This window comes from Lagopus leucura, unplaced genomic scaffold (genome assembly GCF_019238085.1).
Source record: "Lagopus leucura isolate 7727_CA_CO unplaced genomic scaffold, USGS_WTPT01 Super-Scaffold_810, whole genome shotgun sequence".
In the NCBI taxonomy this organism is placed as follows: Eukaryota; Metazoa; Chordata; class Aves; order Galliformes; family Phasianidae; genus Lagopus; species Lagopus leucura.
Window position 1 is genome coordinate 1850253 of NW_024962261.1, and position 135700 is coordinate 1985952.

Here is a 135700-nt window from a genome sequence, read left to right on the forward strand (position 1 = left end):
AAGGAAAGGAAAGGAAAGGAAAGGAAAGGAAAGGAAAGGAAAGGAAAGGAAAGGAAAGGAAAGGAAAGGAAAGGAAAGGAAAGGAAAGGAAAGGAAAGGAAAGGAAAGGAAAGGAAAGGAAAGGAAAGGAAAGGAAAGGAAAGGAAAGGAAAGGAAAGGAAAGGAAAGGAAAGGAAAGGAAAGGAAAGGAAAGAGGTCAGCTTGACAAAAATGCTTAAGCACATGTTAATATTAAAAAACAAATTCTTACCTGGAGAGTAACATTTGCATCCTATAATAAGAATATCTTAATGCAAGATCAATACAAATACAAAGAAACAAATAATGCAACATTATGAGGTTGGTTTTGTCTCATATGGCAGGTTTTGGTAAGACATGCACTATTTTTGTATTTGATTGAGAACTGAATGTATTTTAAGAAATTATGTTTTAATTGCATAATATATATCTGTACAGTAAAACTGAGCTCTGTGACAGAAGTCTTAAGACTTATTCTGGTAGTTATTCAGAACTGTAATCCTCACCTACGGTGTGGAGTACTGGCACTGTTGACAGCTATTTCAGATAACCAAAACAAATCATAGCATAGAAGGAACCTCAGGTGGTCTCTAGTATTTCCTCCTGCCCTAAGCAGGATGACTTGTGAGATCACACCATGTTGCTAAGGGCTTTTCTCACTTGGTTCTGGAAAACCTCCAAGGCTGGAAACCAGAAAATCACTTCAGACAATCTTGACCATCCTCATGAAGAAGACTTCTTTCCTGGAATGTAGCCAGAACATCTCTTGTCTAAACCTCTGCCCACCGTATTTTTAAAATCTCAGTGTCCGCATGTCTACTTGATGAGAAGCTTTGTTCCTAAAATGCTTCTCCAAGTACCATTCAAAAAGTTTGTGGTGTTGGTTGTAGATGATAGTCACAGAAGACATACCTGGTACCTAAGTACTCAGCAAATAAATCAAACAAAGAGCACAGTCTGACTAGGAAGGAGGCATTCCCTTCTAGTACCAAACTTTCCTTACCTATTAGCCAGCAGGTCAGGGCTAGAGTAAAGCACAGGTAGGACAAAAAAGCTCCCTTTGTGAAGGGAATACTTATTCTAACACGTGTTTCACTGAATAAAATCTGAGTCAGATCATTCCAGGATATTTCTTTTAAAAGCTGTAGGAAAAGACTATGTCTAAAATGAATGGTAAGGTTTGAGCACCTGTAGCCATCTGCTTTAGATACTATGAAACAATCTTAAAAAGGCTACATGCAAAGAGTAGAGCACAGAGGGGTGTATGCTTACAAGATGGATGTATGTTTCAGAGGTAAGACCAGGTGCCAGTGCAGTCATGAAGGTTATGTTAAGCACTGCACTGTAAACACATGCCCTGGAATGAATTATCGAGCTTCTTGGTCATGCTAATGTTTTTACTTATGAGTTCTTACCTGTAAAGGTATGGTCTCATAATTACTGTAATTACAAGGCTTATGAATTTCATCACTCAAATCAACTCGCTCCCCGAAGACATACTCAAAATTGCTATCTGTCTGATTCTCACACTCTAAAAAAGGTAATTTTGGAGTAATGTTTCCACACTGAAAAAACAGCCCAAAGTCAGAGCAAAGAAATACGCAGCTATGTAATGCAGCTGCTCATATACTCATTGCTTTCCTTTCAGTCCTTCTGTCACATCTTTCTGATCATCCTCAGTCAACATATTGAACACTTTTACCTTGGCCAATTCGTGTGCAACTTTCTTCACCACAGCCCATATATTTGTTGTGCAATTAGGTTTTGATGATGAGGGCAGTTAATGTAGATTGCATGCATTACATAGTGAAAACTACTGTGTTGTTTTTGTTAGCTGCTCTTTGTTAATATCAGAGAATAGATGGTGTCGAAGAAACATTTTTCTGTAATACCACCTCTGACATTTCTAACAACATCAACTACTCCAATGAAAGCTGCATGTAGGGCTGCACTGGCAAGTACCATTTAGTTTTCAGGCTTTTGAATATTTCTTATTTTTCTTTAAAATTAGGGTCCAACTCTAGTTAAGCATCACGTACAGCTAAGTAGATCCCCTGGCTATCATGACAGAATTTATTTCAAATGCAGAAGAAATCTATCCTAAAGGGAATAGCTGTATGCTTGATTTTTAAAGTTCAGAATTGCCTTATGGCTAAAAATATGTATGTGTGAAATCTGAAATTTGTGGAGATGGTGGCTGCATAGCCCCAAAATACATAAAAGAAAAACAGGAGGGAAAGAAAATTAGAAGGAGAAGGAATTAGAAGGAGAATGATACATTTAGAAATGTATCATTTTTTCACAGCCCCAAAGAATTATAAAAATGATTGTCTTTTGAAAGAATATTGAGTAGGCTTGCTGTCTGAATTCAATTATTAAATATATCTTAATTTTGTTTTAAGGGCCTAATTACTGCCTCATTGAAACCAATGCAGAGGGGCATCCAGTGAAGAGATAATATACTATAAATAGAAATCCCAACTGGAGGGTTGCTACTGGAGCGTTCATGTTACTGTATAATCCAAACAAGCTGATAAATTAAAGAAAGTTCAATAAATGAAATGTAGGGTAATATAACTTCCACTCTGTTAGTGTTATATCTCATTTATGTCTGACTTTACATCATTTGTAGTACAGTTGTAGTTAAATCTGATTTGTGGCAACTGGAGCTTTATGAATGTCATCCCTTTAGCCTTTTCTGGGTTGAATTGTAGATAGTCCATTTCATGAAGTACTAAATATTCTGTGAAAAAGACCATTAGTTACAGAAGTAACACTGGTAACACTGGTTTCTTAGAAGCAGCAAGGGGACTCGATGGCAGCACAGGTTACTTCAGACCTTTGATCCCTTGTAAACAGAAATATGGCATTGATTAATTTCTTACTGTATAATTCTTTGGAAGTCTTGCAATTATAATAAACTCATACTGTTTCCATTAGACCATTATCTGATAATATAGCCAATAGTAAAACAACAGGGACCTGAATCTAAACTTACCTCGTTAATACTGTATTTACTGGGACTGTGAGTCTATATATATAGGGTTGGCCATTTTGAATGCTATTTTACATCTTTCTCCTTCCTATCATGTTGTATCTTAAATCTTTCTTAGGTAGCAATACAAACAAACAAAAAATTACAAAGGAAATGAACATTGCTTGCTAGGAAAATCCTCTCTAAGCTCAATTAAGTGTTCTGCTTTTTTACTTATCTGATATCAAGCCTCAAAATCTTTCAGTTCCAGTGGTTTGATTATTACATCATCCTGTCTTCAATTCATTTTTACTCTAAACAATAATGTACATTTTCATAATAATTATACTTTGATTTTCTATACACTAATGTTTTCACTTGAGTATCTGAAGGGGCCTTAAGTAGTGTTGAGTTAATCTTCAAAACACCTATTACATTATCATTCTCATCCTGCAGATAGATGAAAATAACAGCAAGAAACAAGTAACCTGCCAAAGGTAATTGAAAGAGTTAGTGGCATAGATGAAAGCAGATGTGATCTGAAAACAGATGACCCCACCCTCATCATTAGCCCCCAGTAATCCTGTAGTTGATAAAACAGAACACAGCAGCTGTTTCTAAACTGCTGGATACCTATGAAAAGCTGTCATCTCCCAGGGTGCTAACCACCGCTTTTAGCTGCTTCTGTGTCTAAACACTTTTCCTAAAAAAGGGAATGTTCAGTAGACAGACAACATTTATAAGTGCTGTTGAAAACATAAAGTGTTTTTATGTCACGAAATGCATTCATCAATAAAGCAACATTCTTCAACTGTGAGCAGGTATGAAGAAAGGAACAGTTACAAAGTGTTGGAAATAAAGGGGATTAAGCAGAAAGTGACCTGGATTTGAACACGATTCTAGACAGCAGACAAAAGAAACCGGGCTGGGAAAACGCAGCACTCCAATTTACTGGTGTTGGGTGGGTCTCTTTTAAATTTGTGCTTGGGGGTACATTCCAGGATTGTTACATATGAAATCACTACTTCTCTGGCCTCTACATTACAGATCACATGCAATATATATACACTGTACATTAGGGATTCAAAATGTAAATTTACACCTTATTTTATTATTTATTATTTATTTCATGAAAATAGTGAAATTCTTGAATTTCACTGTTTTAATTAAAAATCTTAGGAAAAGAAATCTCTCTCTTAAACATGATTTCATTTAAGTCATATCTAGTTCAATCAATTATCTGTGGACAAATACGAGCCAGATGTTGCTAATTTTGGTGTAGAGCTATATGCAAACTGAAGCTATATTTTAGCTCACATATAAGCTAGAAAACCCTAAGAACACGAGTCAGCTCTGAACAGATCCAGCCCTGGAGCCTTGGCATTGTTCTCCAGCTATGAGGAGCACTGGTTTGCAGCTGATTTTGTGGTTCTGCATGAACTTATCTGGCCAATGCTGGAATGGATCTAATAAATCTGTCTGAAAAGAACCCAGTTTCTGCACTTGGCTGTCTTTGTACTGTGCTCCTTAGGGCTCTAGGACTCACTAGCTCTGCAATACATCCTTAACCCACAGCATTTTGGAGCACCATGTAAAGGTACCTGAACTACTTCCACAGAAGCAATTTCGCCTCCAGTTCTGGGCCTGTGCCGACTACTCTGTGACTCAGTTATTTCCAAGAAGGGTCACTTTGATGCTGTCAGCTGTGCGCCACAGTACCCATATTATACTAGGTTTTCATTAGCCAGGTGTTGCAGCCCCACAATTACTCCAGGTAATGGGGAATAATTGTCAGACTAAATTAATTCTGACATACCTTCATCGACTTCAGCAGGCTCACAGCAGAGGAGAATTTGGCCCATGGATTTCATTGTTATGTTAAAAAGCTGTCAGTGCCATGTACAGATGAGGGGAGCTGACACTGATGAGTTGGTGAAGCTAAAGTGTGCTATTTCAGTGTTATTAAATAAATCATTCCTATTTCAGTGACAGTCTGCTCTTCATCCTCTTGTCTTCCTGACTTTCTTTGACTCTTACTGTATTATTTACCTTGTGTAAATGCTGCATATGACTCCTAAGTATGATGACTGAAACTCAGGACTGGAAGTAGTTTGGTTAACCTTTACACCTTACGGCAGGATATTCCAGCAAAGCTATAACTGTGTTATAGGTAAATATAACTTCAGTGAAAGAAGCAGAGTTACATCCTCTTATGCTAGAGTGGATTTGGTCAATTGGGTCAATGCATTTCAGAATCACAGACAAAAAGGAAGAAATTACCAGGTATACAGTGGAGTAGAAAAGGGTACTGAGACCAAGATAGCTTATTATGAAATACTATTGGCAGTATTTCATGGGATTAGATCCCTACAGCTCCACTTCTTTTGCACTTATTTTTTCGGTAGCAGTCAGCAGCAGTTTTGTGACCATGACCGGGAAAGTATTCCAGAATTGTTCAAATTATCATATTAGTTGATCTACTCAATGATGTAATGTTTTATAAGTTGAACTCTATCTTAATAAACGTACAATTTTTCTGGAAAAAAAAAAAAAAAGAAAAGCACGCTGGATTCAATAGTATCTCAGTAATCTAGCAGTGATTTGAATTACGAAGATCTGGTAAATTTCTGGAGTACAATTCAGATGACTGAAAAAGGCTTTTAACTATGTCCAAAAAAGGGTAAAAGAAGCATCACTGTCATATATTAGATAATGTGAGTTAAGAGAGTTTTTTGAAATCTAGTATAGAGATTTTCACACAGCCCAACATGCCCACTTTAAAGACAAAGAAGGAGACTGCAGGAGATTGAAAGTTACTTATGATCTCCTATCTCTACATGTATTAACCCCTAGATATCTCTGGGAGAAATTAAACTCATGGGCGCAGGTCAGTACCTAGCATATTTTTTTAATACAGGAATATTACATACATTGGCAGTACGGAGAATCTTTCAGAAGTATTGACTATGCCCTCTGTGTTTATCATCTAGATCTTTATGCTCTCCATTGACATTTATCTTGATCTTTATCTGCAAGCAAATAGCACCCTGTGTCATTCCTCTCATTTTTTAGCCCATCATTTTCCTTGTAAACTGCTTTGTTGGGCAGCAGATGACTTCCAGAAACTCAGCTTTCTTAATACACTCATGGTTAAGGATTCCTGCATCCTTTCCAAGTGTATGCTTGTTTAACCATTTTCCTGCTCAGGATCTTTGGGTTAGAGGTGGTCTTTAAAGGCTACTTTGAGAACAGACTGGGGACAACCCTAACTAACCACCCTTAACCATGTACAAATTGCTAGCTGAGGTATTCCAGCTCATATTCTGTTTAGTTCAACCTTGTCTAAACCAAGATTGGCTTACTTAGGACTTAAATAAAGCACTCTGAAGTGCCAAAAACAATCTGAAAAGGCAGAAGAACAGAAAAAGAGAGTGCTCAGTATTCATTCCTTGCTGCTTTGACATTGTTGTTGATTAATCCATCCTTGACAGTTCAGTGTCAGTTGAACAATCAATTATTCACTGTTCAATCTATCATTTTATCAGTATAGGTTCTGATTTTTCCCGTCCTGGCAGGTGATACTTAGCTGTTTTTGTTTTTTTTCCAGGCAACCAGAATTTTGTCAGTTCAAACTGATGAAGTAATAAACTCTGCAGATGACTGACTTCTCCAACATGCTAAATTTTCCATTTATTGATGTGTTGTTCTCCCACTGAGCTTTTAAAAATCTCATTTGCATTTCCTGATGAGAACACCATCACTGATTGAAATGACCTTTTTTTTCTTGCTTTCAATACGTTTTCATTTTTGGAAATAAGTCCAGAAAATAGGCAGGACTGGTGACAATATAAGAGAAACAATCATATTCTCAAGTTATAACATATGCTGTAATTATATAAGAAATGTAATTTTAGAGAGGGCTATAACATTCATATCATATGGAGGCCATTTCCTTGGTAGAATTATTGTAAGTAGGACAAAGAGATATACTAAAAATGTTAGAGGCCATATGTTGGTGAAGACAACCAAGTATGGGAGCTTTTCTCCAGTATTTTACAACAAATCAGATAACACTTTTTCTTGCTTTTCTGTGTCAGGCACTTCCAGATAAGAATGCTTAGCTATACCATTCAGAAGGCTAACCAAGTGAACAGCACAGCTGTTTAGAAAACAGCAACAGATGACGTGTCTGAGAATCAATACTGAGTGAACAATACAGGTGGATTCGGCAGCTATGAAAGAGGATTGGAGTTGAAATTAAAAACATTAGAGGCATCTTAGCTGGTCAGCCCACGGGCCTAAGTGCCTGACTGGTCTGTCTGACATCGCAACAGGAGAGGCCATTTCAGGAGAACAGTGACACTAACTACTTCGGCTCATTCCTCAGCATCCACAGTGATGGCATTAGGGATACTAAAGAACAATACAGTGTTAAAAAGCCTTAACTACAGAGAGGAGAGATCTGAAAGAGAATGGTGGAGTTGTGCATACCCACAGCAGGTCTCAGTGAGTGCTAGATCTACAGTTGTTTATGCAAGGGTAGCTCCAGTTCCTCACCGTACATCTGCTGTATGGCAATTTGAACTTGCATGAAACAGGCTTTCAGCATTGGCACGAGAAGAGGACATATGCTGGACCTTTTTCTTGAAACTCTATGAAAGAAAATCATGAAATACAGGCAAGGGACACTCCAGACGGCAAATCAGTTATCACTAAATCTGGTTTCAGATTCACTCATCCTTTCTCTGTTGGACAGAAACTTCAAGATCCCTGTTTTAGATCACTTTGTGTCTGCACCCATTTTGCTTACTTTTGAAAAAGTGGCTTTCAACTCTTCTTAATGTAATCACCACGATACACACATGCACTTGCGAAAAATTTAATAGTATTTTTTCCAAGTAAATCTATTTTTCTTGCAAAAATATCTCCAATCTACTTACTATTCATAAACATGCACTGGTTTTAACTTTCTGAAGGCACAAATCAGTCTAGTTTAGTTTTCTCTTGGTACCCATGCAGTTAGAAAAGGATTTCATGTACTTTAACAAAGACATTAGTTTTATTACTAATTACTATTATTTTAGTTTTTATTACTAAAATAATGGAAATAATACTTCCATGAGTAGTAATATACTGGGGAGAACTTAATTTTGTCTGTGAGATTAAGCATTAGGCTTCATTACTTTGGTGCCAGGTATATTTGATATATATGAAATATTTTCCACACTGTTGTTAAAAACATTGTCCTTATCATCCATCAGGCCTCTGTTGAGTACAATGCATCAATCTTGACATGCATTATTCTCTGAGGACAAACTGGGGGCACCTGTAGCCCCTTAGTAACTCCAGAACTAGTCAGCTATGAAAGCATTATTCTCTGACAGCCACTTATTTCCCACTTTGAGAGCATAGTGTGAAAAATGAGGTTTTGCAAAGCAAAAAACCCAAACAAACAAACCAAGAAACAATCTGATTCTTTGAAAGGCACATCTGATGATCCTTATAAATCCTCAAATCAAAACCATAGGTATGCTGAATCTCATGTGCATATGATGCTGTGACATGAGTAACATCCACGAAGTCACACCAACATGCACTAACTATGCACGTGTACTTGAATTCAGACTTTTCAAGATGCATTTTCTCCCATCATGCTATTGACTTTGTGGTAAAAGTGCAGATGAGGTTCTAGAATAGGAAACAGGCTTGATACAGATTGGAAAACTGCTGTGAAGGGATTATTTCATTCAGAGTAAATGAGAACAGCTGCCTGGAATGAGGAAAGGTGGCTTCATGCCTCTTCTGTTTTCTTTCACTTAGCTGTGCTGCCAGTGCAGGTAAGGCTAATACCCTGATTCATTGTGTAATTTGTGTCACAGGCACTACTTGGAGTACGTTCTTGTTGGTACACCTACAGGATTTGTTATGAATGCAGCACAAAAGAATTACTGATACAAACCTCCCTGGATAAGGGTGCCAGAAATTTACAGCCAGGAATTTGCCATGACAGACGAGATGATCAGATGGTGTCCCTCCTAGTAAGATGGTTCTTTATCAGCAGCATATTACTGAGACAGGTCAGAAAGAGGTGCTTAAAAATATATAAAAACTCATTCTTAATTCATGAGGAAATTCTCTCATATTTCAATTTCATTCAGCTGCCTTAAATAACAGAGTTCTTAACTTTTGCAATAAACCTCCTTGTTAAGCTCAGAGTCTTCTTGTTAAGCTTAGAATCTTTTCTCTATATGAGGTAGATGATAATTGCTCTGCTCTTGCCTGTCATTTTCTATCCAGAAAGCTTCCCTCTTGACCTTTGTACCTATTATCTGAAGAAAATATTCTCAAAACATAGCTTTGCAAGTTACCTTATATAATTTTGGTTCACAATAGGAGTTGAGAATAAAATGCTCATTCCATAACACCAATATCTGTCAGTTTTGACTCACTTCAGCGTTCATTATGAGCTGGACCTCCAGAGCTATACCAAACCAACTAGGTTTCTGGAATAATTTATTCTGGAGCTTTACACTAGGTTTTATTTGACCTACACGTACAGAATGAATTTTAGCTCTGATCTATGTAGCACACTGAACAAAAATATTTCAGATATTGTACTCTGAAATGATTTCTGATTTGCTGGTTTCAGCAAACGTGACAGTGGTAGCATAGCTTGCTGGCTTAATGACACATGAGAGACAGATGGTAACATGTTAATTTTTTGAATATATAAATATATATTTGCTATAGATTCTAACAGTATTTTTTTACTGCATATTCATATAATCCTCACTATAATGACCTCTACTCCACTGTCTACAGATATTTTAATGTTGTTTTGACCACGAATATGTAAGTTTATTTAAAATTCTGCCTTTCTGTATCAATTAGTTCTCCTCAATATTTTCAAAGTCCCACTGCCTAGCAGCGTCGCTTTTTGAGGCCTTCATTTACTGTTATGTTCCATATTAATGACACAATAATTTCATATGCAGCCTGTCTCAAATTGGTCTAATAGGAAAAACAAACAAAAAAAAGAAGGCAACATAACTAACAGTAACAAAAAAGTGAAGACAAAACACATCAGGAAAAAATCTGAATCCTGAAAGATTAAACTCTAACATTAAAAGAAATAGATAAAAGTAGAGCAATTGTTAAAACCTGAAGAATAGAAGAATTGCTGCATTGTACAAGGACTTTCTTTAGTGCTGGTTCATAGCTGCAGGAGTAGAAGAAAAATATCCATGAAAAATGTATGCTGTTTGTACACCTCTCCGTCTGTTTCCTTTTGAACTTTCTCTCTGAACAATTGCAGTACCAAGAAGGCAAGTAAACTGAAGGCAGACTTCAGTTTACAAAACTTAGCTCCACTCTCCAAAACAATGAGTTCACCTTCACCAAGTTAATTCCTCTTTTTCTACCAACAAAAGGAAAATAACACCACTCTTTTACTTTATAAGAATACTGCAGTTACTATTGAAAAGAAAGGTCTGCATCTCCATTAGCAATTTTGAAAGAGTACCTCTTCAACTAACAATCTCTATCAGGGGAATTTCATCTATGAAGTCTCCTAAACAAACAAAGCAGAAAAATGCAGAAGAACATATTTTTAATTCTTCTTATGTATTATTTGTGCAGAATCTCTATTAGGTCAATTAATCTAGTAGACAATTAAGAGATTTAAATTAAGTGATCAGACATGCTTGATGTTTGCTAGTACCAGTTTCAACTGGAACAAAGTTCCACATTTCACTTTTGCAGACGTTGCCTGTATATGCAATCCTTCTTAATTGCAAATGAGGTACATTTGCTCCTGCAACCATACCAGTAGAGCAAATGAAGACAGGATGTGTTATGATACAAATGACATTTTGCTTCTGAACATGCTGTCAAATAGCCTCATGAGATTTTCAAAACCATTTTGCTTTGGCTAATCCATCCTTTCTTATTTGGCTTAGCTAACAATATTCCTTTGTAGCACCACTGCAACCCAGGTACATTGCTCACCGCTGGAAATCAAGAGTAATCAAAAACCAAAGTGGAAGAAATAGCATTAGAATTACTGTGAATTGCTCAAGATCTGACTCAAACTAAAAAGGATTTACAAAATTGAAAGTAAATCATGTTAATTCTATCAGTTCTAGAGATGCAATGCTGCCTCTGTTCTTTGAAGAGCATTACGAGCAGAGTGTTGCCTGAGTTTCCTGACTGATCAGTGAGTTCTGAATAAAGTTGTCTTCCCTGGAACCAAAGAAAAGAAAGAAGAGATGAAAAGGACCTTTCAGAGATCACTCTGTTCACCTTCTAGGTGATGAAAGATTATTCTCCATGACCTTCATTCAGCTTAGTTCTAAAATCCCAACCAACAAAATTGTTTGGATTACTGTATTTTGCTCTCAAAAATTATCAGTGTTTGATGATTTTGTAAATATATATATTTGTGTATTTAGAGTAAAAAATCACCTGATGACCTGTACCTCTCTTTATCAATATCTAAGTAGTGACACAAGGAACAATACATTAACGCTTTTGTATGGCAGAGATGAGGTAGCAAAATGGGGAATTTAATTCACAATACAAGCAGGAGAAGGAAAGGAAGGGACAGAAAACTTCATGTTCAGGCTGAGAGAACTGGGTTTGTTCAGCCCAAAGAGAAGTACCAGGGGAAAGCTGGTAGTGGCAGTGATTAAAGGGAGTTGATAAACAGGAGGGAAATCAATTTTTTACATAGGTAGGCAGTGATAGGACATAGGAGAAAGGTTCTAAACTAAAAGAGGGGAGATTTAGATTTGATGTCTGGGGAAAATTTTCACTGAGAGAGTGGTGAGGCATTGGCACAGGCTGCCAGTGAGGCTGTGGGTGCCCCATCCCTGGAGGTATTCCAGGTCACTTTGAATGGCGCCCTGAGCACCCAATCTGGTGGTTTTGGAGTGTAGGGTGTTGAACTGCATAATCTTTGAGGCCCCTTCCAACCCAATCCATTCTATGACTCTACAGTTATATTTGGGGCCTGCTGACAAGTAGTTTTAGAACTATGACAAATCCTTTGATAGAAAGGCACTCGCTACCATTCTCTGAAATTGCCTGGCTGGTCCTTGGCACTCTGAGAATATACTGTGAGTCTGATCTACTTTGAAGAAGGACAAAAAGACAAATGGACATTGGAAAATGAAATTACTAGCCTTAAATTTACCTATACCATAATCAGGATTAGAATCCACTCCCTGCAGTGTCCTGTGTACTTTGAGATAATATCCTATTTCACTAATACTGCTATTAATAGTGTGCAGATGGTAACAGTTTTTTGAACTTAAGTGTTTTAAATTTTTAACTTCTCTAACCTTATGAGTTAGTTATGATTGTCATGAGGAAGTTGACAAGCATTGAAAGTGGACATTCAGGCCCACTGTTTGTGCTTCCTTTTAACAATATATAATTAATTAACACTGTGTATGTTCAATTTAAGGCCTATAGATAAAAGAGTCTGATTGAGATACTTGAACTTAAGCATGGCTAAAGCCTATAGCCTTCAGAAATGATGACTACTGAGTGAGTATCTAATTACTGGCTGTCCTTGATCTTTGAAGGGTCTGTATTTGAAAATTAGTTTACAGAATTTTAGTTTAAGTGAATGGATCCAAATATATAGAAACTGCAGCTTAGTTTTATGGAATCTGCCAGCCATGGCAGATCCTCTGCTAAATTCAATGTAAAATCTGAGGTTCCAGAAGCCACTTTTTAAATGCACAATGTCTTAAACCTATGATTCTTGCCTGAGAAAATGCAAAGAGACAGTAACAAAGCTAAAATTAGAAATCAGGAGCTGTAGCTTCCAAGGCAATGCATATTACGTGACATTTTTTCAATAACACAGGCATTTTCTTTTAGCAAAAATGGCATACAGAATATATTCCACAATACAAAATCTCTCTTCAGAAATCAAGGCTGGGTGACAATGTGGTGTTTGTGTACCAAATTTCCAAACACCAACATTTAAAGGAAACAGTCAATAACAACATAAATAATTAATTCATATAATGATTAAGTAATGACTATAACATCACATCTTGTAGTTTTAATGGCATCACCCATGCCATACAACTGCTTTCTAAATTAATATATGCAGTCAAAATAATAATCTGTGGAGGTACGGTAACCTGTTCAAAGCAACTGTACAATATGCACAATTATTCTCCAGAATAATTTAGTGAAACAAATCTTTTCTTCTATGTACCTAATGTTGAAAATTATGGATTTACATGGAACGTTACATTTTTCAGGAAGAGCTGTGAAAATTATATTTAAACATGAATCATGGTGTATATTTGAAGAACTAGGCTGCTAACAGCCAAAAACTAGAAAACTGAATTTTTAAGAAAAAAGAAAAATGGTTTACCTCAGAATATTCCAGCAAAAAGCTTTGGCCCTTCCTTGTGAAATTTCCATACCCTGTGGATTACAGGCAAATTAGGAACTGTGCAGATGAAAAATGTCACCTTACAGTCAGCCATAGCACGGCATCCTATGGATATGGAACTCTGTACTGAATAGCATGGACTTCAAACATGATGGCTCAGTTTGCTTACTCCTACAGCAGTCACAGAACTCGTTAAAACAGTAGTTTACAGATACGCTGGCAAAGTCAACATCATGTTCTACTTAAGTGTATCAAAATATTGTGAATTCTGTAATTGGTATTGTTTGGGTAGTCTAGTCACACTGGATAAGACCTTACTTCCAAAAAATGTTTGGTCTAATAGACTCATGAGCTTAAAAATAATCCTTGTAGCATTTATCTAGCAAGATAGATACATATTTAGCACATTACATGCACGCTATCTGTCTAGCAAATGCTAGACAAATGCTAGTTGCTTTGTGCACCTAGCAAATACTCATAACCAAAAGCAATTTAAGAGCTACAGATTTCTGTATCGTGAGGGTGCTTAAACACTGGCACAAGGTTCCTAAAAGGCGCTGTCAGTGTTTAAGAGGCATTGGGATAATCCCCTCAGCAACATGCTTTAGCTTTCTTTTAGCTCTCATGTGGCCAGGCAGTTGAACTTGATGGTCACTGTAGGTCACTTCCAACTGTTCTGTTCCACTCCAGAAAGCTATACAATCATTTTGCATGACTTTTCTCTTAAACGTCGCTTATAAGATGATGCTCAGGTGACCTGGCTACTTTAATTTCACGTTCCTCTCCTACTTTTTTTACTAGATGAAAGTCATAACATATTGTTATATATTTATATTGCAGAGACAGAACCCAAGTCTTGAAAATTAATTAGAAACATTCAAATAAAACTGGCATTGTTGAGCTTCTGGCTGAAGCTCAGACTGAACTATATTTATCTAGTTCCAACAACTCCTCTTGTTTGGGCAGTGGGAGGAGCGGGCAGAGAGAGAAGAGCTGGAGGAAGGGAAAGCCTTCCAGGGACTTGCAACGTATTTGTGGAGAAGAGGAGGCTTTGGTAAGACCTGAGAGTGGTGCTTCAGTATTTTAAGGGGGGTTTGGAAGAAAGAAGGAGATGGAGTCTTTAGCAAGGTCTATGGTGACAGGACAAAGGGAAATAGTTTCAAACTAAAAGAGGGGAAATTTAGATGGGATATAAGAAAGAAGTTTTTACAGTAAGGGTGGAGAAGCACTGGCACATGTTGCCCAGTGACGTTGGTGGGTGCTCCATCTCTGGAGATACGCAGGGTCAGGCTGAACAGGAATCTGAACACCTGGTCAAGCTATAAGTGCCCCTGAGTCTTATATAGACTCAAATGATTCTATGATCCTACTGTACTTAAGTCTGTGATGCATACACAGATGCCACTTACATCACCCAAACAACAAACACCAAAGTGTGAAGGGCTGGAGGATGACATGGGCACAATGCTTCATCTCTGTCTCCTGCCAACTATGGCAATCGGGGCCTGAGGAGGGGAAGCTTCCTCCCTATAGCCAGCGTCTGAAGCACGGAAGATGGACTCAGGTTTCAGCCCTGCTTCTCAGAAAAAAAACGAAATCACAGAATAGCTTGGGTTGGGAGGGAGCTTAAAGCCCACCAGCTCCAAGCAGGGATGGGGCACCACAGCTCTGCCAGCAGCTGTGCCACGGCCTCACCGCCCTTTGAGCCAAGCATTTCCACCTAACATCTAACCGAAATTTCCCCTTTTACTTTAAAGCTGTTACTCCTTACACAACATCAAGGGGTACTGCGTTACAAATTTAATCCGCCGAGAAACACCACAACCCCCGCTGAGAACCGCCACCACCGCACTCCCTAAACACAACAGTCTCTTCCCACCGCGCATGCGCGTCGGCCGCCCTCCCTCCCCCAGCCGCCGCGCTTCCCTGGGGCGGAGCGGTGTCTGCCGCCACGAGTGCGCATGAGCAGCGCGCCGAAGCGGGCGGGGGTTGCGGTGAAGCGCGGCGCGACGCGTGCGGGCGGGGTCTCCTCTCAGCCCGCGCCAGCTCCCGCCCTGGGGCCGTCCGGCATTCCGCCGCCATCGGTCTGCTGCTCGTCCCCGAGGGGAGGCGGCCCGTTCCGAGCCTGCCTTCGCTGCGCAGGCCTCCCGTCCGTTTTGTTAGCCTCTGTGGGGCCGCGGGGTGGCTGCTGCCCGCCCGTTCGCTAAAACGCAGCGCCCTGCTTATTGCCTGTGCTGGGGCGGGCGGGCAGTGCCTCATCCGGATTGGGAAATTTGGGAACCGCGGGCACGTTGGTGGAGCCCGTTTCCAAATTTCCCGTTCTTCGCATCCAGGTAACTTGTGCTGCTTGGGGGCTTGGGCGGCCTGCCACAGGAAATCAGGCAGTTTCAAGTGTCAGATGTTGTTCCCCAGGCGGGCAGGGTGGTGGTGTGGCTGCCACCGCAACCTGCAACGCGGCAAGCGCGGCGCGAGGCGCCTGCACTTCCAACGTGCGTGGAGGTGTTCCTGTCCTGCGTGTACATCTTCTCAGCTACCTGGTGCCCGCAGCTGGATTGCAGAGGGTGTGCGTGGTTCGTCCGTTCTGGCAGCAGAAAGAGACTCTGGCAGGCTTGTTAGAGTGCCCCTGTTCCCTGTGAGAGCCAGGGGTAAGGATGTGAATGCAGAGAATGTGCCCGTCTCACACTGCAGCATCCTGAAGCCATGCCTGGGCTGTCAAGTTTGTGGTGATCCAGCTGGGCTGTGCGGAGCAGCCACCACACAGGTTAACCTTCTGCCATTTGGCTCCCTGTGGACAAGGTGCTAGGCCTGGTGAAATAAGCCCACGAGTGAGTTCAGGCTTGTGGACACACGCTGGTCTGTAATGCTGAGGAGGCATCTGCCCTTACCGCATCTCTCTACTCCTGGTTTCCCCGGTACGAGGAAGGCCGTACTGCCCTGATTTGAGCAGAAGGTTGCCAAGATGGCTAAGGGTGTGGTGTCAGACATGGGAGGGGTGGGACTCTTCAGCACGGAGAGGATCTTACCGGTGTGTGTATGTAAATACCAGATAGGAAGATATAAATAAGTTGGAGCCAGCGTATTCCTGGTACTGATCAGTGAAAGGCAGGAAAAAAACATGCTGATACATATATACATTTCTTGTTATTTAACCATTAAAAAAAAAAAAAAAGTCACTTCTGTAGTAATTGAATAGTGGAACAGAGGTTGTGACATCTTCCTTGGAGACAGGCGTAACCCATCTGGAGATGATCCTGGGCAACCTTCTGTAGCTGATACAGCTTTGGGCATAAGATTTGGACTGGACAATCCCCAGAGATGCCTTCTGACCTCATCCATTTTGTGATTCTCTAAAATGTTGCACTTGGAATAATTCTTTGTCTAATAGAAACAAAGAATTCTCCACTGCTTTGTTCTTTTGCTATTCAGCTGCTATAAATCAGTACGTGTTATTTTTAGTGTTTGTCTGTCAGTACTAACATTTAGTTTGCTCTGCAGATGTCCTGTAGCATGGCTGCTGAAGAGGTCTTTTTTTTGGAAGAAGAAAGATTCAAGCAGTACTGTGAAGAATTTGTTAAACATTCACAGCAAATAGGGGATGGCTGGGAGTGGAAAACTACCAAGGTAAAAATAATCCAAGTGATCATTTTTAGATAGCTTGTTGGCCTCTCTTAGTAGTTTGCAAACGCTAGGAGCTATAAGATCCTTCAGGATTGTTTATATTGTGTGAAATAAATGACATTTCTTCACAGCTTGTCTGTGAGCAAGAGAGCACAGAAGTAGTTCATCTAAGCATTTAGGCAAAGACATATATTGAATACAATTAATGATCTAGAAACAACTGCTGGGCCTTACATAGCAAAGACACAGAAAAATGTCAGTGATGTCTGTTTTGATACCTTTTAAGGCATTTTCCTATCTTTACTTTCAGATTCCCAAGGATGGGGAAACAATTGTGAGGCTAGCTAATGTCTGGCTATGCTTGAAATTTGAAGAAAATATTACTTTTAAACTACTACCTAGTTCAGGCTTTCAGCCACATGAACTTATTCCTTGTCTATGAAGCTGAGAGCTTCTCTTTAATCAGAATTCTTCCTGTTCGGGTACTTATGGATTCAGATCAATTCATCCCTTAATCTTGTCTGGGCTAAATAAAATAAGTTGACCCCTTTGGCTGTTTGGCATTTTTTCCGGTATTCCTGTGGAACCTCAAGCCCTTTCCAGTATAGCAGCATCCTTTCTTCTTCATCCATGGTCAGAACTAGAGGATGGATGTTGCATCACTGTGAAGTTCAAACCTTCCTAGGTGACTTTAGCCCTTCAAACTAAAATGGCACGTAGGATTTTCCCTGTTCAGCTAATTATCCATAAATCTATGCAGATTTTGTGCCTTAGGATCTAATCCTTCAACTTGCTGTCTTTGTTCTAGATGTGTGACTGTATTTTATATTTAAAAACAATTAATTATTTGCATACAGCATCTAAAATAATCTATTACTGGTCAGTATGCGGTCAGTCCTCATTATTTTTTGCTTCCCTGTTATCTTCAAGCTTCATAAAAAATAATTACATATTGTTTCTAGGTCATTAATCAAAATTCTAAATAGCACGGGGCTAAGACTGATCCCACAGGACCCCATTAGAATCTTCTTTTATCATGATTTCCCATTTTTTTAAGTTGTGTTTGTGATGATTGGTTTTTTTCATCCTTCAGTGTCTGTCAGATTAGTTTGGGATTATATTATTTCTTTCAATTTCTGCTTTTGAAATCAGTGGTTTACATAGGGAAATATGGCATATACTTTACTTTGACTATTTTTCTCAAACAAAGGAAATAAAAAAGGAAATAGTTTCCTGTATTTATTGAATTCCATTTGAAGTCTTTGCTTGGGTTAGTCACAAGGTAACAAGTGTATAGCTATGCATGTTGTCTGGTATATACTTTTAGGGATACCTGGCTGCATTCTGGCCTTCTCCCAAGCTCTCTGGAACTTTCGCAGCGTTTAAAGATATGAAGAACGTCGGCAGTTCTTGTGTGCTGGTTAGAAAATTCCGAGTCATTCATGCTAATGTCTCGTCTAACTGCTGCTTGCGGCCCGTGGCTGCATCAGTTGTATTTGATGCCTGATAACAATAGAAATGTTTTGAACGCATGATTTTTATGCTTTGAGTGCTTCTAATATTTTCCATCTAGTATTAGATTCATACTGCATTAAGGTTTCTCTTTCACTTACTTTTTTTTTCTTTTGCTTGTTGGACAGCGTAGATTTTCTTGCATTCTCTTGCTGTTCTGACCAATTTTCAGTAGTGGAAGGTTTGAGATGCTTGTTGTTATCTCTGTATTTCTTCTCTTTGCTGTGCAGAATTTCTTTTTTTTTTTTTTTTTTTTTTGTGTGTGTGTGTGTGTGTGTGTGTGTGTGTGTGGACTGGTGGTCTTTTGCCTTAATGTCTAGTTTTCCATTCTTTCAGTAATTCTGGGGAGAGAAATTTTGCTTGAACTGTTTTGAAATGCAGAAAGTACAAGAACACATGTGGTATAATTTCTATTTAAATTATTGTATTCAAGTGGAAGGGTTACCATTTGTAATCCTTTCATCGTGGATTGAACAATTTTGATTCTTGGCCTTAAATGCATTCACTTAAAGAAGTTTTTAAAACAGTGCAAATATTAGGCAAGTTTTACAATGCACCCTTTCTTGTAGGTAGCCATTTGAAACTTCAAATTTCAGTCGAAGGCTGTATTTATGAGGGATTTATTCAACAAAGAAAGATGCCATGAGCCTCTATTGGGAATTCAATACGCAGGTCAATCTTTGAACTTTTGTGAAATATGAATCTTTGCTGGAAATAGCAAAATGAGGGATTTGTGTTCTCATGTATATAAAAAAAAAAGTGTTTTTTTTTTTTAATCGGCCAAGTTAATGCTTTATGGTTTCAGAACATAGCAAAAAGCTTGCTGTTGAGATGCTCCATGTATACTATATAATCTCTGAGGGAAGCTTTTCATTAAAAAGATTTCTCATTGCCTTTTTGCCTTTTTTTAACAGTGTTTGTGATACAGAAAGTTTGAAGCATGCAGTTTTGTCAAAGTAATGTGCTCAGACCCCATTCCTCATTCCATACTTGCATGAATAGACCCGCTGATGGCAATAAGACCACACAGACTTGTAGTACTGTGCTCTTAGTCTCCTGTGTTTTTGATAGAGATTAAGCTTAGATGATGAAATACTCATTGTTTTTGACAGGCTGACTCCTGTGGCATGAGCTCACGTGACCCCAGCAGAAGCTGTATTTACAGCAGAAAGTGGAATGTTCTGAACTATGTTGTTTTTATAATCCTTTTTTTTCTTTCTTTCAAAAGAAAGCTATAAAAAAATAGGAAGCTAAGAGCACCTCAGTTGTAGGACCTGATGGAGTTAAAATGTGGATAGAAACAGCAGTTGTTACCAGAGATGGATAATTAGGACTTGTCTGTGACAGCTGTCCCATCATTTCATTTCTGTTTTAAGTTTATTTCATATCAGTTAGGTTAATCTGGGTAACCATATCAAAGTCTGTATCAGTTCATGTTTGTTTATGATGCTTACAAGACAGCTGTAGTAGAAAGTACTCCTTTTCCCACATTCATAAGGATCCTTGCTGCAGTATTGGTTTATTTGCAGGGGCAGAAGTCTATCTGCAGGGTGCAGCAGGAAGGATGCTCCTCTTTCCAGCCACCACTTCACTGACTTCTGATGTACAGCTGTCAAGCACAGAGGTTTCTAGTTCCATGTTTCCTGCCATCTGTAGACATTTTTTATGGCATTCAAATACCATGGATCGCAAAGGCTGTATAGCTTTGGCTCCTTCTTTCCCCTCACTGGAAAAACTGGTTCAAAGAGATTAAAGTTGTATCCAGATCTTCTCTGGCAAAGATCATTGTGCCGTGGGGCATTCCGCCTCTGTGGGTGGTGATAGTACTTTCTTTGCTGCTCTTAGGGCAATAAATACTAATGTAGGCAGCTTTGTTCTTACTGACACTCGCACAAAAATCCACAAGGAGAGACTTGAGAAAGTGCTGAGAATGAATGGAGTGGTTTTTATGTCATCAGGAGGTGCTTCAGTTTTTCCATCTCTGTTGTCCTCCATATGCTTTGTTCTTCCAAGCTTAGGAGGTAATTGGTTGTACAACCAGAACATCCAGCAAAGTTTGGCAGATTTGTCCTGTTGATGAAGTGAGATAATTGCTCATAGCATTTGTGCTTAAAAATTCACAGGCAAAAATATGTGTAAAGGCATTAGTATTTTATTCAAGGTGTGAAACTTAAGAACAAAGTATGCATATAGATATAATGTGTTGGAGGTGTATATATTATATATTATGTATAAATATATGTATATATTTCTGTATATATTCTATATATATTCTCTCAGTGTCACTGGGAGGAGAGAACTGATTTATCAGAATAAAATGTACATTGATTTAAAGGTCAAAATACATGAAACAAACTGTGTCAGAAATAATAGATTAACTAGAGAGTCCTATTATGGTTAAATTTGCAGCCTTGTCGAGCAATCTAATGCTACATTAATGAATTCGATAGAGAGACTGCTTTGAATAGAATTCTTTTTCATCAGATGTTGCACATGTGCTTTCTGTATTTGTCTAAAATAAAATGTAATGAAACAGCTAATAAAACCTCAATTTATTTGTTTCCTTTGAAAAATACGTTCTTAACGTGCAACTACTGTTCTTGGTGTTACATACGCTCTTTCTTTCTCTCAGAGGGTATGTTTGTGATCAGTTTTTTTTTTCTATTCTTTGAATTGAAAAAATAGTTTTTATATATGTGTGCAGATAGTTAATAAAGAGGGAAGGCTGTTAGAGTTTCTTCTGCAACTCTGAAATGGCAGAAGGGCCTTCTACAACAGTGGGCCATGTGGTCTGGGAAGCAGAATGATAAAAAAGGAACTGGGAGAAAGTAAAGCATTGCTGTTTTCTCTCACATTTGACCCTCAGAAGTGATCAAGAGAAGGCAACAAGTTGTGACTCTACACATGCAAATTCTTAAGGTTGTTAGGTTGTTTTGTTTTGTTTTTTTACTTTATGAAAGTTGGAATGTAAACAGATCTAAAATAAAACAAACTATGAAGAGTTTGGAAGTTTGTACTGTTATGAATGCACTGCAAGTTTTTATTGGCTATTTGTCTCTTCAAAACCTTAGCGCTCGGTCTTCTGATTCTTTAGCAGTCATCGTGGACGAAGTTTTATTTTCACATTTAGGGTCTTTGATTTCTTTTAGCACTGAGAACAGATTAAACTGCCAGTGAGAAGATTCTGAGAAGCAGCACAATCATTGGTTTCTGAAAAAAAAAAACCAAACCCAAAAAAAAACCCAAAAACAAACAAACAACAAAAAAAAGGCAAAACTCTTGGAGCTTCTGCTTATTTATTGTGCTTTATTATCTGTAAAAGTGATAGCACTTAGCATTTTGGTTACAGATTTTTTTTGTGTTCTGAATGCAGGACTTTGGTGATGGTTATCTCAGTAAAACACATTTCCAGGTGCCAAATAAAAGCATCTCACCAGATCTCAAGAAGAAAAACGATAACATTGAACAAATGCTGCTTACACATGTTGAAGTAAGTACCGATTTTAAACTTCTGTGTTTATAAAAGAAAACATGATTTTAAAAAAGAACGTAGCATTAAGTCCTTCCAGATCTTCAGTTGTCGAAGGCTTTTAGTTGTTTTTCGTGCAGTGCTTCTTGTTAATTTGTGTTGTTAATGTGGAGGTGAAATCTGGGAGAAAATGGAAAAGCTCCAGCATCATCTATCTATGTATTTTTGTGATGGAAGGGTAATGTTTTTTTGCACATTGATTTGCACTAACATTAAAAACCTTAAGGTTTTTTTTTTAACTGAACACTCAATTGAAGTATATTTTTCTTTGAAGATTTTTCTTTAAAGAAATAAGTATTGTGTAGAAATTTTATGCTCACTATATGTTTATTTTCTGCTGTTACTTGTTACTAATTCTTAAAAATATTGAGCAATTTTTTTTAAACTAATGATGAGAAAGAAAATAGATTATGTATTCTTGAAGGGAAATAAACTTCTTTCTTCTAGAAAATGAATTCTGCTCATTAAACAGAGAGCGAATTGTTTTAAATAATTATTTGATTGTTTGACATTGGACTTACAGATTATTCACTAATCAAGATATAAACAGTGGAAACTCACTTGTTTTGTTGTTAGCATACACAAGAAAAGAAATTTTGAATTATAATTGACTGAAAATAATGGATTTCTTGTGCTACAAGCTGTTGAATAGATTGACATAGTGTATTTTCCAGTTACCTTTTCCTGTAGCAATTCCTTTTCTTTTTCACCAGCACAACTTTTTTTTTTTTTTTTTTTTTTTACTTTTTTCCCCACAGCAATGGTGGTTGAGGGTCTGAAATAAATATTCTTTTGCCCTGATTTTTGAAGGAAATGCCACTTAAGCAATCATACCATCTGTTGGGTAGTTGTTTCTTGTGATTTTTTGAGTTCACTTGTGGATTTCAACTGTATTTTAAAGAAGGGTAGATCTTTCAAAGAGTTTGTTTTTTTAAGAAATTTGAAAGCTGATGTCTGGCCAGGTGAAAGATGACTTTTGCTGTCAGGTAGAGCTCTGATCCTTGTGCTCTGTTTGGCTAGTCATGCATGTACCAAGATAAAGGAGCACCCTGGTCTGTCAGAGTACCTTGAAGAGCAGGACTCATTCGCTTGTGTTCTACTGTTGATAACTCTTTGGATGTGCTGAAAAAGGTTGGAAAGCTTTACAACCCCATTGCAGGTACACCAGATTTGATACCAACTGGAATTATCATCATCTTTAGAGTCATTGCCTTATCTTTGTTAAATAGGTATAAATCGATGGGCAGATTGAGATATGTCATCTCAAGTGCAGCTGAAGCATTTCAAGATTTTCCTTGAAATGTTAGTGTTTCTTAAAATGAAGCCAAATATCAGTGCTTCAGAGGTTGTTATTTAACTGTCTTTATAACAGTGTTTATATACTTTAGGCCTGGCTTGTAAGAAGAGATTAGTTGTTTATATTCAGAATTACTCTTTATTATTGTGGCTGTTTTAACAATGAATCAAGTTTTCTTTAGACTATATGGTAAAATGATGTGTTTTAAAGCTGTTTAGGCGTCCCTCTGGAATAGGCTCTCCAACCCACGGCTACCAGGCTGCCTGCAGCCCAGCCTGTCGGTCACTGTGGCTGCCCCTGCTCCATGCTGTAAGGCAGCAGCTCTTCCCCTCGGGCTGGTCCCAACACAACCATTGCTCACAAAAGCCAAACAGCAGTGCACTATTATTGCTGCATCGACTGACTGCAGGGCACAGGGGGGGCAGTGCTGACTCAAGCGATGGCACATAACTGCCTGCATGCTGATACATTGGCTAAATGTAGGGCTCTGAACAGCAAAGAATATGCGGCCATGCTTTCTGTTGTGATGAAGGGATTAGAAAATGGGTTTCAAGTGGCTGTAAAGATCATCAATTTATGTTTGTGACACCATTTTCAGTTGATATAAGTACATGACCTGCAAATATTCAAATGGAATATGTAGAGTTGCAATCAGATATTTAACTTAAAAGTCTGACCCTGTCTCTTTACCAGACTTTTATTAGCCCTCTCTTACCAGAGAGAGAGATCCTTCACAGTCACATCTTATTCATGTCGCTACTTTGGCAGTATACATGTGTGAAAAATTGTCAAGGTTGACGTACAAGAACAGTAAAATGTCATCAAAAACCTGATGAACACCTTGAGACCTCACTAAGAATTTCAACCGCTGCCATCAAACCAAGGTGATGCATTTGTTTCACAAAAACAAGGTCAATAACTGACCAGTCTTTGTTCCTTTTTTTTAAACATGTTTTAAGAAAAATACTAACAATTAAATTTTGTTTACTTACACGTTAATGATACTGTGTATTTTATAGGGGCTGAAAGTAGTGCCTCCTGTTTTAGGATGTTGGCCTATGACATTGGAGGTGGATATTGGTGGTATGGCAGTAGAGGTTGAACCTTCCCAATGATACTCTGTTACATTTTGATGCAGTGTGACAACAAATGGCAGCAGAGGGGCAGTCTGACAGAATGGTATCTGACATGGAAGTATATGTGATACAAAGATGTGTTGTTAAATTCCTCCATGGGGAAAAAAAATGGCAATGCTTGGTATTCATTGATGCTTGCTTGAATGTTTATGGAGACTAAACAGTGAATGTAAGCGCAGTGAGGTGGTGTTTTTCTGCAGTGGTGACTGTAACAGTGGGCCACCTAAGCTGGTGCAGATTGTTATGAGCACAGCGTGGAGAGTCTTGTTTGTTGCTGGTGAAAATTCATAGCTAATGGCAGTGACTATGATCGAAAGATATTATTTTAGTAGCTGAGAATTTACTCTATGAAATAGTGCTATTGTGCTCTTTGTATGGTTTATTGTTTCCATGCAATTAAGTAGGAGGCATTACTTCTGGAGTAGCTTATGTATATGCTGCCCTAGACAATTCATCTTTACTAAATGTGGCTCAGGCAAGTGAAAAAGTTGAAGTGGATCCAGAGGAGGGCCACGAAGATGATCAGAAGGCTGGGCCACCTCCCCTATGAAGACAGGCTGAGAGAAGGCTCCGAGGAGACCTTATAGCAAGGGGCCTACAGAAAAGCTGGAGAGGGACCTTTTATCTAGGCAGGTAGTGACAGGGTATGGGGCTGTGGTTTTAAATGGGAAGAGGATAGATTAGACTGGATATTAGGAAGAAATTCTTTATTGTGAGGCTGGTGAGACACTGGAACAGGTTAGGTTGTTGCCTGGTGAGGTTATGGATTCCCCCTCCCTGGAAGCATTCAAGGCCATGCTGCATGGGGCTGTGAGCAGCCTGGTCCAGAAGGAGGTGTCCCTGCCTATAGCAGGGGAGTTGGAACAACATGATCTTCAAGGTCCCTTTCAACCCAAACCATTCTATGATTCTGTCAAACTGGCGCATATATGAAGAACATGCTTTCCCACGAATGTAGACTCTGCAAGTCTTTCCTGATATCCAACCTAAACATCCCCTGGCACGACTTAAGGTCATTTCTCCCTTGTCACCAGTGAGAAGAGACCAGCCCCGCTCTTGCTGTAAGCACCTTTCAGATATTAGAAAAGAGCAATTAAGTCTCCCCCTCTCCTCCTCTTCCCCAGACTAAACAGCCCCAGTTCCTTCAGTTGCTCCTCATAGGGCATATTTTCCAAGCCCTTCACCAGCCTTGTTGCCCTTCTTTGGACCTGCTCCAGCACCTCAGTGTCCTTTCTGTACTGAGGTGCCCAAAACTGAACACATACTCAAGGTGAGGCCTCACCAATGCTGAATACAGGGGCAGGATTACTTCCCTACTTGTGCTCACCACACTGTTCCTGATACAAACCAGGATGCCACTGGCCTTCTTGGCCACCTGGGCACACTGCTGGCTCATATTCAGCTGGCTGTCCATCAGTCCACCAAGGTTCCTTTCCTTTCCATCAGGCAGCTTTCCAGCCACTCCTCCTCAAGCCTGTAGGGCTGCCTGACCAAAATGCAGGACCTGACACTTGACCCTACTGAAACTCATACAGTTAACCTTTGGCCCGTCAATCCAGTCCATCCAGGTCCCTCTGCATTGCCTTTCTTCCCTCAGACAGATCAGCACTCCCTCCCAACTTGGTTTCATCTGCAGACTTACTGAGGGTGAACTCAGTCCCCTTATCAAGACAGTTTATAATGATGTTAAATAGAAGTGACCCCAGTGCCAAGCCCTGGGGGGCACCACTTGTGACTGGCGACCAACTGGATTTAACAGCACTGATCACAACTCTTTGGGCCTGGCCATCCAGCCAGTGTCTCACCCAGTGGAGTGTATGCCCATCAAACTGTGGGCAGCCAGCTTCTCCACGAGAATGTTGTGGGGGACAGTGTCAAAGGCTTTACTGAAGTCCAGGTAGACCATATCAACAGCCGTACCTTCAATCACTAAGTCTTGTCATAGAATGGGGTGAAGAGTAATTCAGTGGGTATAACCTATTATAGCAAAGAATTTTGATGTGTTGAAACTGCAGAGAAACAAAGTTGTTCCTGTTTTATTTGTTTTTAAATCTGTCGAGAAACAGTAAAATAGAATGATAGAGTGCAAAAAATGTATAGAACAAAGCAACCTTATTAAAATAGGAAATCAGTTATCAGATAACAGATTATCAAAAATGTGTCAATCTCATAGGATCCCCAGGGAAACAGATCACGTTATTAGAGAAAGCTATTTCCACTTATGGTTATGGACAATTGGCTTTTCAAACTTCCCATCTTATTCTTTGCCATCTAAATATTTGGGGTCTTCTAGAAAGGGAGTAAGGAGTTAATACGTATTCTAATCTTTTCTTCACAGCTGTCTGTATTACCTGGTGTGCTTGGTTCCACTTAACATAACTTGTGTTTTGATAGAGATTGAAAAGCATCTGAAAACCAAGAAAAATAAGTCTTGGCTTTTTTTCTTTTTCTGTTTTTCTGTATCTGCAATATAGAGCTTGTAACTTGAATCTCTGTTTCAGCCTGAGGCAGTGAAAAGTGATTATTGTCTATAAATCAAACTGTTTTGAGAGAGGATGCGCCTATTTTTCTTCATTGATGTTCAGGGAAGCTAGATGGTTAACTCCAATGTGTTAATCTGCATTTCGTAGCATGTATCTTGTACAATGAAGCCTGGATGTGCACTCATTACAGGCCGTAGCCATTTTTGCTATTCACTTCACTGAGGCTGAGATTTTGCTTTGACAGTAAAGCTTATACAAATTTCAGAACAGAATATAGCAGGAGCTGAGGAGAGGTTTGGGGACCTTTGTGCTGAACTGCAGCAATGTGGCATTGTTATCTAATAGAAAGCAGGTTTTCCATTTTCTTAAACTTGAAGGTTCTATCATGCACATAATACTTAATTGATGATAACTTCAACTCACCAGCAAGCCTGTGGAGTTCAAACTGTCTCCTAGCACATGTCAGTGAGTCTTTGGCATCTGCAGGACTCAGACATGTTCTTGCTAATTCCTTAGCTGTCCTAGGCAATAGAGGAGTTAGCTCATGAACTCATATGAGGACTGCATATGATGTTAGCTGCCCTGCTTTTAATTAGGTGCATTGTAAGAGTCACAAGTTGCGTTCTGTTCATTATATTTAAATGATATTTAGCATAAGCTTAGTTTAAGATAAATGGAAGAATTTATGTCTGCGTAGATGCACTGACATTTTAAAGGCAGGTTGTTTGCAGACAGGTAAGTTCAAATGCTATACTTAGAGCAATTTCAGAAAGTTTCTGTGTGCTTGTTGGTAACTGAGTTGTCCAGCTATTTAGCTAACCAAGTGCCTGAGTGCCATGTTTCATGCAGACGCCATCTCTTTCCATTTGCTGCCTTACTATACAAGTGTTTCCATGAAAAACTATGCTCTGACTTCTGTGGATTTAGTTTAATCAGAATGTTTAATAAGAAAAAGGACTTTAGTTCCTTTTCTTGAAGAATTACATCCTACACAGTGTCGGCATCTGGTGGCATACTTATTTAGATTGGTAAACAGGAACTACTAATGACATTGTGACTAAACATGTACAGATTTTTGACCAACCTGTGAAGGATGGTCACAACTAACTACTGGGATGGGATTCTGTCCCTGGGATATGAGCTGAAGAGATCATAAATCTGGGCTGAAAATTATGTGAAATATGAAACATGGAAGCAGTACAAACACATCATGCCATCTGAAAGTTGCAAGGTGCAATTTTGATCTGGTTTGGTTTTTATTCTGTTTTTGTTCTCTCCTCACTTTCTGACAGGTAAGGGTCGTCTATGCTTTTCTGTAGACAGCATAAATCTTGTGTAATCACTGTACTGTATCGGGCTAATTCAACAACAGTATTCAGTTTATGTTCTGTCTTGATCCAGATCAATGTCCAAATTTGCCCTGCCAGGAGTTCTGTCAGGATCTGTATCAATGAACATGGAATCATGTAATCTTTTGTATAATTTAATTTAAATAGAGAAATGTACGTTTTAAATATTTCTATGTTGACAGTCTAATAGTGACCAAGTTTATAGCTGAGATTCATGTAACTTGTGCATCTCAAGCTCTTCACTGAGATGAGGTGCAATGATAACCAGCTGTGCAGGAAAAGAAATAATTTTGATGAACTTAACCTGGGCTTGATTTTTGAGAGATACTGTGACATTGGTATCTTGACTGAGGCTGTACCTTCTGTTTTGAATTTGGACTCTTACCCTTTTTTTTTTTTTTTTTTTTTTTTTTTTCCTTTCTTTTCCCCTCAGTAGGTTGAAACTAGTTAAAAGCTGTGGAGTTGTATGTCACTTATGTTATTATGAGCCTGGGTAAGTCTGAATTTCACTGAAACATTGGCTATGACTGTGGGTGTTGGTATTTACCATCAACTTCATCCAGCTCCAGCTTTTGTTAAGCCATACATAGACACCTCTCAAGCAAGGACAGAACAATTACTACCATATATTATTACATGAATTGTTGACAATGTGAACAGTCCGGTACAAAAACTCAGAATCAGGATAGTCCACATGCCTCAAAGAGCTTATATTCTGAAAGAGTGAAATAGGAAAATCTGGATTCACTTTATGCATTCTTTTTGTTTATTATTCAAATAGCTCAAGGGAAGCAATAACTTGGAGTCATAATTCTCTGTGTGTGGTTTGTCTGTTCTTCTGGGTATTGCAGAAATAGTGAGTCAGCCTGGAACTGTTTCTGAAGTTACAGCCATTGCTACTTTATGTAGGAGTAGGCAGGTTGGGAATGTTGAAGGTCTCTTAATACCTGATGTTGCCTTTGGAAAATGAGAACTGAGCTTCACAAACATGTTGATTAAGTTATATATTTATTTTTACATCAACTTTACCTTTGCTGGCAGATGTTCAATAGTGTAAGTGAAGATTTGCCTGATAGAGGATGTGGTAATGAGTCTGACATCTTTCTTGTACTTCGTGATTGTGTGTGATTTGCTGTTCAGCTGTGGTGTTCAGTTTATTACAACTAGAAAATTATAAGTCTTAGCAATTATTAATCATTTTTTTTCTCCAAACATATCCAGTATTTTTAGAATTAAGAACAACTCCTTTTGTGTGCAAAAGTAAATAAGATGAACTCAGTGTAAACATTGGCATAACCACAGTATTTGTTGGATGGTTAAAAAATGTAAAGTGAAAACCCAGGAAAAGTACTTAAGGAGAAAAATGTAAATACATTTAATGAAATCCAGCACTCACTGAAGAAAATAATGTCTGTAGCAGAGGAAGAAAATCAAGTATTATATACTCACATAAAATATCAGTTTATAATGAATGACCACAGCTTAAGAACAGTGCAGCTGCCTCAGAAAAAGGTGAGTTTACCGATAGTCTTTTCCACAATTTCCCTCTTGCTCTGGGGAGGGAGCAAATCATGGTGTTTATACTCAACCCAAAGTATGTTTTTTTGAAAACCTAATGGAAGAAGGTTTGATAACCTTGGTAGGAAGGAAAAATTTTAGTTTTGGTTCAACCCAGGCTTACTCAGACTGCTTTCAGTATGCAGGGTTCTTATTTATATTCCATTAGGTCTCTATGGAACCAGCTCTTCCTTTGGTGTTGTTGCCCAGAGTGCTGGTAGGCAGCCTTAATTTTTCCACAGTACATGACTGTGACCCGTAATTTTGTATTAGCTAGTCCAGTGATTGGTTCAGTCACCCAAATTCCCTTAATGCTTCATTGTCTAGCATGTGTACAACAAACCTTCAAAAATGCTAGGTCATAAACAGAAAACCCAAACTGTTGATGGAAACCTACTAATAAATAAATAAATACAGAAACCATTTATTTTACGTAGATCTATAGTGAACTGCAAAATGCAGCAGAGATCCTTATGATTGTGTTTAACAATATATTAATCTGAAAATTGAATTGTTTTTTATTAAACCAGAAGAAAAAAAGTGGGGTGTGGATTTTATTAACTGTGTTTTAGATGAAAAAGCTTGGCAAAAGAATGACAATGTTTAGAAATATCAAGTCTGGAAGAAACTTCAATATCAAGATTACTCCCCTTCCTTGAACTGGAGAAACCTCAATAAAGAAGGAAGGCTGTGGTGACAGAAGTCATTTGCCCCAAGACGTATCCTGCCTGAGGATTCCCTTATTGGTGGGATGTCTCAGTCTTCATGGAAATCATCTATGTTCTTCTTTTACTGAGTTCTAGTGGTGTGGGAATTTTTCTCTCCCCTCAGCCCCCATACCTTTGCAGATCACTTTCAGCATGTCACTTTGATATTCAGGTAGATCTTTTTAAGAGTAATTAGTCTTAGTTTTCAAGAGCGTTGATGTCATGCTGTTGACTTGGCTATCATTGTGCATGATGAGACAGTAATTTTTATCTTAAATGTTCTTTGATTGCAGTTCTGGTTTACCCGATAGAATATGCACAAGTTTGTGCAAACCTTAAAAGTGATACAAATACAAACTAATTATGAAGCTTTTGGGAGAGCTGAAGAAGCACATTGTGTGACCTCCAACAGTAATTTCTTTTTCGTTTAGAGGCTAAAGTGGTTTCAACATTTTATGTACTATCTTAGTGTTTGGAGTTGACAATATTAGCAAATAAATTTTGGACCAAACACTGAAAAAAAATCTCTAATTCAGCTTTGGTAAGTGAATGTGACAGCTTTCTTAGAGTTACAGTAGTTGAAGACATGCTATAATCCCTGCAGAATCTCTTGCTTTTGCAGTAAGTAAATGAAGCATGCATTGAGACTAGTTACTGATTATGATTTTCCCAGAGCCTAGACTTTGGCAGTCTAGTAATGCATCTGATGACATTTTTTATAAGCTCCTTCGTTGGGCGCAGTGATAGTGTGTGATAGGTATTAAAAAGAAGTATTGTCATTTTGCTGACTTCGGTGCATTGCTTGATGACTTCTAAAAAGTGGTTCTGAGAAGTTTATGTGGTTGATTTTTTTCAAATCTAGAAAAGAAAGCTCTAGACCAAGGTCATTAAACTTAAGAAATGCAGCTTTGGCTCAGTAGGAGAACTTCCATTGATAACACTTCTGTGGCATTCGTTTTCTGAATGTTTCTATTCTTTGGGATGATAGAAATGGAAATATTGGAGGAATTGTATCATTGACTTTCTATGATATTTTATTTTGTATGAGCAGGTAGATACCAGACACCCATCTAAGCCTTCAGAACTGTTCAGTAGTTGCAAGAGACTGGACAGCACACTGTTTTTACTCAGTACAGCTCATTAATAGGAACAGATTTGTGATTAGAAGTTCAGTAGAGTGTGTAGAAGTCACAAATTTATTACTCTTAATTTTACTCCAACACCTTGCTGTATTTTTTAATTGTGTGAATTTAAAAATGAAAACTATGCACCTTACAGTTGAGTTAATGATAAAAATCTGGCAGTAGTTCTTCAGAATTGATCAATCACTGGGATACGCATAATACAAAAAAAGATGTGCTCCAAAAACATATATTGACTCTGGCAGTGATGTTAAATACAATAAAAAGATTAAAATCTCTGTATTCCTAAAAAAAAACAATGATGAATCAGAATAGTTTGGCTTTAAGAAAGTAAGGATAAAGTGGCTTCAGAATAGTTCTGAAAGTAATGGATACAGGACTGTGTATTGAATTGGCTTGTGTAGGATACAGAGAGGAAAGACAGCTGCCTGTATTGTGAGTAGCGTTTTGGAGACCTTAATTTCAAGCTGTGGCACAAGAGGTTGGATAGTGAAGAAGTGTCCTGTAAGAATGTAGCTGTGGAATTAAGTTTCTGTACAGGGCTGGTGTGGCAGAATGTTAAAATGTGGTACTGATGGTATTATGAATGGCCCAATTTCAAAATTATTATTTCACGTTAGAGCAGGAATGAATTTCATTCTGTGAGTTTGTATGAGACACAGATGTTTTCCTGAATGAATAAGGCAGTAGATCTTTAATAACAGCAGGTATTTTTTTTTTTTTTTTACTTGAATTCAGCTTGTTCATAGCATCATTGCATAATTTTTTTTGCCCTGGTTTGCCAAAGACCAGTTCAGACAGTGCTTAGACATGTTTACTGACAATTTCAGTGAGACACTCTCATTTGTACATTCCAGGTAAAGGGAACATTGTTTAAGTGATCATATATGTTTGAAGATGGGAAAATGCACTGCAGAATGTAAACTGATGTCTGTAACTGGACATATTTCATTTTACTTGGTGAGAAACTTTCTCTTGATGATGTGTGGTGTTATCCATCAAAATAATTCTGGAGAGACAGAGTCATACACTTAATAAAATATATGTTTGCTTTCTAAAAAAAAAAAAAGAAAGTGTGAAGACTACTCACAACCATGATATAGGCGTTTCCGCGATAAATTTAAGTGCATAAAGACCCTTCTAGCACGGGAGAAAGAAAGCTGTGTCCTGTAGGAGGTAGAAGACTCATGATGTAGGTAATAGGTTGTATTTTGTAACTTTAGCTTTGTGTCAATCTAACAAGCTTTGTAATATGATTAATAGTATTTATTTTCATCCATATTTTCGACTTCTCCTTATTTGATGGCTTGCCAATAAAATTTCTTTCCAAGACAGCTGAACCTAGCTTGCAGGCTGACAGGGAACAAAAAAACACCTTCAAAAGAAAACACATTAAAAAGCTTAGAAATCACCAGAAAGCGTTAACGGCTCTGTTGGCTGTTGCACAATGGAATGCAGAAATTGCAGTAATGTTCTTCTTCCATCTGGTGCCTGCAAACTTGCTGTTTTCAGAGGCATTCATTACTGTAGCAAACTGTTCACTTATTCATTCATGTGTAGCTGCCCGTTATTCTTTGGAAAAGACTTGAGTTGAAATCGACTCAGTTCTTTGTTCCTGAAGTGCTTGGTGTCAAATGTATTATGAGAAGTTGTCAGTCCAAATGCAAATATCATCAAATTTTAAAGCGTCTCCGCATGTTGTATGTATTTGGAATGTACTGTGAAGGTGCACTCCCAGGAGTGAGGATCTTGACTGACAATACTCAAAGGAAAATCATGCATTATCTGTGCCAAGATGTCTGTCTTAAACTGAAATTTCAGTTTTTGTTTTAAATTTCCTGGCTTGTGTCAGCTAACATCCTAGCCTTCTTTCTTAGCCTCTCTTTAGTTGTTTTCCTTGTTGCATCTGGGCTGGTTGATGTTCAGGATGTGAAATGGCTACTGGAAGGTGTTCTGTGAGGGAAATGCAGTTTCCTGAACTAAAAGCTGGGAAGCACTGGAACCGACTTTTTTCAATCCCAGTTACAATAAAGTACACGACTTTGTTTTGAAATGTTTCTCCTTATTTCCTTTTATTGGTTCTTAACGGTTCTTAATCAGAGTTGCCAATTTCCTCAATCTGATGCAGAATGAGGATCATTTTTAGGTCCTCATGAGGAACCTTTGGAGGAACCATGTGTCTCAGATTTCTGGCAGTGTTAATATTTGTCACTTTCTTAATTGAAGTTGTGGAGTTCTATTAGGAAGAAAATCAAGATTAGTGTGCATCCTTCTTGCTAGAGCAGGAGATGGGGGTAGTTTATGTGTAATTTGTCAGCACAGACCAGTTAAAGGAGTCCAGCTCTTAATCATTCCTGAACATCTGAGATAATGATGTTCATCTGGCCAGTCGTGATGCGTTCGTATTGTATGCGTTCGCAAGGGTGCCAGGTTAGCCATTACCTCTCCTGCACGTCCTGCAGCAGTGAGCAGGCAAGTGAACTTGCTGACTGTTCTCCTGAAGGTTCTGGTAGGAATTCTTTCCATTCTGTCCATTACAATTAAATGCTGTATAATAACACGTATATGTAAATCTTCTTGTCTTGCTTTCAGAAGACATGAACAAGGGGCTGGCCTGAGTGAGACTACATGGGAAACTTTCACTTTCGCATGTGTGGAAATTTAGAAAGATTTGATAGTGATACAGCTTTGCAGTGATTTAACCACAGGTGTTCATGAGCTTGTCACTGGGTTGTGTCCTTCACATATGGTGGTGTTGATGAAATACCAACCTTTCCTGGCTTTTCCCCTTCTGGTCAGTTATGTGACTGGAAAATGTGGAAAAGGACCAGTTTACAGGTCCTGGAATGTCATTGATGTTCATTTCCTGTTTATAGGTTACTTGTGGGAGAAAAAAAAATAAGTATTTCATGGAAAGTGAAGGGGTCGGTGAAGTAAAATGCATTTTGTCTCATAGCTAAGAGAGGTTTAAAGACCTAAGCTGTATGCTGATGGTACTGCAGAAGAACTTCGGTAAGGTATAAACTGGATGCAGATATGTGGCATCACAGCGGTAAATGTGCTTCTGAAGGCTTCTTTAAAGTTGGACAGTTTGTTCTTCCCAGAGCTTTAAAATATTCATGTCCTAGCCACTCTTTACAATTCATTATTATGCATAGTATGCTGATAAGTTGCGGATTTCCATTTCAAACATCAGCTACTGTGTTACAAGATTTTAAAATAATTGAAACAAATGTGAAACTTTGTATAAAGTCTGGTTTATGCTCTGGTATTCTCCTAACGGCTTGGTATTGAGACATTTTGGATGAAAGCATAGCTCCAATGGATAATAGGATGGTAAAGCCAGGCTGTATATAACTGTTTTTTGGTTGATTTCCTACAGTAATTATCTTAAGGGGTCATACTGTATATTTTTCTCTCCACCACAGTGAACCTGTGATGTAAGTTTTGGAGCTGCGTGTACTGTCTGTGTTGGATTCTTTTCCCACCTGGGTCACTTGCTGGTACAAGCACAGCCTTGAAGCACCTGTTGTGTACTATTTATGCCTGTTAAAGTAGTCCTCTAAAGAAATAACCTTAGTTCACACCTAGTCAGTGAGGAGTAGTATGTGCCCTTGAGAGTCTCCAAATCGAGATCTTGTCTGCTGGAGTTCAGGTAGTAGTTTGGTTTCTAAAAACAGACTGTATCTCTCTTCAATTATTTCTTCACCAAATAAGTTAAAACACAAGCCCTTTATGAGGACTGTTCAACAAAATGTAGAGCAAACTGGAATTAATTGTCTAACCTAAGCAAATGGAATTTCATCTTCTGCTCACAACATCTTTGTTTTTCATCCTTTATGCACTATCTAGTCAAATCCTCACTTCTGGAATGTTTGCAGATAATACTGATCATGTTGGAAGTGAAGAGTGTGAAAAGGAATTATTTAAAAATGACTAATCATCATCCAATTTTTTGCATCTGAACCATAAGATCTTGAGTAATCCCTAGAAGCTAGGTGTTGGTTTCTCAACTGCTCTGATACTTAGCAGTGGTGAGTCCTTCAGCTGTTTTTAGTGGAATCTTTCTAGTATGTAGATCTTTGAAAAGTAAGCCCACATAGGTGCTTAAATAGAAACCTGCTTATTTGAGTGAAAATGTCTGATTGGAAGAGTCTTACCCAAGATTTAGGAGGTAAGGTAAGATATGATTAGTTGTATAACCACTCAGGACATTTGCAGAAATGAACATGAACAAGAAAAAGCTTCTGAACAAGAAAAGAACAAGAAAAGCTGTATGAATTCCTAATTCCCATGCAGGATGCATAGAATGTTATTTAAACATTGTTTTCCAGGGGTCTCGTGCTTCAGTAGTTTCACAGCATCTGTTTTAATATATGCCAAAGGAGTTTTAACAGTCTAGTAATGACTGGTGGAAAAAAAAAAAAAAAAAGCTAAGAAACTGCTTTCCTTTTGCTGTAGGAAGTCAAAGAAGCATGATTATTCACCAAACAGAAGATGTAGAAATGCAGTTAAAGAACAATAGAGACAAGGCAATCAAAACTTTGATGCTGTAGTGTGACAGGTGGAATTAGGTGGAATTCTTACATTTTCTAAAATAAATATTAAAAACTATAGCTGTTTAAATAGTGTTAATGGTAGAAACTTGTGTGACTTAATTTTTTAAAACATTTTATTTGCAATCTGTTTTGGTTGCCTGCTATTCACGTAACTTGTTTTTTTCTTCTGTACTTTGAAAGAACAAGAACATATTTGTCACTTAAAGTTGAAGACATGATGTCTATGTAAACCATAATTATTCAGGTTTCTGAGAAAACTGTAACTGCACAGAATTCTAGGAATAATATTAAACATTGTGAAAATGAGAATCCAGGAGGTCTGACAGACCTAGAGTTAGCAAGGTATAACACTCTTCTTTCAATTCTGTTTTGATTTTCTTCAATGCTTATTTATGTCTCTATGCAATTTTTTTTTTTTTCATCAGTGGAGCGATGTTAATCACATTTGAGCAAGGTGAGCTTCTGAAATATAACTAAGATCCTGTAAATTCTGTGAAAATCAGTGGCTGAGTGGAAGGCAGAGAACATAACTTGCAATGTGCATTGATAATTGCGGTGTGCCAGGAAATCCAGATGAGGTAGACCTTGTGAATGTCCCAGCCTTGTTGTTCCTTACATCCAAAAATCGGTTGACCACAAGGTTCAAATCTGAAGGAAAGAAAAATAAATCAGAGGAAATACTGAAAAATAATTCAAGGTAATTATGATCGTACAACATTTAATAAGCAGCTTGATGACCAAATTCAAAATGTTTTGTCATGTGGATTTGATGCAATATGGGGAAACAAACATAAGTTGATTGAAGAACTAGACTGACAAATAGTTGTTGTTTTGCTTTTTGTTTGTTTGTTGTTTTATTTGCTATTTCAAATGTTTTCCTCATTCCTCAAGCAGGTATGCTTTGGGAAATCAGAGAGTACATTGACTAACTGTGGATAAAGTGATATTCCTCGTGGGCAGTCCTGTAACCCTGTGGCAATGTGCAGAGCATATGAATATTAAGCCATTGCATTTTTCAGGGAAGCCTGCCATGCTTTCGCTGGTGCCACTCTCGTCTTCATGAATGGCAAATTTGAATGTCTGTGAATAGCAAAACTGTGCAAAACCTTTATGGTAGCATATTAGATCCTGTGTTGTATAGATACCTGGGGCATTGGTTAACTTGACCTGAATTTCTGGACAAACATGGTACCCACTGCTGAATTTGCACACGTAGTAAATCCAGTACCTGTGTTGAATTCACAGTGGTTGTGCTGGGCCTTAATAGAATTTTTTTTGTATATGCAACAGGTCTTCATGCTTCCAGGAAAGCATTGGACTTATGGCACAGACACTGCAGTGCTGGATCTCTCTCACAGTTATGATAAGTGGTCATATTTGAAACTGGAATTTTTTTTTTAATTCAGTAGGGGAAATACTTGCTTTCTCAATCTTTCTAAATGTTTGGTATTATTTTGGTTGATTTCATAATTTTTTTTATGATGCTATTGCATGGATGGTGGTAGCTGTAGCAGAGTGAAAGTGTGTTGAAATCCTGTACAGGTTTTGCTGAAGCTCATGTAAAGACTCACCCTACTGTGAACTGTATCTGAATCTGCTTTACATGTAAGAACAGACTTAGTGGTCAGACATGCCAAGCTTGATAATACCCAATCAAGTATGAATCAAACTGAATTGCACACTTACCAATGAAGTAAATATATTTCTAAACCATGTTTTCAAACACTTTAGCTAGGCTAAATTCTTATGCACCTTTGTTCCCTAGGCATCTAGAGCAACCTGTCATTAAACTAGACAAAGTGGTTTTTACCTCTGTGGTTGGATTTTTAGTATTAGAATTTGTTTACTGTCCTGTGCATTTCTCTAGGTTTTTTGCCCCTTCTACTGTTGTTATCTATTTTCTTTGCTCTGCATGAAAAGGATATTTTGCTGCTACAGTAGCACCTTGCTATAGAACTTTATTTCAAATCTACCTGTAGAAATACCTCTTAGAACAGTTACTTTAATGCTTTTTCTGTGAAAAATCTTTCTGAAAACTGCTCTGATGCTACTGTGATGGAAATATTGGTAAAAAGGAAGAAACAGAAAAATAACACGAGAGGGGTTGTTATTGATGTCTTTTTAGTTAATGCACTTTATTAGCTTCAGTTGAAATCCCTGTTGTAATCTGATACACTTATTTTCTTCTGGAAGGTGTCCTCAGTGTTTTATCTAGCTGGTAATTTCATATTTTGCCTCCTGGTGCTGTTGTAAGCTGCATATTTGAGAATTGGCTTCTACCTGTTGTTTTCCAGTGGCAATCCTTTATCAACAGTCTCCTATCTATGTGTAAGCACCAGTTTTTCAAGTATCTAATGTGTTGGCAGCTAGTTATGTCATAGGTGTTGCAGTGAATGGTGTATCATTTCTCAGTATTGAGTAGAAACCTGCCTGAAGCAAGATGGTCCTTTATATGTGTTAAATCCCTCTTACAGGCTCTTTACACTTGTAAATAATATGCAATTAAAAAGCATAACCAGTTTTCTGAAGTGACTGAAGAACATTTGATAATCTTACATGGGTAATGCAACAATTTACTAAAGCAAATAAAAATCAAGTGCCTCGCAAACTTTAAGATCATAATTATTAAGAAATGATCACTTACACCTTGAACTGAACTTACTAAAAATGCGGAGATAAAAGGAGTGAGTGGATGAATATGGACGAGTGTTATGAGTAGGAGAGAATTGAGCTGGTGCAGTACTTTGATAGGGAAGGGCATGGGTTTATTCTGGTCATTGGAGACTAATTTTATAGCAGTTTCAGAATGCTAGATGTGAGGTTAAGAACAGTGTAATTTTCTGCATCAGGAGAGTGGAAAAGAGAGCAAAATTGTGTTTTTCCCCCCCTTTTATCTTCTGTTAGTCTGTCTCTTAATTTGACACTTGATAATACCAAAGAACAGGTATTTAAAAATATCTGTGGCTATTGGGTAAATACAGTTGTGTTCATCTGGCTCTGAAATGTACATACTTTTTAATAATATTTTGGTAAGATGCTAGGAATTCAAAACATTGATTAGCTGTTACAGAAATCATTGAAATAGGTAGTTAGACTGGAAATGTGTACTCCCACTATACCTACAAAGTTTATAATTATTTGTGATATCTTTCAAATAACAGAGAAGTGATAAAAAGATAAAAAGGCTTTTTCTAATATTTCGGACATGTGGCTTTAACCAGGAAATAACTAGGGTTGTAAGCTGGTTTTTAAGGGACTTTCAGTTTCTTCTGTTGTTGAAGTAGTTATAAGTGCTTTCTTCTGGAAGCAGATTAGCCATTATGTATTGCTTTGTTAGGCATAATTAACATCGTAGAGAGGTAGGATATTTATGTTTAATTATAAAAATAATATTTATTTATATTACGTTATTCCAAGCAGAGTATCATAGTAATATGTGCCTATGTTGTTTCTGGTACCTGAGCTATGTCTCTGGAGATGTTCCGAAGATGATTTTTGATAGAACAGGTGATTTATACTGATAATTCTGGGGAACCAAACTATATTATAAAAGGGCTGCATGCACTGAATAGTTTCCATCTGTTCATACCTTTGGTATTTGGATTTGGAAGCTACAGAGACTAGCTTCGAGCAGGTAAAACTGTGGTGGGCAAGGGATCTGGAGTGAAGAAAAGTGACCAAAAAAGCTCTTTTTTTAGACTTTTTTGGAGCCATTGACAGTGCTGTGCCTGGGCTAGCAGCTGGCAGCTTGTGGGCAGGCTCCTGACTCACCAGGGGTGGAGCTGACACTGCCTGCTCTTTATCTCTGGAGCTTGACCTTGACCCATTTGTTGTGTGGATAAAAAGAGACCAGGGAGGGCGGGAACCTACCCACACAACACAAGCCAGTAGGTGTGGAAAGCTGCTCTGACCACCTAGGGTGGAGGTAGTCAGTGTGTGAGGTCCACTAGCACTGCACTGCCCATTCGTTAAGACAGCAGTGGGAGCAGAGGCTGTGTCTTGTGTCAGCACGGGTGAGTGCTTCTGTCTTTTTCTCAGGTGACTGGCTCTCCTGTTGACAGGCCCTGACACCACCTCTTCAAACATGGTCCTCACCAGGAAACGTGCTTCCCATGCAAAGACTGTGGCAACCCAGACAGAGGGTCTGCTTAATAATGTTCAGATCTCTGGCTGCCGGGAGTGCCTCAGCCTGCTGCTGCCAGGGAAGGATGGGAAGGATGCTACTTGTGTGCGGTGTGAGCAGCTGGATGAGCTGCTCAACCTGGTGGTGGAGCTTAGGGAGGAGGTAGATAGACTGCGGACCATCAGAGAGTGTGAGCGGGAGATTGACTGGTGGAGAAAGGTGCAGAGATTGCACTTCCCAGACTGAGGGAATAATGGACCCTCTCTCTCATTGTAGTCAAACAGGGAGAGACAGCTTGAGAGAAGATGAGGAATGGCAGCTGGTCTCATCCTGGCGTCGCAGGCAACCCCCAAGTTCTCGACCTACCTCGGTTCCCCTGATCCCTCTCTGTAATAGGTATGAAACCCTGAAACCAGAGGGAGTGGTGACTGATGATAATGTGGGAGCACTGCCGCCAAGCTCGCCTAAGGTGAGGCGGTCAGCTCCGCGTTTAAAGACTGTCTCCTCCAAGAAAGAAAGGAGGGTGATAGTTGTAGGTGACTCTCTTCTGAGAGGAACAGAGGGTCCAATATGTCGGCCTGACCCTACCTGTAGGGAGGTGTGCTGCCTTCCTGCGGCCCGGATCAGGGATATTTCTAGAAAACTCCCCAGCCTTATCTGCCCCTCTGATTATTACCTTCTATTGATAGTTCAGGCTGGCAGTGATGAGATCCCTGTTAGAAGCCTGAGGATTATAAAAAATGATTTTAGGAGACTGGGGAAGTTAGTTGATGGAGCGGGCATACAAGTAGTGTTTGCCAGTATCCTTGGTGGCAGGGACGAGCGCTGAGATGACCAGGAAAAGCCATCTTATAAATGCATGGCTGAGAGGCTGGTGCAAGCGCAAAAATTTTGGATTCTTTGATCGTGGGGCTGTCTACTCGGCACCTGGCCTAAGGTCTGCTGATGGGAATTGCTTGTCTCCAAAAGGGAGAATGATACTTGCCCAGGAGCTGGCAGGACTTGTAGAGAGGGCTTTAAACTAGATAGGAAGGGGGAGGGGGATAAAGCCAGGCCTGCTAGAGAGCAGCCTGGGGAAGTGGTATTGGGATTAGGTGAGAGGCGAGGGGCTCAGCTGAGGTGAGTCTACACTAATGCACGCAGCATGGGCAACAAACAAGAAGAGTTGGAAGCCATTGTGCAGCAGGCAAACTATGGCCTAGTTGCCATAACGGAAACGTGGTGGGATTGCCCCAAGATTGGAGTGCTGCAGTGGATGGCTACAAACTCTTCAGGAAAGACAGGCAAGGAAGGCGGGGTGGCGGTGTGGCTCTCTATGTTAGGGAATGCTTTTACGCTACTGAGATTATGACTGGGGACGATAATGTTGAATCCGTATGGGTAAAGATCAGAGGAAGGGCTGACAAGACAGGCACCCTGGTGGGCGTCTGTTATAGACCTCCAAATCAGGATGAAGAGACGGACGAGGTATTCTATAAGCAGCTGGCACAAGCTGCACAGTCGCCTGCCCTTGTCCTCATGGGAGACTTTAACTTCCCTGACATATGCTGGGAGTACAGCACAGCACAGAGGAAGCAGTCTAGGAGGTTTCTGGAATGCGTAGAGGACAACTTCCTGATACAGCTGGTCAGAGAGCCCACGAGAGGAACTGCCCCACTAGACCTGCTGTTCACAAACAGGGAAGGTTTGGTGGGAGATGTGGAGGTTGGAGGCTGTCTTGGACAGAGTGACCATGAAATGATAGACTTCTTGATTCATGGTGGAGCCTGGAAGGGGAATAGTAAAATTGCTACCTTGGACTTCAGGAGGGTGGACTTTGAATTGTTCAGGGGACTAATAGGGGGAGTCCCCTGGCATTCAGTCTTAGCGAGTAAAGGGGTCCAAGAGAGCTGGTTGTTCTTCAAGAAGGAAGTCTTAAGGGCGCAGGAGCAGGCAGTCCCCCTGAGCTGCAAAATGAGCCGGCGGGGAAGAAGACCGGCGTGGATGAATAGGGAGCTATTCCTGAGGCTCCGGGAGAAAAAGAGAATCTACCGCCTGCGGAAAGAGGGACAGGCCACTCAGAATGAATACAAGGAAGTCGTTAGGATGTGTAGAGGTGAAATCAGAAAGGCAAAAGCCCAGCTTGAATTTAACCTAGCCACTGGTGTGAAAAGGAATAAGAAACTCATCTATAAATACATTAACAGTAAGAGGAGGACAAAGGAGAATATCCACTCTTTGCTGGATGAGGCTGGGAATGTGACCACTGAGGATAAGGAAAAGGCAGAGGTTCTGAATGCCTTCTTTACGTCTGTCTTTAAAAGTCAGACCAGTTATCCTCAGGATACCCCTCTCTCTGACCTGGTAATCTCGGTTGGGGAGCACACTAACCCCCCTGTGATTCTGAAAGAAACAGTCAGAGACCTACTGCTCCAGCTGGACTGTCACAAGTCGATGGGGCCAGATGAGATCCACCCGAGAGTGCTGAGGGAACTGGCGGAGGTGATAGCCGAGCCGCTTTCCATCATCTGTCAGCGCTCCTTGTTGACTGGTGAGGTCCCAGAAGACTGGAGGCTTGCCAACGTGACTCCCATTTATAAGAAAGGTCGTAAGGAGGATCCAGGGAACTACAGGTGTGTTAGCCTGGCCTCGGTGCCAGGGAAGGTTATGGAGCAGATTGTCTTGAGGGAGATCATGCGGCATGTGCAGGGTGACCGGGGGATCAGGCCTAGCCAGCATGGGTTCGTGAAGGGCAGGTCCTGTTTGACCAACCTGATCTCCTTCTATGATCTAGTGACCCATCTGGTGGATGAAGGAAAGGCTGTTGATGTGGTCTACCTAGACTTCAGCAAAGCCTTTGACACTGTCTCCCACAGCATTCTCCTGCAGAAGCTGGCAGCCCGAGGCTTGGATGGGTACACTCTTGGCTGGGTAAGGAGCTGGCTGGAGGGCTGGGCACAGAGAGTGGTAGTGAATGGAGTCAAATCCAGCTGGTGACCGGTCGTGAGTGGTGTTCCCCAGGGGTCGGTGCTGGGGCCTGTCCTCTTCAATATCTTTATTGATGACCTCGATGAGGGCATCGAGTGCACCCTCAGCAAATTCGCAGATGACACCAAATTGGCTGGAAGTGTGGATCTGCCTGGGGGTAGCGAGGCCCTACAGAGGGATCTGGACAGGCTGGAGAGCTGGGCTGAAGCCAATAGGATGAGTTTCAACAAGGCCAAATGCCGGGTCCTGCACTTCGGCCACAACAACCCCAGGCGACGCTACAGGCTTGGGGCGGTGTCATGGTTCTATGTTTTTGTTTTTGTTTTTTTTTTTTTAATGGTTTCAGTATTCCACATCAAAACATCATGTAATGTACGGGGCATTAAAGTGTCACTGCCCCAATTCCAAGTACCTATCCCTGTACATTACAGCAGTCACGGGATCTGGCCCTTCCGGGTGGGGGGGGCGCTCTCTTGCTGCCTGGCAGTGGGTGCTGGAGGGTGCTTTCCTAGCCGTTCCAAGCTTTTCAGGTTTGACTCGGCTCCAGGAACTCTCTCTCTCATCTTGTCTGATTTATTAATCTCAATTTCAATTAAATTGTATATATTGTGTTATCTTGTATTCCGATATTATAGTAAAATAAGTTTTCCTCCATAGATTGTTGCCGCTGCTCTTTTCCTCCCTTCCTTCCTTCCCATTTTTGTGGGACTGGGGTGGGGGGGGGGGAGGGCAGAGGCCTATCGCCCCTGTCACGGACATAGATTGATCTGATCAACTCCGTGACAGGCGGTGTGGCTGGAGGACTGCATAGAGGAAATGGACCTGGGGGTATTGATTGATGCTCGGCTGAACATGAGCCCACAGTGTGCCCAGGTGGCCAAGAAGGCCAATGGCATCCTGGCTTGCATCAGAAACAGTGTTGCAAGCAGGAGCAGAGAGGTGATTGTTCCCCTATATTCAGCACTCGTGAGGCCGCACCTCGAGTACTGTGTCCAGTTTTGGGCCCCTCACTGCAAGAAAGATATTGAGGCCCTGGAACGTGTTCAAAGGAGGGCAACAAAGCTGGTGAGGGGTCTGGAACACAGGCTATATGAGGAGAGGCTGAAGGAGCTGGGAATGTTCAGCCTGGAGAAGAGGAGCTCAAGGAAGACCTTATTGCTCTCTATAACTTCCTGAAGGGAGGTTGTAGTGAGCTGGGGGTCGGCCTCTTCTCTCGTGTCATTAGTGATAGGACCAGAGGGAATGGTTTCAAGCTACGGCAGGGGAGATTCAGGCTGGGCATGAGGAAGTATTACTTTTCAGAAAGGGTGGTCAGGCACTGGAATGGATGCCCAGGGAGGTGGTGGAGTCACCGAGCCTGGGGGTGTTCAAGGAAAGGCTGGATGTTGTGTTGAGGGACATGGTTTAGTGGGAGCTACTGGGAATAGGTGAACGGTTGGACTGGGTGATCTTTTAGGTCTTTTCCAACCTTGGTGATTCTATGAAATTATCCAAATTCTATGATTCTGTTCAGTGTTGTACTCCTGTTCATTTCAGAGTAAGATTCACAAAACATGTAATCCTTTTTGTCTCCTTATTTTTCATCTTTCCTGTTTGTGCAATTTAATAGATAATGTTTGTCTTCACTGTTTTTCATAATGGTAGATAAGTAGCAATTGCATCTGTAGTATTTTGGAAGAAACCAGAAAGACTCTGCAAACTCTCTCTTCAAAAATAGGTAAGGAAAGATATTGTGAAATTAGAAATCAATTCTGGAGGTTTTACAACTTGTTTCAGCTATTAATTGAAAAAGAAGTTTTCATCATGACAGTAACAAAATTTGAAAGCAAGCTTGTGGAATTACATTCCCCTGCAATATGGTTTGTTCATAATTATGGCATTATTAAACTTAATTATTACTCAGTTGTTATTTATAAAAATGGTAGGAGTCTTCTGGATGTAACAACTGGTGGATTTTTTGTAGCAGTTGGGTTTTAAATGAAGAAAAGCTAAAACACTTTCAGATTTGGTTTTAGTATTTAGTAGGAATTACTTAATAGCTGGCCTTAGAAGACAAGCTTGATTGGTTGTATCATGATTTTATTCTGTTTAAAATGCACTTAAGTTATTTGCCCACCTTGAGTTTATTAACTACAAAAGGTCAAGCTGTAGCTTATTGAAGATATTTAATCATTTTAGCTGAAACACACTTTTACTACCCTTGAATTGAAAGTGCTGAATAGTCTGAAACTCAGCTGTTGAAATAGGATTAGAAGGAGAGTGAAGCAACTTCAAGGAATGGAGTAAAGATACAGTGTTTAAGTTTTAGATGCAAAATAAGAATTTCCATGAAGTGAACCTGTATTACACCTTGAAAACAGGTCTGAAATTTTGCTACAATGAATGTCAAATGGCTCTTTATGCCTACTGGATAGAAAGAAAGGAAGAAGCCCAATGAAAAGACTGCAGATAACTATATTTTACTCTCTATGAGAGTAAATGAGAACAAATTCCCATTTTCAGTATAGACTGTTTTGGAGGAGGCAGAATTGCTGGTAAGAATGCAATTGTATGTAGAAATTGCTTTGATGGAGGAAAAGCAACATTTAAGTGGGCAGAAGGCAACAAATAGCTTCTCCACACCAGAATTTTTGTTAGATGTTTGTCTTGTTTGAGAGAAATTTTTGAAATGAAAGAAAAAGGAAAGCATTTTTATTTTTAATTTAAAAATGTGAAAAGCTATAGGCTTCTAAGCCTGAAATCAGTAGTATTCAGTATTTTCTAGTAAGGTCTTAAAGAATAAATATATGGCCACTGAAAAAGAGTGTAGAATGGAATGCAAGGTGGATTTATGGAAGACAGACATATTGAAAAGTAATATTATTTGGCAAAATAGCTCATGAGTTGGAGAAAAGAAAACATACTTTCTAATCTGTTTATAGTTCAGTAAAACATTTTTTATTAAACGCATAGAGGAAGATGAAAGTGAATGATAATACCACAAATGTTAGTCTGTGGACAGATCTAACATCTTAACTAGTAATTATAGTACAGGAAGTATGAGTGGGTTAATGAAATTTGCTGATGGGAAAAAAAAATAAATCTGGAGGCATCATCTATATAGGAAGAAAAGAAGAAATTCCTGCAGAGGACCTTGAGGATTGATACAGCAGAAACAGGATGAAATTGGTGCAAAGCATAAGGTCATGTACTCAGGGAGTAAGGATAAGATAATTCTATGTCAGAAGCTTGTGGCTCATTAGATGGAAATGACTGAGAAAGAGAAAGAAATGAATGTTTCACTTGACCATAGGATTACTGTGAGTTGCTAATGGGCATAAAGGAAATAAAGACAGTTTTAGGTTCTGAGTGGTGCTCTTAGTTGAAATGAGCACTGTGCAACAAGGTGGATTTTTTTTTTGGCTGATTGGGATAGTTCTGTGAGAAGGGACCTTCAGAGATCATCTAATCCAACTGCAGTTGGGAGAAGCCTGTGTTAGGAGAAACATTTAGAAGAATTTGTCTTGTTTAGTCTAGTAAAAGACAAAGCCTCAAAAGGAATGTGATTTATCTGTGTTAATACGTTAGAGAAAAGATGTTGGAAATCTCTGGGAATGAAAGAGTATTTAAACCCAACTAAAATGTTGGCTTTGGAACTAAAAGTTGTAAACTGACCACGGATAAACATGCACTAGAACCAGTGAAGTGAGATGCTGCAGTATCTTTCCAAAAGAAACAGCAGTGTCCTGAAGCCATTTAATTTTCAGGTTAAGCTACATAAATTTAGTATAAAGCATTATATGATGTTTGATCCTGTGAAGAGAAGAATGGATAGAGTCTAAACTTTATGACCCAGAAGGTCTCTTCCCCTTGCATTTCAAACATTCCTATTTTTCATTTGTTGTTATCCATGACGTGGTGAAAGACAAGTATTTAAAGTTAGTGCCTTTGTTGTTACTTATCAGATGTTGCAAGGCTGCTTGGAGGGTGAGGAAATGTGAATAGGATCCTCATCTTTACAAAAGTCAAGTAAGAGACATTGTCACTTTTGCTCTAGGTGAGAAGTCCTAAAAGCCTGAGATCTGATTTTGAGAAACTGCTATCCTCTTAATTCCCTCCCCCCCTCTTTTTTTTTTTTTTCTTTGAAAATTGGACTCCAACATTGTATTTTCAGATTCCTCCTTCTTCTATACCCTTGCTCCAAACAAGTAAGAAAGATTTTCTCAGGAGGAGAATCATGGGGAAGAAAATATGGGAAGTTTATCAAGAATTAACGTAACAGTCAGCCCAAGAATTTTCCCATTTATATCTGGTTTTCTTACCTGTATTCTGTTCACTGAGTTTTAGGCACCAAAGTTATTACATGATTGCATTGTATATGGAATACTTCTCACAGCCCAAGGTTCTTTACCTGGCTAAACTTCTGCTGAGAGAAGAATTAAGAGATCTGCTTAACGTTTTAGATCACTGAGCAGTCACCGACTTTCTAATGGAGGTGTGAGACAATAGAAATTTGTTCTTGGAAACAGAATGAGATGTTTCTTCCTCATTTCTCATTCGTAATTCCTCGAACCTGAAATCAGCAAGTAGTTCTTTGGATCTGGCCTCTGCTTGGGCTCAGATGGAGTTGCTCCTGTCACTGTTGTGCTTTGAACTGGTTTATTTTTCCTTAGGGGCATGTCTGCATCATGGAAGCTTTCAAAAGACGATGAGATTAGTGAGAGACAGTGGGCTGAGGGTGAGATTGCATGGTCATGCTTCTGGATATGTGAGAAAGGGTACAGGAGCATTTTCTACAAGTAGGACCCTGTACAGGAAGGCCAAGAATGGGACATATAGGGAAACACGAGACAGAATAGATAGAAGGGATAGGCAGAAGGTCACTACAGATAAATAATGCTACCTGCTAAAACTTGCTTAATAGTGATGCACAGGTTTGTTACTCCCCATATACTGCACCAGGAGTTTTTGTGCTTCCATGTTGTGGGACTGATAGCACGCTCCGGAGTGTTACTGTTAGTAATGCTAAGCAGTACTGTGGGCTGCGGGTAGCTTGCATCCACTTCTATGGTGAACATTTAGACATTCAGTACTTGTGGTAGGATCGGATCAATGAATGATCAGGTCCTCTTGGTTGATCTTTTTGTTTTTCTTGGTACTGTAAATATGTTACAGAGAGTTTTTGCTTGTTGATCTAAAAGCTGCATTCTTAGCTGATAAAAAGAACCAGGAAGTGATTATTAAGGCAGGGAACAGAGGAATGAGAGGCACTATCCTGAACACAAAGCAGAAGAAAGTAGTGAAAAGAGCGCTGCTCTGAGCTGCCTCATGGAGGGGAAAACTGGTCTCTTCCCTTGTGATGTAGCTTCAGAGCTGACCTATGGTGGACTGAGGAGGAAGGGATGCTGCAAAGTCAGGCATTAGCTTCACCTCTGTAGCTGAGATTTGCCTATAAACAGGGAAACACTGATAGTTAACAATGCTGTGTATAATGAAATACAATTTTAGTTTATACACAGCTCTAGCTATATGCTTTTTTCTTGGAAATCTTGTTGCCAACTTTGTACCCAAGAACATAATCTTTTGCTTTGCTAGATGCAATTTGTTTTCATTTCTAAGTTATCTCGTGTTAAGAATGAACAGAACTGACAAACATATTTCTCCAGAGAAGATGTGGCCAAGAGAAGCAGCATGTAAAGCTGTCAAGTACCAGGGATCTACAACTTGAGAGAGTGGAGACTTTCTGGAGCTGGGTATGACTCCCACCAACTGGCATGGTCCAAGTGCCCCTGGCATCAGCTGCTGACCGATAGGAAATGTCCTGGCAGTCAAGGTACAGATGGAGTAAAATAAAGCCGTAGGCAATCCCCCAGGTCATTGCATACTTCTGTATGCTTCTAGCTTCGGAGCATGACTTCTAACCAATCGTTACAAATGACTGATATTCAGGAACTGTGCTATGAGTTGAAGCAAATGTGCTATTAAGTGGTCCTTATTACTTACTTGTTAGTGGCTGAAGATGCAGTCTTTTGGAATAAGAACAAATGTTTCTGAAAGTGCCATTTTACATATCGGCACTGAAAGCTTGCCCTACTGAAATAGATGAGTTTTGAATATTAACATTGTTCTTAACTTTCCTTGCCCTTGTTCTCAATCCTATGCATCTTTATGCTTTTTGTTTGAATTATTATTTTACTTTCACTTGAGGAAAAAATGAGCCAGTGCATAGTAAAGAATTTGTGATGAATACTTCTTTCATGGTGATAAAACGAAGACTGAATAAACGATGTCATCTGCAAAAGTGTTGAATTTTCATTTCCTTTTTCTAAACCAGATGAGCATTCTTTATTTTTTCAGAAATAATATCTTCACTTGTATTTCATTTTTAATACCGAACTTTCAGCGGTCCTTATCTACATGATAAGAGTAAGGCCAGTAATTTTGAGTTTGCACTGTTCTTCTGACCTGTGTTAGTGTCGTCCCCCTGCTCAATGCCACAGGAGGATCCCCAGGACGTATCAGATTTGTACATCCTCCACACAGGCTTGTAGAGGACTGTCCTTTCTCTAACCAGCTGTGCCTGTTAGTGTATCATGCACACACAAGTAGGGAAGAGGGCATACCATCTGTACACTCATTGTCTTATTAGAGGTTTATACTGAAAAAAGAAATTAACCTTGATAATAGAATTATGTTCTTATACCAGAAAATCTAATATTAATATGCTCATTTTAGGTTAATTTTGTCTGAGTGACTCAGACAGTTCCCAATTGTGATTGGCAATCAATAGCAATAATATGAGCACTAAGTCATGTTTCTTCATCAAAATGACAAGCCTCAGAGCAGACAGTATAATTGTTTGCTTTTCTGCACAGATAGAGACATGATTGCTCTGCTTTTTTTCTAAAGAATGAGTTCTTGGGGGCTGAAGAAATGCACGTATAAAGCCCCAGAGACAAAGACTTGTGTAAAAATAGGAAAGTGTAAATATTAAACAGAATGGACATTAAAAAAGTCATTCTGAACATATGCATGAGTAGCTAAATATCTGTTGAAGATTTTTAACTGAGTACAGCTTCTAGGTGACATCTCAGAGGCTTGTTAACATGAAACTAGAATAGTGTTATGTGCATGGTCTTTTAGGGAGAGAAACAAGAATAAGAGTTTACACAAGCAATATAATTTATGTAACTGCTATTTCTCAACAGATTCTGATGTTAAACTTCAAAAACAGAATGAAATCTCTGAGTAATGTTTTAGGTTTTCATCAGGACTATATATATATATATATATATATATATACATATATATTTTGTTTTCTTGAGGCTTAATTCCATAACAAAGGATTAATTATAACTCTTACTTCTTACATTTTCATCTAGCAAAGTTGCATGTTTCTGCCTAGCATCTGATTTATTTTTTTCTTTTGTTCCAAATGGCATATATCCCTTGGCTCAGTAGTATGTATGTTATTTAATATCTGTAACATCAACAGTTCCTTCAATATCATTGTGATTAAGAGAGAACCTTGGGAAAGTTATGTGTTTTGAAAACATCTGATACAAAAGGGGTGAAAGATACAGAAATGTGGTGGGAAATTAGGTTGTTTCTCACAACACTTCAAGACTGCAAGAAGAGGTGTGAGACAGGGAGATTATGGTTTCAGGACAGAGCTAACAGGGAATTTAAGGTGCAAGATTGCTATATAAGAGAAGTACCTTGTTGCTGCATGTTATTCTGCATTCATAATCATCCAACTCTCACAGCATATATTGGTTAATTTGTAGGCATGACTTTTATCTAATGCCTCCTCATTTTGGAAAACCTGGACCTCAGGAAAGTCCAATGTGCAATCTGTTAGGCTAACATGATTCTGGGATTCTGCATTTACTTGTATGCTTTTTTCTTTTTTGTTCTAAATCAAATGGAATTGTGTAAAACTATATCAAGAAGTTTGCTTTTGCACAACAGCTGTGGCAGATGAAACAAGGCAAATCAATAGTGGACTGTAGTTACACTATGCACTGCACCTAGTCAGTTTTCAAAGGCGCATACCATACTTCTACTTTATAGTTCAGTTGTATGTTAAAATGTGTTTATTTAGTTGGTGTAAAATTCATGTTCTTTTTCTTTCTATTTTCATTTTTTTTTCTCCAAAGATTTTATCAATAACTGAGATTTTCTGCTACAATCTTATGTCAAAAAATTAAAATTCTTTACTATGAGGAAAACTTCGGTTGAAGACCTGTTATGAATGCTAACAGAAGAAAAGATGAACATTTTAAATCAGAGTGTATGCAACTATATTTAAGTATGCTTGTAGTATGCACTTACATGATCAATCCTTATCTAAGTAGAAGATAAATTTGTTAAAGAGCTAACTGTTTCAGTGTTTAAATTATACTTCTAAGTTAAAGATATACTTTAAGGTATAAGCTAAACATACTTTGCACTTGCTGATGCTTCTGTAGCATCTAGCAACTACTGAAAAGGTAACATTTGTTTTAAAGGCACAGTCATATGATTTTCTTGTTCATGTCTAGTAGTAGTCTTGTGCCAGTTGAGGAAATTCACAGCCTTGGTGTTACTGGTTTGAGTGTTTTTCCATTTAGTTCTTCAAGTTACTGAACACTTAATTTTACTCTTGCTGATATAGGGACATCCCTTTTGAAAGGGCATGATGTTATCTAATCATTTATGGAACTGTTCGGTAGTTTTTTTTGTTCTTAAATCTAGTTTTTTAATGCAGAGGATCACAGCTTATAGAATCATAGAATGGCTTAGGTTAGAAGGGACCTTAAAGCCCATCCAGCCCCAGTGTGGGCAAGTTGTTACCCATTAGAGGAGGCTGCCCAGGGCCCCATCCAACCTGGTGTAGAGCACCTCCAGAGGTGGGGCATCTCCCCCCCAGTTTGTGAGTAAAGAATTTCTTCCTAACATCTGCCTAAATCTTCTCTCTTTCAGTTTAAAGCCATTCCCTCTTGTCTTATCACATCAGACCATGTAAAAAGTCAGTCTCTCTCTTGTTTATAAGCTTCCCTTAAGTACTGGAAGGCTGCAGTGAGGTCTCCCCAGAGTCTTGTATTCTACAGGCTAGACAATCCCACCTCCCTCCACCTTTCTTACTGGGAGAGGTGCTCCAGCCCTCTGATCATCTGTGTGGCCTTGTTCTGGACCTGTTCCAAAAGCTTTGCATCTTTCTTGTGTTGGACCCACAAGCCTGGATGCAGTAGTCCAGATGGAGCCTCATGGGAACTGAGCAGAGGTTTCAGTCGCCCTTCTGGCCACCCCTCTGTTGATTCAGCCCAGGATACAGTTGGCCTTCTAGGCTGCGAGCACACAATGCTGGCTCTTGTCCACCAGGACCACCAAGTCCTTTTCCACAGGGCTGCTCTCCACGAGTTCTTCTTTGTTTATATTCATACTTGAGATTGCCCTGACTCAAGTGTAACACCTTGTATTTGGTCTTTTTGAATCTCATTAGGTTATTGTGAGCCCACTTTTCAAGCTTATCCAGATTTCTCTGAATGGCATTTATTCCTAAATTTCTGTCAATTGCACCACTCAACCTGGTGTCAGCAGCAAAATTGCTGAGAGTATGCTCAATCCCACTTTCTGTGTCATTGATAAAGATATTGAAGAGCACCTGTCCCAAGATGGGCTTCTGGTAATCATGACTGGCCGTCCCCGTGGGTGTTGAACTGGTAACCACAGCAGTCTGGGTGCTACCAGCTATCCAATTTTTTATCCACCTAATATTCCATACTTCAAATTATATCTCTGCAATTTAGGGAGAAGGATGTTATGTGTTACCATGTCAGAGGCTTCCCAGGTCCTGGTAGATGGCATCAGTTGCCCTTTCTTTGTCCATTGATACTCCGTAAGAGAAGGCCACCAGACCAGGGAGGCACGATGCTGACTGTCACTGATCACCTCCTCTTCTCTCATGTAATTTAGCATATATTCCATAATTATGATCTGCTCCTTGAACTTCCCAAGCACAGAGATGAGGCTCGCTGGCCTGTTGTTCAACATGTCTTCCTTTCTCACTTAAAAATGGGAATGATGTTTTCTTTTTTTCAGTCACCAGGGAATTTGCCTGACAACCATGACATTACAAATATGATGGAGAGTGGCTTGCAACCACATCAGGCAGTACTCATTGAGTACCTAAGCTTTCCCCCAGTTTCTTGAAGCCATTTCTCCCTTCTTATTTATCAGAGGACCCTAAATTTCAGGAAGGAGAATTTCCAGCTCTTTAAGGAATTACTGGATGAAATCCCCTTGGAAACTGTCCTTAGGGACATAGGAACAGAACAGGGTTGGCAGCTCTTTAAGGGCACTTTTCTGAGAGCATGAGAACTCTCTGTCCCCCAGTATAAGAAATCAAGCAGAGGTGGCAGGAAACTGGCATGGCTGAGCAAGGAGCTGCTGGTTAAACTGAGGGATAAGGAGAGGTACAGGCAGTGGAAGCAGGGTTGAGTGGCCTGGTAAAAATATAGAGATGCCATCCGGACATGCAGAGATGGGATCAGAGAAGTCAAGGCACAGATGGAACTAATTTCAGCAGTGGCCAAAGCTGTGAAGGTTCCAAGATAAATTTTAAGGTCTTTGAGACAGGGCTATGAGAGTACTGTCCTGTGATCATAGATAGTACAGACATTTATTAAATAGTTAAGCACAGTTAATGATTTCACTTTAAATTCAAACAATTATGAAAAGAACTTTCTAAGCACTGTGTAGTACTTTCTCTTCATTTTGGAATGCTTGTAGTGGAAACAAAAATGTGCATTTAATATGATATGTTTTACTGTTACATACTTGTTCTAAAGAGTGCTCATGTTAATAAACAATTACAGAAAGGATTTAAAGCTGTTTTGCTAAAATCTGGAGTTGCAAGGTAGCTAATTATTGGTTTGAGCATTTGGAAATACAAGCGTTTTGGCACAAGGACTCAGTAATTTATACTCTGAGTTCTTGTGTGAATTTATCATATAAGATTGATGAAAGCACTTCACCTTTCTATCTCCATCTTCACAGAATAGCTTGTACTTGCTGGGGGTAGAAGTTAACAACATAAAATAACTTTATAACTAGCAATGGTGATGCAGAATAAGCAGTAAATTTTGTAATGCCACTTTTTGTGGAAAAAAACCCTACTCGTAGTACCCAATAAAACTGTTTAGGCAAGACCTTTATGTTGAGTGAATTCCTCTTCACATTGTGATTGCTTTCCTTTTGACCACTCCTGTTTTAAGTAATGACAAGATGAACACATAGGATCTTGTCTTCTAGTATTACATGTTGATCCTTTCAGACTCATTACTGACAATTTCATCTTTTTTTCAAGCCAGAATTGTGTAATAACTAAAAATGGTGTGACTTAAATCGTGTGTATAGAGTCTCTGAGGGTAAAAATCTCAGAAGTGAGCTGTTTGATATTTATTACAGATCATCAACTAAGCTTTAAAGTTAGAACAAACTGCATTTTACAGTAAAGCTGTATATAACTAGGACTCCTTCCATGTGACACGTGAAAGTGTGTAGAATTAAGAAGGGGATAAATTTGACATGACTTGTGTTGTTTTAATATCATCCAATTTTAATTTTGCAGTTTTCCCTGAACAGAGGAGAGGGGAAACATTATATTGTCCAAATAAAACACAGGGAATGATGTGAGGAATTCTTCCTGCATGTTCTGCAGTAATGAGAGCATGTATATCATTATAGATTCCCTTGCTGCAGGTTGTTTATTCAGCTTGTGTAGCAACCATGTTTTCTGTTTGAGTACTAACATATTGTGTTGTAAGTAGTTACACTTTTCTCTAGTGACCCATATCTCTGAGCGACTGGAGGACAATTTGAAAAGGAAGAAAAAGAAATGGCATGAGAGCAAAACTAGAGGACTAGCTTAACCCACTCTACCCTAGAATTCAGTGTGAAATGAAATGTGACTTCCTGTTGCAGGTCTGAGTCTCTGATGACAGTGGGAGAAATACACAATTTTTTTCTTGTTATCTCTTGTAATTTCTGGGAAGTATGGAATGGGTTTGTACGCATATTTATACTTTAGGGAAAAATAGGAGCGTTGTTTCTAATTCTGCTGAAATGCAAACATTTTAAAAGGCTCTTCCAGAAGAATATAAACTTGAAAATATCTCAGTAATAAGGCAAGTCTGCATTAAGCATGCTCTGCCAGCAGGGCACAAGCCGTAGCTGGCTCTTTTCTTCTGGTGGTAGGACCATGTCCTGCCCCTCGAGGAGTGAATCTGGCTGATAAACCAAAAATCACTCCATGGGACTGCACTCTGCTTTATCAGAATGCTGCTGCTGTCTCACCTCTTCACGTTGCAAAGCAGCCTAGACATTGTGCATGATGCACAAGGCAGGGCTGGAGGGGTGCTCTAGAGATGCTCTAACTCCAGAGCTTGGTTTTATTTGTGTTGTCTGTTTGCAGAGACAGTGGACAGAACTTATGTAAGAGGCTGGTACTTTGTGAGCTGCAGTAAATTGATTTTGGTTTTACAGTCTATCATGTAAATGCATGCTTTGGCTCATGAAACACTTTGTCAATGTGCTCAGTACGGTCACACAGTAAAAGCCTTATGAGATTTGAAATGTCCCTGGTATTAACATTAAATAAATGAATTTTCTTTGACTAGTAAGTGGTCTTAAGTGGTCTTAGTTTGCTATCCTTTTTTTTTTTTTTTCTTTTCTTCTTAGTTATATTTGCAGTTGGGTTTATATGCCTGTAATTCTCATTTTGCTTAGAACTATATGAATACTGTGGCAGAAATGGAGGTGTTAGAGAAGTTTTTAAATGGAAAAATTGTTTTCTGCAAAGTCAACTTTTTCTTCAAGAAATGTTTTTCTAATTACTCAGATGAAAATGAAGAAGCTTATGTAGGATCAGCTTAATCCTACTGAAAGTGTGTTGATGTATTAAACTTTTCTAGCAGAAGTTCAACAATATGCTGCATTACACAGCATAGCTGTGTTTATTACATCTTTCCCTACCAACACTCTTCTGGGAAAGCTGCATTAAGGCTTTAATGATAGAATATAGTATTTCTTTTCTCTGTAGCCATTGCGGTGGTGAAGTGCCTATGAATGCAGGCTAGAAGCCCCTAATAAATGAGTGAGAACTGGGGTTGTGTTCAGTTATGCACGCTTCTAGAATTATCACACTGAATGTCCAGCTGGATTAGGTCAATCAGTTAGCAGATTTACATGGCATGCTCTTATTTGGAAATGCAGATGTTTTCTTTGTTTAATATTTCACAATTTGTAACCTAAACATTTTTGTTGTGTGATAAATATTCATGTGTAACTTTGATGTTGGTTAAAGAAAGACAGATATTAAAAAGATAGAAATAGCAGAATTTGCTTGGATTGCTGGCAGTCCAAATTCTCTTCTCTTGTAAAAAGAGATCTGCAAAAGATGGGAGAACCCATAGGCTGCAATATGAGAATGAGGGGCATTTGTCTTTTCTTTTGTTGATACTGTCAATACTTTTCTGACAGAGAGAGGGAGAAGCGCTGAGGTCAGCTTGTGGATGATCTTGATGTGGCAGCACTTGTGTTATGAACACCATTTCCTGTAACACTACCTTTGCTCTATTGACAGCACTTCCCAAGCTTGTATCATCAGCAAAATGTGCCTACGATCTCCTGCTTTTGTGTTCAGGTTATTAAGGAAAAATTTAACCAAGATTACGTTGTGAACCAGTTTTAGAGGTACTCAGCTGGTCAGTGGTCTCCTGGTCAATAATTTGCTGCTGAGCTGCCCCTTATTACCTTCATTTTGCCAGATTGTTATACATCACTTTTTAATGTAAACCCAAACTTCTCCAGTTTAAATAATATTTTCTCATTTGGCACCCCGTATGATGTTTACCTGAATTCAGACAGATTAAATCTCCTGCATTTCCTTGTCCACTAATTCAGTTATCTTGTCAGATAAAGATAGCAGGTTTGTCAGGACTGCTCTCTCTTTTGTAAACTAATGTTACGTTTTGTCCCTGTCTCCATACTGCCTTATGTTTTATTATTCCTACATTCAAAAATTGTTCTAAACCCCTGCATATGCTGAGGTCAGAATACAGTTAGCCAGATAGGTTATTTGTTTTTTTTTCCTTTTTTTAAATGCAAATACTCTGTTATTTTTCATTCAGGTATTCTCACTCAACACAGACAGTGGTAAAAATCCCTGCTGCTGGATCTTTGTTTACATGTGTCTCTCCCTCAGAGTCTCGAACTGGAGGCCATTCTGTTTCCCTGCTTGGCTGTCCCTCAAGTGACCAAGATGTGTCATGTTTGTGTATCAAAGGATGAATGTACCCTCATCCTTGTTAACAATTACGGGGTGTTCTCATCTTCTACTGTAGTGCACTGTGACAAAGTCTGAAATTGGGTTTGTGGCTGTTCCTGTGTTAAGTTTTTTATTTGAACTTCAGTCTTATTACATTTTTTACACCACTTTTTTATCTTGATGTTCTTTTACTCATGTCTGGTGAGTCTTCTACCATTCATCAGTGTCAATTTACGTTGAATATTGGCAGTTCTTGCTTTCTCCTTCTAACTTAGACTTCAAGATGTAGTTCTTTTCACTTGCCACTGCTCTCTTTCATTCTCTGGAGGTTTTTTTTTTCTTTGTTTTTCTTTTATTTAGTCATCTGTTCTGAGGTGATTTTGAGGTGATTATTCACTCAGTTAAGTCTGAAGCTTTTTTTCTATGGTGTTTTTTAATAATTCAGAATGTAGATTTTAGGAAGTTTTTATATCTCTGACTTAAATAGATTTAAACCTTTTCCAAATTCTATTCCTTCACCTAATTTGGTATGCTTTGAAATTCTTCAATTCATAATCTCTCTTAATTTTTCAAGTATTTAAGAAATATTTACAGAAATTTAGAAAGGATTTCTAGGGACAGTTTCTCTCAAAAGATTCTCAGTACTGGAAGATCTGTAGTATAACTGTTCCATCATTGTGTGCATATTTCAGGCCAAAATCATAGAATCATGTCAAAGAATTATAGAATGGCCTGGGTTGAAAAGGACCACAATGATCATCTAGTTTCAACCCCCCGCTGTGTGCAGGGTTGCCAGTAGGCCAGGCTGCCCAGAGCCACATCGAGCCTGGCCTTGAATGCCTCCAGGGATGGGGCATCCACAGCCTCCTTGGGCAACCTGCTCCAGTGCGTCACCAACCTCTGTGTGAAAAACTTCCTCCTAATATCTAACTTGGGTTTCTGAGTTCATTATAAAAGGTGAAGATCAGTTGTAAAGTACCAAAAGCCACATCTTTAATGTGCAGAACTCCTCCCTGATCCGAGGAAGCTGAGCAGATTGGAGATGTTGTAATTAATTGGTTTTGAATGTTTGACCAAGGTATAGCAATTAAATACACTCAGTATCATGTATACATCTGTCCTTTTGTATTTGTTTGTACTTATGCATAATTGAAACCTTTGAGTCAGACTCTTTTTATATAAGTGACAATCCTGTAATAATGTTGAAACTCTGTTAAAATACATAAAATTATTATTTTTTTTTATCCACTGAATTGTGATGAAGAAATAATTCAAGAATCACATCCAAGAAAAAGTGGGCCTTGTCAATACTAGAATCATATATTCTGTAATCTTTTGCTACTGAGTTTGTTTCCTGCGGTTTCTGGCAGTACTAATCTCTCTAACAGTATTTGAGAGATCCCTATCCACATAAAATCCTGTAGATCCTGTTTGTATTACTGCAAACTCTGTTTTTATAATTCTTCCCTCAGATGATTTTGACCCAAACTGGGTTAACTTTGTCTGTGCCACTTGTATTTCTCCGCATGATTCACAGCTGGAATAAAGGCACTTGAAAGCACTTTCTAAGAGAGAATTCTGTAATATTTTGCTTCAGGGCATGCACCAGAAACCCATGAGAAACCTCTGCTTCTTCTTGTATTGCTCATGTTATTGAATCAGTGTGACACTGGGAAATGCTCTCCTTGACCTCTGCCAGGGTTCTGTGTAATGCAGATGCAGTCCTTTCACTAACTGTGGTCCATAGTTTCAAGGACTGTACTTGCTCTCTGATAACAACATTATCAGGCCTTTTTCTAGATTTTATTTTCATAAAATCATAAAATATCTTGAGTTGGAAGGGACCTCAGGGTTCATCCAGCCCCAGCTGTACCAGGACCTCACCACCATCACAGTGAAAAACTTCACCCTGACATCTAATCTAAATCTTCCCTCCTTTAGTTTAAAACCATTCCCTCCTGTCCTATCACTGTCTACCCGTGTAAAAAGTTGTTTTCCCTCCTGTTTATAATCTCTCTTTAAATATTGGAAGGCTGTTATGATGTTTCCCTGCAGCCTTCTCTTCTCCAGACTGAACAAGCCCAGCTTCTTCTGTCTGTCTTCATAGAAGAGGCTCTTCAGCAGTCTGATCATCTTTGTGGCCCTCCTCTGGACCCACGTGTGGGGGCCTGTGTGGGGACCCCAAGCCTGGATGCAGTACTTCATCTGGGGCCTCACAGAGGCACAGTAGTGGGGGACAATCACCTCCCTCATCTAGATGGAACCCAGAGTATCTTCTGGGCTGGGTAGCCTTCTGGGCTGCAAGCGCACACTGCTGGCTGATGTTAAGTTTTTCATCAGCCAGGACACTAAAGTCCTTCTCCGCAGGACTGTTCTCAATGAGTTCTTCTCCCAGTCTCTATACATATCTGGAATTATCCCAACCTAACATTGCGCTTTACTTTGCTGAACCTCATTAGGTTCACAAGGGCCCTCCTTTTGAGTTTATTTAGGTCCCTCTGGATGACATCCCTTCCTTGTGCTGTATCAGCTGCTCCACTCAGCTTGGTGTTGTCAGCCAAGTTGCTGAGAGTGCATTCAGTCCCATCATCTATGTCATTGGTAATGATGTTAAAGAGTATTCAACTCAAGACGTACCCCTGGCAGACACTGCTCGTCACCAGCCTCCACCTGGACTTAGCGCTGTTGACCCTTCTAACCAATTCCATATCCATTGGGTAGTCCGCTCTTCAAATCCGTATCTCTCCAATTTTGAAATAAGGATTGGTTGGAGATTGTGTAAAAGGACTTGTGCAGATCTTGATAGATGACACCATTTGCCTCCCTTTTGTCTACAGATGCTGTCATTTCATCACAGAAGGCCACTAGATTGGTGAGCATGACCTTCTCGTGGTGAGGCCATGCTGGCTGTCTCAGATCACCTGCTTGTACATCATGTGCCTTAACATTACTTCTGGGAGGATCTGTTCCATGATCTTTTCTAGCACAGAGGTGAGGCTCACTGGCCTGTTGTTCCCTGCATCCTCTTCCCTCCCTTTCTTATAAATGGGAGTGATGTTTCCCTTTTTCCAGTCATGTGGGCTTTGCCTGACAGCCACAACTTTCCAAATATGATGATAATGTTTTTTTATTTTATATTTTTTCATGTACATGGATAATGTTTTACTCTTTCTTGATTTATGATTTTGTTCTCTGTTTGGTAAACAGAGAAATCTTTCAAATTTTCCATCACATTCCCTATTTTAAAATACTTACTAGCTGTACTAGACCTGACTGAAAATGTTAGTGACCCAAATGTAGTGATGTCATTTTGTTGAGAGAAATCAGTTTTGTGTGGATGCTTACCAGTGACTAAGCATTCCCAACGAAGTCATCTCTTAATCAGCACTGATATCATGCCTCCACCTGCTTTCTCTTGAAAAGGTGACTCCCAGTGAGTCACAAAATTGCCACCCAAAGTTCAATTAAACCTTCATTTTTCTAAGCATTTTCCTCTGCCATCCTCTGTAGTCATCTGTGAGTCATTTCTGTAGAAACTGGGTTTTATCATTTATTTTGACATGAGAGACCCTCAGTAGAGCTTCCCACACTTCTGACTTGGATGCTGCGTATTGAATAACAAGAATAAAGAAGTGATGTGCTGCTGCCTGTCCCTTGTGTACTGCAAGGGGTAAAAAGCCCCCTGAGAAGAGATTAAAAAATCACCTGAGTGGATCGAATGTACACGGGAACCCAATTAGTTAGGAAACTTCAGTTCCTATTTGAGTGCTTCAGCTTAAAAATATAGAAATAGAAAAGCTTGTATGTCTACTCATTCTGTTCACTTGTGTGCAAATGTTTGTTAAAACATATGCATTGATATCAAAAGCCTACATTTGCCATTTTTCTATTAAATTCATATGATTTTGTGGAATTCAGTGTATGAACGGTCCTGGTACTTCGGAACTGATTCCTGCGATCATAAATTCTTGCTTGTCTCATGAAGTATTTCCATCTTGGCAAGGTCAAAAATGCAGAGGTTTATATCTGAACTGTTGTGGAGTGGGGACCTCTGTGATAGTGCTTAAAATATCATATGGACACCAGGCATTTCTTCTAATATTATATTTTCAGGAATTGCATTTGAGTTGCAGAAGCCTATAAACAGCAGTTAAGAAAAAAGTCGATAGAAGTATGTGTTTTATTTTGGTGCAGCACTATCATTCATAGATTTGGTCTTATGAATAAAGTTATAGTATAGGATGTTAAAAATACATCCAATATATATTTAGCTGTTTCTTCCTCTACATGCTTTCTTTTGCAAATTCCTGAAGTTTGGTATTTAGGAAAGCATGTCCATAGTTGATTCAAGATTGATTCCTTTATATAACCAGAAATAATTTAAGTATTAAATATGTTGCAGCTTCTGAGGGACCCTATTTGGGGTACATGCTGCAGCATGCTGTACAATAAAAGGTTCTTTCAGCAAATGTTTAGGAAAATACTTTCCAAGAGATCTGCGCAAGATTAGAATTGCTGAGTGCTCTCCTCTTTGGCTTCCTGTTTTGGAATTAAATGCCTTCGGGACACTTGGAATATCTCAGCTTTGAAAAGCAAGAGCAATTTAACCAATTAAATACTTCATCGTCTTAGCTGTGATTTCAGTCTGTTTTAAATAGGGGTGAATATCTGAAATAGTCCCTGAGATACCTTAACCGAATTGAAGAAACAAATTAGCTCCAGGAGCTATGGAGTAGCTTTTGAGGGAAATTAGGGGGTAAAGTGCAGCAACAGCCAAAGCTATGTTCTGTGTCCTTCTGTGCAAATATGCACACTTAGTAGCTCTTCTCTTACCTTATTGTTTCCTGTGTTTCTGATCCTATGGGTTATCAAGTGCATCACTTTTAGGTGGGGCCAAGGAAGTTGGGATTGTCAAGCATCTCATGGTTTGTGCCTCTGCACACAAAAGTAATCAGTGCAGACCCGTGGAGCATGGTGTCCCTCACTCACTGAGCCCCCTAAGATGAGAGACATTCAAGTATTTAATCGTTCACAGATTGTCTGGGTTTTGCATCTCTTTAAATTATCTATGGCAGCACAAGGTAGGAGCTTGGCCATGTGTGCCAATCCTGGCTTTTGTAAACCTGCTGCTGCAGTGGTGTTTGTCGGTCACTGCAGTGTTGTTGACCATCCCAAGTGTCTTCAGCCATGTTTTGTTGTAAATCTATTTAAGTGTTCCTAATGTGGTGTTGAGCTTTCTGGTCAATTAAAATAAACATTGTCTGAAGGTGGAAACTGTTAGAGGATACACTGTAAAAAGGTTCATTCAAATTTTCCTCTTCATGTTCTTGATTTTGGAGCAGAACTGGCTTCTAGGTGCAGTAGTACTGAGTTGTCCAAAACTACTTGTGTTGCACCGGAACTGCTGGTTATAGCCAAGATATGTTTCTACTTGTGTATTTCTATATTTGCCCACAGAAGTCTCCCAGCAATGCTATTCAACAGCAGGAATATAGTATAACTGTCTTTATTGTTAGATAGTGCTGTAACAGTCTATTTTTAATTATAAAAATGTATTGCTTTGTGTCTTCTCATTTGAATTTTGTGGATTTTAGCTACATTTTGTCAAATTACAATTACTCCTTTGTAAAGCCTGCTAGTGATTAAATTTGCGTTGAGTTCTATTATATACTGAAAATTTTTCCTGAAAATTAATAGTATCCTGTAATATAGCATGGCCATTTTCATTTGATATCACCTTAATAAAAGAAGCATTCAGTATTTTCTTTCCATCCAGTATGAATGTCACCAATATACATTTGGGATAGTTGTGATAAACGGCATTTGATAACATTATAGTTATTAATACTTAGAATATACAGAGTATTTTGTTTGAAAATGAATTGAAAGGCTTTTGACCTGCCAGCTCTGAATACAGAGCTTTGCATTTCCTATGTAGCAGTGACTGCGGAGTAGACAGTAAGTCCATCTGTATTACATCACATATTAATAAACAGCTTTTCAGAGCAGATAAAAGCAGAACTGATTTGACTTGGTAAACTCTCGCCCTGTTCCTTAAAAAAATATTTATTCTCACACCTTTCCAAAAAGAAAAGATCACTGGATCCTAGTGTGATACTGGTTTTTATATAAGCATGGGAACAAATCAGAGTATTTTCAAGAATTCACAAGTGAGTTCATAATTATTTTGTGTGATAGTTATATTTTTTAAACTATAATTATTTTGATTTTGAAATAGACCATTCTGTTTTAATTTTTTCTTCCTATTGTCTTAAGATAGTAATGTACGTGCTTCGGGCTTAATGTACATTTAACTTAATCGGAGCTCATATTGAAATAAGTCGGTTGTTATTAAGCTACCTGGTTTATGAGCATGGTTTCTAATTGTTGTGATTGTACAGTACAGCTTATGGCCAAGCAGTACCATTTTGACAGACATGCACTTAATTAGGGGCTCTGCGTGGCACATGGCTTCTGGACCTCGCCATCATTGTTTCCCTTCTAGCTGCTCGTAATCAGAACCTGTAACTTTAAATTTCTTGTTTTTGTCGTGCCAGATTTTGTGACAATTTGAGCATTTCTGTCTGTAACTTTTTCACTTCAATTACTGCTAAACACTGTCAGTCTTGGCACCATTTTCATACAGTTTCCCATCTGAGAAATTAATGAGGATTTGAATTTGTCTTCTGTAAAGTAAAGAGCTGCAGGAATTTCTGTCAGTCTCCCTGTTGAATTAACTGTGTCCAAAACTGGGTTGCTGCTGAGCTTCTCAATGCAGAAATAATAATCTTGTTCTAAAAAGATAAAACTGACCTAAAATACAGCTGAACTGTTACCTTTCTCTTCTGATATATCAGTATTTTTTTTCTTTCGCCTATCATGAAGCATAAAATTATGAAGCATAGAGCTCAATTCGGGAAGCAGTTAGGTCCAAAAAAGCAATAATCTTACATAATAATGCTTAGTCTTGTAGTAACTTCTTATAATCTGTACAAATTCAAGATAATAAAAATAATGAGAATATGCTGCAATTTTGTTTATATCTTTCTGTACAAAATTCAAGAGAAGGACTTTGTCCTGTTGTTTGCACTGCTTACTCAGAGTAAGATTGAGGCTTTTGTTCCTGCACCTGGACATATGTAGAGTGATCCCTGCACCTCATCTGTGCTGCACGGTAATTCTTACAGTAAGGCTGGTGGCAAGAAGGCAGAGATAGGAACACCACCATCTCCAGCTGCTTCTTCATAGAATCACAGAATCATTTAAGTGGGAAGGAACTGTTAAAATCCGTATATTCCAACTTCCCTGTAATGAACAGGGACACCTACAGCTCAAATCAGGTTACTTAGAGCCCCTTCCCTCCAGCCTAACCTTGAGTGTCTCCAAGGATAGGGCTTCCACTACCTCTTGGGCCACCTGTGCCAGTGCCTCACCACCCTTAGTTTAAAAAACTTCTTCCTTATATCCCTTCTAAATCTCCCTTCTTTTAGTTTGAAACCATTTCCTCTTTTTCTGTCTCAAGAGACTCTGCTGTTTGTTTGTCTTCTTTTTCTAATACCACCCTCCATAGATACTGAAAGACTCCTCCCAGGCCTACCTGGACCTTCTCTTTTCCAGGCTTAGCTGCCCCAGCTCTCTCAGCCTGTCCTTGTAGGGAAGGTGTTCATCCCATTAATCATTTTTGTAGCCCTTCTCTGCACGCACAGATTCACATCTCCACTGTATGAGGACTCCACATCTGGACATAGTGCTCCAGGTGAGGTCTCACCAGTGCACAGCAGAGGGGCTGGATCACCTCTCTTGTCCTGTTGGCCATGCAGCCCAAGATACAGTTGGCTTTCTAGGCTACAAGGGCACATTCCTGGCTTGTGTGCAGCTTGTCATCCACCAGTATCTCCAGGACCTTCTTGGCAGAGCTGTGCTCATTCCTTTCATCTCCCACTTTGTACTGATAGTGGAGATTTCTGTGATCCAAGACCTTGTACTTGCATTTATTGAACCTCATGAGATTCTCCTGGGCCCACAGTTTCAGTCTGTCTAGACCCCTCTAGATGGCATCCAATAGCTCAGTATGTTGACTGCACCCACAGCTTGGTGCCATCCATAAAGAAGCTGAGAGTGTACTCGATCCCACTGTTAATGCCACTGATGGAGATATTAAAGAGCACCTATCTCAGTACTGATCCCTCTGGGACACCACTTGTCACTGATCACCCTCTGAACATCGAAGCATTGATCACACTCTCTGGGTTTGATCCTGTAACCAGTTCCTGTGTCTGACCAGTATCTGTCAAACAGTCCACTCATCAAATTCATGTATTTCCAACCTGGAGAGAAGGATGCTATGAGGGACCATGTTAAAGGCCTTCTTGTCTTGCCATACATCCTGCAAAAGAAGAGTTCGCTTGCCTGAGATGGAGAAAGAATTTTGATAATGAGTATTGTTCATTGGAGGGAGTTTACATAAACGCATGCCTTCAGCTCACACATCAGACCATATATACATGTCCATGGCTTAGGACATGCCTCCTGCATTGCCAGCTTAGCTAGCCTCTCACCCAGCACTTAGCTGTGCGTGCTGTGATTTCTACCAGGAGGGATTTTCTACGTAAGCCATATTTTATATATTAAAAGAAAAAGAAAATACCTCTTCAGGGGAAGGAGAGGAGCCACTAAATTCTGCATTTGGAGTGTGACAACAGGAAAAGAATGAAGGGTTGATTTTGAAAGAATTCCCTACCTTTATATGTAGTGAAAAAAAAATTCAAAACAGTTCTGTTTTCATGGTCCATTGCTTCTTTCACTTGAATAGATTTTGCTTTCACTTGTGATAACAGTTTTAAAGCAATCAAAAGACAAATCTAATTTCCAGCCATTAGAAACAATTGTTAATGCATGAGGGACTACTAAAATTTTATGTGCTGCATCTTTTTGGGGTGGAACTGTTGGATTTGTTCTTTTGGTATGCCTTGCATGACGAAAGGCTGTGTTTTTTGTTAGCAACCTGCGTATTTTGGGGAAAAACAGCCATTCTGATAATCCCTGGATTCTTTAGCAGCATCAAGTCAGGGTGCTGATTTGCAGTAGAAGGTGTTCCTTTGGGAAATGAATTATTTACTAGATCCATGTGCCTGTAGGAATCCATTCCTTGTTTACCTTAATCCGTGTCTGTTTTCCATAGGTGACTTAGTAGCTTCTCCAGGAGGCTGTGTGTTGTAGAACAGAATTCTGACTGTAGTCAGGGTTACTTTGTTCTTCTGTTACCAAAGGGCAGTATTTAGCTAAGTTCTTCACCTGGCTAATTGAATTTGAAGAAACACAAGACAGTAGGGAGCATTCTGTAGCTGCTTACAGGAAATAAATCCATAAGGTAACTTTGTCATTCCACGGGTCTCTTTTTTTGTACTTTTATCTGTCTGTCATTTGTCTGTCATTAACGATGACTGCCCTGGAAAGCACACAGAGACTGCTGGATTCCTAGTATGTGGTTAAGATAAAAAAGCAATTTATTAATGATTATGAAGATGCTGAAACTGTTGGCAAATACATTTTTTACACCATTCATACTTAACATATTCAGGAAAATGCCCACATTTTTTATGTATTTTTATGGACTAGATACAGTGAGGTAGGTGTGTTAGAGCCTGTGAATCTTAGCGTAACGTGGGGATTTGATAGTTGAAAGGAAAATACAATCACAAAATGTAAACAGAAGTTCTCTTACTGTATTAAAATAAAGAACATGTGTTGCAGTGGTTTTGAGGTTCTTAAAAGTTTTTTTTATTTTCCCTTGCTTATACAAGGGAAAAAATTTCCCTTGTTTATACAGGGGAATTTTTTGCATTTTGTAGGTTGTGTTGCAGTGTCCACATCAGGGATTGTTCTGATGCCCTGGGAGCAGAGTCCAGGCCCATGGCTCATTCAGCCTTCGCTCAGCCATTGCAGCCAGGGTCTATGCGATGGTGGGGACCATAGTATCACATAATGACTTGGGCTGGAAGGAACCTTAAAGCCCACGCAGCTCCAACCCCTGCTGTGAACTGGTTGCCCCTCACCAGGTGAGGCTGCCCATGGCCCCACGCAACCTGGCTTGGAGCACCTCCAGGGATGGGACACCCACAGCTCACTGGGTAGCTGAACCAGGGCCTCACCACCCTGAGATGATGCGAGAGTCTGTGCTAGAGGTACGAAATCATCAGCAAGGTGACCTGCAGAGACTGGAATGGTGGGGCTGCAGGCAAAGAAGGGAGACGTGATTCTAATAGAGGTGGAGAACACCCAGGGGGAAGAATAAAGAATACAGATACAATCTCACCGTGCTGCCGCACCCTCCACATTAAGCTCTGCTTTAATTCTGTCTGATGAACGTTGTCCTGCCATTCAGTTTTCATGTTTTGCCACAGGGAAAGTGTTGGACTGAGAGGGGAGCTGTTCTGTGGACTTCTTGTGTTTCACACGGGAGCTCACAGTCATTTTTGGAAGAATAGTTAAAGAGGTACATGTGCGATACTTTTGTTTTCAAGTTTGGAGGCCAAAATGTAATTAAGTGTAAATACATTCTAAGGAATGAAAACAAATTTCTTACTAATCTGGACTGCATCTCGTTTTCCCGCAGTAACAAGGCTGCTGGCCCCAGCGTCTGGTCCTTGGTCTTCTCCTCCCCTCTCTGCCCACAGTCCCATCCTGCCCCACTTGTGTGTGAGGAGAATCCCATGAGGCTCCCAGGAAGCAGGAGGAAATGCAGGTCAGGATGCCAAAAACAGAGATAAAGAACATGGGAACTGGGAGAAAGGTAGATGTGATATCCAGGAGGAGTGTGCCTGCTGTCCTTCAAACCACTTCTTTTTCCCTATTCCCCCCCCAAAAGACTTTAGGGCCTGTGTTAGCATTTCAAAGAGAATTTGGGCTGAGAAAGGAATGCTGGCTCAGCCAGTCTCTGTGTGTGAGGTGAAGAGAGGGAAATATGAGGTGTCAGCAGAGGAAAATCCCTTCTCCATCAGGTGCATCTGCCTCCTTCCATTTCACCTTGCCCGTTCCTGTCCCTTCCCTTTCTGTTGCAGCCCTCCCTCCAGGAGCAAGCTGCCCTATCCCGTGCCTGCTGTGATTGCATGCAGCAGCGTCAGAGCACACCAGAGGCTCTGTCCTGCTCCCAGATGTCACCGGCGGTTGTTGACTCGTCGTCTTCATCAGGAGGAATGGAAATAGTGCAAACACATTACTTTGCCTTCAGAGTGATGTGCAGCGTCATTTCTGATCTGTTGATTTAAATAATTTAGCATTTTAAAAGGGACAAATCAACTTAATTTGCTTAGGGGATACTTAAAGGTTGAGAACAATTTTATATCAATTAAAATTAGTGATAATTCATTTATGATGGAACTAATATAATTAATTAGTTGGTTGCTGCTTATCTTTTTTGTAATAGATACATTGCTTTTAAACATCTGCTCAGCAGTCCATTATAGTAGCACAAGAATGATTTTACATGAGAGCAACAGAGTAGCAGATGCTTCCTGATGACAAATTCCCAATTTGTTTAGGAAACAGTTGGTGAGTCCTGGATTCACAGTTTTAATGTGAAGCATGGCAACCATGCAAGCAAATTGCAATGCAGAAACAAAAAAAAAAAAAAAAAAAACAAAACAAAAAAAAAAAAAAAAAAAAAAAAAAAAGGAAAAAAAAAAAAAGGAAATAAAATTATTGCAGTTATTTCATCTCATCTTTAAGGATTGCAAGTTAGTCAAAAAACATTTTCTGTAAACACAATAATAAACTTTTTTCTTTACGCAGATGTGTTTGTCTTGACAAGATCAAAGCAAAATTACGAATTTGTTTTCTTATTCATGTACATGTATGAATGTTTTGTAAAAGTTATGCAATCTCCCAGTGTTAAAATTGATTTCAGTGCTATTAGAATAACTAAAATTTTGTATTAGCTGAAAGAGATAGAACATCTGTATACGTTGAAAAGGAATGTAGAACAATTACTTGAAGAAAAATTGAATAGGCTATCAAGTGAAAAGAAAATTCTGTGATTTTTTTTTTTTTTAATGAGTTACACCTACATTTTATGTTTATGGCTTTACCAGTAGCTGGTTAAAGAGGAAAAAATTTATTTTTCTTCCTTTGGGCTGATGTAACACTCTCTGAGCTTCCGTGGCCTTATTCAGCCATGCATAATTTTTAGATGTTCCAGAGATCGCCTAAAGTGACTGTACTCATTTTATTCCTCTCATCAGCAAAGTTCATCTCATCAGTGAGAGAGATACCATCAGAACGTTTAGGCTCCAAGATGTACTTTCCTTGGATAAAACCAATGCATCATACGTACAGAGGCTGTAAAGTACAGGATTACACATCAGTGCTGCATTTTTTATGTAAGAAGTCTTGCCACTACCGTTTACCAAAAGGAAAGGAGATTAGAAATAGCCCTAAGAAGGATTCAGCTATCTGTCTTTCTATGCAGATCTCAAATACAATGCACCCGCTTGTCACTAGAAATGGCAAGAAAAGAGATCTGATTATCAGAAACTGTTCTGAATAAGCTTAGAAATGTTGTAGTAGACCCAAGTCCATCTTGTAACAGAGCAGAAGAATGTCAGTTTCAAGGCTTCTTCCAGCTCTGCATAAAGCAGAGTACTTGATTTCAGACACTGCTTAAACCATCAGTCAGAGAAGTCTGGGATAATGCAAAATGAATGTGTGCACAAACATTCTGCTCTCCAGTGCAGTAATTTGTTTAGAGCAAAGCTGTTTATACAGCCTCCTTCCCTTGTCTGCTGCCTCTCCTGTCATCAGACTACGTACATCTTCTGGGAAGGCCACTTCTGCAGAAAATCAGCTTTCTCTGGAAGTAATAGGATGTTTTGGTAAGTGGCCCACTGTCTAATATCCTGGTAATGGCAGGAATTCTCAAGAGAGTTTTCTCTCTGGCCTTCTTAAGGAGCAATAAAATTGGAGGGACTGACTGACTCCTTTACTTTCCTTTTCCTCATACCAAAAATGAAGACAGAAGTTGCTTACCAGTTGAAATCCTTGCTAACCTAGCAGTCTCAATTCTTGATGACAAAGTTATTCTTAGCTTAATTTATTACTTATTGAGATGGTAAGTAGGTTATTTACAAAACATGTTTTCCCTAAGGATATGCAGCTTTTGAGTATTTAATTTTTGAGTTTAAGTTATTTATTTTCTTAGGTATTTGCAGGTAGTAAAGAGTATGACTCCTTTATCATTTGGTCTAAAATTAACACGAATCAATGTTTATGTGAGGGTTTAGAGTTATTTAACCTTACATACACAAAGCAGCACAGAGAAGTGTGTGTGTACATGAAGCTTTTTTGGTAGAACAACAGTATTTAATACATGTCCAGGTAGTCCTGCCATTTCCAACAGTTTTTAGGACAAGGTAAGCATAAGATGATGCAGAATTGATGTCTATAAAGCAGCATTGTTTTGATTCCAAAAGGCTGATCCAAAAGGGTTTTGCAGATTTCAATCTAGGTTCCATTCTGAATGTGGATTCTTTTGCTTTCCTACCTGTATGAACTCAAAAGCCAAGTTGTTTTTTCATTTCCATTACCACGTGCTACTGGTTTTCCTTGTCTTATTATTCACACTAAAGCACTAAAAAAAGACAGATTTGAATAACATTGTTTACTGTAGAGAGTCTGTCTTTTCCTCAGGATGTATGTATTTTAATGGTATTCTGCTGTATTTGACATCTGATCACATGTTCTGACATGCAGGAAGAGGAAAAGTTGTCTTTCTTAGTCTGTTAAAGGTTTTATAGGAACCAGGTATGGCATAATTACCTTCACCTGTCCTACGAAGTCAGATACAGCAATTATTATTGTCCCTTCTGGCATGTTGTCTTTAGTATCCCTTCATACATTTTTTTATAAGTAGGTTAACATGGAGAGTATTTGCTTTAATGTTCCCTTTCAGTGCTTCATATACCTGTTTCTTGGGGTGCAGCTGCACAGAACTTCCTAGAAACCTTCTATTCTCTGGCCATCTGTGATTTTGTCATTTCATGTCCAAAACTGTATTTACAGTACCTTGGTCTGCAGCTTCCCACAGTCTGGGTTCTTCATTCATGGTCTTCATTCAGCTGCAGCTGGTAATCTAGTATACTAAATGTGGGGGAAATATCTTTTATGTTGACTACAAAAAAAAAAAAAAAAAAAAAAAAGTGTTTGGCATGTTATTACTGCTATAGTTTATCTGTTACTATACCACCTCATAGATTGATTCATGGCTTAGCTGCCAATGTGAGATAAAAATGCAAAATTCTTTGAATTTCTTGTGTGTTGAACTATTGTGGGAACTGCTGGTTCCTCTTTTCCATTCAGTCTTTTTCATTGTGCGTGGACAGAGACAGCAAACCAATATTCATGGTTGGCAATAATAATCTTGTGGAGTAAACGCCCAACCTGTGGGGCATTATCATTGCTTAGTTCATGCATGAAAAGTTGGGGGTTTGAAAACCAAACAAGTACACACCCATAGTGTCTTTTTGGAAAGTTTGTTCTAACATTTAATCTTAATGGCATTAGTAATTTAATGTCTCCAATTTCAGAGTTGTGAAGAATTGGCAGTTTGTAGAAAAGTCAAAATAGCTGGGTGCTTAGCACAATTTAAATATTATTTTGAAATTAAGAAAATTAATACGCATGCTAAGAGATTTTTGTTCCAGCTGGAAAATATTTTAATGCAACAAGTTCCATCTCTTCAGCTTTGTTTTAGGCCTGCAACATATATTAATTACTTTGCACCCAAAATATACAGTAACCAGAGAAAAACGGTCTCCACTTTTGGAAGTGTTATTATTAAAACCAGACTTTTGCAAAAAACCCTTAAAGAAAAAAGAACAAAGATTTTTTGGTGAATACTGTTGATTTGTCCTTTGGCAGGCAAAACCAAGAGTACACTTTTAAAATGGTTTCTAATAATGGCAATCAGAAGAGGTGCAGATTTGGTTACCTTAGTGTACAAGTATTCTGCCATAAAGAAAGCTTTGCCTTTTTCTTTTGCCCGCATAAGCAGCCTGCGTTTAGAAAGGCCTCGATTCTGCAAGTGCTGACACAGAGTTCACAGTTTTTAAAAGTTAAGTGTAACACATCTTTGCAGGGTTTGGACCTCTGTGATTTTCTTCCTTGTATTAAAATTCTAGTGCTGTGAAAGGGATGATTGCTATTTTTTTCTGTTCTGTATGTTTATTAATTATAACAGTTGTAATCAATTTCCTCTTGATAGAAATACAAAACTTTATATAATTTTGTGTTTGTGTTTATTGTTTTAGGAATCTTTGGATGATTCTCAAGTAGCTGGAGTCTGTGCAACAGAAGAAGTAATTCGCTATGAGTATCATGTCTTGTATTCCAGCAGCTACCAAGTACCTGTGCTTTATTTTAGGGCTTGCTTTTTAGGTAAGACCTATTTTCTGTTAAACAGCAATGTAGAAAAATATGTCAGGTGCTATAGATGTTGTAAACTAAAATTTTATATTAAACAGAGAAACAGAGTAATGATCATGTGTAATAAGAAAGTAAGAGATGAGGCTGTTCACCAGTAAATTTTGTAATACTGCAGACAGAGAGCTTCAGGACCTTGGAATAGATGATATCATCTCAGCCTGAAGGAGGCTGAACTTTGGCTCCTGGCGTCTTGCCTGTGGTTGACTAAAACTACTGGTCATTTTTCTTGTTCGTTTCTTCAAATGAATACAAAATCCTTAAAGCTGCAGGTCTGAATTTGGCTATGAAATAAGTGGACATAATTCCAGTGCTTCAGCAGAACTGTGTGTCTCTGAAGCCTGAATTTGAGCTCCAAGGCTGGGGCTAAGTATACCTTTAAATATGTATGTTGTTTTCTATTTAACTTTGCTCATTAAAAAAAAAAATAATAGTGATAAAGTATTGCCTTTTTCTCTTTATGAAAACTGTTTTTTGAAACTAACAGATTTTGTTTCCTCCTAAAATGTACATCTTGTTATGCATTACTGAATTGCTACAGCCGCTGTGATTTCAGTCACCATCCTGTCAGGAAGGAAGGAGGAACACAGAGCCTCCCTCCAAGGCCAGTGTTAGTGTCACTTATTTAATCAGCAAGCATAGAGTGATCATATTGCAGCACTGGCTGTGCTTTCTTCCTCTGTACCCAGCAACTGTGTACCAAGGACTGAAGGTTTGAAATCTTCAAGTCATTTTGTTCAGTCTCCTGCGTGGTAGCATCAGCATCTTTTGTGTTTTGAATAATCTCCTAACTTTATCTAGATAAAGATGTCTGAATGTTGCCAGAGATATCTTTTTCTTTTTAATTAAAAAGTAGCTTAAGCTGCTTTGAATGTGTTTGGTAGATTTAATCACTCTCTGCCTTATATTGTTTAATGGTTTCTAATTTTGCAGTGTTAGCGTTTTAAAAGGCACTTTAGATTTAAAATTGAAGAACAAATTCTCATAGATTCCCTGGTGAAAAGATTTTAGTCAGAGGTGCAGTTTCAGGAGTGGATAATTTGGGGCAAATTTTCAAACTGAGACATGGGGAATAGGGGACATTGCTCTGCCTTCCACCACCAGAACTCATTTGCACACATCCTGCTGCAAATTTCTGTTCTATTGCAAGCATTTATAAATGTGCAGTGTTTTGCTTTTAAACTTATTGTGCAGACAGAAGGATGAGGGAAGTTTTGCTTGAAAGAGACAGCTTAACCTATTTGTGGTCCTGAAAAATGTCATCATCTCGGTTTTAGCTGAATTAATAGCACACAGTCTCTACAGAAGAGGATGGAGATGCTGCAGGTAGAAGAAATAGGACACTATTTCGACTATACTGTACTTTCATATAATTAGTATTCACCATAAGCAGTTAATCACCAGAGAAGAGCTCCCAGAGACAAAACAAGTTGTTTAGCTTGTCAGCATCAGGGAATCGGAGGTGTTGAAACATGACTCCTTATATCTGGAAGTAGATATTACAGAAGCTAGTGGATGATCTAATGCACAGTTGCAGTATTACGTGCCAACAGCTCCCCTTGCAGTACAAATCTGTTATTGTTCTTGCAACTAAGATTGTGGTTTAAAATGCTTCTTGGGAACCTTTCACGATGGAGAACAATGATCTTTTCAGATAATTCCTTAAACCATTAGCTTGTCTTTCATATTTAACATTTTCTTCTAACATGTAACATTCTCTAACTCTTGAAGAAAGAAGGTTACTAAATACTGGTAGTAAGTACTTCTCCAAGAATGTTTTCATCTAATACTCTCTGGTTGTAGTTCTGGATAGTTTAGTTTTGAAAACAAAACATTCTGTCATAACTGCAAATAATTTACCTGCCTGTGCCCGTGCTATCTGAAGGCCTTAGCATGGGGTTTCCAGAAATGTGCAGTTACAGCTCCCTAAACTATCTCAGAAGGGTATCTTTTGTCTTGCTCTGAGTATGTTATGCAGAAAACTAGGCAAAGCCCTAATATTTTTTTCCTTACAAGGGTGACAGTCTTTCAGTGATTCCTTTCCTCACCTTGTTTCTTAGACAGCTAGAAATGCTCACTGCATTCTTAATCTGAAATAGACAGGGAAAAATCTTCTGAGACCTGCATCGATTTCCCACTCTAAATTCCTGCTATTGTTTGCAGATTAACTAGTAGAATGGTTCTTCACAAGTCTCTTGTGAGCTACTCATGGTTTCTCTTGAATCCTGTCCATACTGATCCTCATGCTAATTAGAGCATGTTGCAAGAGGTGAAGGTGAATTATAATCCTTTCAGTGTTTCCACAGCTCTGCCCTGTCTTGTCTTCCCCAGCAGAAGAGCAAGGAGGTTGGATTTAACACAGCTTCCTCTCTGGCAGTATGTTAAGTGGCCATTACAACTCGAGGCTTGCCTAGGAAATGATAATTTTTTTTGTTCAACCTGACTAAGTAGTTCTGCTTGTTTTGCAATATTCACTTCCTTACTTTGTATGCTATGATAGCAGCTGGTGCTGGCCTGTCCAAATGTGCAATATTTCAAATAGACTCTAAGAACTTTGCTAGAACAATTAAATCCTTCATTTCTACCGTCATATGTGAATTTTTACTGACTCCAGGAGAAACTCTTAGGAAAAAGACTTCAGAAAATACTCCTGTGGAGTTTTTTTCTTATCCTCCTTGGCAGGGTTTGTATCTTCAGGAGCTTGTGTAAGTGAAGACGTCTGGTTTTTACTCCTTTCTGCTAGCAGTTGTGATAAAAAAAAATTGCAGGTCAGTCCTTTCTGGAGGAAGGCAAAAGTTGCAAAGCTGCATTGTATCTTTACCCTTGCTGCTTTTTTGCTGCTTTTTAAATCGCATGTGATAACTTATTTTCTGGTATTCATCTTTAGACCCTTTTTTTTGTGTGTGTGTCAGAGGAACTTAATTATGTAAGGTAGTACAAGATACAGGTACAACTGCAACAGAACTAAAATGTTTTGAAGAGCATCTGAACTTTCTGGTAGTCTCTGGGAATAGGTTTGCAGGGATAATCTTGTTCTGTGCAAGGATATACTTCGGCTGAAAATGATGAAACGAGATGACTGCCTGGAAGGGTGATTGAAAACATTTTGGGAGATAGGAAGATGATTTTAGGATAGATATACATAAATCTAAGAAACGTTTTTCACTACTTCATGATACTTCCCTTGTGGCATATTTTCCTAAATTCAGACCTCACGAAGTCCTAGTCTGTGTCAGGAGCTCAGAGCAGTGGTCCTCAGTACCTCAGAGTGTCAGAGAACTCAGTGTTTGTTCTCCAAAATCAGTTTTATCTGTGCCATACCTTTCAAAAGCAGAGGCCCTTCTTTCTCTGGCTTCTGAGATTACCACAGAGGTAGCTGAAGAAATGCACGAACCCTTGCTGAGATCTGATGTCAGCAATTAGCCCTCTTAGAGACAGATGGTCTAGGCAATTAGCCTTTCCCTTCAATGCTGGCATCAGCCAGATGGGCTGGGCTAGGTCCAGTAAGCTTTCTTTAATCAGCAGAGTATATTCCCCTTTTCTTCATCTTTAAGATGTCAAGGAACTTTGTTCTTTTCCTGAACCATCTTCATCTAAAGCCTTACACTCTTGCACTGACAGTGAGGTGGCAGTAACAAAATCACAGATGCACACAGGCATCAGTCAGGAAATACCCTGCAAGAAAAGAATGACTTGTCTCACAGTTTGCTGCTTCTTTTTCCTACAAAGGCAGAGGAAGAATCTTTAATACTGGCAGAGCACCAAAAAGAGCAGGACTAAGGGGAGTCAGTAAAGACTACAGCCTCACTCACCTAGAAAAGAGTGAAGAGAGGGGATTTTCAAATTGACCAGTTCAAAATATGTCTAGCTCTCTGACATAGATAGGTCCCTGCCAATAAAAGCCATGCTAATCAGTGGTTATAGAGAGACAGCTTGTGAGATAATGTAACTTCCTCCAACCCTGAAGGCATGACTTTCTGTATTCATAACAGTGCTGAGCCTGATGGATGTGCTTTCCAGAAATCAGGCTTACTCTCTGAAGTCAGAAGCATGCAACCACTCTGTTCTTTCTCAGACAAATAGTTCTTCTTAAGATCTTGTCCTGTAAGAATGAGTTATGTCATGGTTTTGGGTATAAAAACAAACAAAAAACCCCAAACAAATAAAAAAGCCCATCTGCTTTTAAACTATTCTTAACTAGCTTATGGTGACACGAGTTAGTTAACCCCAGCTGACTTCAACAAGGCTTTCTCAGAAAAATTTATTATCACAGAATCACAGAATCACCCGGGTTGGAAGGGACCTCAAGGATCATGTAGTTCCAACCCCCCTGCCTGGCAGGGCCACCAAACATACACATTCAGATCAGGTTGCCCAGGACCCCATCCAACCTGGCCTTGAACACGTCCAAGGACGGGGCATCCACAACCTCCCTGGGCAGCCCGTTCCAGGGCCTAACCACTCTCCTAGTAAAGAACTTCCCCCTAACATCCAACCTAAATCTTCCCTCCTTCAACTTAAAACCATTTCCCCTAGTCCTGCTGTTATCAGCCCTTTTGAAGAGTTTACTCCCCTCCTGGGTGTAGGTTCCCTTCAGGTATTGATAGGCTGCAATGAGGTCACCCCGCAGCCTTCTCTTCTCCAGGCTGAACAAGCCCAACTCCCTCAGCCTGTCCTCATAGGGGAGGTGCTCCAGCCCCCTGATCATCTTAGTCGCCCTCCTCTGGACCCTTTCCAAAATCTCAATGTCTTTCTTGTACTGAGGGCTCCACACCTGGACACAGTACTCCAGATGGGGCCTCACAAGAGCCGAGTAGAGAGGGACAATCACCTCCCTGTCCCTGCTGACCACCCCTCTCCTGATGGAGCCCAGGATCCCATTTGCCTTTTGAGCTGCCAGAGCGCACTGCTGGCTCATGTTCAGTCTCTCGTCCATCAGGACCCCCAGGTCCTTCTCTGCCGAGCTGCTCTCAAGGACCGCTCCTCCCAGCCTGTACAGGTGCCTGGGGTTCTTCCGGCCCAAATGCAAAACCTTGCACTTTGCCGTGTTGAACCTCATTAGGTTCACTCGAGCCCAGCTTTCCAGCCTGTCGAGGTCCCTCTGAATGGCATCCCTTCCTTCCACCCTATCAACCGCACCACTCAGCTTGGTGTCGTCAGCAAACTTGCTGAGGGTGCACTCAATTCCCTCATCGATGTCATTAATAAAGATGTTAAAGAGCACCGGTCCCAAGACAGACCCTTGGGGGACACCACTTGTTACCGGCCTCCACCTGGACATAGAGCCATTGACCACCACCCTCTGTCTGCGGCCTTTCAACCAATTGCTTATCCATCGGGTCGTCCACCCATCAAATCCACTTCCCTCCAATTTGGAGATGAGGATGTGGTGGGGGACCATGTCAATGGCCTTGCTCAGGTCCAGGTAAATGACATCGGTCATTATAGCCAAGATAATCGAAATCATAGCAATCTGAGCTTCTGATAGGAAGGCTATAGTGGCTGGTGCAGGTGAAACAATTGATTCAAGCTCACAGCTAGTGAAAGGGAGAAGCAGAACCAATATTTAGGAGTTTTTGATTCCTGTCCTTTAGCACCTTTCTCTTAAAAAAACCTTTGGTGGTTGTTTCTCAGGTACTTTTGGCCTCTGTTGCAGGATAGGTGTCATGTTTGTTGCATCAAAGCCTGTGTTTCACCTGTTGGTACTAATGATGGCTTGTGTGCAGATTTGTGGCTTTCTGAGCACAGTGTTTCAAAAAGGTACAGTAAGCCTAGGCTGGCCCACACACAGCTCCTGCTGTGTGGTATACATTTCCTTTCACTCTTTGTGGCAAACTGTGTGATTATTTAATAAGCTGAATTACACAAAACCACAGATTTTCTCCTTTGTCGACACACCAGCTTCCAGCTAGACCTAGTGCAGGGCTTGGGACGAGCAGCAGACACCTCAGCCTCTGGGTGGTTGACGAATAAATAAGCACGTTGCTGAGTGAATTTGCAGCCCACACCTTCCTCTGCTGCCATGTCTCTTTGCTTGTTGCTGCCTTCCTTTTCCAGCAGTGCTTTCTGAGTTGAGCTCCACTATGGAGAGCTGAGTATAGAGACGCAGCAATGGCAAGGCCCAATGGCTGCTAGGCCCCGCAGGTGCCACAGGCCCGTTGATAACAACAGCAACAATTTTTGACCTGCCTGGCTAGGCAGCTGGATGTGCGGGGATTGCAGAGATGCAAAATGGACTGCTGAACCTGCGAATGCTGGCAGCCCTGCAGAGGTGGAGTAAAAGTACCCAGAGAATACAGATGTGTCTACTTGTGCAAGGGTGGGAGCTTGGGAGAAAAATGGCTTCAGTTGTGTTGTACTCACATAAGCCAAGGAGTTTAAAATGTAACACCACATCCACTCAGGTTAACTGAAATTAGTTTTATCGGAAATGCTTGTATTCCAACTTGGAAACAGCAACAAAAGAAAGCAGGCTACCAAAACTTCAAACTCTTCTATTTCTCATACTTCTGTCACAAATTTGGGATCATAATGTATTTTTTATTCTATTCTGTTCTGTTCTAGTTTGGTTATTTTATTTTATTTCTTAAATGCAGAGAGAAAATGCTAGCATTTCAGGTCTTCATCCTGCAAGGGGCAATGTGGAAACTGCCCATTAATCATCTGTCCTTCTAGGAAACCAAACTGGTCAAGCTCAGTTAAGAATTTAGGAAGAATAGGAATTTACTTGGAAGTATGTATGAAACCTTGCTCAATTAAAATAAAAAAAAAATGACCGATTTCAAACTCATTTAAAGTTTAGTGAAACATATTAAATTTGTGAAGAAAATTCAAAATTTGCAAGGGGCTTAAATCCAAACATATTTCACTATGTTAATCCCATGATCAGAATGCCCAGATCAGTTTTTTTGTTCCTATGTGAAATGCTGCAATCCCTTTATAATAACCAGTGCCATTTTTTATTGTGATCTCACTTAGGTAATGTAAAGGTTTTAGTTTAAATTTATTCATATTTTTGTCTGAAATGAAAATAATACTGTACTGAAATGGAACATGTACTCCTTTTCATACATGAAGTAAAAGCAAAACTGGTGATTTCTAACTATAACATGCTTAATACTTGTTATGTACTCTATCATTTCTATCAATGTAAAATTTAGTTGAGCAGTTTAAGTTAGAGATAGTTAAAGTTAGAATAATACATTCCATGTGTATAATCTGAATTTGCTCAAGGGATGTTCCAACAGTTCACAAATACAAAGGTGTACAGAGCAAAATCGAGAGGAGCAGATGAAATTTTTTATTGAAATGTGTGTTATTTTACATTTTGCACTGGGACTTGTTCTGGACTGCCTTAGCAGGCAATCAGAAAACTGAAAATGGCATTTTCAATACAAAATCCATGGCATTTTGTATTACCTATACACTGATGATCTGAATGTAAATATTTCTTTCTAAACTTGACTTACATGCTAATACCAAATTTCTTAGTAGGTGTTAGATCGCCTCCAGAGCAACTTTGATATCTGCCATGATAGGCTCTAGGACATGAAGATCTAGCTGGTCTCACCTTCCTGAAGATAGCTTAGTGTATCTACCGAATATTCTGTTGCCTTCACAGATGCTTCATTTGCTACATATCTTAATGCTCCTGCTCTGTCATGCTTATGTAAGGGCAAAACTTGGAGCTGCGTTGTAAAATGTGTGCAGAGACTGAAACAGTGGCAGTAGGCAGCTGTTGTTAACTTACACCTAAACGTGGTATTCAGATGTTAATTTGGTGCATAAATCTTGTTCATTTTATAGATGTGAAAGTGTCAGTAGAATAAAACTAGTTATCACACAATAACAGTCTCTGACACTTAATAAATGCTAAGATGTAGCTACTTATTGAAAATATATCCAAATATCCTGCTGCTGTTTGTCAAAAACAAATATTCAGGAAAAAACCTGACGCTTATTTTCAAAATGGTTGACACTAATATCTTGGCATAATCCTAACTAAAAGCCTGCAGCAACAATGCAGTCATCTAGGTTACTGAAGGGCAGTGTTCTTCAATCTCTTTTACCCAAGTGTTTTTTTACATAATTAGTTTAACTTTACAACTTGCAACCTGGAAAGTAAGTTGTTGCTCTCAGGTGACAGAGACAAAAGATGATCAGAGTGTTTATGTCAGTTTTGAGAATTCAGGATAGTTTTATACAGATATCCAGTTAGGATTTGAACTGTGCTGTACCGGAGTTATGAGGCCAGAAGTGTCTCAATCACATTTTGATATGATTGTTTCCCTCTCCCTCCAGAGAATCAGTATTTTTGTATTTACTTTTGCTGCTCTCTACTAAAGATACTGTCTACTTAAGTGTGTTAACTGTGGGTGCTTTTTCCCCTTCCCACTACCACAGATGGAAGACCTTTAACTCTGGATGAAATTTGGAAAAGTGTTCATGTGTGCTACCAGGCTCGTCTGCAGGAAGGGCCATGGGACACTATTACACAGCAGGTGAGAAGCCACTAGTCCTTTACACAATTGATGAATGCAATATATGCCCAAATCCTTGCTGGTCTTATTTCTCTTCTGTATGCAAATAAAAGTCTTACTGAGGTGCTGTTTGAGCCACTTAGCCAACTACAGTTTCAGACCTGGATTTTGAAGAATTTACCACTTAAAACTGAATGTGACATTATCTCTCACTTAAAATAATTTTCCAAAGCCAATCTTGAAATTTTGAATCTTGAAAATCTTGGTGATTTGAGTAATCATGGATTTGGGTACATAAGAAAGTAGTCTTATTTACCTAAGTTTTGTCTAGTAATGCAACATTTCCCAGATTGTCTGCTAATCAAATTACTAAAAAGACTGTATAATTTTTTATTTTAAATAAATTTCTAATTGCTAGGATTGAAGGAGAGAAAATTTATCTCTCAGTCAAATAATATGTTATTCCTGACAACTGTGCTTAAGAATCAGTGATTAATGAATACTGTTTTACAAGAGGAAACAGATTAGTGAACTCTGCTATCACTGCCTTGTTTTAGAGCTATTCAAATCACTTTTATTTGAAGTGGTCTTGAAGTCACTAGACTATTTCAGCAATTTATACCATGTTTCTGGGGTTGCATGGTGGCTGTCTTGAAAATAGTCTCACTTGTGCATAGGAAAAGTGACATGGCTCAGAGCTGAGCTGATTGCTCCAGGCCTGCAGTTCAAATTTGGACAAAGAGTGGAGACTCTCCAAGTGTGAAGTCTTTATCATCAGATGAACATACTGATGCCTCTATTCTTCTACTGCTTCAGTCACTGGCTTCTTGATCTTAGCTGTTTCCGGGTACACAGGTTTCTTAATACAGCAGCTGGCACAACAGGAATGTAGCCTCAACTGAGGTCTACAGGTGTTCCCATAATTCAACTAATACAACTTAATTACTGTTTGTAAATAGTACTCAGTCATGGGAACACAGGCAACATTCATGTTTTTTCAGCCACAGACTATTATTTGTATTATAATAGCTCCCTGGGAATCTCACAGACATTGGTTAATCCAATGTTCACTGTGCATTTCTGAATTCTAATTGTGAGTTTGCAGATTCTCTCATAGTAGATGCTTTTAAATAAAGTGTTAATTACCCAGCTTGTCTACTGCAGAATGAAGATGAGAAAATTAGATTTTATGCTAGCAGGTAGCTGTCTGTCTGTAGGAGAAAGTTTTATAGTTCAGATTGTAAAGTTTTGTGATTCATAGCTGAAGTTAAAGATTTGTAGCTAAGTGATCACTGTTTCTGCATAGAGAGGCAGAGGATTCAATTAACTTTGCCTTCATTGAATGTATATTCTTGCATTCCTGGTAGATAGAGACCTATAGTCAGATGATAGAAATCTTTTGGTGTTAAAATCTTTAGTATTTCCCAGCTGAGCTGTTCTGGCTTGTGGATAGTTTATACATGTAAAAATATATAGATGTGTTTGCTGTGTGCATGTTGGAGGTGTTTTTGCCTTCTAATACAACCTTCCAGATTCCTCTGTGGCCTAAAGCCACATTCACATTCAATAGATAGCACAGTTTCTTTCTTTCTATTTGATGCAAAGCACTGCAAGAACCTACAACCCTGTATAGATAATAAATCATAATGCAGTGCTACTGAGAATAAAGTATAAAGAATATGTTTGAAATATATAAAATCAAAGTAATGGAAGCCAAAGGAAAACCAGAAAACTTCCACCCCAAAATTACTCTTAATGAACAGTAAAGTGAAACTGTCCTACATCTTATAGCTGGAGATGTGTATGAGGCTTACACATGCACTTGTTTTACGGATGGTAAAATGTATGGCATGCTGAGCCTCTTGACTTGGTGGTATTTTCCCAGGGGCAGTTCAGCCTATATGAATCCAGTGACAAACAGAAATTATGATATGAGAAAGAACATTTCCAAGAAATTATTAGTTATATAGCAAAATACTTTGGAACATAACACATCAAGGTGTTACTCCATTAAATAATGTCCATTAAGCAATGTCCATTAAATAAGGACATTGCCGACCAAGTTAAGCTGTTTCTTCTAGAATAATACAGACTGAGCCTCAAGCATGATACTGAAACTGCTGGCAGGTAGAAGCTGGAGATGGTAAGATCCTTCAGCTGTTCTAATAAACATGCAATTTAGAATTACTTTTTTTCCCCTATGTCTTCTGCACACGTCTTCTCCATGAAGCCTATGTACCTGTGGCTTAAGACCATTGAATTTCACTGTCCTGAGTGAGGTAAGCCTGCTTCACATCAGTATTGAACAGAGTCCATAGGCACCAACTGCATTCCTGCATTGAAAATGTGCTTTTCTACATGCCTGTGAGAGAGCCCCTGGGAAAGTGGCTTTAAGAGGTCTGTAGTTTTAATTTTAGATGTAAGCAGGAAGGCACCAGGCAGTGAGGGTACATTCACTTGTGGTCATTCATTCCAGTGACCAGAATATAAAGGGAATGCATGTTTTTTGGTACGTCTCTGACAAATTTGGAGGGGAGGGAAAGCACTGGCACAATTAGCTGTGCCAACACTATTGTATTACAAGAGCTGGCAACTGCTGGTATAACACCTACCCTTGTAAATTGAGAGATACGTATGCCAGATCACATATAAGACAACAGTGAAAATAAGAGAATTCTCACAGAAATTATAAAACATAATACAAGCATACTGTAAGTAATAGCCAGCAAGGCTCAGATCAAAACAAGTTAGGTCTGCAAGAAAAAGCGTGTTTTTTGCCCTCAAGTGGGTCAGGGTTCTGAAATGAAAGATACAGTTTCTCTTCTCTTCTGCATTTCTGCTGACCCATTTTGTTATGTGGGTTAGGCTTTGCCTGCAGGGACACAGATCATGTAATACAAGTCACTGGGCAAACTCACCACAACAAGCTTGCACTCTCAGTACACATGAACAGCAGAGAAAGAACATTTAGGATTTTGCTCCAGAACAGACAAAAAATTTTAAGTTCTACAAGCAATTCACCATTGGGAAAAAAATGAACAAAAATGTCATTGGATAATTATTTAACTTTTAACCCTTGACTTAAACGCTTGGTAGGCTGGGGAGGAGGCAGTCACACTGCCACATGTAAGTCACAGATCCACAGGTGTCAACTGAGCATTTGTAACTTATATTCTGTGTCTTTTATGAAATTTTCATACTCTTCCCTTTATATCTGAGACCAGAAGTGGAACAGTACCTAAGCGCTAAAGAGCTTAGATGTGTGGGAAATACATTGCCAATGTAGTTAAAAACAGATTTTAGGTAAAATTTGAACTTTTTTTTGTTACCTTTGATTATCATTGGAAAGTCACATTCATTTTTAGAGAACGTGCCTTCAGATGTTTTTACTGACTAGATGATTTTTATTGCAGAAAGCAGAAATCATCTAGTTACCTTGTCATAAATAAATTAGTATGATAAGGTTGCATAGTATTTTATAATGATAATTGATAAATGGTGATGATTTAATTGCACTTCCTCTAGTAATAATCTTAAAATGCTCAAATGAAGTTCCCATGATTGGCTTTCTTGTGAGTTAAATCTCCCTGGAGTCTTCAGTCATCCCTTTTCTACATCCGGAGATAACTTGCTTTAGCTGTTTTAAATAATACAAATCAATTATAACACACAGCTGTTTAACAAAACTTCTAAATGTTGCTACAGGTCTCTGTGGGTATTTCCTGATGGTTTATAATGACATCAATTTAGCACACCTGGTAAGATCTGTGTGAGCTGGAAGTAGCTTAATTCTGCCATAACAGGAAAATTAAGGAGTATTTATGGATTACTGTTGCATTTTAGAACCCTTGCCAACTGTGATTTTAGCTTCTTTTTATGAAGAATCAGAAATGGAATTGCAGACATTGCATGTCTGTGTCCTGAATAGTTTTCTTGTAACTTGGTGAGTGCTTTTGAGGATATACTGTATTAGTTATTACTCCCTACGTATTTCAAAAGAATGGCTCTGTGCCTTTTTGAATTAATGGATGCTAGAAATGGGTTTTTCTGAAGAAGCTGCTTTCTGAGTGTCTGGTGTAACTTTTCCTGAAACGCAAACAGAATAGCTTTCCTCAACTGTCCTGCAGTTGATTTATTCTGTTGTATGGGAATTAGGATGAAATCCCAGCCCTGCATTGCCCTTGTCAATATCCTGGGGGAACTTCTGGATTCCTGAGGCTTCTAGCCCTGTTTTTTTTCCTTTGGTTGCATGGCATTTCAAAAGTAATTATTAAGCTGGCTATATATTGGCCTTTAGAATGAATAAGAGATGTAAATGTTCAGGCGAGTGGATTGGAGAGAAACAGAAATATCACAAGAGAAGCTGAAAACAGGATGAATGTGAAAATAACTCTGAAGGTCCTGAAGAGATTTCAATTCATAGTAGAGAACAAAACAAGAAACATTCTGCAAAGCTTTGAGCAACTGGATCCAGCTAAAAGAAATTTAAGGTAAATGGTAATAGTAGTCTATACAAAGGAATGAAGAAACGAGTCACCATGGTAATGGATGCCATCAAGATGTGTTTCTCTCACATATGCTCTGATATTTAGCAGAGAAATCCAGTATCACTTTAGGTAGATATATAGTGGCATTGCATATAAAAGCTCCAACCTAATTGTCCTCCTTTATGTAAGCCAATGTCAGATCTGCCATATGAAAATCCAGGTACGATGTACCAGAGGTGTCTTGTTGGCAGAAGCCCAAAAGTGACATGGTGCAATGCTAAATGATGAGACAATCCAATAAGTATAGGAGAAAGTATCAAGACCAATCAGTGGAGAGCAAAGAACAGAAAAGAAGCAAGGTGGGAGAAACCTTACTGTTTAAGTGAACAGGTTTTGCCATGGGTATGGTATAGTTTATCAACCCGGAATTCGTAGTACACAGATAACTAAACTTAAGTTCATTTAAAAAGGCTGCATTTTGTCTTTTGTCATTTTGGAAGTCTCCCCTCATGTGAGTGACATGCAGCAATTAAAAGTGACTGCATAGTTACAGCCACCCCTTGAGTACTGGTGAATGTCAAATTTTGTCTTCTATTTTTACACACCTGCTTTTCTAACTTACGACCTGGTGATACATACAATTACCTATTAAAAGTGAACTATAAAGACCTATTTATTTTCCAGACACCTTCTAGAAGTTGTTATGAAGTATTGGAATATTTACTGGATTGGGCAGTAGACAAAGGCAGAATTCGTTTCCATCTTGTCTTTGTCCTGACAGGTGTTTATAAAACTGTGTCCAGAATAGAGAACTTTAGTAGTGGAAAGTGAAATGTTCTCACCTCAAAGTACCATGTAGGTTGGTAGTGAATGGCTCTCCTAGGAAAAGCAAGCAGAAAAGAAAGCTGAATCTAGGTCTCTTGCATCTCAAATGAGTTCTCTAGTTGCTTATAGAGTCAAGTGGGGTAAAACAACCATCTCTTCTTCCTATTTGATATGTTCTATAGGAGACCAGGTTTGGTAGGCTTGCTATATGAAGGCTGTGGGATACTCTCATTGCAGACATGCTAGGAGTCAAAGATGTTGATCTTATTCACAAGTTATAGTTGTTTATGCACATAGTGAGAAGCAGAAAACTGCTTTTTTTTTTCTTCTTTTCTTTTTTTTCAGGGGGGACAGACGTGGTAGTCTGAAAAACAGATATTCCTAAGCTTAGAAAGAAGCTGAGTGAGAATTTCAGAGGATGTTGGATATATACCCCTGAAGATGTGTGCCCAAGTCCATTTTTTTGTTTTTCTCACTTGTGCCAGTCTTTGATATTTTTTCATTTGTTTCTGTTTTGAAGCAAACAAGATAATTTTAAAAGCTAGTGAATGAATCTGATTGCAGTCAGGAACAAGCATCACTGAAAGTTTTGTTACAAAAACAAAACTGTGAGTGTTATGTTGTCATAAACCACGACCTTCCTCTGAGAAACGCGTAATCACAACCAAGTGTATGAGCTAAGGCTTAATCAATGCATAGGGATGATAGAATGTAAAATAAAACATCCAAGGATAGAAATCGAATTGCATTATAGTAGGAGGTTCAGCAGTTGAAAAACTGCCCAATAAAACAAGAATGAAAGCTTGGTGGTTGAAGGTCTTGTAGGAACAGTCTAAAAAACTAAACTGTGACTCAGGGCTCTGAAGGATTATGGAAGTTACAGACTGTGTGCTTCCTCCCTCCTTCTCTGTACCAGTTTTTACTAAAAGCAGTTCAGACCCAGCGTATCAATTATCAAAATGTGAATTCAAAATCTGTGTGCATATCCCTGCATGCGAGCAGACAACTTTCATGTATGGTATCATGATTTGGTGTTTTGCTTGTGTTAGTGCCTTAGAGATGCCCCAGAAAGAAAGACATTGACAGCATTTGGGTACTGACTGTAAATGCAGTAACTGGTGAGATCAGATGCAGGCCTGAATTTCAGGACTATAGCAACTCACATTTCCTGTCAGCCTGAAATTCTGATCCCAATTGGGTTCAAAAACTTAGATTCTTAAGAAGTTTCCAGTGTTAGAAAAGATTAATGTAACGGTCTAAGTTATCGTAGAATCATTAAGGTTCAAAAAGACCGTAAGATCTTCCAGTCCAACCATCCAGCTGTCACCACAATGCCTACTAACAAGGTCCATAAATGCCACTTCTACTCTTTTCTTAAACACCTCTAGGGACAGTGCTTCCATCAACTCTGTGGGCAGCTTGTCACAGTGCGTCACCTCTCTTTCTGAGGATAACTTTTTCCTAATATCCAGCCTGATCCTCCCCTGGTGAAAGCTGAGGCCATTCCTGTCACTGTTAGCCTGAAGAAGAGGCCAATCCCCACCTTGCCACAACTTCCCTTCAGGCAGTTGTAGAGGGTGACATGGTCTCTCCTGAGCTTCCTCTTCTCTAGACTTAACAATCCCAGTTCCCTCAGCCTCTCCTTGTAAGACTTGTACTCCAGACCCCTCGCAGCTTCAAGGCTCTATTTCATGCATACATCTTCCTTAAAAGATTATTTCTCCTTTGGTATGTTCCTGCTGTTCTGTAACCAATAAATTCCTAAGAAAGAAAGATCATTGTTGTCTATGCGGTAGCCTGTTAAAAGATCTTATACAATGTTTAAAGTCTTAGCTTAAAAGCTCACCTTGTATAACCCATAAATAGAAACCAACACCAGTTGAGAAAGGCTGGTGGTGATTCTACTGTTTTCCTTTTGTTTGTGCATCTTCAGTTTCAGACTATTCAGCTCTTTTTTGATTCTTCACTTACAATGACCAAAGGTGTTGGTATTTACTAATAACACCTCTACAACAAAAAGGGATTTTAGCAGCTCTGTCCCACAAATTTACTGGTATTAAGTTTCAGAATCATAAGTAAAAAGGAATTTTCTTACTTCTGACTTTTTTTCCCATATTTATTTGTCAATTTCATCTGAATCATCTGTTTTTCTTCTGTCATTTGGTACTTAGCAGGTAGTTGTAATATCATCTCTCTTTCATGTCCATTCTGTCATATAAAAAGTAGCTTTCCAAACGTAAACTTCCAAGAACAGCAGAGAACTGCAGTATTTTTCCAGTGTCTGTGCTTTTTCAATATGTAGTTAAGTATCTGAAAGACATATTCTTTATAGTACTTCAATAATCCTGTCCATTACATCACTTAATTTATAGCAGTGTTAACAGAAAAATCAATAAACATTATTTCTAAAATGTCAGGGATGTTAATGGTGTGATTTAGAAAAGGAAAAAGATTCAAAACTCTGAGCAGAGCACATTGATATAGTGTGGTAGAGGCACATCTTGCTGAAACTGTGGTAGGGAGGATTTAAATCATTATGGCTCAGTCATCTTGAAAAATGTGTGTAGGTAGCTATTCTTAGACATACAAATCTTTCTTGCCATATTGTGGGATTTTGCTAAGTGGGGGAGGCTGTATAAAGTATATCTTAACAGAAGGTTGCTAAGATTGCTCTTAAATCATTTTGAGTCATATCAACAGTTGCTATGGATCCCCTGCTAATATTTTTGGAAAATTATTAGTACAACATCCTGAGGAAAGGGAATATTACCAGCATGGATTGGAAGGTTGTTTCAAAGGGAAAAAATCTAAGAATGGAGAAGTGGGGTGAATACTTGTTTAAAACTAAGAGTTTCTGTGATGCATTGAACTTCTGTGGCTGGAAACAAGGAACAGTATTGTACGATCTAGCAAGTAGGTTTTGTTTAAAAATTAAGCGTTAATTAATAATGCATAGTCACAATGAGTCAAGTTTCTTCCAGTAAGACTTTATGGGCATAAACCTAGTCTGACTAATTTCATAGGAGGAAAAGACCAAATGGTAGACTAGTACTAAATGGTGTAACATAAACAAAGAGGCTTAGTTGATAATGTTCGTATAGAAATAAAAAGTGGTAGGAGGATCCTTGCCAATTGCCAGTATACTGTTCAGGATAGCCTTTCAAGCCCGAGCATTCAGGCCTAGTGCTTGAATTGATCAGTTATTCTGAAGTAGAGGTTTAATAATATTTCAGCACTGATTCATAATTAATTGAATGAATTACAGTGTAATAGTATTGATCCTCATCGTTCTTCTTCTGTAGAAAAAATGAGTCAATGCTACATGTCCCATTTGCAGTTTCTCCGGTAAGAGGAATTCCACAGATATCTTCTGGTAGAGATTTTTTGAAAGAGATGAAATGACATATTTTCTACCTGGTCTGACATTATTCATTGTGAGCTGAGGTTGTCTTTCCCTTGCAGCAGACCTGTATGGATCCAGCAGTTCATTACTGGAGCGAAGCTGGGTAATGAATGTTCCCCTCTTATTGAATGTTTTTATGAAAAATTCTAAAACACACGGTAACACTAATTGCACAATATGAGAGAAGTGGTTATCACATATGTCATATTCAATTAAACTCCATGTGAAAGACAGCTGACACGATCATAAAACTAAACTTTGCAAGAATATCCAGTTTTGTTTCTATAGCATGGGCTTTTGGTCAAGCCCCTCTGCAGATTTTTATTTTTTTAAAATTAGTATTAATAAAGCTCCTAAATTGCCATTTCAAATGGAATTTACGCATTTATGCCTAAGCACCTGTGCTCTCAAGTTTTGGAAGCAGCTGCTATCAGCAGTTCAAAAGCATTTAGAGAAATTAATGGAACCACTTGTCCACAAATGGCTATAAAGTTACTCAAACACACTAATAGAACAAATATGCTGGAGCTGTACAAGGGGGATGAACATCAGAAAAGGAGCAAACTTGTGTTTTTCTAAAATGGTCTTTCCAATTGCAGCTGGAAGACACAAGATATGTTGCTGGATGGATTTAGTACAATCCAGTAAAGTGCTTCTTGCATTCTTACAGCAGTCTGAGCTTCAAGAAACATAATGAAATCATCAGAGAAGATGGATATCCTCTACAGAGTCAGATAGTTAATGAAACTGCATGGAGACTCCAAAGCTCACAAAGCCATGTGATGTCTCTTAAAGTTGAAAATTGACTGGAGCCCTACTATAGCTCCCCTTTTTGTGTATTTTATTCTGGCTGCATTGCAGCATAATTCGAGAATAAGCGGATATACCACTTAAAATGTCCTTGCAGAATGGGAGCTTTTGCTCCTAAAGACTAGGTGAGCTCACACTTGCATAAGATTTTGGACTCAGGAGAGAGTCTGGTGATTCACTTTTGCTGTTACAGACACTGATGTGTTCAAAGTCTGTTTTAAATAGATTCTGGATGCTGGATCAGATCAATCCATTTGATCAGTCAACAAAGCATTTAGTTGCTGAGTAAGTACTCAGCAACTCAGCAACTAAAGTACTGAGAAGCTTCTTCACCATTGCTGGAGACAATTTCATTTCCTTTGTGCATTTCCTGCTGTCCACTTTTGTTGTGCCAGCATTTCCTTTTCTCTTGGATATTAATCCCAGTTTAAACTTCTGCCTCTGCTAGATTGAATATGAAGATCCTTGACTACCTTCAGCAAACTGTGACAGGTCAGGCTTGTAGTTCATACACTGTTTGTAGCCTACTGTGGAATCTGTCATGAGTAAAATTGTTGTGATCATTGACAGTGTTACAGTGTCTGTGCAAGAATATAACATGTACAGTTTCAGTATTCCAACAAATGGTATTTCAAGTAGCAGGCAATACAAGGTCCTTTAAGTGAAGGAGAAGAAAGCGGTCATCTGGCATTATAGGAAGAGACAAGGAACAAAGAAAATCTTCCGTTGGCCCAAACTCAGAATGAGAGATCACTCGCACTTTTATGGACCCTTTATTGCCTATATTTATTTATTTAAATAAATGTTAACTATTTATTTATAGTTAAATTAGCGTCCTGCTGCTTTGCTGCAGCAGAATTTTGCTTTTCGTTCATTACCATGTGGTAACTGTAACTGTTTGACTGTGCTATAGCTATCAGTCAAACTAACTTACTGGTAAACAATAAAGAGGAGATGGAAATATTTGCCATCACATTTGCTAGTTGCAGTATTTCAAGCTCAAAATTCCAATGAAACCTCTCTTTCCAACATCTTTTTGTCTAGGAACTCCTGGAACTATAAAGTGAGCCCTTTAGGGGTGCATTTGTCAAATGCTATTACAGATTATGATTTTTTCAATGGACCATTTTTTTTAATCAGGGTGGGAAATCTGTCCCCAGTATCATTTCCATACTTCCACAGCTTGCTGGATCTTTCAGCTTTGCGCCTTAGTTGAATCTCTTAACTTAAGAACAGATTTTAAATAGTAATTAATTAAGTCTATATGCTACATAACTAAAATTGTGACAACTGAATTAATCTCATTTTGGCAAGCATGGAAGAAGAATCATCTGTTTATTTTCATGGAAAAATGGCTGAGATGTCATTTCTTGACAATACAATTATGGACCTGCCAATTTTTAGCTATAGAGTTTTCTTAAAGAATCCTAAATGCAAGTTACATGCTTCTGAGAAGTTTAGGCTTTGAAAATAGTTTTATCTGAGTGTCATCTGGTGCTTTGATTCCAATTGTTCTTAAATTTAATAATCAGAGCCTCATTTTACAGATGTAAGTGTTAGCAGTGTTGTCTATTTTTGATGTATGTTATGCTCGTCTTAGGTATGCTTTTCAAGGATATTATGTTAGATGTTAAATAAAATACTAAATTTATATATTAACAGTAAAAAAGGATCTTCGCCTCATCGCTCTGGAATTGGTCAGATGAATTGATTTCAGGAATGAGGCATACTAGATCTTGGTTATCTAGTTGTTTATTACACTTTTTAAATTCTCTGCTCTTCATGTATTACAATAATTTGTTAACTCTGCACAAAGGTACACATACACATCAGATCTTTCAGAATTTCTGTTGTTAACACTGTTGTTAGTTAGAGAAGTCACTACATAGAGATGACGTTTATCTTTTGAATACACCTGAAGTAGAAAAGACCTAAGATGTTAAGTAAACTGAAGTAAAAGTTCCTATTTAAACTCATTTCCATCTGCTGCCCTTGAAAACACTATTTCTGGATAACAGGCTTTTTCTGTGACTTTTTAACTTGTGTATTAGACAAGAGAAGCAAAAAGCTGTCTTCAAAGATTGTGGACAGAAGTACTGTTCTGGTTTTGGATACACTCTGATAGTTTAAAGCTATCAGGAAAGCAAGATTGATGTGTTTATGGCATTTGACTGCAGACATGTTCAAGTGTCACATTCAGCAGAAGCTGCAGCTGTCAATACAAGTAGCAATAAGTTAGCAATATGGAGGTAACATGTGTGTGGAATGTGGTGGTCAGATCTCTGTCCAAAGCAAGAAAACAATTTTACTGTAAAGTGTAGACAAAAGACTGCATTCAGGCTTAATGTCATTAGCAGGGTTTTAGATGTCATTTATAGGAAAATCACTGTCAATTTGTACTATGAAATGTTTCTTCAGAACCATAATTTACACCTTCTTGGCCATGGTGGATTCAAAGCAGCAGCGAATACGAAGTGATAGGTGTGCTTCATCCCACAGAATTTCTGGGTGTATTGAGTAACATCATGTATTTGTGCTGTGGAATCTGCCAAAACAACTCCATTTTCCTCAAGAAAAATCACAGCAGTTTGATTAATTGCTTTTTCAACTTGGACTTCAAACTTGATGCAAAAAGAAAGCTTAGTTGGCTGTGTGGGGTTTGTAGTAATAGAAGGATTAATATAAACTTGCCACTGAAGTTAGTTGGTATGTTTTTACAGATGCACAGGGAACACATCTATTAAATCATAAGGACAACTTCAACGGCTCTTCTGCAAAGAACTCGAGCATAAATCAGAATCCCTCTGGGGGCTTCCCCAAAAAGGGATTCAGTAATTGCATAAACTTGCTTTTTTTGATCTGGTTTTCACTTTCTTGTTTCACGGAGTCCTTAGCCAGTCTGTAGTTTTCCTAGCTCAGTATCAGTGCAGATTTATTTTGTTTATCTCAGAAAATGCAGGAGAACAATGATAGCTGCACTTTTATAGTCGTTTTTTAGCAGTTTTTACAAACAGAAGTAGGTTGTTTCATCTTCAGCAGGCTTAGCGGTAGGAGTGCTTCTGTGGGTGTTACTGCAAAGTTACAGAAACTTTCCTCAGTTATATCAGGAGGATGACTTGTCTTCTGTTTGTGAATTGGAATCAAGGTGACTAAATATGTTACCCATTCACGGTAATAAACTGTATCCCAGGCTCCCTAAGATAAAAGGAGCTTTTTAATTTTTTTTCTTTTGATCTCACTGTTATTACTGCAAGCGCATTTCTTTCACCAGCTTTTTTGCCAGTCTGAAGGCTTTTTTTTTTAATTATCATTTCTCTGTAACCAATACCAGTCCTGTTACTTAAACATGAGTTTTATGAAGTGGCTGCATTAACAGTAATGTTGTGACCCGTGTCAGTAGAATGGAAAAGTGCTATACAGTTAGTATTCTAACAGCTTTATTGCTACGATCTGCACCTTCTTACTGAGTGATAAAAGTTCCTGGTGTAATTGCATTTCCATAATGCTGCTTCTGCAGCATAGCAATAGTAATGGAGTTTCTTTTGTAGTATTTGCATTATTAGAGGAAAAACTTGTGTAAGAAAAAGGAAACAGTAGGAGAGAAACATTTGGAACATTTTTCATCTGACAGCTGTTGCTGTACTGTTGCCTTTGCACCATAGCTGGTTCTTGTAATCACAATGTGCATACGGCTCAAAGTTCCCGTAGCCCTCATTCATAGGAGTTTGTTACTTCTTACTTGCTTTTTTGAGCCTGAACTGTGCAGATGTGTAAGTGAAATATGAAGTCATCTTTTGACTTCAAGTTCAACACATGTTAGGTTTCACATGTGTACAGTTATCATTCTGTTTGTGGGACATGTGTTCAATCGGAAAAGCAAAATTTATTACTGTTTATCTGAATTAGAGGAATTTGATTTTATTGAAAAGAAAGGTATGTTGGCATATATAGAAACAAGAAATGAAAAAGGAGTTTGTGAATTTGAGGTTGTAAAATACTTCTAGCATCATAATCCTGAGTCAAGGATTTTTACTTAAAAGCAGACATTTAACTGTGGTTAAGAGTTGGTGAAAAGAGAAGGGCATGCAGCTTCTTTATTCATCGTGTCACTATTCCTGTGCCCATCAGTGGAAGAGATTTTGAGGTAGTGTTTTATTAATTCTATGATCTTTGTCTGACCTGATAACTGGGATAACTGATAACACTGGGATAACAACTGGGATAACTGCTGGGAAGATACCTGAAAATAATTGGTTCTGGCTTATTTGGTAAGGTATCCCACATGGAAGTTCTCACACCCTTCAGTGAGTTATTTTTGTAAAGTGACATCATGCAAACTAGATCTGGGCAGAGGTAGTTCAGGCACAAATCTCTTGCACTATCGTAAATGGCCATAAAAGTTATGATGTATGCTCAGAGGCAGGTTAATGTAGCACTGGAGAAAATAGAAGCCATTACTACTGGACAATCTCCAGTTATGACACAGAAGATAAATGGTGCTGTTACAACAGATGTACTGACAACAAAATACCTACTGGCAGGGGAGAACAGCAGAGCATAGTTCAGCTACCTACAGGCAATTACCCGTTACCTGAAGTAATGTTTATTTTTAATTTAAATCTGACATGGATAGTATTTCCTACGTGCACTGCTAGATAAAGTGACATAATCCAATTTAGTGGAAGTTTTGTATTTTATTCTCCTTGCACTTAGGAGCTACCCAATTTTTGCCACTGTTCAGATTCGTGTCACTGTGTTACAGGCAGTGCACAGAGAGGGGATGAAGCTTACACCTTCATTCCTCATAACCTTGTGAGGGAAATACGGTTGTGTTAGTAAATGATTACGGAATGGGTGAAGGACGGAAACAGAGCCTTTGTGTCAGACTTTGAGAGCAGACCTTTCCACAGCACACAAAAAAAGTTGCTTCTAAAACAGAGGTGTTTTTCAGTCTCTGGTAGCCAATAGTGTTCGCTTTTCATTGTTGCCAAGAGCTGAAGCACACTATCTAACATAAACATTAGTGGAAGAAGTTTAAGCTTGCCAGTTTGACCTCATAATCCCATCCTAGTAAACCCACCCCAGCTGCAGGGATGGTTCTGGCTGCTCGGCTAACAAGTAGGAAGCTGTCACACTGCTCAGTCACATCAGTCAGCGTCCTTAAACAAAGGTACATACATCAACAAACTCCCAATAAAATATTTTACATCTCTCTTCCACCTCGCTTATTTGGTTTTATATGAGGGAGCTGAGCAAACAGCTACAGAAATGGGTGCAGATCATCCTTTTGGGTCATTCATGAAGTTACTTAGTAAAGACAGTTTCCTGCAGGGAGCAAATTTGGCAATGATTTGAGCTTTCACATTCACTGGAGCTAGTTGCTCCCTGTAAAAATCTGTTTTCCCATTAAATTTGGTTCAGACTCAGAGATACACAGATGTGTGGTGGATTGCAGTGCTGAGCAGCATTACAGGTCAGTGTAGTGATAGCTGCAAGAAGATAAAGTTGCAAATTTCAGACAAACTGCCCAGGTATTGCTGTCCAGAAGAGTTGAGAGCAACCTCTAAATGGATTCTTTCCATACAATGCCAGTGACTGATTGTGACAATTGACTTGAAAGTCTCACACGCAGTAAAAGGCGCTGCAATATGAGTGATCAAAAATGAGAACGCTCTTTGTTGTTTAAAGTGATCTTTTTCTGTGTGTGTAAAACTTCGGTAGGACTTTATTCTTTCCACCTAACAGGTGTACAGAAGAGTTTAACTGAAGGCTACTGTTGCTGTCCTAGCATTTTACTTAGAAAACTATTTCACATGCACATTGCCTACATTTCCTGACAGAGCACTTTGCTCCTACCTGGACTACCCCTGGGTTGACAAAGTAAGCCACAGCTCTTAGTTCTGGACGCATATGCAGCCACCACCACCAAGGCTCTAATTAATGCTGATTTGCCTGTGTGAAGCCAGACAGTTGCATATACAGCCATCATATAATAAAGAGTTCTAGCCACTGGCAGCCCAGGCTGACTCTGAACTGGTGACCTGACAATGAAAAGGCTCTGTTGCTCGATATCCATTCTGAAATCATTCAGAACTTTGATAACACTTGATTTTTATTTTTTTTATTTTTTGGCAACTGTCTGGTTGTTCCTCCTCAGGTCTGCTGTGTCAGTCATTTAACCTTGAATATACATTAAGCCTCATGGGGAGTCCATTATGTACAGGATTTGGAATGCAGAATTGGACTGAATCAGATCTGGTGCTCTCAGAGTGTTTTCCTTGACTGCTCAGCAGCTCTCCTCCTTGCCTCAGCCATTTCCCTTTTTAGAGACTCCTGATAATGGGCCTTGGCTTGGTATTTCTTTTATTCCATTCTCCTTTTGTGTTCTTCCTGTCAGACATGCAGTGTGTGATGTATCCCTGTCTTTCAGGCTTCTAACAGTTCTGAACAGTGTGCCATTCTTGCAGTTTCATTTCTTTTATTTAGGGTGGAAAAAACAAACTGATGCAATAAGCTTGTTGAAAAATTCACACTTCAGACATAGCTGTTTGCTTGACATTATGCCTGTTATGCCAATTTCTTGCTGAAGGATCTGTGTAGTAATAAAACTTTTCTGACTTCATGGACTCTTCATTGTTGACATTAAAAATTATGTGCATTGTAGCAAGATTTGGACACTGGCACTTCCGTTGTTTCAGAAACTGCATGAAGAAACTCTTAATAAGTTGACAAACATGGTAGACTTGGGAGGAGGAGAGTTTGACTAAACCAAACCAACTGTTCTCAGACCCTTTGTCACATGCTCATATGTCATATGTTGACACTAAAGATAGGACCAAGGATTTTACCCTCTTGGAAAACTGGGTTGCAAGGCACTCTGCTTTTTCATGTGGACATCTAATGTTAGAGCTGGGGAATTCTTCAGTCTCACTATGTCGTCTTGTAAGAAGAGGAAAAGCTAAAAGAGAAATGCAGAACGTAAGGTTAACTAGTTATTTTAAAAAATGACCTCTGGCCTCCATTTCTCATTCATTGGTAGTTGGCTCAACCAAAAAGTAGGAGGGGATAGAATGAAATACATGCCACAAGATGGTTGGGATTGACTTCAGGCTCAATATTCAGCTTTGAAAAATTAGGGTTTTTTTCAGAGTGCTAAGATATTTAAAGTCCAGATGATCTTCTCCATTCTTTTTGGGTGTGCATATTAACTCTTTATATTCTTCACTTAAGGAAATTGAGTTAAATTGCTGCTTTTATCTTTGTTTAATTATTTTGCTAGCTAACAGTTTTTACTATCTTTGAGGACTAACACTGGCACAAGCTGTGTGTTTTCTAGAATTTCTTAGAGATATAAACTGACTTAAGTTAGCAGATAATTTGAATGTATTTTTTTATTAAAACTGTCAATATTTCTCAATGGAAAAAAGCATCAGTTCACTGTCACCAACAGATGGTAGCATTAATGCACAAGTTATCTACTTGCACTGCAGAGTAAAAACACAGCCTTCTGAACATTATTTTTATGTGTTCTGAAGCTTTTGGAAGTTTTTTAAAGCTCTCTTAGACAAAAAGTGATGGCTCCTCAGGGGTGTGTTTTCAGCATCAGAACCAACTGTCCTTTAACTGAAAGAGACAATATGGGATACGCCCTCTTTGCTGAAGATGACAGGCCAGGATTTGTTTTCTGTTCGTAAGCAAAGAGTTGGAGAAGGAGTTTTTACTGTGTAGCAAGAAATCTTGATGAGCCTTCTTTCTTCAATGTAGGCAGTGCAGTCACAATATGCAGTCACGGAACCAGGGAACTTTGGCTGCAACAGCCTGGACAAAGGAAATATGTATGTCTCAGAGCATTAAATTTATGTGTTTTTTTTCTCAACCAAACCAGAAATGGAACCACCACTAGAAGCAAACTGAACAGGGTCTTTGCCCAGGATCAGTTGCCCATCACATCAGTCCTTGTTGTTGGTATCTGCTGAGGTCAGAGTGAGCAGCCCTGTGCTGCCAACCAGGCTCATGTCACAGAGGACATAGCGTGGAGGTGATGACCCTGTTGTTTACTCCGGGTGGCCTGTGCCTGGTTCCCTCCTTGTCCCTCCTGTGCATGGTGCTTTGAAGCTTCAGCAGATGGCCATGCACACTATGCTCAGTTGTACATAAGTTGCCTTAGCCCTTTATGTCTGACATCCTCCTTGCCTGGGATCACCCCCTAGCTGTTCCCTGGTATCCCATATTAAGTCTTTATACACTTGCTGAGTGTGAGGGTGAGGTAGAATTTGTTTGTTTTGGTGGAAAGCAATAACAATGACCTCAGAAGCATTAAAAAATCAGTTTCCCAAGGCATGGTGCATGGAGACAGTCAGATTGGCTGATGTCCTGGTATCATGGATGTAAAAGCAAGTGTGAGATTCCTGTTACAGCCAGGGATTGAGTGCAAGCTTGATTAAGTCAGAACATATACTCAGTGTGAGTGGCTGTTGGAGAAGAAAGCAAAAGCTTTATGGAACATTGGATTGAGTTTTCAGTAGCTCCCTGTGCTGTGTGAAGTTGGAAAGGAATGCAGAAAGTTTTGCTGTGGGGAGTGTGTCTGAATGCAAACTTAAACACAAAATTGTTTTTTTCCTCAGGACAATTTTGATTAGGCTTCCTGGCAGTGAAAGTTCAGGACATTTTTCTGTAGAATAGCCGAAATCAGGATATGCCATCTAGTGAAAACTAAAGCCACCTCATTGGCTCTTCCTCTTTCTTGCTTCACCTTACAAGCTCCTCATTGAACTCTGTTTAATTCCCAGCAGAAGTTTGACAGGGCTTTATGTTAAAGAAATTTTCCATGGAGCAGCTTTGTTTTACATATTACGTGTGATCAAATGCAGTAGTTTTGCTTACACTTGCATTGGAGAAATACTGATACAGTAACTTGAGCTGCTTTTGGAAACCTTTACATTTGAACTAAAACTGTGACATAATGTACTTGGTGGTTTTATTTCTCCTTTTAGGTAAGATAATGTGCTGTTAAGTATTGATTTGTTAACAACTTAGTAGAAAAAAATGTGGGTTCTGAAAAAAAAAAGTTCTGAAAAGAGAAGAATTGCATCAAATGAACCCTTCTACATCTTTTTCAAATGCAGGTGATATATTTTCTGTTTTCTTTATGTATAATAAAACAACTGACATTATTTCTTAGGAGCATCCCTTACTTGGACAGCCATTTTTTGTTCTACACCCCTGCCGGACTAATGAGTTCATGTGCTCTATAATGGCCGGTTCACAAAAAGACAACAGGTGAGAAACACTACTGTGCTTTGCAAGGTTTATGTGCTGTAGAGTTAGCCGGGAAGTGGAATTGGGCAGAACAACTTCCTTGGTCCAAATGGAAGGGGATTCTGTATGGTCACTTCACTGCTGAAAATTATAACGCACTTGATATGGCTCAAGTGAAGGAGGAGCTCCATTTTAAAATACCTTATTACTGTCAACTATATCTGTAATCCAGGAAAAGCTGAGTAAGAGCTTTATGGATTCTTTAGTGTCTTTTTTTTTTTTTTCTAGATACAGAAATTACATTGTATTGTGGCTAAGTACAGTAGGCCCAGTTGTGGGTCTAAGTTTACCCTTGAGTTACGCAAAGCTGGGACTTGAAGAGAATACAAACGCTGAAATTGATTGAAATCTTATTGAAAGGTAAGAAAAAGTCGCATCACCTCCATCACCTCTTCTTTCTCACATCATCCTCCAAAATTATAAAAAAAATAGATAATTGACAAAAACATTATATTTGCCTCTGGAGCTCTTTGTTCAGTTCATTTAGGACTCAGATTTTGGTATTGTGCTTATACAACTGCCTTGTTACCTTTCATGTTTTGCAATGGAAATTTGCACTGAGAGATATGTTTGGCACAGTGCTGTGACCTTTCCTGTCAGAAGGTTCCTGAGAGGGAGATATCTCCCTCTCAGGAGGGAGCAGGTATAAGAGCATATTGTGGCAGACCTTCCAGTTCGTGGTTGATGGTGCCGTCTGTCAAAACTCTGCTGCATTAATTTGAATTTCATCCTTTCTCTTTTTCCTGTTTGATGTCTCCACTTCAGACCCCTGAGCTTGAAGACAGGTAATACAGCCATGTAGTAAAGCCACTGCAGACTTTTCTAGAGAAGAAACAAACACAGACTGAAGGAATTCTGTGTGATTGGTAAGCAGTGTAACACTGAAAGATAACTATTCATGGCTCTTTCTTTGGCAAGCACTTGCCTAATTACAGGTGAATCCTTAAGAGTTGGCTGCAGTTCTGATGGCAACTCCCAAACACCACCAATACTTGTTCTCCCTTGTGACAGCACTGACCCTCTGAAGTTGCTCATTTTCTTCCTCTGCTTTACTGTGATTATGGCCTTCATAGGGCTTCACACAAATGCACATACCTGGATACAGAGTTGAAATGCTGTGTTTGAGCCTACTTTCACCTTTCTACTGCATAGTGTGTGAGAATATGTACAGAAAGGACTTGCAGAACGTGGCTTAAGATTGTAGCAATCCTTGTATGGGACATTGCCTAGGGACCATCTTCTCTAGCATACGTTGACCCTCATATTCCACATTACACACATAAAATGTCCAAATCCCAGGATTATGTTGTTACTGAGCAGGTATGGTTCTAGGATTCAAGGTGCCTAATGCTATCCTGTGAGAACTTCAGGCTTTTACCTGCCTCAGTGCCTCTGAAGGAAGCTTTGCCATACCCTGAGGGAGTAACTGTTGTAGTCAAATTAGTATTTATCACTGTACTAGTAGTTTTCACTTTTTGTCCCTGTCCTGCAATCTTTGCACAAGCATCCCCTGACAGCTGTTGAAGTTTGAGCAAGTAGGAATCACACAGTAGTGCAGTCAGTGAGAAACAGACGTAACTTCTGTACAAGCCATCCTGGATTTCTTCCCAGTCACATTTATGTGTAATATAAAACAGACCACTAGTATGATGGAATTGAAAATTTTACTTTTTATGTTCAGCATTATCTAATGTATGCCACATCATAGCCGGAAATGTAAGATACAACGGTTTTCAAATTGTTTTTTCTTTTTTTTTCTTTTTCTTTTTCTTGATGTTATGATTGGTTGCATATTTTAAATTTGCATCATATGTTTTTAGTGGATTGAAATAAAGCCCTTGAAATTTCATTGGTGCAGCATTGTTTTCAAACCCATTGAAATTAATAATAAAACCACCTCATTTATCCTATTCTGGGTCATACCAATCAGAAAAGGCATTTTTCCATGTAAGATTTGTAAAATATGGACTTCCATTCATGTACTATGGCAACAGCTACATTATCTTTCTTAACACTTTCGGTAACGTGCTTGATGGTTACATCCATAGCCCATTTTGAAACTTAAGATTTGCGCAGGAGGAAAAACAAAAAGCAGATAACAGCAGTTGTAAAAGCTGTTAAATGTTCATCCCTACTCTGTCATCTTCATCTGCAGTGCAGTAGAACAAAAGAATGAAAGCAGTCAGCTGCTCTCAGCTGCTCCACATTGCTGACTAGCTCCGCTGCCTCTGTCCAGCACAGTGCACGTAAGCCCTTTGGACCTTTTTTCCCAGGATAACTGAGAATTTGCCTCAGGTACTGTTATTTCCACAAAGGCCTGAATTAGCTCCTGCTGTCCTTAGGATCAGCGAAGTGGAAAGGACTGATGGAATTTTTCATATCAACCATAAACACTGAATGCTGCGTCAGTGTACCTGAGAGTCACATGTGCTCATTTTCCTGTATCATCCACATATGTTACCTTGTACTCTGCTGATGATAAATTACTGGGAAGAAATTCCACTTTTAAGGACTATGAAGAAAAGATGTAATCCTGAATATAGAGTGGTATTGAAACAACTTACAGATGTCATTTTAGTATTAATGTTTCCAAATACCAGACAAGAGCTGTTACCTGATTCCTTTATCAGGTATGATAGAGAGGTATGAGAACAGCCTTGACCACCCCTGACTATTGTTTTCAGTAGTAATTGTTAGACCTTAAGAAGATTCAACTGCCAAGTTGCTGCTTTGCAGTTTATAAGCATAGTTTCATAGATGTTTTTTTGAGATCAGCTCTTGCTGTTTCTGCCTTAAAAGCAGAAACTGTGGTGCAGTACTACTATTTGAAACAGGCTTTGAGGAATTGGGTTCCCTCATCATCGTTGCCAAGACTGATTATTAGAAGTGTGGTAAGTATTATCTGTGGGATGCTGTTCGTTGGACAATGTAACTAAGCAGAGTGTAATTACAAACAAGGAGAAATAAATAAGAAATCTCTAGGAAAATATTCCCCAATCACCTTTCCCACTCCGTCAGCCTTCCATTGCACCTTAATATTCTTCCATTCAATAATGGCAATAAAAAATGAATTTGTGTGCTCTTTGACAGCTTTATCAATGACATAGAGAGTGGGATTGGGTGTAAGTTTGCAGATCACACCAAGCTGAATGGTGGAGTTGATAGACAGAAAGAAGGGATGCTGTCCAAGGGGACTTGAACAGGCATGAAAAAGTAAACCCATGGAAAATGTAATGAGGCTCAAAAAGTTGTTGCACTTCAGTCACGGTGACCTCAAATATGTGTTCAGTACGGGAGAAGAACTTGAAAGCAGTCCTCAGAGAAGGACTTGAGGGTTCCGGTGGACAAAAAGCAAGACATGAACCAGCAATGTGTGCTTGCTGCCCAGAAGGCCAACTGTATCCTGGGCTGCATCAACAGGGGGGTAGCCAGAAGGGAGGGGATTGTCCCTCTTTATTCTGCCGTCATGAGGCCCCATCTGCAGAACTACATCCAGATGTGGGGCACTCAGCACAAGAAAGATGCAGAGCTTCTGGAGCAAGTCCAGAGGAGGGCCATGAAGATGACCAGAGGACTGGAGCACTCTCCCAGAAGTCTGAAGGAGCTGAAGCTTGTTCAACCTGGAGAAGAGAAGGCTCTGGCGAGACCTCAGTGTCACCTTCCAGTATTTGAAGGGAGCTTATGATCATGAGGGAGATGGACTTTTTATACTGTTTGATAGTGATAGGATGAGACCAAATGGCTTAAAACTAAAAAAGAGGGCATTTAGGTTAGATGTTAGGAAGAAATTCTTTATGCAGAGACGGTGAGACCCTGGCATGGTCTGCCCAGAGAAGCTGTGGGTGCCCCATCCCTGAAGGCTCTTAAAGCCAGGTTGGAGGGGGCCCTGGGCAGTGTTACCTTGTGAGTGGCAACCTGCTCATGGCAGGAGGCTGGAACTGAGTGGGCTTTAATGTCCCTTCCAACTCAAACCATTCCAAGATATGACGTATTTTCTTAGACATGAAGGAATTCCCATCAGCCTTTACTTTCTGCATTAATTTATCACTTGTAAACAAAACTGAGGATTATTTGGGCAGAGCATTGCAATTGTACTACACTGAAGATTTCCCTTGTCAGAGAAACTCCAGGCACTTGCTAATGGATGGCTTCACCCATCAGGATAGTTCTCTGTCAATGGCCTGACAATCACACTCCAGCTTCTAGACATCCTCTGCTGGTAATCACTCTACTTCCTCCGTATCTTAAAACCATTCACTTAGCTGCAAAGTCATAGTTCTTCGCTGTTTCTGAAGCAGTCTCTCTCTTCCTTTCTTCTGATAAAACCTCTCCAAATTCCTCTACAGTGCCTTGACCCTTTTCCCAGCTAGTTGGACATGATGATGATAATAGAGAGCATGAAGTGGATGAGCAAACTGATAGTTCCTTGCTCCACTATAGTTCTTAACCTTTTAAAACCATAAACAACTAAGGAACAGAGCAGTATTATCATCAGTCCTTCGAGTTTCCTTGAAATTTGCCCAAAATACCACCAAACAAAAATTCAGTTAAGTTAGTACAAATGCTCTAAGCTTAGATTGAGAGACAAATACAGACTAACCTAAATATTTGGGATTAAGGTGAGCTATCATCGTGTTTAACAGTCTACTTTGTAATGGCTTGAGTAGAGGTAGGCATCTAAGACCCCATTTGCATCTGTGCCTTAATAAATTACAGGATGTTCTACAGGGATTGCATATGTATAGAAATTCTGTTTTATTTCAAAATGAAGTTAACTTCTACAGTATTTAGTACAGCCAAGCTATTGAAGGCTTTTAGATCTGAACTTGGGTTTTGATTTGCTCAGTTATTCATCCTTGCTAATCTGGGAAGACATGTTGAGGACCATGGCTTCTGAGACTTCTTTTAAGGGAACAAATTCATACCTGTCCTTAGTTACACGAATCAGCAAGAAAAATGAATTCTGTGTGTTAACTAAGCCAAAAACATGCTCTGCTTTGGAATGCAGTTCCAACCTACATAATTTCTCATTTGTGTCAGAATGATCAGGTTAGAATTTATCCTCCATCTGGTCAGCCAGAAGGTTTGTTGTTGTTTGGTTTTGGTTACTAAAAGAAATGCTTATTGGGTCAAATCACATGCTTGTTTTCACACCAGTCAATGTTGTGCTAGTCAGAGCAGAATATGGTGAAGTAATCAATATCAATTCTTGTTGCAACTCCATGAATTTCAGCAGAACTTCTTCAGTGTCTTTTTTTCTTTTCTTTTTTTTTTTTTTTTTTGCCATTTGCTATGACTACAATTGTACAATTTAATGAGTTTGTTTGGACATCTGTATTTATATTACATAGAATTCCAGCTCCAGCACAAAGGAAAACAATTGCTCTTTCTCCTGAGCTGTGAAATACAATTGTTTCCTCTGAAATACTCTCTTCTAGAGAATATAGCGTGTGATATCAGTATATATTTTTTTAATCACATGTAGGCTTTTAAAAGTGTTTCACAGAGCATAAAAGATTTCTTAGCAATGAATTTGTACCACCCAGAATAAAAAGTGTACGCATAAAGTTCATAGCTGCAAAGCTGCCCTGTTGGTAGCTGAAGTGTTAATTCATAATTCTAGAAAGACAGGCTAATTACAGAGGAGAGGCGTACTAGGAGAGTAGCCCTGAAGAGTGTAGCTTTGGACTGAGTGCTCAGGAAGAGTTAGGACAATGTTGTAGCCATTACCTTCATGTCTTGAAGTGCTTAAAGAAACCAGCAAACTTTAACTTACTGCTGGAGAGCTTGTTGTAACCATCACCTACTGAAGATGAATTTCAGCTTCAAGTGAGAGAAGAGTTAACTGCTATGTTTGGAAAGAGTGATTTTATAGAGTCTCACCTTGAACATCTTTTTCCTCCAGCCTGCTAGAAAACAGCATGTATTCCTGCAGTATTATTTTTCAATATCGTTGTTAGTGCAGCACACTAGAGGAAGTTGTGCTGTCTGAGGTTAGGCCGTGTCTTTCCCCATGGCTGTGTCAGGCTCCAGAGCCATGCGTGACAAGCCAGCAGCAAAGGCCAGATAGAGGAAGATAGATAGTATTCAGGTGTCTCATTTCCCAACCTTTGGTGATTCCTGGGATTAGACTATATACAGAGAAGGATCCCAGTAAGCAGTCATCTGCATCACCAGAGGAATCTCAGTGTTGGGCTTGGAATCCTTGTCGTGGAATCCATCACCTTGCAATGCAGTGGCACAACTTGATGATTCTTGCCTCTGCAAAAAGTGTTGCAGTTAGTGCCACCCCACTTCAGGGGAAGGTACAGTCCACAGCTCCAGGCTGAGCAAAGGTGGTAAAAGATGTGGCAGCCTGTAGGAACTAACTAGTCTTTCTTTTCTTTGCACCCAATCCATATTAAAGTCATCAATTTTGGTAAATTCCATCCAGGCCTTACTAGGTCAAACAGTGATTCTCCAGGGTCGATAAGGTTCATTCTCCTGCATTCAGCAGTCAGGTATGACTGGCTTCATATGGTTAGCTAACTGCTTCAAGATTTACATGTCTGCTGTATTAATTGCACAGGTTCACCTCTGATTTCTCTTTTGGAGGATTTGGTTGCATAATACATAGTTCTGGCATTCTTAATTAGGCTTAGAACCACTTTACTAGTGACTGTGATAAAGTCTGGCCTGGCTTATCTTCCTCTGAATTATTTTGTGCAGCTTCCAAGTAACAGAAGTTATTCTTGAGCACTGACAGGTTCTGTAGACAGACATCCTAAAAGCATCCTGGTGCCCAAATTCTGACCAGATATGCTAAACATGTTTATAAAATCAGTGGCAAAATGCAACTCAGAATGTGCAACTTGCTTTAATAACTTAGTGCTTTGCTTCTGCTCCCATTCTGCATGTTTGCTCACTTCTTGCAACAAGTATTACATAATATTATCTTTACAAGAAGTTTAATACAAACAAAAAAGAGATCTAATTTAACTAGGTCTGTAAAACATCCACATGCCCAATGGAGGAGTAATCTGTATTCTTTTATTCCATTTTTTTGATGTAACAAGATGTGCTTGTTGAAATGAATTCACACTGTAGGCTCTGGTGTTTCTGTATGGCATCTATCCTCCAACTGGGTACACAAAGACGATAAGGCAGTAAGTGCCCCATTTCTAATGGAAACTCACCAAATCAGTTAAAAGCTAACTTTTCCATTTTGAAGACTTCCTCTGTCAAAGTGTGCATGAACAACTGTTGGTTTACAACTTTTGTGCTCTAGCTTCTCCCTCATTGTGCTTACAGCAACATCTAGAGGTGAGATTACCTCACAACAGTGCCCTACCTTCAGAAATAGCTCCACTTACCACCGCTAAACCCTCGTTTCCTCTATTGTCAGGTTGTCTTCAGAACTTGAAAAGAATATGAACCACAACTTCTTTAACAGAACTCTTTGATGGCTGCAGTATAATCCCTTTTTCTACTGAAAGCCTTTCTGATATTTTCTGCTAAGCAAGAAAAGCAAATCATAATAGGAACAATAAGACTCTGTTTGCTGGTGATAAACTTGGGTGAAATAATGTAACACCAGTGGTGGTGCAGGATAACATTATTTGTGTGTATGAGACTGGTTTATTGATTAAACTGGGACAGGGACCTGCTTCTTCCTCTAGAACTGCTGTCAGGTCTGCAAGCTCTGAATCACAGCCTTGAGTGCAGAGGCTGGTCTGCTAATCCAGCAGTTTCTAATCGTACTGTAATCAAAGATCACCTGAAAAAAACATTTTAGCTTGTCTGGTTTGCATGTAATTGTTTATGATTTCTCTCACCTGTTTACCTGTGCTTGGTTTGATGCATATCATGGATAAATATGGCTGTGCTATTGGCAACCAATTATTTCAGGTCAGGATGTCACCATATTCGGTTCAGGTCAAGACGTCACCATGCTCCTAGATTAAGGCTAGATTTCAGAGATTTTGCAGTAGGATATGTTTGCATTTCTACCGTGTGCAACCTCTGGTTACTGCATCTGTGTTTCACAGAAGCAATACACAGAGCCACAGCAGACATGTTGTAGTGACATATCTGGGATTAGCATAGTAGAAGTCGCTGCGCATAAACAGTACATGTGATTCAGTGAAGCTGTAAGAAATATTGGGCAGATGTAGAATATCCTCAAAATCTGTCCACATTAGAATTTTGGGTGAAAAGAAAATGCATCCAGAAAACACATATTGCAGGAAAGAACAAAAATGTCAGCAGTGAACCCTCCCCTATCCAAGATGGGATGAAGGCTACCAAGCTATGTATCTCAGTAAAAAAGTGGTGGCAGTGGGTACCGAAACTGGGATTAGCTGATGGCATGGGATCCATCCATAGTCTTCACAGAGTCATAGAATCATAGAATGGCCTGGGTTGAAAAGGACCACAATGATCATCTAGTTTCAACCCCCCCTGCTATATGCAGGTCACCAACGACCAGACCAGGCTGCCCAGAGCCACATCCAGCCTGGCCCTGAATGCCTCCAGGGACTGCGCATCCACAACCTTCTTGGGCAACCTGTTCCAGTGCTTCACCATCCTCTGTGTTAAAAATTTCCTCCTAATATCTAATCTAAACCTTCCGTGTCTCAGTTTGAAACCATTCCCCTTTGTCCTATCACTATCCACCCTCATAAACAGCTGTTCCCCCTCCTGTTTATATGCTCCTTTCAAGTACTGGAAGGCACAATGAGGTCTCCCCAGAGCCTTCTCTTCTCCAAGCTAAACAAGACCAGTTCCCTTAGCCTTTCCTCATAAGAGAAGTGCTCCAGCCCTCTGATCATCTTCATGGCCCTCCTCTGGACCCACGCCTAGAGCTCCACATCCTTCCTGTGCTGGGAATCCCAGGCCTGGATGCAGTACTGCAGATGGGGCCTCACAAGAGCTGAGTAGAGGGGGACAATCACCTCCCTCTCCCTGCCGACCACTGCTTTTAATGCAGCCCAAACACAGTTGGCCTTACAGGCTGCAAGCGCACACTGCTGGCTCTTGTCCAGCTTCTCATCCTCTAGGACCCCCAAGTCCTTCTCCGCAAGGCTGCTCTGAAGGAGGTCCTCCCCCAGTCTGTATAAACACCTGGGATTGCCCTGACCCAAACACAGCACCCTGCACTTGGTCTTACTGAACGTCATTAGGTTTTCATGGGTCTTCACCAGGTTCTGGTGTGCTGGTTGGCTGGAGTACGTTACTGGTACTGTGCATCTACACTGCTTCTACAGTCTGGTGGAGCTCCTAAAAAACTCTTCCCTCTTTTCTGTCTTGTTCTGTTGTGTCTTCCCCATTCATCATGGCCCTGGTCTTCTCAGCTTCATTTTTCTCTGCACCAAAAACCATTGTGCCTCTGAAGTCAAGGTCTGAAAATCTGATTCAGGTTGCAAACAAGGGAGTCATAATTCTGGAATCACAGACAGCAACTTTCCCAAAGTTGGGAAGGGGATGCCAATAAACGAGTTTTCACTAGGATAGCAGCTACAGTATTAGCAAGACTACAGAAAAACAAAATTCAGTGCTGCTTCTGTGCCTGATCTGAGCAAAGATTTGAATCCAAATCTCACAACTAGATGACTAAGCTGCAAAACAATCAGTGGCAGAGATTCTCAGCCTGCTCTTAAATTTTATTCCTCTTCCATATAAATTAGTGAATGCTAATTGAAGCAGAGCCTTGTGAATGAACACACAGATGAACCATGATGTTAATGAGAGAATTGTTTACAATCAAAACTTCAGCCAGGTAGATATTTTTAGTTTTTGTTGTGTAAGATAGCCCTAGCACAAAACTAAGAACCCATGCTCCACCATAAGCTCTATGGAAAATGTAATTTCAAAGGGCCAAACTTGAGGTAAAAAGTGCAGATATTGACAGCATAGAAGATTTAGCAGTAGTTTAAAGGCTAACATGGAGAAACATTTTGACCTCTTTATTATTGTCTATAATTCTGTGTTATGTTAACATCTATTTTTTAATGTGATATTGAAAAATTGGACAATACAGAGAAGAATGACAGAAAATACTAAGTGATAAAAGCTTCAGTTTTCAGTAGTTCGATAGTGGTGTAGAGACCTCTGGAAAGCCAAATCAACCAACCCAGAATCACAAACAAACAAAAAAATCCCAACTATTTAGAAATTTGTTTTAGCGTGGCAGAGGAAAGCAAGAAATATTATTCAAAGATATATTTTAGTCAGTATGACAGTAGTTAAATGATAACAGATAACAACTGAACTGCACTAAAAGAAATCAGCAAGACTTGTTCAATCAAACTATTTAACATATAACATGTAACATGAAAATAGCTGGGTGAAGTCTGGAGGCTGAGGAGTACAGAGATGAAATTAGGTAAATGCCTTAATAATCCCTTCAGGACCTAAGTGATAAATTGTGTCAGGTGCCACTGCCTGCCTTCACACTGGAAACTGGAATGGCTTTTATTTGAATACTAAGAATGAATATGAAGCTCTTGGCAAGTACTGCCTCCTGGTTTATTTCCATGGAAACTACAACCATTACAAAGAGCACAATATCACCATTTGATAGAGCAAACTGCCAGCTACAAAACACCCTTTTTCAACGCAGTCACCACCCTCAGCTACACAATTTCACCAGTGATGAAAAAGAGCCTGCATGCTGTTGCACAAGCATTGGTGTAGGTGACCCACTGTTACCAGTGCTGAAATGCCTCACTGTGCTCACATCCACTGGCTGATCTCCATAAGCAGTCAGCAAGCATCAATGACTGCCAGCGGGTGCAATTTTTTCTGCAGAGAGGAATGCAGTGACACACCTTCCCTTCACCTGCACTTCTATGTCAGACACCATTTTGTCAGACTGCCCCTCTACTGCCATCTGTTGGACGGCGACAAAATACTGGCTCTAAGGTTCAGTCTCTCCTGCCGTACCACAAACGTCCGCCTCTGACACCATGGACCAACATTGTAAGAGAGGCATTACTTCTATTGTATTTTTCAAAATACTCCAGAGAAATGGATCTTTCTTTGTAGAGGACAGAGAACAAGGACACAACTTTGCTGCATAAAGCAGTGAACATCCCGCTCCCTGACCCTTTCCACCATACAGGCCACACCTAATGATTAACAATGGCTTTATGGTACAGCCCTATTACAATCATTCTAAGTTTGACACCAAAAAAACAGCCCACCACAAGAAGCCTCAGCAGACTCAGGCATGGAGCTTGAAAACTCAGCTCCACCACCATCAGAAATTGTAACTGCTGCAGATAGCATGTTCACTGGGCACAGTGCTTGTCAGCTCTCCACTGGACCATCCATGTGCTGGCATCATACACTAGTCCCCTTTTCTATGCTCTTACAGCACTCCATCCCTTGAAAACACAGGCTACAGAGCGAAAATTTGAGTTTTTCCTTCTGTAACACATCCTGCTTCTTTACATCAGGTCCCCACATAGAGTTGGCATCATATTCAGACCTGAAGTTCATGTGGCAGTATGACTATTCAGTAACTTTCTTTGATGAAACCATCTTTGCAACAGCTTTCAGAAAGGGCTTACAAAGGGATAGAGACCTTAGAAGCATCTATTGTTCCATCCTGGCAGCATAAGCCTTCAAGAAGGCTCTGACAACTGGAAGGAGACCCAAAACATAATTTCAAACTATGAAGTAAATCTCTGAATTTCCAGGCAAACAGCTGCTGTGGAGTAAACTTGGAAACTTTTGAGCTAACATGCTGGTTGTAAGAATGCTCTGGCTATCTTCTTTCATTCAACAGCAAAGCATGTGCTACATTAAGGGAAAACCTATTGCAACAAAGGGCAGTGTACCCTGCCTGTGAGAGACCCATTGCTTGCAAAATACTCTGAATCTTAAATAAAGAGATAGAAACTTTTCCAATCAAAAATTTTATTGATATTCTTGGCAAGTTAATAGAAATTTATGATCTTGGTCTCTCTTTCTTGCCCTTGTACAAGGCCAACAGAGAAACATTGGCTACTTTGACAACCTTGAAGCGAACTCCAGGAATGTCACCAACAGCGTGACCCTTCCGACCAAAACCAGCAACCAGCACTTCATCGTTTTCCTGCAATAAAAAAACATGCAGTTACAAAGCTATCAACAACAAGCCTGCCCAGATATCTGAAAGAATCTGCAATAAATCTGAGCCCTAGTACAAACTTTCTAGGGAAAGGACAAGAAATACTGAAAGCTTTCAATAGGCACACAGATTAATATCCCCTTCAGCGTTTTGGAGAGTAATATTATTTAGCTTGCAGCAGGAACACTGAAAACTGTCTTTGCCAACAAAATGGAAAGTATGAAATTGCCTCTGACATCTTCTGCCTCCCTCTGCAGCTACCACATTAAGATACACACTGTTCAGAATGACATGAAACCTTGTCTAACCATCAGCTAAGTCCATCTGTTCTGTGTTTCTTTACCTTAACACACGTATTAGTCAGTTCCTGGGTATCACTCACCTCAATGAAGTTCAGGCAGCCATCGTTGGGAACAAAGGCTGTTATTTTTTTGCCATTCTTAATGAGTTGGACTCTCACACACTTCCTGATAGCAGAGTTGGGCTGTTTAGCTTCTACTCCACTAAAACGAAAACACATGAAAACACATCAGCAAAAAAATTATTTCATGAGCTAGCAGACTCTCACTGCACCACAGCATATTACTAAATTTTTTTACGTTCAGGCAGGACATGTATTTCAAAACAGAAAGGTATCACTGATGCATGTAGAACTACTCAGTACTAAAGCTTAATTACACAACTACCTCTTCTCCTACATATCCTAATTCAGGAAATAAAGCTGAAAAATAAGAAGCCCTTAGGTCTTAGCTGTAAGAAACAAAAAATCCCACCATCCACCCCTACATTAGGCCAATGAGAACATACTGCTTCATTTCTTAAACGATGTTTATTAACCTAGCAAAATAAAGCAGCAATAACAGACGTCCTAGAGCTCACTAACGCTACGTGCTGTATAACAAAATCCATGAATTAGAAGAGCTTATGCTGGCTGCTTCCCCGCGGTCCCGTGCCTTCCCGAGGCCCGGTGCCTTCCCGAGGCCCGGTGCCTTCCCGTGCCCGCCGCCCCCCGACCCCGCAGCAGCGCAGGCTGACGCACACTTTCTCCAGGACGATCCCCTTGGCGTGGGACGCGCCGCCAAACGGGTTGGCCTTCAGCGCCGTGCCCAGGTGAGCCTTCTTGTACTGCTTGTCGTGCCACTTCTGGTCGCGGCGGTGGCTGCGCAGCTTGCGAGCGGTGCGGAGACCACGGCACTTCCCTGCGGGAGGCGGGACGGAAAGGTGAGGAGACGCTCCGAGGCCCAGCCGCCCCGCTGCCGCCCGGCCACGCGGAGTGAAATGGCCACGCCGCTGTGGTCCCGTGGAACCGGCGCGGCCAGGGCCATCAGGCTCAGAGATAAATGAAGGAACCAGCCCCCCAACCTCGCCGCCGCCGCCCCGACCCCTTCAGCCCAGGCCCCGCACCCCCGGGCCCCCGGCCCTGCCCAACAGCGCTCACCCATCCTGCCACCGTGACTGCCGAGCGCAAAAGGAAGCGCCCCGCCCGCTGTGCGCCGCCTAGTCGCGCTCGCGAGGACCCCCGCGGGCTGCCCGCGCCGCGCCTGACTGAAAACAGCCGGCAGGCGCGGGGCGACCTCGCCGGGCGGGGCGGCCGTGAGCCGCCTGAGGCGGAGCGTGATCGTTTTGGGCGCGTGCGGAGCCGGCGATGGGCGTTAGGGAGCCCCGGTCCGATAGTTTAAAGAGATTAAATTCGTAAGGATGTTTTAAAGTCTTACAGAGGATCAAGACTAATTAAGTGTATAAAAGCCGTTAGGAAGGAAATTGTGACGGAGCGTACTGAAGCAAACGATGGTTTTCGATGCGTTATTAAGGGAATTGCTCGGTAACGCGCTAAGGCCTAGGTGTCATCTGCGACGGGGACGCAGAGCTGCGCCGCCTCTTCCCGAGGAGTTGGCGACCGCCCGGACCCAAGGGGGCGCTGTGAGCTCGCCGGCTCTCGGGTGGGCGCCGCCATTTTGCCGCTGTGAATAGGCGGGGGGAGGCCCCCGTGTGCCTGGCGCCTTTGTGCTCCGCGGCGTGCTTGCAGCTCAGCTCCGCTTGCTCCATGCGCTAGGGTGTGGGGACCTCCCTTCGCCGTGGTAGATCAGTGCTGTGGCACAGACTGCTCTATTTTTTCCTTTTTTTTCTTTCCCCCCCTCCCCCTCCCCCATATACTCATAGGATCATAGAGTGACTTGGATTGGAAGACATGTTAGAGCCCACCCAGTTCCAACTCTTTGTTGTGGGCACGTTGCCCTCCCCCCAAATGAGGCTGCCCAGGGCCCCATCCAACCTGAGGCCTTTAGGGGTGGGGTGCCATAGCCCCATGGCAGCTGTGCGAGGGCCTCAGCACTCTCACTGTGGAGAGTTTTCTTGTAAGATCTAACCTAATCTGTAATCGCTGTGTGGTGTAGATGGTTGAAAAGCACATAGGCAAATTAGTTGCCAAGAGGAGATTTTGCTGAAACTGGGATAAACTCTAGATAAAGCTAATTTTTTTGCCCATACTTTTGTTGTATTTCAGGAATCAATCCATTGTAGCTGTTTGTGAACCAGAGGAACGCCTTATCTTAGTCAACAAAAATTCTAATGGTTTCTGAAGTGTTTGTACAGTTGCTTATATGTCATACTTCATTATTTTGTTAGGCGTGTTACTTTAAAAAGCTGTTCTGATCACAGTGACCTGATATGTCATCTGAAGGTAAACTGTGTTGAAAATAAATTGTGCCATTGTCTGCCTGAGGAGATGCCCTCCAAAGAGATAAATTATCCATGTTTAAAATTATGTGTGCACTCTCGTTCGTTGCATGCAAACTCACCGCGTACATAATCACTGCAGCATGAGGCAGAACAGCTGTCATCTCTAGGCCTCCATCAACATTTATGTAATCATCTTCTTTGACAGAAGGCTTGCTGAACTGTGGTGACACACTTGGGGGTGTGTGGAAGGCCAGGAATGCTGATTGGCTTACCTATCGGTCTTTGATTTTTTTGCTTCACAACCCACATGAAACTCTGAATCCTTCTCTGAATTGCCAACTGCTTTCTTAACTACCTTTTCTGCAAGATAAATCCCAAACAATAAGAGCAGTAAGAGCAGATCCAAAAAGAGGCACAATGAGATCTGTGTCTTCCCTCTGACTGCTATTCATTTTGCAGCAGAGGTGTTTGAAATACCACGTTGCTAAGAAATAAATGAGTGATAGCAGCTTAGCTCTCCTTCATCCCAAGGAGAAGTTTTGCTTGAAGAGTAATCCTAAGCAGTATCTTATTGTCAGATGGAGAAATCATGACAATAAAACAGTATTTTATTTTTCTTATTTGAAATAGTAGCCAGTCAGCCCACCATAGTCCTTCTTGCGAGATGCAGACAAAACTGTTATTGTTATTCCCCTAGGAAGTTTGTTGGATGCATTTATGGAACTGAATGCAACCTTGTGTGTTCCATAAAACAGAATTTGGGTTTTGCATGTGATCCTTTGTTCACCCTTTGTCCACTGAGTATGTATGTAGTTGCAGATTAAGGTACATTTGATTAAGCTTTGCTTGTCTGTGTGATTTCAACATAAAACATGCAAATATACACAGTAGCTTGTCAACCAAATCACAAGAGCTCATCTAATCAAGACTCCTGCATAGAGGCTCCATTCAAAAAGTTTCCTTTACAGGCTTCATAGAAATTTTGTTGCAGAGTTGGATGTTTGTCATAATTCTTCACCGGAACAAAGTGTATGCATAGGATGGCTTCTTTGCTTTCAGTTTAGTCTGTTTATTCTTGAAGTTCAACCAAAAGGAACCTTTTTAAGAATGGCATAGAATGCTTTATATTATCAGCAAATGCCAAGAGGTAAGGAAAGACTTTTCTTCATTCCTTCTCTCAGTTTGTCAAGTGATGACTGCTAGTTAGTGAATTCCTATAAGCATGTGCTAGTAGTATGTAGTGAGAAAGTCAGAATATTTTCATATTGGTTTAACTGTGTTAGCAGTTTGGCATTATGTGTTCTATTAGTTGTCTGAAAAGAACCTTATGTCTGAGCACACTCATATGTACTTTTCTCCTCTCTCTGTGAAACATGGACTGAAAAAGCATTTTCTCTGTAAGATTGGAAGCCCCGCAGAAATATGCTGGCAGAAGAACAATTAAATATACATTCTGTTGACAGAGAATGGACTTTTCATTGAATTCAGCCTATAGAGATTTAGTTTAGCTGTGGTCTGCCAAGTCTTGTCGATACCTTTTATCTCCCTTTCTCACCTCAGAGGACACACAGTTTGTTAATCTGTGCAGCAAGTATTTGTATTTCAGCATTTTTCTTTCTTAGCATTTGCTCCTGTACCAGTGAAAAATGAACATGGGCTCCATCAGGAGAGGTCCTGGGCTCCATCAGGAGAGGGGTGGCCAGCAGGGACAGGGAGGTGATTGTCCCTCTCTACTCGGCTCTTGTGAGGCCCCACCTGGAGTACTGTGTCCAGGTGTGGAGCCCTCAGTACAAGAAAGACATTGAGATTTTGGAAAGGGTCCAGAGGAGGGCGACTAAGATGATCAGGGGGCTGGAGCACCTCCCCTATGAGGACAGGCTGAGGGAGCTGGGCTTGTTCAGCCTGGAGAAGAGAAGGCTGCGGGGTGACCTCATTGCAGCCTATCAATACCTGAAGGGAACCTACACCCAGGAGGGGAGTAAACTCTTCAAAAGGGCTGACAACAGCAGGACTAGGGGAAATGGATCCAAGTTGAAGGAGGGAAGATTTAGGTTGGATGTTAGGGGGAAGTTCTTTACTAGGAGAGTGGTTAGGCCCTCGAACGGGCTGCCCAGGGAGGTTGTGGATGCCCCGTCCTTGGACGTGTTCAAGGCCAGGTTGGACGGGGTCCTGGGCAACCTGATCTGAATGTGTATGTTTGGTGGCCCTGCTAGGCAGGGGGGTTGGAACTACATGATCCTTGAGGTCCCTTCCAACCCGGGTGATTCTGTGATTCTGTAACATGTACAAAATACCCACATGTGTGAAATCCCAAGGTACAAATAGGAAGACTGCATTTTTATTTAAAAACAAAACAAACAAGCAAAAAAAAAAAAAACCTAAAAAACTCAAAAACTTGTTTAAAAGGAACTATGTTCAGGGATACTAGAGAATTTAACATCCTTTATTTTTTGTGGCTTACTAATTTTTAGAAATGTGTGTGACACTTCTGCCTCCTTTCATGATTTCATAAAGTTCGCAGCCACTTCTCTTTACTGGTGTATTTATTCTGCATTTGGCATCAGAAATTTCTGGTTTTTCATGGAAAATGTTGAGCTTATTGTCCCTTGTTCATTATTTTTCACTGCTCTCACCTCATTTTTCATGTGAGGATTCTCATAAGTATCTAGATTCCACCTTAAATTGGATAGAAGCAGCATGGCTCTGGACAAGCTGTTGAGAGATTTTTAAGATTAGTGAGTAGTCTCTGTATCCCTGAAAGAGAAATTAAGATGGCAAATCCTTTTGAATAGTTGCAGTGCTAAAGCCCCTATCTTAATCTTGTATCTGGAATGCAATAGACAGGAGCTCTTAATCAGTGAAGTAGGTCTTATTCTGTGATCACATCAGTGGGTAGCTTACATTAGCTGCCACACAAGGCATTAACGTGCCTTACGGTTGGGTGTAGATTGGGTATTGGTTGGGTATGGTGTATGAACATTCATACACAGATGCATAAAGGCAGCTGTTGGCTGCAAGTGGTTGTGGCTATCTCCTGCCTGGTTATTTAAGTGGACATGGCTGCAAATGTGAGCTGAGCACTGGTCTGAACTGCCTCTCAAGACTGATCTTTCAAGAGTGGGCTGCCGATGCTGAAAGCTATACTAAAAAGGCATTTCTGTCAGAGGTTTTTTCTCAATTTGATCACCAGTCGTAGCTGTGCTCATGACTGAGGCCAGACCGAATGTGAGCAGGTGGAAGAGCATGGTTTTGACAGTGGATGCAGCAGAAAGCACCCTTACTTCAGCTTTCCCTGCGTAGATGCTTTGATTACAAGTTGCTGTTAGTGAGTTTATGTAAAGAAAGCGCATGGACGGTAGGTTTGAGAAATCATTGTGCCCTACCCTCCTCTTACCCCGCACAGATAGAACTGCAGTCAGAGAACCATAGAATTATTGAGGTTGGAAAAGACTACTAAGATCATCGAGTCCAACACTTCAGCCCATCCGCGCCGTGCCCACTAACTGTGTCCATCCACGCCATGTCTCCATGTTTCCTGAAGACTTCCAGGAACAGTGACTCCAACCACCACCCTGGGCAGCCTGTTCCAATGCCCAACCGTTCTTCCACTGAGGACATTTTTCCTAATGTCCAACTTGGAAGTCCGTTCTGATGAGTCACATGAGGACAGAGGTCTTGTAGAAGCAGGTGTCCTCATCAGAACAACCTGATCCAGCCTGTGCTACGTGTGGAACCTGGTGCCTCAGTCTGACAGTTCCCAAACGGAGGTGCTGTCATTCTGTGGACATTTGGCAATGCTAGTTCTGCTTTGCGTTGTCTGTGGGTATGTAAACATCTCACCAGAGAGGCGGGTGCACACAAATTGAGTGAAACTGAAGTTAACCAACTCTGAATGTTTGACTTCTGAGCTAAGTCTAATTCCCCATCAGTAAAATGGAGCTAGCACTAGTATTGTAAAGGTATTGTAAGTCTTCTTTAGAATACAAATAATCCTTATTAAATTATACAGATAGGAAAATTTATGAGCTGTTTGGAAACATAACTTTACCCTTCTGTAAAGTTTAGATAACAAGCTGCTCAGTGCAGCTTTAGTGTAGTCAGAGCTTGTAGAACCAACCTTTTTTTTTCTTTCTTTTTTTCTCCTTCTTTCTCTTTTTTTTTTTTTTTCCCCTTTCTTTTTTTTTTTTCTTCCTGAAAGACATCTCGCACATCCCAGTACATTTTCCCCCCAAACCAATAATCTTTCGCAGGGACATGGGCCGTGCCTGCTGTCGGTGCATGCAGTCAGTGTACGTGTGAACACAGGAACACACAGTCTTTCTCCCGCCGGGTACCAGAGCAGAGACGGCTCTCGTTGGCTGCATCTGCTGTCCATCACACCGCCGGGCGTGCGGGGCCGCGCAGCCCTCCCCAGCCCAGAGGAGCAAATGTGCTCGGTGTGGAGGCATCGGCCCTTCTCCATGGAAAGAAACGCCGCACTTAAGTTGTTCGTTCTGTTCTCGTGTCTGGGCTTCGCAGCAGCTGTGGAACAGACGCTAGCCACAGTGGATGGCAGGTGAGTGATGGAGCACTTGCTGACTTGGTGAAGTTGGGTGCGTGTGTTGAAGGGCGACCTTTAGTGGTGTGTGTAGTGTGGAAGATCTTGCTGTGGTTTGGAATGTCAGGGCATGATTTCAGTTCTCCTCTCAGAGATATGTAGATAATGTAGAAATTAGTAGAAATTTTGAAGCCTACGCCATGTAAGAAAACAACTTTAAAACAATTCTATGTGTAACACTAAAAATGGTTTTAAAATGAATGTTTTCTGAGCATCTGTCTTACATTTAATGATTCTCTTGCTCATAACTCTCTTGCTTTGACTTTCCCTGGCCTTTTTCTACTTCATTCTTTTATTCTTTTATTTTATTTGTTTATTTATTTATTTTTATTTTTATTTAAGAAATAGAATAGCAGGAAGGGTGTGAAAACTACTCCATGAAACATGCATGCTAAAATATTCTACTTGTGCAGAAGCGTGAATTCAGCACTGTTAAAAGTCTTACGGTTAAGAAATTGGAAGGAATTTGGATTCATTGCTGTTTATTGTGCCATTTTTTTAACTTAGTGAAGTATTAATAGGAAGCCCAAATTAAGAGGACTTTCTAATGCCAAGCATTATAAAAGTATAAAGAGCCTAAACTGTATGTTGAATCATGTCCCCAAGTCACTAGTAGCAAACATCAAATATGCTGATGAAGATCACTGCTGGCAAGAAGGACATGTGGTGATTTGCTTAAGCTTGTATTACGAGAGCTGGTAGTCAGTTACCAGTAAGTGCTACAACATGTTTTCATTTAAATAGCTTACTTCTTGTTCTCCTCTGCCAGTTTTCAGATTTGTTGGTGCCTTCTTAGAATAATTGCACTTCCTTGCTATCAGATCAAAATTTGAGAGAAGAGAGTGAAACATTGCATGAGCTTTATTCTAATAAAAGTTAGGAACTGTAGTTGTGCTTCTATTGCTGTTGAATTGAATGGGAATTCAACTTTTGCATTCAGTGGAGGTGAGATCATACCTATAATTCACCAGACTTTCTGCGAGCTCAGTTTTGTTATTGGTATTCAAAACTATAATTTTTTGTAGGTCCTAACTCTATTAAAGTACAGATCAAACAATACTCAGTGCAAAATAAAATAATTATGTAAATCTGTCTCCCTATGTTCCATCACAAATAGAGCTACCCAAATTTGACACTAAATATTTAAAATCTGTAAAGAGATGCAGGCTTTGTACATTTTTTTTTTTTTAATGATATAACTTCAGCAGATATATTCTAAATTTAATTACAGTTTTTGTTAGGTACATTTCTTAGGAGGAACTAGATTTTACTTTGAATGTGACTCACAATTATGATTTAATAACTGTGGAGATACTACATATGAACAGCGTCCCTGGGACTACAATCTGGCTGTTGCTGCCAGCTGCTCAGTAAGCATTCCTCTCCTTTGGTCATTATAATTTCATATTTAGTGAGTGGGAAGGTTCACATTATTTTTCAAATAAATACTTCATAAGTGATTGAGACCAGTTTTGCAGTCAGTGAGGTAGTCTGCATCTGCACAACGCGAGTGAGTGATGATTGGAGTAAATACTGCAGCGGAGTATATTTTGGCACCTGATGCAGTTTGTGAGAGCAGTGATATGAAAAGTAAACGACAGCCTTTGTATTGCTTCACCTGAAGCATTGTAAGCTGATAGCATGAAAAGTATGGCCTCCACACTTGATTATTTTTGCATTCCAGGTTATTTATTTTGATCACTTCAGTGGCCAAAAGGCTGCTTGCATGAGAGTCTTCAAGGGGTGGAATATACATGAACATTTTAGATACAAAGTTAGACTTTGTTATCTTATGTAGATAGATAAGGTTGTCTGATAAGAGGGAATTTACACTTCTTTATTCTTATAATCTTATTTAATTGGGTTTTACATAGTGATTAGTCATCCCAGTGCTTTGTATTAGGGCTAAGCCAATTTCATGTGGGCTCCTGACACACTAAGAATGATAAGTTCAACATACAGCGTATTTCCTGCATATGTCTGGGCTAGTTATTTCTGAATTGGTAAAGAAATATGTTAGTCCTCACATCATACACTGTGTGTGCTCCTGAATTTGAAATTACTGTAGGGCAGAATGGCTGAAAAAGAATTACGTTTTTATAAGTCATGTGTATGTTTTTGTTTGCTAAAATGATTTGCTCTTACTGATTCGCAGCCCCTCTATTGACAGTTTTGCAGGCAGTGGAGAAGAAAGCTCTAGGGCTAGCTAGAGGTAGTTTCCTTTCTCCCCTTACTGTAGTTAATGTTTTGTGTATACAAGCAAATATGTGCTCTTATTTCACCATTAACTTCTCCCATTATTTCTTACAATGCTTTCATCTTATGAGGGCAAAAGCAACTGGCTGCCAGAAATCACCTGTCAATTGGTCTTGGCTGAAAGGGCCTCTGATTTGACACTGGGATGTGTCAAATTGAAGGCCACCTGTTTCTGTCACAGATGACATGCTTCCACGAAACCTCAGGGTTATAAATGTCAAATGCAGTTGATGGACCTGATAAAACTGTCAGATTTTTTCTGTTCAGAGAAACAGAGGCGATCCTTACCATATACCACTGTCTGTGCCACAGAAGTTGGGCTGTAGTGAGGCGAAGCAAACCCTTTAGTGGGGTTTCACACGGTAGGCAGCTGGCATTGCTGGTGAGCAGGGTAAGAAAAAGTAGTACCGAGGTGGAGGCATTCCGCTCCTTTGCCTCTGCCTGCAAGTGTGTGAGAAGACTGCCATGTGGCTGAGAGCATTTGTCATACTGTGGTACTTAGCGGTGATTCCTGGCTTGCGCTCTATACTGCGTTCCTCATGAAAGCATGAATATTTCATCAGCTGTGCGCATTCATCTATATTTGAATATCTTTGTGCTGGAAAAAGCAATTTGGCCTTCAGGAGTAGCATGGCTATGCACTGCTGTGGTTTATTGCATGTGAAGTGAAGGCGTCAGACTGCATTGTCACAGACTTCAGCCTGAGCCTCTGTATAACCAAGATGTTATAATCACAATATAATTGTGTATAATCAATAAATATCAAGATGTTATAATTGCAATATAATCAAGAGAGTAAGGCAAAGCAGACAACGATCACAAAAAGAGAATAAGTGGAAGAGCTTACCCTTGGGTTGAGCTCACCAGAAGATACCAAAAGAGGGGATCTCCAGAAGAGATCCTTCCCCTCTGGTAGCCAGCTCTTCAATAGGTCCAGGAGGGGTGCAGCCTGGCTCCACCCCTTCCGGCAGCACAGGTGAATTGCCTTCACCTGTGCTCTTCTGGCTGACTCAAGGCTCACCTCAGGTGATTAATCAGAGGTTCAGGCCGTGACTCAGCAGTTCCCATACAGCCTCACAGTCTGAGTGGAGGGCATTTGTCTCTGTCTTCTAGGTATAACCCTGTGGAGTTTTTTGTCACGAGTATGCTGCCTCATATATTCATTCATTATTTGTTCTCCTGAGGGCTTGATGTGGCTTATCAATTAGTATTCCTTTAGGTGAACCACTTGGCGTGGCCGTGGTATTAGCATTATCCCAGATGGGAGATAAGTAATGACTTTCTTATCAGCATTCGTAATACTATAACCAACCATTTCTCTTTTGGACCAACATAAAAACCTCTCAGTGATGAAATTAACTGAATTATGCAATTTCACTTGTCTCCTCACATCCTAGTTTTAGTCTACTTGTTTCAGCATGGCAGTTTCCAAATGGAATAATGGGCCTTGAGCTTTTAACTAAGCATATGCAAAGAAGCTAAGTGTATAACTAACAAATATATAGAGATACAACCAAATATAACTAGAGTTAGTATCTAAATAATTCACATCAATTTCTTTTTGGTGTGCCTCATTTTTATAGCTTTTACTAAGAAAAAATGCCCAGATGATCTACTGCCTTCTTTGTCCCAAAGGCACAATCTGTCCTGAAAAACGGAGAGAGGAAATTACTGTTGGGCCCAAATGACACAGCCTGTGCTCCTAGTCAGTAAAGAAGCTTAGAGAGAGCTTTGTCTGGCCAAGACAACAAAATTAAGTCTATTATGGTCATATCTTGAGACTGCCAGTTTTTGTTCCTTGCACTGGACTCTTGGAGATGCTGAAGTCTGCTGTGTGATCTAACCATGTCTTTCTGGTGCAGGTTGGGCCAGAGTGAGTCTTGGGTTAAGGGCGGTTGATGTATACGGTCCAGTACATGCATCTCAGTGGGATCCTATTGAAGTTACAGTAAACAAATTTGCTTTGGAATTATGCTCTGGATTGTTTAGGTTTGGTAGATACAGCAAAACTACTTTGCTTCTGCTCCTTTCTTGTGAAGCAGTGGTTTAAAAAAACTATCCTAGCACTAACACCTGGCTCAGAAACGTGGTGACAATGGCTGAAAGTGCGCCATCTTTTTGAAGTCTGTGGGATTTAACAGCTCTTGACTGGAGAAAGAGCTGGGCTCACTTTGTTTAATTAAAACTGCCAAACTGATTTTGAACAATGTTATCTATATTGAAGTTCTTATAAGATCTTTTTGGCTCATTCAGCTCAGATTAGAATCACTGCATTGTGCTGCAGATCGTAGCTGTCTTTTTGTACTGTGTCACATTTTCTCTGGAGACTGTCTTCTGTTTTATTGCCTTGGTTGCTAAAGGGACTGAGTGTCCTGTATGGTCAGGAGCACAGCTGCTCATCAGGCCTGGTGTTTCGTGACAAAGTGACAAGCTGGGATATGAACTCCCTTCACTTTTCTCTGTTTTGCCTTCTGGGTTTGAGGAGTTTGCAGAGGTGCACAACAGGTCTATCCTTGACAGCACAGAGTATGCCTATGAAAAAATGCTTTTGCTAGGGAGGCACTGATCACAGGAAGGAGCCTCTTGCCCTTTAAACCATGAGTGTAAACAAGATGTTATGTGTGAGATGATAGAATAATAGAATCATTAAGGCTGGAAAAAACTTCTAAGATTATCCAGTCCAACCATCAACCCGCCTCCAACATGCTCATCACCCATGTCCCTCAGTGCCACATCTGCCCTCTTCTTTTGAACACTTCCAGGGACAGTGACTCCACCATTTCCCTGGGCAGCCTGTTCCAATACCTCATCGCTCTTTCTGAGAAGAAATTTTTTCCTAATGTCCAGCTTGGAACCTACCCTGGTGCAACTTGAAGCCTTTCCTTCTTGTCCTATCACTGTTACATGGGAGAAGAGGCCACTCGCCACCTTGCTACACCCTCCTCTCAAGGAGTTGTAGAGGGCAATAAGGGCTTCCCCAAGCATCCTTTTCTCCAGATTGAATAAACCCAGTTCCCTCAGTGCTCCCCAAGAACATGTACTCCGGACCCCTCACTAGCTTCACTGCCCTTCTCTGGACATACTCCAGAGCCTTGATGACTTTCTTGTACTGAGGGGCCCAAAACTGAACACAGTACTTGAGGTGCGGCCTCAGCAGAGCAGAGTTCAGGGGGATAATCACCTCCCTGCTCCTGCTGGCTGCACTAGTTCTGATACAAGCCAGGATGCCATTGGTCTTGGCCCCCTGGGCATTCTGCTGGCTCATGGAGTTACATGGGTTTTGAGTGAGCCAGGTGCAGAAGGATCAAATTCCCTTGCTGCCAGAACTGCTTAGACATGATAGAAATGGATTTCAAGGCTGCTCTGTTCCTTCTACATGAGTTTATGATGCTGTGTCTCACACCATTCTGCCGCTAAGATGAAGACATTTAAGTTGGTATCGCTCTTGCTCATTGTCCTTACATTGTTCTGGTCTTTGCATGCATCTTTTCAAGTATTTTTTTATTGTAAATGTTATACTGAATGAAACATAGCAGCAGGAGCTCTTCCTAGTGAACCTGTTGGAGACTTCAGATGCTGTAAAGTAAATATTTTTCTCTTCTCTTCTAGTTCACATGTAGTTTCAGATCAAGATTCTCTGCAAAGAACTGGTAAGGCTTTCAGTGGGCTAAATGCCTGGATGCTGGCTTTGACAGTGCAGCTGTAAAAAATCTTCATTCCCAGGAGTTGCTCCTTCTGGTATTGCTGACTGTTTTGTCAAATGTTCCGTTAAAACATACCTACCCTTAACAGATATCCTTTAAGGGATTTGCCTGGTTAAAACAATCATGTATTAATTGACTTTGAAATATAGTGAGAATATAGAACAAAGAAGTCTTCATTTTTTTTTTTTCTTTCTTTTTTTTTTTTTGTTTTTTTTTTTTTTTTTTTTTTTTTAAAACCAGATGAAAACAGAGCTAAGTGTTTGAAGGGTGAAGATGTGAGAAGGTCTGTGAAGCGAGTTCACTCCTACAAATCTTCACTGTCCTGACAGTGAAGATAGACAGGCCATCTGTTTGTCACAGGTTCCCATCTCTGTCCCCTGCAGGGAAAGAAACTGCTACACAGGCTCTTGCCTTGTAATTCAACACACACACTTTGAAAATAGCTTGTTGCATAAAGAAAAAGTAAGGTTTTATTAAGTGTGAGATGTATACACATGTATACATGGATAGGCTAAATCCTGTCATTTTTGGCCACTGGAGTTCTTCCCAGCTAGGATGGCAAAATATTCACTGAAAAGGAGACTTTATTTTATGAGCAAGGTAAACTAAAACATAAGATGGATGTTGAAGGTGATATTTGCATCGAGACACATATTTGCCAAAACAAAATAAGAGATTTTGTTCAAGGCTACTTGTGCCAGAATGTGCAAGATTATGGTTGTACAATGAGTGGATATGTTCTGTGTGGGCTCATAACACAATTTCTATCTGCAGGTCGACGCTATGATGGTGGTGTGAAGCCAAAATTGAATGTAAATCAAGTGGCAATTGCACAGGTAATGCTTGCAGGAACTGTATTGGAAAAGCTTTGTCTTCTTTTTTTTTTTTTTTTTTTTTTTTTTTTTTTCCTTCAGAAACATGCTGAGATCTTTTAACTTCAATTATTGAATAAAATAGTCTATTATTTACAGGAAATAGCCAACAAAATTCTGAGTCATTATGGTGTGCTACTGATTTCCAACATGCGTTTCAGTGTCTCTGCTTTTCTAAGTAGTGAGGTAAGGCTTCATTGCTGGTGCTGTCACTGGGCTCAGGCACAGGGTTGTTCTAGAAGAACCAAATTGTACTCCTCCTCTTCTGTACAATTGCATTTGACTGCAGAGCCCAGTATTTTGCTTGGTACAAAAAAAATATCTGAAGCAAAACTGATTGTTTAAATTCCATCAGTATTTTCTGAGTCTACTCTGTGGGTCTTGTCAGAAATGAAGAGGAAAAGGCTCCACTATCAAAAACCATGCAGGTGATGCATTCTAATGTAAATACGTTGTTTATAAAATTTATTTTATTGGTAATTCTGAGAATACAGCCTTATTACTTATCCAAATAACATTCATAGTCAGTGTTTCTTGCTGATCTTACCTTGCTTTCTGCTTTGTTGCTGTGACTACTTACTAATTTTAATTCCTAAAGCAGCCTTGTGCTATATGTGAGGTCAAGTATCAAAAGGGTCTTTCAGGGTCTGAGCTGGGAGATGTGATTTGCTAATCTTAACAGCAAAAAAACCCATCTCTTTAAGCCAAGACAAAGCTTTGGGGCTTAACCGTGTCCCTTCTGGAGCCTGATAAGGTGCTGTTTGTGACTGAAACATAGAAAGAATACCTGCTTTGTTTTTGTTCATGCTTTGAATTTGCTGAATGTGAAACAGCCATGAAGACATTACATGCATTATTATGTTTAGATGGGATGCATGCATAGTTGAAAAAGAGCTAAAATCTGTAAATCTTAAAATACGAAAATGACAAATTTTGAAATCCTTTCTGAACCCTAACTTACTGTCTCACTTTATATAATCTCACAGTCAAATTGTCTTTCTTTGGCGCAGAGGGGATAGGATTTTTTCTCTGACCTCTTTTGAGAACATGGTGGAAGCTGCAGTTCCCAGCGTTTAATGTTACGAACTGCTGATTCTGTAAAAGCAGAGTTCCACACTGAGCCATGATACGGGCCCAACTGTCTAAGGTCAATTTAAAGTTGATTTTTTTTTTTTCCCACCTTTCGAGCTGCCTAAATTGTTTTTGGTATGGTAGGCTGTATGCTTTGCCGCAGCTGAGTCCTAGAGAGCCTTTTGCAGGGGTGAGCAGCTTGTGATTCTAGCATTGCTTCATCTTTTTGTATTGGGCTGAGGTGGGATAAAAAAATGTCAGTTACTCTAATAATACTTCTGTAGAGTGACTAGAAAAACAACTTTAGCTTATATTAGCTATCTTGCCAGTTGTGTTGGAGCTAAAGGTCTGTATGGTACATTGCCCAGTGTTGGGAGGGGTGAGACAGGTAAGTCTGTGCATTCCTACCTCAGTACTGCTGCAGCTAAGACCTGGCTCTAGCAATGCTTTCCAAGTGGTTACCTTATTGTAGGATGGAGAATGTCTCTTGCAGTACCCTCCTTTTGATATTTATCTTATGATCCTTCAGGTTGTCAGCTACAACTTGAGCAGAAAGGAGCAGCTGGAAAGGCCATCCTGGAGGCCATTCACCCCCAGCCACTACAGCCCTCTCAATGTCACAGTTAATGGCATCCCTTGCATTCTCTTCTGGGCCAAGAGGATCATGATTAAGTTTGAAAACCACACACAGCTGGATTTGACAGAGAAGACATTTGGTGTCCATGCAACAGTGGATGTTGGAGATTCAAACTGCAGTGAAGACAATGCAATGTAAGATCTCAGTGAAATAGTACCAGATAACAAGTCTAGTAAGTAAATGTTGAAGAAACAAACCTCGTAATATGTAGTATAGAGCCCCAGTACATCAAGGTGCATTGCAGCCAGCAAAGCAGTGTGCATTAGATGCTTTCAGATAAATGCTTCATACAGCATATAGACGTACATGTCTGTCTTCATCTTCACTAATGTCAGTCCTTGTGGCCAGCCAGTTTCCCATTAGTATCTGTGAGATTGGAGCTATTGATCTCTTCAGTATCCAGCTATTTTCAGTAGCTTTTTGGGAAAATGAATAATGGGCCCTATGCGAAACGTCAGGATTTAGAGGCTGGCTGTATGTGACTTTGGGTGGTGGACTACTTACTTCCACAAAGGATATGTGCCATTATTGTTTACAGCATAAAGATGCACTTATGTATTTAGAGAGACTTAAGTAGCCCCTTGTTGCAGAATGTGATTTACGAATTGCTGATTCTTAAAGGTGAAATAACTACAGGTTTGCATACTATTCTGGCATGAATTACTAGTATGAACAGTTCATTCCCTCGCTCCTACCAGTTAACCTAACTGGATCCCAAATCCTCCCATTCCATAGCCATACTAGGAAGGTATGCATTTTTTTAATATCCTAGAGATGTTTACACAGCCTTTTTTTATTGGAGAGGTGTTCCACCCTCTGAGCATCCTTGTGGCCTCTTCAGGACCCATTTCAACAGATCCATGTGTTCTTTGTGCTAGGAGCCCCAGGGCTGAACAGGGTGCTCAAGGTAGGATCTCTTGAAAGTGGTGTAGACAGGGACAATCAGCTCCCTCAACCTGCTAGCGACACCTTTTGTTTTTAGTGCAGCTCAGGACACAGTTGATGTTTTTTGCTGCAAGTGCACATTACTCGTTCCTGTTCACTTTTTCATTCACCAGTACTCCTAAGTACTGCAGGGAGTACTCTCAAGTGGCTCCTAAGCCACTCATCTTCTGACCTGTATTCATAATTGAGATTGTCCTGACCCAGCTGCAGAACTCTGCACTTACCCTTGTTGAATTCCAGGAGGTTCACATAGGCATCCAGGTCCCTCAAGCCTGTCCAAGTCCCTCTTGATGGCATCCTGTCCCTCTGATGTGATGCAGTGAGTTGACTGCATTGGAATGAACTCCCAGGGCAGTGGTCATGGCACCGAGCTGCTGGAGTTTAAGAAGCGTCTGGACAATGCTCTCAGTCATACAGTCTGATCTTTCTGTGGTGCCAGGAGTTGGACTTGTTGATCTTTATGGATCCCTTTCAACTTGGGATAGCCTATGATGCTACAATTGGTGTCATCTGCACACTTGCTGGGAGTGCACTCAGTCTCACTGTCTGTGTCACCAGCAAAGATGTTTAATAGTACCAAACTCAATATGGACCTCTGAGGAGCACCCTTTATCACTACCTGGACATGGAGCCACTGACTTCAAATCCTTGAGTGCGACCAGCTAGCCAATTCCACTGAGTGGCTCATTTGTCAACTCTATGTTGCTTTCATTTAGAGACAAAGATGTCATGTGGTACAATGTCAAATGCTTTGTAGGTAGAAGATGTCAGTTGTTCTTCCCTCATCCAGCAATGCTGTAAACACTCGTATGAGGTCGCAGTTTGCCCTTAGTGAACCCGTGGTTGGTGGCAACCAACATTTCTTTGTTTTCCATGTACCTTAATGTGGTTTCTTGGAGGATCTGCTCCATGGTCTTGCCAGGCACAGAGGGGAGAGTGATTGGCCTCTATTTCCTGGGTCTTCCTTTTTTCTCTTTTTAAAAATTAGGGCTACGTTTCCCCTTTTCCAGTCACTGGGAATTTCACCAGACTACCATGGCTTCTCAGATATGATGGATAGTGGCTTACCAACTTAGTGGATTATCTGTCTGAGTGCTCACATGATGAATTGTCCTGTTTTTCTCACCCAGAGAAGCCCCTTAAACTTCTCTCGTCTGACGCCTTCTTTGCTAAGACAATCCTGTGCTGTGGTTTTGGATTAGCTTCATAATAGCTTTATACTGCCTGATCAATGCAAAGTAGCTGGAGCCAGGATCTGGCTACAAACGCATATGCATTTACTATGTAAATTTAATATAATAAACTAGCCAGTGGTTTGTTGGTTTGGTTTTTATGCACCAATTCCTGGATCAAGCAACTAAATTTCATGTCTTATTTGCCAGTGTCTAATCTTCTTTTGTGATGTGTCTATCCTTGGACTATGATATGCCTTTGTAGTAAAACAAGGAAAGGTGTAGTTATGGGGGAGAAGGCAACCCACTTGTGGCCCTCGATGGCTAGTAATGTGGCTCCACGTGATCAGAACCTTTTAATGTTGTTACATGATTTGTAGTGGTAATTTTTATGAGTCGATTGTGTGTAGTTCAAGCATGGACTGTGTGGGTAACAACGGAGTGCTGCAGAAGGGTGGGTTCAGTGCAGCTGGCTCCGCCTCTTTTGCCCACCACACATATTATAATCAAATTGCAAGCTGTGTTTCAATTGCGCACCTGGGTGAATACAATGCAGTGATTGCAGGTAATGTATAGACCTACCTACATATGTATGTCCCTGTGAAGACATGCACTTTTTGTTATTGAGCTGTTATGTAAGTTTACTCAATGATTCAACTGGCTTGTATCATCTTGTACAATAATTTAATACATATTCGCTGTGGAAGAAATATCCAGAATACTCATTCGGTGCTGACAAGTTCTGCAATTTTCAGCATCTGAAGAAGCTCACAAAAAGTATAAAATAGTTTGCAGTATGTTTCTGATTAGTTTTGTACGTGCTAGGGCCTTTCACTTTAGTTGCCTGTGATGACTGCACAGAGGTTTTGTAGAGCTACCTCACAGCCAGTGTATTTATACTGCTGTACAGATGCATATGTGTAAAATTCGAACTTCCATACTATCTGCTTTTATTATACTCTAGAACCTAAAAAGATGAGGATTACATGCCTGTTTACATGTAGCTCTTTTTAATGACATGTATAGGTTACACCTGACCAATACATGTATTACAAATCAGCCTTTTTGACTTGAAAAGGTGAGCATAGATCAAATGCACCTAATTATCAACTGAGGATGAAACAGCGGGATTTAAATATCTTGTGTTCTTTGTGGAAAGTCTAGGCCTCATTCAAATTAACATATGAGCTACAGGATTTCAGTGGAGGGAGATCTAATAATTGCAGGTTTTTTTCTACAGATTTTAAAGGTATACTGAGTAAAAGACTGTCTGTAACTGTGCTTAATTTTCTATGCTGTTTTTTCTCTTAAGACTTTTGAAGTTTTTGTCTAGCCTGACATTACTTACTTTTTGACTTAGGCTTTCTCTGAAGTTTGGTGATATTGGAAATCTAAAGGGTCTTGTTATTAGGTAAGTAATATGATAAAGAATAATATTACACAATCAAAGATACAAATAGTATCTTTGGTATGCAATTATTTGTGTGATTTTTTTGGGGGAAGAGATGAAAAAAATGATGTAATAGAACTGCCGATATGGTGAGCTAGTGGCAGGTGTCCCTGTCCTTGGCAGGGGGCTCAGAACTAGATTATCTTCAATTATCTTCTTTCCAACCCAAACATTTTGTGATACTGTGATATAATCAAGACATTTGCATTTAACAGAGCTGTCATTTTCAACTGTATTATTTGCCTATTGTATTTTCTTACAGCATTTTTTTCTTCTATGTTGAATTCTCTATGCATGAGAAAAGTTCATGTCATCTCATTTGAGTAGTCTCAGATATTTCCTAGACTCTGCTAATTAGCTAACTTTTTGTTTGCAAATTTTGTTGAAAAAAACTGTGTAGGCTGCACAGGCATCAGACTGTGACCTACTTCATGTTTGCTTCTTGGTGACCAAAGAAAACAGCATTTCCTGGTAAATAATTTTTGTATGTGGTGGTATTTTACCAAGACTCCATGCATAAATTGAGTGTATACTGGATCATATTGATTTAGCCTTTTTTCTTCCACATCTATGCACTCTTATTAATTTACTGTGTCATGACTAAAGTTAAAATAGGTAAGCATCTCAGAGTATGTAACGAACCTGTAGTGTTCTCTGTGAAGCCTGAGGAACTGTAAGAAACAACAGTACACAGCACTAACAAAAGAAAAGTTTGCCTTTTCCATTCCAACAATTTAGTACATTTGGAATGAGAAACACATTTCACATATGAAGTGTTATCATTAATGTCTATAAAATCTATACTGTTTTCTTGTGAATTGCATCACATCTCAAAGTGATCACTGGAGTCTTCAGGAAGTGCCTTACAGGCATATGAGCGTATGTATCAGCAGACCAAGGTTTGACAGACTTCCTCTGTTGTTGCTGGAAGTGAATACCAACGTTGGATACAGATTTCTTTTTTTTTTTTTTTTTTTTTTTTTTTTGGAAAATCTCTTGCCACTCTCCTCACTGTGGGGAAGAGCAACAGAATCATTTAGCTACAGTACTGAAGAACCACAAATTATTTTCCAGACTTATGAGAGCTTGCAGTAATATAAATGGAGGAAATTGATAATATTGGTTGGTCTTCTGAGATTATCAGATGTGGACCTAATAGTTCCAACTCTAAGACTTGCTGTTGTATTCTTCTTTTTTCCCATAAAATATTTTCAGATTGTTACTAACAACCAGCTATTACCAGCTGTCTGTTCAGAATTGGTTCAGCTTACAGAGACTGCAGCTTCTTTACAACCACTCTGTACAAGCAACATTTAATGCAACAAGAATATATGCACCAGCAAGTTACTCCTTCCACTGTGAACACGTGAGCAGCTTGCAGAGATATGATGCCCTCCTGATACCGAGCTCTGCAAATGATGTTTCAAAGCTCTGGGAAGTTACTTTCATTGATTTCCAGGTAATGCTGTTGAATTAGGCCAAATGGATTCCAAAGGTAGACTGATAGGAAATTCTGTACTTAAGTTCCAAGAAAGTATTATGATCTCCTGTGTACAATTTGTCTAACCTCCACAGAACTTTAAACAAATTAAATGCAAATGGAGATTTAAATTACTGTAGTCATTCTCCTGTCAAGGAAATGTAGGGCTATGTAGCTTTTCTGTAGTGTCTTGCTTGGGTTTCCTCTTAATAAGTAAAATTAACTGTTGATATTAGATGTCTCTGAGCTGGACTCTTAAAACCAATCATCAAGGTTGGGATCCATCTAACTCAATTTTTGAAGACAAGAAATGTTAACGTTGTGCTCTGGTTACAGTCACCCCAGTCTGCCTCTAAAGCCAGTGGATAACTCTTCTTACTCATCCTGAGTCCTTATTATAGGATGAGATTAATCATCAGCTGAGAGTGCCTATTATTTCTGAATTTGGCAATAGTTGATTCTAAAATGTCTCGGCTTGGATATTTTGCTTTTAGATACCTAAGTTTTAGGGGATGAATCCCAGCCAAATTGCCGAATAGCCCTGATTGCACTGAGTACTTCTACTCCGCCTCATCATCAGTACTTTTTTTTTTTTTGCAAGGGTAAAGCAGAACAGTATAAGAAGTAAATGCAGTGACACGGGACTTCTTTGCCCTTTTAGTCCCCATTTGGTAAATGTCCAAGGACCCATCTTAGTGAAGCAGTCAACTCTGTGAATGCCAGTGTGGTGAACTTCACACTAGAACTGAAGCCACAAGTAAAACTTGTCCTGGCCATTGGTGAATGCACCTTCTTGTAGTTGGGCTGATTCGTTACCAGTACTGCTGCTTGAATCTGGCGATGAAAATCTAATACTAGGGTAGGCAATTATGCATGTTTTGTGCATTGAAATTTGTGCAGTTTGAAACAGAGAGTCTAGAAATTCTTAGCAAATGTTACTGGAAATGCACTGTACCACGCTTACAATTAAATGTGACCAAAGTATTGAGAGTGATCGTGGAAGATTTTGTTTCAAATATGAACTGCAAATCCTTTGGGCAACAGAGTGATGCAGATCAGAATAACTTTTGGTTTCCAGAAGACTGACCTGGATGAGCTCACTGTGAACTCCAGATATCACTGCGAGATTTAATTTTTTAAGATGATGATACTAACTCAAAAACTTTCAGTGGCACCAGAGCAACTTCACAAAATTGTTTGCAAAGATTTTACTTAATATGAGCCCTTTTGTTCTCTTTGTAGATTCAAGGTTTTAACATTCAAGAAGGACATTTTGCCTATGCCAAAGATTGTGCATCCTTTTTCTCTCCAGCAATTCTTATGGGGTTGGTTATGTCGCTGATTCTGCTGCTGGTTCTCGCCTATACTCTTCATATGTTGATCCACCTGAAATCTCTTGACAGGCATCAAGAGTGCAAAGCTTCTCCTGCTTATTTTGCACAAATGAAAGACAGTGACATGGCAGATGAGAAAGAGCCACTGAGAAGTAGTGGAAATGAATCCTATGAACTTAGAAGCCAGCAGTTTTGTAAAATCTATATTTAGCAGTGTGTTATCTGTCTCAGTGGAACAATGAAAGTGGTATTTTTTTTTCTACTGGCCTCGTTCTGTGTAGTTTGTGCAAATTTTTCACCAACCAATGAAAAGAAAAATAGATAATAGGCTGTTTATTTAATTTATCTTGTTATTTATTGATAGCCATCTCAAAGTTTCCTTTGAAAGCAGGACAAGAGAAAAAGATTCCAGTGTGAGTAACAGATACAGTGTGATAGGAGTTTATTATGGTAGTACAAGACCAAAATGCATACCTTTGCAGCCAGCTTACTGATTTCTGAAGAGAAGAATCACTGATGGAATTTTTTTGAAGTTAAATAAAGAGACAAAAAAAAAAAAAAAAAAAATCTCTTGGCTCATTCTTACAGAAAATGAGAGTTTTCTTGGTTTTGTAATTGCTTTGACTGTATCCTAACAAAACAGCATCTGTTCATTTTACAGTGTGTATTTTCATTATATTTAATTCAGGCATTCCAAGTTACACCCTGTCAACGGTTTATGGGCTGGTCCGGCCCAGTTCCGTGACCAGCAGGGCGGAGGGATCTGCGGATCCGCGCCTCTGGGAAAGGGGAAGCAGGGGACCCCAAAATACTTGAAAACAACAGCACTGATCTGAGGTGGAACAAATGATTTTACTAAATATAGTATTAGTAAAATACAATGAGAGAGAGTCTGTTTGAATTGTATAGACCTCACCACAATGCTGGGGTGAGA

The 135700-nt window shown here is 39.7% G+C and overlaps 3 protein-coding genes across 6 annotated transcripts; 2 read left to right on the plus strand and 1 right to left on the minus strand.

Annotated features, from left to right (window-relative positions):
* The first annotated feature begins 15483 nt into the window (after positions 1 to 15483).
* Positions 15484 to 102324, plus strand: ATG10 (autophagy related 10). Of its 2 annotated transcripts, XM_042866337.1 has the most exons (8): positions 15484 to 15742; positions 16905 to 17030; positions 21913 to 22029; positions 72981 to 73107; positions 81556 to 81653; positions 100339 to 100436; positions 100704 to 100835; positions 101241 to 102324. In XM_042866337.1, exons 2-7 carry the CDS (start codon positions 16905 to 16907, stop codon positions 100819 to 100821), a joined length of 684 nt encoding a protein of 227 aa, XP_042722271.1. In that variant the 5' UTR covers positions 15484 to 15742; the 3' UTR covers positions 100822 to 100835; positions 101241 to 102324. The 2 variants fall into 2 exon arrangements, with proteins under 2 accessions (XP_042722271.1, XP_042722272.1); XM_042866338.1 differs by lacking the exon at positions 100339 to 100436.
* A 10035-nt stretch (positions 102325 to 112359) lies between these two features.
* On the minus strand, positions 112360 to 114056 carry RPS23 (ribosomal protein S23). The gene is made up of 4 exons (XM_042866231.1): positions 114008 to 114056; positions 113609 to 113768; positions 112952 to 113072; positions 112360 to 112554 (listed from the first exon to the last, which is right to left on the minus strand). The coding sequence occupies exons 1-4, from the start codon at positions 114009 to 114011 to the stop codon at positions 112408 to 112410; spliced, it is 432 nt and encodes a 143-aa protein (XP_042722165.1). The 5' UTR covers positions 114012 to 114056; the 3' UTR covers positions 112360 to 112407.
* A 175-nt stretch (positions 114057 to 114231) lies between these two features.
* Positions 114232 to 135304, plus strand: LOC122177121 (V-type proton ATPase subunit S1-like protein). Of its 3 annotated transcripts, XM_042866243.1 has the most exons (8): positions 114232 to 114261; positions 119499 to 119803; positions 125711 to 125751; positions 126580 to 126641; positions 128278 to 128519; positions 131863 to 131913; positions 133168 to 133411; positions 134675 to 135304. In XM_042866243.1, exons 2-8 carry the CDS (start codon positions 119676 to 119678, stop codon positions 134975 to 134977), a joined length of 1071 nt encoding a protein of 356 aa, XP_042722177.1. In that variant the 5' UTR covers positions 114232 to 114261; positions 119499 to 119675; the 3' UTR covers positions 134978 to 135304. The 3 variants fall into 3 exon arrangements, with proteins under 3 accessions (XP_042722177.1, XP_042722176.1, XP_042722178.1); XM_042866242.1 differs by lacking the exon at positions 114232 to 114261 and having other exon boundaries at positions 119425 to 119803; XM_042866244.1 differs by lacking the exons at positions 114232 to 114261; positions 125711 to 125751 and having other exon boundaries at positions 119752 to 119803.
* Positions 135305 to 135700: the final 396 nt, after the last annotated feature.

Excerpts from the sequence above, each read along its gene's own strand:
- LOC122177121 (XM_042866243.1), top strand. The coding sequence starts at position 119,676 with ATGTGCTCGGTGTGGAGGCATCGGCCCTTCTCCATGGAAAGAAACGCC. Across the intron at positions 128,520-131,862 it reads TGCAGTGAAGACAATGCAAT|GCTTTCTCTGAAGTTTGGTG; the intron begins GTAAGATCTCAG and ends TTTTTGACTTAG. Across the intron at positions 131,914-133,167 it reads CTAAAGGGTCTTGTTATTAG|ATTGTTACTAACAACCAGCT; the intron begins GTAAGTAATATG and ends AAATATTTTCAG.
- RPS23 (XM_042866231.1), bottom strand. Across the intron at positions 113,073-113,608 it reads GGGATCGTCCTGGAGAAAGT|TGGAGTAGAAGCTAAACAGC; the intron begins GTGCGTCAGCCT and ends TTTTCGTTTTAG. Across the intron at positions 112,555-112,951 it reads GCTGCCTGAACTTCATTGAG|GAAAACGATGAAGTGCTGGT; the intron begins GTGAGTGATACC and ends TTTTTATTGCAG.
- ATG10 (XM_042866337.1), top strand. The coding sequence starts at position 16,905 with ATGTCCTGTAGCATGGCTGCTGAAGAGGTCTTTTTTTTGGAAGAAGAA. Across the intron at positions 22,030-72,980 it reads TGCTGCTTACACATGTTGAA|GAATCTTTGGATGATTCTCA; the intron begins GTAAGTACCGAT and ends TTATTGTTTTAG. Across the intron at positions 73,108-81,555 it reads TTTTAGGGCTTGCTTTTTAG|ATGGAAGACCTTTAACTCTG; the intron begins GTAAGACCTATT and ends CCACTACCACAG.